The sequence below is a fragment of the Sciurus vulgaris genome (assembly GCF_902686455.1).
Source record: "Sciurus vulgaris genome assembly, chromosome: 4".
NCBI lineage: Eukaryota > Metazoa > Chordata > Mammalia > Rodentia > Sciuridae > Sciurus > Sciurus vulgaris.
In genome coordinates, this window is record NC_136464.1 from 65,468,499 (window position 1) to 65,612,677 (window position 144,179).

Here is a 144,179-nt window from a genome sequence, read left to right on the forward strand (position 1 = left end):
ATTGTATAGTATGGTTTGGAAAACACACACACACACACACACACACACACACACACACAAAACCACACACCACACACCTTTGTGCACACCCCAGACACTACTTTTGTTAGTCTGTTATATCTTTTAGACCTAAACCAAGTCTTCTACAATTCAGCTGGTAGCAAAATGTCAAAATTGTAGAACAGCCAAGCCATGAGAGTTGCCACCTTTGCTGATAGCCAGAAGTGATAAATGGAAAATGGAACATTGTTTCAGTCCAGTAGGAGTATCTTCCAGTTAAGTTTACATATGTAGTTGTGCTTTCTGCTATCATCTCCAAGTAAGCGTTTAAAAATCAGTTTCTTATCATAACCTTAAAGATTCAGAAGAAGAAATAGTCTGTCCTCATACTAGAATATATGCCCCTTACTAGAACATGACCCAGAGGTAAGAACCTAGCCTGATTTATCCTGTTGTGTCTCTGAGGCACTGCATAAGATAGGAGCTCAGTAAAAATTGGCTGATTGCCTGTTCTCTTTCCCAGTCATCCCCTACTATTGGCAACTTCACCATGCTGCTTTGAAACAGCGTGATGAAACATTCCCCTAAGACACAGAAGAATTTAAGATCCATCTCTGGAAATGCCAGGAAAATACGTCCTTTGATTTCTTTATTAAAAGACCCTCATTTAAGATCTCTGTCTAGTCTGAAAATTTAACAGAAAAGATGAACACAAGCAAACAATTATTGCACTTATATTTTTAAAATAGATTTCCTCTTCTGTGATAGTGAGAAATACCTCAGGTTGTACTTCAGCTATGCATTAGTCAATTTGGGCTGCTATGACAAGATATGGAGGTGGATATGGATATGGATATGGATATGGATATGGAGATGGAAGTCTGAAGGTCAAGATTCTAGCAGGGTTGATTTCTAGTGCTGCCTCTTCCTGACATAATGTCTTCTCATTTTGTCCTTGCATAGTCTTTTCTCTGATCACAAAGAGAAAGAGAGAGAGTTAATGTTGTCTCTTCTTGTAAGGAGACTGACCAGTCTTATGGTATTAGACCTCCTTTAATCCGGATTACCATGGCAAAAGTCCTGTCTCCAAATATAATTACATTTCTGGGTAGGACTTCAACATATGAATTTGAGGGGGGCAAGGACACAATTTAGTTCATAACATTGTGCCCTCATAGTATTTAAGCAATGAGATATCAAGGAGAAGAGCAAACATCCCTCAAAGAATTTGCATCTTTTTCTGGGGAAAGAGTTTGTGTGTTTTTGGTTGTATGAAGGATAGTTGTAGCATGTGGTGGAAGTAAGACTTGGCTATTTTCCTTATTTGGGAATTATGTATGATTTAAGGAGATATGAAAGGTGTCAAGTTGACAGGGTGGAATTTTGAAGGTTAATTTATGTGACAACTTGACTAAGTCATGGAGTATCCAAATATTTGGTCAAATATTATTCTGAATGTTTCTGTGAGAATGCATTTGGATGAGATTAATGTTTAAATTGGTAGACGGGATGAAACAACTTGTCCTCCATAATGTGTGTGGGGGTCTCACCCAATAAGCTGAAGAACGAAACAGAACTTAAAAGGCTGACTTTCCCCCAAATAAAAGAGATTCATCCTGCCTGATAGCCTTTAGACTGAAACATAGACTTTTTTGTTTTTCGCCTGGTGGCCTTTGAACTGAGACACGTAAGTTCTTTCTGGTCTATGGCAGCCTACCAGCCTTCAAACTTAAACTGGATTTAGACCCTTAGATTTTGCAGAATCCTGTTGATTGTGTTTCTCTGGAGAATTCTGATTGATATAGACATGCATTTCAAAGGCCAGATATCTCTCACTTGTCACTTAATCATGTGTATTGTAAATGTTTCCTGTTTAGTCATGTTTATATTTTGCTGTTGCAAAATTTAGGAATCAGAAAATGTCAGCTATAGTCCCTACAGTTTTCCGACTCCTAATGTGAGTCAGAAGCTTGAGTGATTACAAAATATTTAAGTGACTATAAATATTTCCTAAATCCTCTAACCTACTAGCTGACTGACCTCATGTGAATCACTTCTCTGCTCTGAAATTCAGTTCCTCATTGTGGAATGTACCCCGTTTTTAATCTCACAGTCACTTTAGTAACTCATAGGGTAGCACATACAAAAATGTTTTCAAGGTCCAAAATGCCATCATATGACTGAGTTTAGCACTATTACTACATAATAGACACATGTATTTATAACTGTGAGTTTATCTTGGATTAAAAATTCCAAAACCTGAGCTGGGGTTGTAGCTCAATGGTAATATTTGCCTAGCATGCACAAACCACTAGGTTCAAACCCCAGTACCTCACCACCCCTCCCCCCGCCCACACACACATGAAATCCCAAACCTTAGGAAACAGAATTTTTTAAATTCCTGTACTGGGGACTGAACCAAATGTCTTATGTGTGATAGGCAAGTGTTCCATCACTGACCTACATCCCCAGCCCTTTTTATTGTTTATTTTGAGATAGGGTCTTACAAAATTGCTGATACTGACCTTGAACTTGTGATCCTTCTGCTTTAGTCTCCTGAACAGCTGGAATTGCAGGCGTACACCACCATGCTGGAAATGGACATTTTCATGACACACTCCTTTGGTTAAATCATGGATAGCAACTAAGAGTACTTGTGTGGCTACTGCTCCTTCCCACTGCCCTGGAAGACATCCGAAATTCATCAAAACACTCCCACTGAGATGTGAAGGGCTTTAGAATCCTTCTAATATCTGGTATTCCTGGAAGTTACAATGAGTGAACCTAAGTAGGGATGTACATTGATACCTTGTTACCATCTCTAAGGTATTTAATAGTTGATCAATTCAGTGGTCAACCTGTTCTGTCAAAGTGGTGTCTAGATTACTATTAATTCATATAACACAACATGAATGTGTTGAGGGGGTGAAGAACATATGTGAAATCTTGTTTTCCCCTGGTACTGGGGATTGAACTCAAGGCCTTGTACATACTGGGCAAGTGCTCTGCTGCTGGGCTACATCCCCAGGTTCACTCCCTCCTCCTTATTAAATTTTGAGAGAGGGTCTTACTAAATTGCCCAGACTGGCCTTGAACTAGTGATCTGCAGTCCTCCCACCTGAGCCTCCTGAGTAACTGGGATTACAATTCTGTGCCACTGTGCTTATCATCTAATTGTTTCAGTTGACAATGGGAACCATAACTTCTTCCTCATCAATTTTGCTAAGACATTTCCAGCATGATCCTCAGTATTTTAAACCTTTATAGTCAGATACACAGGCAGTTCTTCTCTGCTTTGCAAATTTCCATGAACTCTAACTCATGGGAGTTGTCTTTGCAGAAAAGTGGTTTGAAAGGAAAAGAGAAATCAGACAGATTATGTGCTAAGAGAAAAAATAGGCTAAATTATCCACCTTCCTCCCACCACTATGATCACAGTGAATCCTTCTGAGAATATTTTCTCAATCCATGCTCAAATTACATGGAAGAAACCAGAGTTCTCTGATTAAAGTAAGCAGAAGGTTTTATGTTTCCTTTTGTCACTGAGTCATAAAAAAGAAACAAACAAAACACATTCAGCTCAATCGAAAACTAACCAATTGCAGAGCTTTATTAAACATAGCATCGGCAGAAAGAAAATATGTAGTCCTTGCCCAGGAAGGATGGATGCCAAGAACAGAGTAATTTTCTGGCTTTGTCTTTGATATCTATAAATTTTATTCTTTGTGCAACTCACCATGTTACTGAATAGCTGTTGATATTAAACATGAGGGGAAACTTACAAATGGACAGTGAAATGCATTAGGGATTACCAGATGTTAACTAGCCACACTCCAGGAGGACCCTACTCACATCTGTTTTTAACCTCAAAATGCATAAAACACTTTCTTTTCTCTCCTATTATTCTATCTCCTTATTTTTGTGGCCAAGTGTATATTGGATACAAAACTTGTTCAGACCAAAACTTGGCATGTGAACTCTTGATTTGGCTGCAGTTGGGTTACCACCAATTTGCAAAATAAAGTATGAATAATAATCTAAGCTGTAAGAGTGCAAAGTAAAATAAATCTTTACCATCTTATCAGGGAATATAAATCAAGCTGGCATGTAAGTCAACCTTAATTTCTATGTAAAAGTTCCAGATGTAGTTATGATTCTATTTTATAAATATAGCCAGCATGTTATACATATTGAGAACTAAAAGCACTATGGATCTCATAAATGGCCCCTGCTTCATAAACCCGATCCAAGCTGAGGGCCATGGAATTCAATTGAGTTTGCTTGACAACATTTCCTCTACCAAGTTCTCTTTCTCTCTTTGCTCGTGTACCTTATTCAATTCAACTTCCTTGAACTTTCCTTATTTTCTGGCATATATCTGCCTCCTTCCTATCTATAGGTAACAGATTGGCTCTTTGGAGAGCAATTAAGTTCAAAAGGGAATTATTTTTAGAATACCTAAGTGCAATAGTGATTTGGGATGTTGACCTCCACCATTTTTTGTTCTCAAAGTAGGTTTAAATATTAGATGTACTGATTTTTTCAAACCTTAGCCAAACCAGATCTCCACTGATGCCCTCCATCCACTGTGCGAGCACCTTACACAGACTGAGAAGACCACACACTCAGCAACAAAGTCAAGAAAAAGCTGGTGACTTTCAATTATTATATATCTACCATTCACCACGGTACAGGTGCATCACCTTCTTTAATGCCACATCAACCTGTTAGAGTGATGCTATTCAAAATGAGAAAGGGGAAGCTTAGAGGTGTTGATGTACTTGCCCATAGTTACATACCCTGTCAGCCTGATACCAAAGCCCAGAGCTCACCTCATGTTGCTACCTCCTTGCCATAGCAGAGGCTATCTAGTCCAGATGTTCCTCCCATTTTGCAATCCATAGTTACTAAACCAAAGTCAACCTCACCCCATGTCCTCTTCCGAGTGTTTTCATCCCTTTCTGCTTTGCAAATCCTGCATCCTCAATGACTCCAATTTTCCAGGATATGTTCTCTTGGCACTTAATTGAGCTTCTATCCTTTGCTAAGTGTCTCTGTCTTTCAGAGTCTGTACCATCTAGTTTTAATATGCAATGCTTCTCTTAACCCACCCACCCCAGACATCTCCTTTTATTCACTCAAGAGCTTTGCACAGGGATTAGTATCCTTTTCTACCAAACTCAGTTTCAAGAGATTACCTTTCCTTAACCTTACAGAGATGCTGGATTTCTTCCTATCTCTATTTTCTTTCAATTTGTGAACTTTCTCCATTTTCTTTTTTGCCCCACCTGTCTTGAACTTTACATCTGATATTGGAACAATTGACAGTAGCATCCTTGGTTCCCTTAGATCCTCATACTATGCTATTTGTGCCTGAGAAAATGGAATCCCAGAGAAATGTTACAATCTGATCCACTTTTTCTTTACTTACTCTACACATGACCAGCTGAGGGTTGCTGGAGGAAATGGTACATTCTTATACATTCGTGTCAGTTCAGCTCAGAATTATTCATTAGCCCTTTATCCACCATTGCTTGAATTCTACTCTATTTCCCTCAGAGACAAGTCCAAAATTTTAGCCCGCTTCTTAGAGTCCCCACCCTTTGCTCTCAGCTCATAAGCCTCCTATCCTGCTTTGCTGGATTGCTGAGGTCATCAGGTCTGATCCTTGTCAATTTCCTGTCTCCCTTCAGCCCTTGTCTCATCTAAACCCACACCCTTCCTTCTTCCCTGCAATCTCAGAGGACGCAATTCCCTTCTCCCATCCTCTTCCTCTCCATGTAGCTAACTCCCCACTCATCATTTGAGGAATCTCAAGCAGTTGATATTTCAAGAAGGGTTTCTTAAGACTTGTACCATAGTTGGATTGGGTGATTCTCTTTGTAGAGATCTCTATCCCAGCATAAGATCTCTATCCCTGTGCTTATGACATTCTCCCATGAAGATGACTAGGTGTTTGCTTGTATCCTACACCAGGATACAAGGTCCTCAGGTAAGGGAAGAGATCCCACTTTCCTGTAAATCACCAGTGTGTACTGCAGATCTATCACATACAAAAGACACAGTTTTACTAATTTGTTTTCGTTGTCAAGCTTTCTTTCTCAAATGAGCCTAAATGTATTTCCTTAATACTCTAGACTGAAAACAAAAGTAAAACCAGACTAGCTGTGGGGGCATTTTTTGGTGGTAGAGTGATTACCTTGCATGTATCGACCTCTGAGTTCAATCCCCAATACTACAAGACAATACCACTACCAAAACAGAAAACACAAAAAAAGCTAGATTTCAGATCCACAAAAGAAAGTGTCTCAAGCTTTTGCATCTTAATTCTACTAAAAATATGTGTGTATATTCATATAAACATGTACATACATGCCTATTCATATCTTTTCTAGTACTGGGCAATAAAAAGTATCTTTTGTTCTTCATTCTTAAAGCTACAAAAGTCAAACAGACCATGCACACATACCACTTGCCTTTCCTGGGTCTCAGTTTGGAAAGTCAGAAGGTTAGATTAAATAAATTCTCGGCCCTGTATCACCAAAACAATGTTTTTTTCAATGACATTAAGAATAAAATGTACTACTTGCATGAAAGACAGTAGAAATACAATTGACTCTGTCATTCTCAAACTATTCTTGACATATCACGTGATAATTCCTTTATCTGACATTTCTAAAGTCATTTTTTTTTAATTTGTAAGCTGCTACCAAATAAAAATGAAATAACCAAATACAATATTTTATGGTTGCCTATTCACGTCCATGCATTCCTCATCTTTGGATTTAACTAACTGTGGATCAAACATATATGGAACAAAAATTCCAGAAAGTTCCACAAAGCAAAAGGAATTTGGCAATTACCAAGCAGTGCACTGTATCCATATAAATGAAGTGGTGTGTAGGCATAGGCTGATGTGGCTTCCCAACATTTCACAGATCCTGTTTCACTCCAGCATTTGTCAGTCAGACATACTCATATCTCATTCCCATACTATATAATTAGACTTAGGATAGTTGCTTCTGCACTGAACATGCTCAGACTTTTTATTCTTGACATCCCCTTAACAATACAGTATATAACCATTTACATGGCCTTTACATTGTATTAGGTATTATAAACAATCTAGAGATGATTTAAAAGTGTTTGTGGGGATATGTGATTAAGTTATACACAAATACTATAGTATTTTTTTGAAGGAACTTGAGCATCCATGAATATTACTATCCTGCTCATGGAATCAATCTCTATGGATACCAAGGGGCTGTGGTTTTTATATATCAATTTACTTTTCAAAATATAATTTAAAATTTCATAATAGTTTTAGATTTATATAAACTTTGTAACATAATACAGAGTTCCTATATACCCCTCCCTCATTTTCCCTTTTACTAACATCTTACATTATCATGCTACAACTGTCACAAATGTGGAGCAAACACTGGATTATTATTGTTAATGTACCAATCAAACTCCAGGCCATATTTGGATTTCACTTGTGTCTCCACTAACGTCCTTTTGTGTTCCAGGATTCCATCTAATGACCACATTACACTCGCTCACCATGTCTCCTAGATTTCCACCGGTCCTTGAGACTTTCTCAATCTTTGTTTTTTATAACCTTGACAGTTATGAGAAGTACTGGCAGGTTATCTTGATAAATATCCCTCAATTTGAGTTTGATGTTTTTCTCTTGGTTAGACTGTTACAGATTGGATCTGGAATGTTCCTTCAAAGGGGAAGTGATTTGATCATGAAGGTTTTGACCTCATCAATGGATTAATTCATAAATTGGTTGCATTACTGGGAAGTGGTAGAACCTGTAAGAGGTGAGGTATAGTTGGAGGAACTATGTCACTGAGTCTGTCCTGTAAAAGTGTATCTTATTCTTGCCCCTTTCCTCCTTCTCTCTCTCTCTCTCTCTCTCTCTCTCTCTCTCTCTCTCTCTCTCTCTCTCTCTCTCTCTCTCTCTCTCTCTCTCTCTCTCTCTGTCTTTCTCTGATTCCTGGCTGCCACAAGATCAGTAACTATATCCCACCATACCCTTTTACCATAGTATTCTTTCTCACTATAGTCTCAGAAATGATAGAGTCAGCTGAATGAGTATTGAGGACTGAAATAAATCTTTCCTCCTGTAAGTTTATTTTCTCAGATGTTTTGTCACAGCACTGAAAAACTAACCAAAACACTGAGGTTGTACGTTTGAGGGAGGAAGATCACATAGTTAGAGTGCCAGTCTCATTGTATCATATCATAGGTATATACTATCAATATGATTTATCACTGGTGATATTAATCTTGACTTCAATGTACAAAACAATTTCATATTTATTACTTCATGTGATTCTTGTAATGGTCGTGAAATGAATAAGGCTGGTATCCTCAGCTCTGTTTTACAACAGAGGACTTTGAAGTTGGGTCTGGAGCTAAGGTGCTGTGACTGTCACCTGCAGACTTCATGGCATCTCCTGACCACTTCCTCTAAATTAGATATATAAGAAGCATTTATAAGAAGCAGCAACTTACATTGCTTTCTAGTGTAAACTCACTTGAGTGCTCCTGTGTTTAGCAATGCTTGTGATTCAATGATTCATGTTTCTTCATACTGTAGCTAGAACCACAGGTATTAAACAAATGCAGATCAAAATGGTCAACCAATGAAGTAATAAACAAAAACCTACACAAAGCAAACATCCTGATTTAATTCATGTTTAAAATAAACTTTTCTTTTTTCAAATTAGTTATTTTGGGTTAGATAGTCATATTTATTTTCTTAAAGATTCAAGCCTTTGTACCTGACCCCAAAAGTCATTTAATAGCTTATTTTCTCAACTGTAAAACAAATATGTGACTATGAAAAGACACATTTTGGGCATGTAACAAAGTTGCTCATTTTTCAATCAGATAGGGAGAGGGCCTGATAACCATCTGGAGACAATTACAACAAGAACAATTATTGTAGCTGTTACAGACATATTATACATAAAATTATATATCGTTACAATAAAATCAGTATTTTAGTAATAATAGTAGCTAACATATTTAGCCTGTAATATAAGGCAGACTTTGTGCTAAATGATGATCACACTTCATCCTCAAAAATCTGTGGGTTAGGGGCTGGGGAGATAGCTCAGTTGGTAGAGTGCTTGCCTTGCAAGCACAAGGCCCTGGGTTTAATCTACAGCATCACACACAAAAAAATCTGTAGGTTAAATCGTACTAATGTCTTCGTTCTTTAAATGAGGAAACTGAGACTCAGAGAGAGAAACTCACCCAAGTCTATGCAGATCATACATTTGGAGCTATATTAGTTTCCTAGGGGTGCAATAATCAAATACATAGACTGTGAGACTTAGGCAAGAGAAACTCACTTTCCTACATTCAGAAGGCCCAAGATCAAGTTATTACAGGTTTGGTTTTTTCTGGACCTTTCTCCATGGCTTGCAGATACTTGCCTTCTCTCTGTATCTTCTATGGTCTTTCCTTTGAACATGGACATCCCTGGCATCTCTTTGGATGTTCAAATTTCCTCTTCCTATAAGGATGCCAGTCAGATTGAATGAGGCCTATCCTAAGGACCTGCTATGGTTTGAATGTGTTCCTTCCAAAATTCAGATCTTGCCACTATGCTAGTATTAAGGGGTGGGAACTTTAAGAGGTTGTTAAGCCACAAGATTCCATGCATTCATCCATTTTGCCTTCTACTTTCTGTCAATTAAGGACTGAGTGTCCTCCTCTGGGGGAAAGGCAGTATTTGTCAGACAACTAATTCTATGTGTACCTCCATCTTGGATTTCTCCAGCCTCTAGAATTATGAAAAATACATTTCTGGGTTTTTACCCAGTCTTTGTTTGTTTGTTTTTGTAGTAGCACAGGGTCTCATTTTAACTTAGTCACCTTTTAAAAGACCTTACCTCCACATACAGTCTGAGATGCTGGGGGTTAGGGCTTCAACAGATGAATGGGAGGGGCACGATCATCCTGTAACAGAACCCTTGATTCAAACCCTGCCATATGACTCTAAAGCCAAAATTTTATCTACCCAGCTATCCTGATAGAGGAGCCTGACACTATTTATAGTAGTAAATACATCAGCATTTTCAGACTTCCTTATCATCCCAGAAGAAGAGGCTGAGTCTTTACTGACCAAAGATCTTCTTCATATAATTGAGCTCATACAAATGAAACTTACAGCTTTATTCTTTACTACATCATTTACAAGCAGCTGGCTTTGGAAAAAGACTCAGTGATGGAACCAGATGAGAAATAACACGTTTCTGTTTGGGGTGTTGTTTATTCAACCCTCACTTATATCTTTAGTTATTTATTCAGCAAATGTTTACTGGAGTGCTTGCTAAGTTTCAGGCATTTTCTAAACACCTTTGAAATATCAATCACTGCATTCTCACAATAGACAGGAAGGTACTATCATTATTCTTTTTTTTTTTTTTTATAGATGAGAAACCAAAACTTGAAGAAATTAAGTACCTTGCTCACTGTCACATCACTTAAGAGGTAGAAGCAACATTTGAAGAAGGTGACTTACAGAAAGCAGCCTGCTCCAGATCCTCTACCTGCTCTTCAGATTTCTCTTCCTTTCTAGCTTGCAAAATGCCTAATGTTGATAGTTACCACTGAACTTTACCACTTTTTTTAGAGTAATTTTTACACTTACTGTTAGTTTAATTAGCTCTGTTGGTCTCCATATGTAAGAGAATGCAAAATAGTTATTGGTATGGTTTCAATTTAATCCACACATTCCAGAACAAAGGATTTGTGAGTTTTCTGTTTCAAATTTGTGAACTAAGAGCTAAATCTCCCTTTGAAATGGCAGGAAGGATTTTTAACCCCCTAAAAGGTACAGTAAAAGAAGGGCTAGAAAATATGAGAGGGTGGAATGGGAATTTTGAGGAATTTCAGAACAGAATACAGATAGAATTAGGTCAATGGAGAAGCCAGAGCAGAAGAAAACAGGCTAAGGTATCAGAGGTGAGCATAATTTCTTCGTTTCGAGTCTCCAGGAAGCCCAAGTCATAATTGGTAAGTACAAAGAACAGTAATGCTCATTATTTGTTCAGTAATTATATTGAGAAGAGTAGAAATGATTGGAGATCATCTCTGCTTCCTATTAGATTTAGTACTAATGATAATTTTCTTTTTCTTTCTTTTCTTTATCTTTCTTTCTTTTTTCTTTTAATTTTTGAATTTTTCTTGTCTAGTACTAGGAATTGAACCCAGGGGCACTTAACCACTGAAACATATCTCCCAACTGTTTTTAATTTTTTTTTATTTTTATTTTGAGATAGGGTCTCACTAAGTTGTTAAGGTTGAATTTGAACTTGAAATCCTCCTGCCTCATCCTCCTGTGCCACTGCACCTGGCCCTGTGATATTTTCCATCAAACTAAAATCTGAGAGCTGTTCTTTAAAAGAAGGGTTAGTGAATGGGTCTCCTATTAAGAGTGTAGGCAAGCTGCGTACAGTGCTGCATGCCTGTAATCCCAGCAGCTCAGGAGGCTGAGGTAGGAGGATTGCAAGTTGAAAGCAAGCCTCAGCAAAAGTGAGGTGCTAAGCAATTCAATGAGACCCTGTCTCTAAATAAAATACAAAATAAGGTAGGGGATGTGGCTCAGTGGTTGAGTGCCCCTGAGTTCAATCCCTGGTCCCCTCCTCCCCTCCAAAAAAATAAAGCGTAGACAAAATCAGAGTGTCCTGTGGATAGATATAGATCTTCACGGCAGCCAGAAGCTGTGGAATGGGGTAGAGGAGAAAAGTTCAAGCAGTTCTTCCAAGGATTCAATGAGGTGCACTAAGCACCTGATCTCTGAGGAACTGTCCTGATCTCTACCTGCTTCTCCTCATTACATTCCACGGGGAAGCAAACCTGACAAGTGTTCCCTGTCCTGTACCCAGGACCACACCATATTCAGCAGGCAAACAGCAACTGAGAACACCTGCTTCAAATATACCCTGTTCTCAGCCTAGTCCCTGGTTCGCAAATATGAATGGACAACAAAGAATCATCAAATTATCTGAATATCACTAGATTATAAAATCCTAAGAGTGAAGGTTGGATTTGAGCACAGCAAGCAACTGACAAAATAAAGACAAATAGTTTGGGAAGATGGAATAATTAAAAACTGTGTATTTCCTCAAGATACTTGAAAAGTTAGTGATATCTATCAATCAAGAATAAGCTGCCGTGGAAAATGAGGTATCAGTTAATAATTAAGGCTTATTTAAAAATAAAGGTGACAAAAATTCACTAATGGAACTCAACCATAAAATGATCTGAAGACCAAGTTAGACATCCAGAAGATACACAGACTCCTGCACGAGGGAGGGTATATAAAAGAAAGTCCAATATCTAGGCAGAGTCAAATGAAAAGCAAATGAGAAAAAAAAAAATCCTGAAAAATACTAGACATTAAAAAATAATTATCTACAAAAAGAAAATGTACATCAGACTTTTTCGTTATATTGGATTCTAGAAAATAATGGAGAAGTGTCTTAAAGGTTCAGGGGGCAAATACATTACACAAATAACATATTGAGATTTGAGATCTAATTATATATTTTAAATAGCTTTTTTTTTTTTGGTTCCAGGGATTGAACTCAGGAGTACTCAACTACTGAACCACATCTCCCGTCCTACTTCGTATTTTATTTAGAAACAGGGCCTCACTAAATTGCTTAGCACCTCACTTTTGCTGAGGCTGGCTTTGAACTTGCAATCCTCCTGCCTCGATCTCTTGAGCCACTGGGATTACAGGTGTGTGCCACTTAAAAAACTATTTGATTTTCAATTTTTAGGGTCAATTAGCCATAGATTATAATCATAGCTAGAGAATAAAATGTTAATGATATAGAGAGCACGATTGACAATATTTGAAAAATGGCAAGTGAGGGAGAAGATGTGTGGATTCTCCCCGATTTCAAACTGAGAAGTCAAGAGTTCTGTAAGTTGGTAAATAAATGAACAAATGGAGGAGTATATATATATATATATATATATATATATATTTTTTTTTTTTTTTTTTAATTTTTGGTACCGGGGATGGAACCCAAGGGTGCTTAACCACTGAGTCACATTCTCTGCCCTTTTTTAAAATTTTATTTTATTTAGGGATAGGGTTGTACTAAGTTGCTGAGGTTAACCTTGAACTTGCCATCCTCCTGCCTCAGCCTCTTGAGCTGCTGGAATTATAGGCATGCACCACCACAGCAGGCTATTTTAAAAGTATAATTGTAATCATCAGAAAAAATAAAAATGGAAAGTGTTGGTGATGAAAAATTCCTCTGGGGTATAGACTTGTACTTTCCCATAGTGATTGATTTCTTTCCATGCATGGTATCACACACACATACACACACACAATTTACATGTAAGTGTGATGCCTGAATAGGATAAAAAAGGAGCTAAGAGAGGAATGAGGACCACCAGGAGACTGTGGCTTCTGAGACCAACCTGCAGTTTGGAAAGCCACTAGATGAATGTTACTGAACTGCATCCTATTTGAAAGTCATGGGTGGGTGCACAATTGCATGACCAGGTTTAGGTAGAATTAGTCAGAGACATCTTTGGCATTGTAGGTGTAGGATATGTGCATGTCAGCCCATAGCTGGATGGTATTAGACATGTCGGTCAGCATGCCTGCCATGCCCCATTTCTATCGTGATCAAACTGCTCTGCCCAAAATCTAGCAAGAATTAGGAAAGCAACACTAAACCTCTCTTTTCATAGGGATGGCCTTTGAAAACACTGAAGTCAACTGATTGCCTATGCAGTGATTTATGGTGGGACTTGGTATCTAAAATTAAAGGAAGTCAGTTGAAGTTCTTTTTTCAGGAATCTGAACTCAGCATGGAGAAATTGGCTGGAAGCCAACAGTGTCAGAGAGCTGCTATGCAAAGATTCACAAACTGTACCCATGTGGTCCCTGGTGCTACTTGAGTCTGAAGCTGGCCTCCAACTCCAGCTGGCCAAGTTCCTGTTATTATACTTCCTGTTCTTAATTCTAAGGGAGTCTAGCTCCATTTTTAGATCATGTGTTCCCTTCTAATAACTACTACTTTTGCTTGAGCTAGCTTGGAAAAATATCTTTCTTGCAACCCAAATTACCCTAATTTGAAAGAAATCCTGACAATGAATGATGTCCACTTTGTATTGGGAAGGGAAGAAAGGTCTGGTGATGTTTCCCCATTAGACAGTGGCATGAGCAAGTTCTGCTTTAGTGTAACCTCAAGAACTGGGTGTGTGCTATTGAGATGACTTTCTCAAGAAGAGTAGACTTTTTTAAATAACAATTAAAATTTTTTTCACTCTTTTAAAAATATTATTGGGCTATTAGGTTGAAGGTCTCAAGATATTTTGCAAATCCCCCAGTCCTTGTAAATGGGCTTAGGAGAAAATTAGAAAGAAATAAGTTTTATATTCTCTCTTATGACAGTTTTGTTTTTCAGATCCAGAGACATTGGAAGCTATCCTGAATCTAAACCTTCGAAACAGAGAATTGCAAAGATGTTTGGAAGATGTCAAATTGACCTCCCTTTTTCTTTTTTGCACTTCTCCTAAGGAACCCATCCTGGCAGGTATGCGAAAGAGAAAACATCTCCTGACAGCAGGCAATTGCTCTGGCACCATCAGTCTGGCTTTGGTATCATCCTCTTGAACTTAAAATTTTCACAGAACTTCAGGCAAGGTCAACAGTGTGAGTGTCATGCATAAAGACACAAACAGGACTGCTTCATAGTTATGACTGAACACAGTCAAAACATGAACGTTGTACAAGCCATAGAAGTGACTAAGCATTCCCCTATCTAAAATAAATTTATCAGGACCCCAAATCATAAAATTATGTGGACTTTATGAAAACATTCAATCTATAGTTCCATTATCTTAAGCCCTAACATCGCCTAAGTCAAGGCCAATACTTCTTAAGTTTTCAGCTTTTAAAATTTGTTCTAATTAGTTATACATGACAGTAGAATGCACTTTGACACATCATACATAAATGGAGTGTAATTTCTTATTCTTCTGGTTTCTAGAAAGTCATGTCTAAAACTTTTTCACCTTTCTAAAACCTTCCTGTTGAGAGACACTCATGGGTCCCTCTGAGCGTGCTTCCCTTCCTAAAGCAGTAAGAAAGACAACCTGTTCATTTCTGGATGTGCTGCTCCTAGGGGACTTCAGCAGAAAGGTTTTGGCATGCCTTGGGAATGACACATTTCTCTGCTCCATTCCTATTTGTCTTTTTCTCAGATCATCAAAGATTGGGCTAATTTTCTTGGTCCTGGCAATAATCTCCAATTTCTAACAAATAATACCTATCAGACACTTTAGATGAATTAATGCATCTGACCCCCCACTGATCCTCTGAGTAGATAGGCCTAGTACTAGATTTGCAGAAGAGGAACCTGGGTGTTATGGTTTGGCTCTGGAATGGTCCCCAAAGGCTTATGTGTTGAAGGCCTAGTCCCCAATGCAATGGTATTCAGAGGTGAGGCTTTTGGAAGTTCTTGGATCATAAGAGCTCTAACCTCATCAGTGAATTAATCAATTGATAAAGTTATAAATAAATGGATTATTGGGAAGTGGTAGTAACTATGGGAGGTAGGGGCTAGTTGAAGGAGGTCCTTGGGGCGGTACCCTTGGGGTCTATTTCTCATCTTTGCTCTGGCTCACTGCCTGGCAGCTTTGCTATTTACACCCTTTCTGCCATGAAATGCTGACTTCTCACAAACCCAGGATCAAAGTAACCAAGTGACCATGAAGTGGAATCTCTGGAACCATCAGCCAAAGTAAATCTTTCATCCTTTTTTTCTTTTAAGGTACCAGGGTTTGAACCCAGGGTGCTTAACCACTGAACCACATCCCCAGCCCTTTTTATTTTATTTTATTTATTTATTTATTTAATTAATTATTTTGAGATGGAATCTAAGTTGCTTAGGGCCTTGCTAAATTGCCAAGACTGGTGTTGAACCTGTGATCCTCCTGCCTTAGCCTCCAGAACCGCAGGATTACAAGCATGTGCCACCACACCCAGCTCTTTCACCTTTTAAGTTGGTTTTCTCAGGTACTTTCTTATAGCAACAGAAATCTGATTAACACATAGGAATAAAAGCTACAACACTCCTAAATGCCTGAGTCACCAGTCTCAGATGCTACTTGGTGGGCACTAGATCTTTGATCTCTACCCCATGCTGCTGCCTCTGCTACATTTGTCTACCATGCTCTGCTCTTCCTTTTCCTTGAATGTTCTCACTGCCTTCAGTCTATATTGAGAAGCACTACAATTAACAGCCCCAGGAAATCATTGCAGGGTTTCCTGTAAGATGTTGTGACACAATGCGGACCCTACAAAAAGTAAATAAATTCTTTCAGATCTTAGTATCGAAAATAACTTCTACTTTTTTTCTCTAAGCAGTTAGATTTCTTTTTCACCTAATACAGATAATCATATAACTCATTGATTTTAAGAAAGGTATGCCACAGTTTAAATTGAAAAAATATAACCAGAAAAGATATTACCTTTGTGTTTTTATTTCAATGTTACTAATGACGGACAAGAGAGCATTCCTGTTTGGTAGTAATCTGACTATCATTTTTAAAAATCTCTATTCATAACAAAGAAAGGAAATCTGAGGCCCAGAGCTTTGGAGACAATAATATCTAATGAGATATTTAACATTTTAGTTCATTTTAACTTAATTGTTTTTTGCAGTTATCTTCCATCTATAATCAACTATACTGGGTTTCCATTTACAAATGATATAAAGTTTCTTCTTAAAACAAATAGATTTCAGTAAAAATTTGAATTTATGTAAAGAAAAATGTTAAGTAAATAGTATTACAGTAGTAGTATACCGAACAAACAAACAGAAACCATGAAAGTGGTTTAGGCAACTCTAAATTAAGTTTCTTCATTACCTTGGATGCTGGGAAGTTCAGAGTTTAACTCAAGGGTTGCTGATCTGAGAAGCCCAGGTCACCCATCCAGGAAATTCACCTCTTAATATCTCATTTTTCCTCTTATCTTCTCTCTCCTCCCTCGTTTTCCCCTCTGCCCTCTTATCTTGCTGCACTCTCTCCTTTCAGAGGGAAAAAAAAAAAAAATAGTGGTGGGATTGTGATAAGGTGGGGGATGGCATAATAAAAATTAGCTGTGTTTTAATAATAGCATTGGAAGAGTAAGTGACCAGGGTCACCCTTGCGCTGAAGAAGACGTAAGAAGCTCCAGGAAAGTCCAGAGCTGCTGACTTTCTCTGGTCCTGGAAAGTTTTAATTTTTTAAACTGGGCAGGCATTGCGTTTCTAAAATTGCTTGGACAGCAGATTCTTTGGTTCTCTTGAGTCTTAGCTTCGAATCACCCTGAGAGCATGTTCCTGTGAAACGTGGGAGTAAATTAAAGAGTATTTTGGTGGAAAAGTAAGGAGGAGGTGCCAGAGGAGCGCCCCCTCTCTCCTCCCGCCACCCCCGCCTCCTGCTGCCTATCTCGCTATTCAGCACCTTGACCTTCCCTGCTCTTTACAGCTCCTTGGAGTGGGGAAATTCTGGAGGACCCCACGGAGGCCTGGGGGTGGAGATAGAGCCCGGGGATTGGGAGGGGGATGAGCGGAGCTGGAAAATAACGCCCAGGAGCCTGGGCGGCGCAGCCCCACACTCTGAAAAACCAGCAGTCTGAAAAAGCTGGGTTTGGATTCTCCCCTCTTTGAAGAGTTCTCAGGAAGTTTGGGGGGAGGGGCGAGCCACGCTCCTCTGTCCTACCGGCATCGGTCGCCGGAGGGTGAGGAGGGAACACAGCAGCATCAGGTCTCAGTGCTGTCAGGTCCATACCCTCGAGCGGGCTCTGGGTGCTCCTGGCAGGGTCCTCAGGGCTCAGTGGAGGGGCCTCGGGCTGAGCGCACGAGCAGGCATGGAGGGACTGGTCCTCCTCAACGCCCTTGCCACCCGTCTGCTGTTTGTGCTGCACTCGCTGGTCGGGGTCTGGCGAGTGACCGAGGTGAAGAGAGAGCCGCGGTACTGGCTGCTCGCGCTGCTCAACCTCTTGCTCTTCCTGGAGACTGTGCTTACCCTCAAGTTCAAGCGTGGCAGAGGATACAAATGGTGAGAGTGCCCCGGGAAAGGGAGGGCGCACGCGGGCCCTGGGTATTGTTCCCCGAGGCACTTGCAGGCAGCCCTAGTGGCATGTCCCCCCAGTCTCTGTTTCTTTAGTCAAACTGGGACCCCGCTTCCCCTTTGTCCTCTCTAGGAGCTTGGAAGGGGCACGAGATGATTGTGCGTCTCTTGGGCATGCTAGGGGTACCGGTGGATTCCAGGGCAACACTGGAACCCATGAGCGCAGTCATGGGTCACCCAGTGCCAGATTTGGAAACTTGCAAGATGAGAAAAACAGAAGAGAAGGGCTTGTCTGCTTAGAACAGAGTGCCATCCAGATAGGGGTACCCAGGGGAAAGGAGATTGCCATGTGCCTTGGTTTCTGAATTTGGGGTGTGTGGGTGAGCGCTGACATTCTGAGCGCGTGCAGGTGTGGGAATTCTTTTCGCTGGGCAACCTGGATCTTTGCAAGAGCCGTGCGGGCCAGGCACCCTCCCAGGGAGAAAATCTCTTCACTGCACATCTTTGGTTTCAACTGCTTCCCAATTTTCTCAGTCCCCGGTGCGTGCGTCTGTGACTTCAGCGGCTTTCCATCCTTCCAACCCCAAGCGTCCTGGGTTCTCTGGCAAGGAACCAGCTGCAGTTGTCTGGGGTTGGTGGTTTCCGAGCTTGGCTAACAGCCAGCCCATCTTTCCAGATACGATATGTGTGATGCTGGGAAAGGGACCAGCAGGTAGTGTTTCAGCCATAACCTCAACGTTCCAGAGCTACAATCTGGGCGTGGTGCTTAATACCCTCCCCAAAGTCTTGCATTGCAGTAGGAGAATTGAGAAAAAGATTCTCTTACCATTTACAAAGAGCCTCCCCCACTGCCTCCATCCCTGCCCATTCCCTACACTCCTAGTACATTTTTATCACAAACTTCAAGTTAGTTCTCTTCCTGAATTAATTTTTTTAAGACTGTGAGGCAGGATCAATATTTAAAACAACAACAACAACAACCACAACAAAACCTAATGCTATGAGAACTGAGAAAATAGTATCAGGTAATTAAAGAATGCCATACAATTTGGTGTTATAGTTAGCCATCATATTCAGGAAGGAAAAGAAAAAAGAAAAAAAAAAAAAAAAAGACACTCCACAGTTTTGCATATGAAACTACAAAAGGCTGTGCATTTCATGACAGGCCATGGAAGAACACGTGTTACTTCTGAAGATGATGTGAATCTTGATTCAATTTTCCACTGCTGAAAAATTTCTAAAATTATCAATGCTCAAATTATTCAAGAACAGTCTAATATAACTAGAATTGTAATATTACTACCTCCCTCCTCCTCAAGAGTACTTATTAAGCATGAGACATTTATGGTACTTTCCAGTGTATCTTTTGGAAATCTCAAAGAAACATGGCATTAGCTTCCCTGAAAAATCTCAGTGTTAAATAAACTAAAGGGAAGAAAAGTGTACACCCAGAAGGTCATGTAACATTGACTTAGTTTTTGGTGAATAGCTTTAATACTCTAGGGTAGAAATATTTCCCATAACAGAAGGATGAAGTCTCAGACTGAAAAATGTTTCATGTCCTGCCACCAACCTCAAGCTTCTGGAAGAAATGTCAACCTCAGAAGAGGAGCCAGCTCAGCAGGACCAGGACTAACCCCCTTCCTTTCCAAGAGTGGACCAGATCCGTTCCAGTTATGTAGAAGTGCTATAGTCAAAGAACTTTAGCTTCATGTCTGTATCATTACTGACTGCTGATTCAGAGTGACGTGTAACTTACAACCAAGAAAGGAAAAACAATGGTGCGAAAGGGCAAGATGATCAATGTGTCAGGTTTATAGGGAGTGGAGGATATGCTAGTGTTAAGAGTGTGGACCTCAATACCAGACAGATGACTGACTAAAGTATGGGCTTTTCAACTTATTTGCTGTGAGACCTAGAACAAGTTGCTTAGTGTCTCTGAATCTCAGTTTTTGAATGCTAATATCATAGGCTTGTTGAGGATTTATATGAAATACTACATACTGATAGTAAATAAAAAGAAATAGTCTTCTCTAAATCCTAGGATTTTCCTTGGTTTTCGTCTTATTTAAAATAGTCTTGTATAAACTAGTCATATTTTATGACTGTACAAATCAAGAGTAGTCACTATTTTTCACAGCAAAAAGGTAGAAAAAAACTTATTTCATAAAAACAGATTCATGATGTATACTGTACATTCTAACATTAATTCAAGAAAAATCTTGTGACTCAATAGTTCTACTAATACTTGAAAATAAGCAAAGAAATTTAATGATTTGGCTTATTACAAAATTTCAGGAACAAGTGAATCTTTGTAAGTAATCTAAATAGAAATGTGATTAATGATGCTTTGTTCTATCAGACATACTGGTAATGCTTTGCTATCATCAAATACAACTGAGTCTGCAGATGTGGTCATTTGTTCAGTACCTAGACCTCACACAATGTCTTGTCATAAATTTGAAAAAGAAATAATTAAAAGAAGAACTGCTAAAAATATAAAATTAATCTTGAAATAACATGACAACAATGAAAAAGGGTTTCATTTGGGTCATATTTCATTTCTAGATTCAAGTTTTCTATGTAAGACAAGGCATAAATTTTTGTTGTTACTTTTGAGTATTAAGAACCATTTTCTACCAAAAACAGAAAACTTAGCTGATAGAATCAAATAGAGATATCATAGCAGTATCTATACTACCTTTAAATAAGAAAGTGTTATATGTATATATATATATATATAGAGAGAGAGAGAGAGAGAGAGAGAGAGAGAGAAGAAAGAGAGATCTAACTGTAGAGCTATATAAAGATAGGCAAATAAATAGATCTTTGACCCACAAGCCTTATATTTTGGAATCTAACTTGTAGACTCAAAAGTACCCATATGTAAAATCATGAACAAAAATGATTAACTTCCACCATGTTGGTGGAAAATAAACCTAAAAACAAGCTGATTATTCATCAAGGAAATAACTGGAAAATTAGATTTTCATACTATAGAATATTTTGCTGGCATTATAAATAATTAGCTGGATTTTTAACCATTGGTTTTGAGGGTTGTACATGATATATTGTTAGGAGGCTAAAGTTACAGTTAAGTATCTTATGTTCATTTTTAAAAAATGGACTTGGAAGAGAATTGCTCTGTGTATTAATTGGAAATGCTATTTCTATAAATCAGAAGAAGAAAGAGGAGAAGGGGAGGGGGGAGAGGGAGCAGGGTGAGGAGTGAGAGAGGAGATAGGTTGGGGAAGGGAGGAGAGAGGAGGAGCAGCAGCAATGGCTGCTCTCCTGTATTGAAAAATGAACAGAATAACACCTGAATGGTAATACATATAGGACCATAATATACATAGGACCATAATATGTATACATACAAGACAAAAAAGATCTCTTATCCTTGAACGTCCCATCTGTGAACTTTAGGACTACTCTGAATATTGTTCTTTTTACTGCAATTTACACCTGGACCCAAACAAATCAAATCTATAGAAATTATGGCATAGGATACAGAGCTATACAGGAAAATGTGAACTAAATTTCTTTCTTGAAACAGCAAACATGTTACATGTGTCCCAGGAATGTTTCTTTAGCTATCCTTTGGAAAGGAAAAATGGAACTGGAGTTGCTGAGTTCAGCTGTCTGGGGACAAGCAGCATTACATCAACACTATTAACTTGCCAGTTGGAGAAGTTTAATTTGCTGGAATCCTATAGGATCTAGAGAGTGAGCCAAAAGCACAACCCTTGTTAAAGTCAATAAATGTATGCTAGTAAGTTTGCACTTTTTTCACCTACTATTTATTTCACCTGCATATTCACTTATGTATCTTTAAGATGGAAATTAGTATCACTTAGCTTAAACTTTTTTTCTCGATTTTATTTTAGTTGTCTAGGCAACAATCCAATGGATCTGTGAATTACCATTTAGGTAAAGTCAAATACAAAATAATATTTCAATTGCCTTCCAGCCAATAGTGATAAAATATTCCCTGGGGGATAGAAAAATTACCAAGATTGTGACAAGCTTGAAGCCTGTTCACTTGAAAGCAAGCTGTATTTGAGAATAAGTAGAAATCTAAGTTGAATTCACTGGCAAAAGTACAGAATTTTAAGCACCGAGCATTTTTCACCAGAATATTTTAAATGCAAGGGAAATATAATTTGAATTAATAGGTAATATCTCACCTATTGGGTCATTTTGTTTTGTTTTGTTTTTGTTTTTGTTAACTCTCCTTATCTTTTCTTTTACTAAGTTGGATCCGTCCATTTTTGAATTGCTTAATAAGTAAACATGATGCTACGCTGGACACAAAACAAAAGAAAAAGAAAAAAAACACATCTGAAACTTTGATATAAAAGGTGGCATTTTGACTAAGGTAGGGAATAAGAATAATTATGACTACTTAACATTTCCTGTGTTCCAGGCTTTTCCAAGTGTCTCACACAGATGATCTCATTTGATCTTGGCAATAGGTGTAATTATTTTCCGTTTCTCTGTTTCTTCCCATTTTTAGATGAAGAAATCGAGGCACATAGTTGGCAATCGTCAGGGAGGGAGTAGGGAAGATTGCGAGCCCACTGTCTTATCCATTGCCTGCTAACAGTTTGAAGCAGAAAGGGTATGATGCAAAGTGCTGGGTGGAGCAGAGGGAATTTGCAGCCTTTGGGCTATAGCAGGAAAAAGTCAGTGAGCTCTGATCTGGAGTGCACAGGTTGAGTGGTAAGGGGTGGGCCTGGACAGCCTGAGTAGGTGAGTGCAGGAAGCTTGAGCAGACATCGCTGGAGGAATCTGGGAGGCTTATCATTCTTCACTCAGTTACTGTGTATGAAAACCCTACTGTATATGTTGAGTATTATTCATTTTGTGGCATATGGAAATAAGTAAAAGAGGTACATTCCTGTCCCCCAAAATCTGACATTTTAAAAAGGGGGCTCAGAAAAATAACCCAGGAAGTAAGTAATTAATGAATAAATGATATAATAGGTAAAAATAAGCAAGTGAACAAATGAGTGCTTAGAAGAGTGATGACTGCCCAAGTGGCATGGAGTGCAGAGTGGAGGAGTATACAGGGAAGGTCTGCACTGGGTGGTTGTGACTCTGGCTGGGGAGATGGTCTTGGAGTTGAGGCCTTAGAAATCAGAGGGAGTCAGGGATGCGAAGAGTGCTCCAGGGAGAAGAGAAAAGCCAGAGAGCAGGAGATGATCTTCATGTGTCTTGAATTTTTCTAACATGCCTCCACATGCCAATAAGTATTGACTTTCTTTTCTGCTCTTCCCTGTCTTTTTTCCTTCCTGTGTCCCCTGACTCCACATGAAAGATTCTTACTAATTATTTTTTTCCCAGAACTGGGACTTACTAATCTTTAAAAAATTACCATATCTCATTTTAAACACGGTGTGTTAAAAATGGTCTGCATGGCTCACAACTGAAAATAAGAAAGATGCATTAGGAATCAGAAGGCAGTGTACCCTACATTGATCTCAAGTTCAAAGCAATTTTATAAAAGACTGGAGAAATCTGTTTTGATTATTCATTTACTTCTGGAAAGTTCAACAGTGAAGTTCAAAATCTAGACTTAGAGGTTGGGTATGTAGCTCAGTTGGTAGAGTACTTGCCTTGTAAGCACAAGGCCATGGGTTCAAAGCCCTAGCACTGCAAAAAAAACCCAAAAAACAACAAACCTACACTTGATAGTTACATCTTATTTAACAAATTTGAGCAGTGGAGGAGAATTTTGTATGATGTGGATTCTATAGAATGTGATAATACATACTTTCCTCCACCAGAAAATGTTCATTGAAATGCAAGAAAGTTGGAAAATAAGCACACTCCTACCCCCACTGATATTTTTGGAGCCCAGAGAGGACAAGATAGGAGAATCTGGAAAGAGTCCCTGTGACTTCCATAAGACCAACCTGGGAACTGGAAATTATCTCAGAAGATAATTTATGTTTCACCCTGTTCATACTTGCTGTCCAGATTTGTCAAAATCTCTCCTGAGCTTTTTAGTTATTTCAGGAGCATTTCCTGCTGTGCGTTAGATTTTTCATCCCTGTCTGTAATGTGTATCTGGATTTTTATATTTTATTCTGGTATGTTTATAGGTATATGTGCTTTATATACTGAGCCTGGAGCTCAATGCATAAAGATGATTTAAGTTTGCGTTCTTTTTGGAAGCACACATTGAATGTTACCAGTAAATGACTTTGTTAAGTAATTCAAGTTATATTTGAGGAAAAAAGAGACTCCCCTTAGATTGTTCCTGTGATTTACTCTCAAGAAGTCATTGGGTTTTTTTTTCTCGTATTTTACAATGGACTTGAGACCGGTGTAATAGTTATGCTGCATTCAGAATGGACTTTCCAAGAAATGGAAACATTGATTGCTTACCATACTTTCTCCATGAGTATATCTAACCTGTTTTGTCTTAGTATCCCAGATGTGAAATATCTTTATAAAATTTTAAATATAGCCCAATAGCAATATAGTTGTGTTATAAAACAGTAATTCTAACATAATAATATTAATTTAATATTAACTTAATATGTTTAAACTCTAGATTATTATTTCTAACCTATTTTAATGTACTTGTGTCAATTCTGTTGAACTATTCACAGAACCAAAAACTTAATGAGTAAAACAAGAACTTTAGAACTGAAAATTAAAGTCACTAATATTTTATAGCTTTTTGTTCTTGACTGAGGAAAAAAAACAAAGTACAAATTAGTGTGGGCAGCTCAAATAAACCACTATAAATATATCCCTAGTTTTAAATTTTATGCATTTCTTCTTCTCATGGCAGTAACATTATTATGCATACAATATCAGGTCAAATGTGAATTGTTTAACTTTATTCCCAGCAGGGGAAAATTCACATTTACATGAAGGTTTATTCTCCCTGTGTGCATGCCTCACACAACTCTGGAAATTCCTATGAAGTACCGGTATCAACAAAGTGAAGCGTCAGGTAGATCAATCATTTTGATAAAAGAAACAAACAAATTAATTAATGTTTCTTTTCTTCAAGAAAAAATAAAAATTTTAGTGGATGTACCTTCAAATGCACTTTTATTTGAAAGTCACTTTGAAATAATATAAATGACACAAGGGTTGTTAATATAAATGCCAGGGTAGACATTTATTTTGTTATTTTTCTCTGAGTATAAAATCTACTTCCTGTAGTTGTTTAAGGAGAGGAGTTATATTTTATCTTCAGTCTTTGTCTTATCTCAAACAGGTAGATACTGTACACAGTACTTAATGTTATACACTTACTATAAAAAAGATTAGTAGTCTTTGGGTGTGGTGGAGCACACCTGTAATCCCAGCCAATCGGGAGGCTGAGGCAAGAGGATCGTGAGTTCAAAGTCAGCCTCATCAATGTATAGATGCCCTAAGCAACTTAGTGACGCCCTGTCTCTAAATAAAATTTTAAAAGTACTTGGGATGTGGCTTAGCGGTTAAGCGATCCTGGGTTCAAAAGGTACCAAAAAAAAAAAAAAAAAAAAAAAAAGTAAATTTTAAGGGGAAAAAAAGGAAATCCTTTAACATTAGTTTGCTGCCAGCCCTGGTTGTGCTCTGTAGTATTCCTTTGCTTTCTTTTTTCCTAAATTGAGCCTCTATCGCATGCAATGTTTTAGTTCACTTGGAATAGCTTCCCAATAAATCATCTGTGCCATTCTCTGACAGTTTGCTTATAATTGCTAATAATGGTGATGAGGATGGAGAGTAAGGTGATGGTAATGGTGATAATGATAATGGAGGAGTTAACAGTTATCAATTATCAAGTCTGCTTTATATCTATTATCTCATGTAATCCTATAGTGGCTCTATGAATTATTTCTCACCTTTATCACTGTTCTAGGATAAGGACACTGATGCACAACAAGGCTAAATCACTTATGAAAGGTCACAACTAAAAATAATAAATTGCAAAACCAATTCCAACATCTGGTGAGCACTCACATTTATTAAGCCAGGCATTTGCTTCACATGCATCATCTCCTTTGATCCTCACAGTAGCTCTGGTGGTGCCATTATTACTCCTACTTCAGATGAGGAAGCCAATGCTGAGAAGCTTGGAGAAGGATTCCTCCTCCCAACATGGACACTTTGGGCATCCTGTGCTGGGTCTTTAATCTGTCATCCTATTCTTTATGCTTTGATTTCAATAACCAAATTGGGTTTTGCTTGAAGACAATATGACTACGTTGTTTTTAGGATAAATATCTTTCTAGTAAAGGATCAAAGTTTTAGTGTTTTTTCTTCTTTATTTTTTTTCTTCCCCAAAATTGGGTAGGTAAATTCCAGGTGACCTGTTAATGGAGGACTTGGATGATTCCGCTTGCAACATAATGTAGAAAAGTTTGTACAAAGCACATGGCTCAGAGACATTCTTACATAAGTAGATGTCCTTATAAAGTTAAAAAAAAAAAAAAAGTAGGGGTGGGGGATACTAGAGTGTCCTTATTTTGGATTCCAAAGTGAAGAAACAACCTCTTCTACAGAACAGAAATAAATACTATTATCTTTATATAGAGCGAAAGCATTACCTAAATAACATTTATGATGCATTTTATATTCTGAGAGAGCATTAAAATTCCTGTAGTCAATGACAACTGAAGTTCATGTACAAGCATTTATTACACTAGATATTGTGATAGTGTTCTGGAAGGAATATAAAATAAATGCAGCTATATGAGAACGTTACAAAACAACATTCTGAGAACCAAATAATTTTCCACAAATTAATCCAAGAGTGCAGAATCGCTGCAGAGTCAAGAATCATTAAGAATCTTATCTGAGGAATATCATTGCTGTACTGGTCTTTGAAGTAGCTGGTGGGATGCAGGACTGCAGAGAAGATAGGCTTTCAGGCTGAAGAAAGCTTGATGGTGGTACCGAGGGTTACAGTTGGGACCAATTCATTTAGGAAGATGTCATGACTTTCTTTGCCACGGAAATGTTATGAGAAAAATAAAATAAAGATTCTAAAATTGATTTATATTTTGTTTCATAAGTAGCTTATTTGTGCAACCCACTGCTGAAGTTCAAATGTGAGCTATTAAATTACAACAAAGCTTGTGCTTTCTTTAGACATGCTTCCAGAAAATTTTAGGTTAAGTGAGGTATGTAGAATGCAAATTTTGTTTTCAGTTTATACCATAATTTTGGAATATAACTTTATTTTTAAAATTGGCAACAAGAAATGAAAATTACAATTAAGAATCCTAATATTCACCTTCAGAAGTTTCTTCCCGTTGGCAGTACAAAGAATGATTCTACTGTTACGGGTATTTCCAACCAATCTGATGTTTTTTCATGTTTCTTGTGTTCTTTGTCTATTCTCCTGTAAGTTCACAGAGAAAACAAACCTATCATCTGATCATGGCATCTATCAAAATGAATCCTGTCTATATTGTTCTCCATTTCTTTGGGGATTCTCATGAGCCCATCTCCATTTAGTGGTGGCCTCCTTTGCAAGGGTCCTTCATATACCAAGTGCTCCTGAAGGGAAGGTGATGGTGAGGTGCTATTTAAGAAAATAAATGAATGGTGGCTGGGGTCAGGCAAGTGACTTTCCAGAGAATTCAGAGATTGTGTGTTCTGCAAAGCATTGGGTTCCTTTTGAAGGATCAGAGAAGATAGGTGAAGTACTAAGGTTATTGTATTGGCCATAGTTTCCCTGCACACTAATGGGATGCTCTTGCTAAATAACCTAAATGGAAATAATGGATCCTAAGGTCAATTAGAGAAACCCATCTATGTATAAGGAGGGCACACAATTCTTGAATTTTTAGAAAGGGCTGGGAGATCACAAAATGGCATTTTGACTTAGTTTCTTGATTTGCATGAAACAAACCCATTATTAGAAATTCCAGAAATTTTATCAAAGATAGGTAAGATAGTTTAACAAGAGATTTTTAAACTTGGATCTGGAATCCTTACAACTCCACTCTGTATGTAGAGTAGAAAACACTGAGAAATGAATTATAAATAAAAGCTGGATTCACATTGAAGTCATTTCTGAATATTATTTTTGCTTCACTTAAATATTGTCCATTATACCTATATCTATATCTATCCATTATTTATATATCCATTACACACACACACACACACACACACACACACACACACACACATACACACTTAAAAGCCAGACGGAAAAACTAAACAGGATAGTGGGTGATATTATGGTTATCTTTTCCTCTATATGATTTTTTATAATGTTAAATGTTTTTACAAATTGTGTGTTACTTTTTCAGTAAGAAAATAACAATAGTTGTCATTTTTAGAAAGAGGAAAGTGGAACCTTAATTCTAGACTAATAGTGAGTTGAAGTAATAAGATCCATTGCAGGGCTAAATAGCTAAATGTCACAAAGTAATTGTCTTTTGAAAAGCATTATAATTTGTTGGAATGACAACTATGTATGATAGCTGCTATTTTATTTTCGGATGAAATGAAAAAGGCAGTCAGTATAGTTCTTAAAGAGCTCAAAGTGGTGTTCAGCATGTAGCGGTGTTTAGTATGTAACACTTATTTGCTTAATGAACAAATAAAACAAAATAAATGAATTTGTTGACAAACAAATATATATATAAAACAAAGAAAAAGATCCTTTGAGATATTGTTACTGCTTGTGTACTTTGGAGATAATTGATATGTAGGTTAAGAGTTCTTAAATTTTAAATAACATGAAAAGAAATAAATTTTTGGAAAGTTTTAATTTAGAATAATCAGCTGAGCAAAATAATTTGGCTTTGAAGTTTAATACTGAGCAACTCCAGTATTCTGACAGAATAGTAGTAGTCCAGAATGTGATAAATCTGAGTTTCTCAGGGCAGGTACTTCACTGGTAATATGGTATTATCAGTTTTGTAAAAATTTTCCACTGGGAATGCTCTTGCTAAATAACCTAAATGGAAATAATGGATGTGTCTTATTTATTTAATCATATATTTATCAGTTTTGATTGGTGTAAGATATTTTATTTTCATAAACAAGTGTCTAGAAATCTTATAAAAGTTATTTCTGAGTTAACGAGATCTATGATTTTGGTCTTCAAACAAGGTACTTGGCATCTAATTATTTCTGATGCCATCAAGACAAATACCAAAGTGAAATTATTTGGTAACTTCAAAGAAAGATGCAATTTGACTAATTACACAGCAAATGGTGACAACAGGCTTGATTTATTAAGTTTCAGAATCCACAAAGTGAATTTCATTGATAATACATGAGCAAGAATATTCAAGCCCTCAAAAAAAAATCAATGGCTTACATATCACAACCAAATTTTAAAATTTTCTTAGTAGCAGAACAAGCTATGGAACCAACCTATGTGCTCTACAACAGATAAATGGGTAAATAAAATGTGGTATATATACACAATGGAATATTAACCATAAAGAAGAATAAAACTATGGCATTTGCCAGTAAATGGATGGAACTGGAGACTATCATTCTAAGTGAAATAAGCCAGTCCCAAAAACCAAAGGCCAAATGTTTTCCCTGATATGTGGGTGCTAACACACAATAAGGGAAAGTAGGGAGGGGAAGAATAGAAGTTCATTGGATTAGACAAAGGGAAACGAAGGACGGGAGAAGGGATGAAACAGGAAAGATAGTAGAATGAATCAGATGTGACTTTCCTATCCTTATATATGAATACACGACCAGTGAAACTCCACATCATGTATAACCACAAAAATGGGATCCTAACTAGAATAAGTTAAACTCCATGTATATATAATATTTCAACATATAGTCTACTGACATGCATATCTAAAAAGAACAAAGAAAACCTTTCTTAGTAGCAGAACTATATGAAATTAGTTTCCTTCAGTAAAACTCCAAATAAAAATCAATTTATGATGATATTTTAAGAAGATATTCATTGTCAAAAGTAGCATAGAACAACAAAACTGTAAAAACGGCAAGTTGACTAGGCCCTCATTGAGTCACTGAATATTTGTGGGGAGCCCAAAAATGTCAGAGACTCTGGAAAGAGCAGAGGTACAATTATGAGCAGACAGACACACTTCTTGTGCTTGTGTTGTTTAGAATTGCTGGGGCACAACAATGAAATGATACCAAATACATATACACATCCATATATGTAATTATCAATTTTGAAAATTCATGGAGTATAATTGAACAAAAAGCAAATTTTGACTTGAGGGACATGGAATATTTTCCTGTAGGAGTCTCATGTAGTTGTCATGACTTGTAAAGAGAGAAATGGTAAAACTGGGGGAGAATTTCCAGCGGGACAAATGCTTGTGTGGGAGCCTGAGTTAGGAAGGTACTTAACTTTCTTCTTTCTCAGGAAGAGAAGAACACTGTTGCAGGAGCACAGTAAGAAACAATGGCAAGCAACAGAACCCAAAACACAGGCCTGGCCCTGGATGTGCAGCATCCTGGAGTGTGCGATGGGCAAATACCCAGGAAGACCAGGATTGTGTCACAGTAGTTGCCTTAACATTGAATGTTAGCCCTAGCTGTGTCCTCAGCAGTGCAAACAGCATCATTTTATACAAGCAGTCTTAGAGAGGTATAGTTGTGAGAATCATGGTTTAAAAATGGAATTGACTATAAATTATTTGAAGAAACAGTCTTCTAGACTGGTATTCTGAGTCCTCTTTAAGCATAGGTACCAATATGTAGCCCTGAGTAAACTTGCAGAGCTCAGACTAGGGTAGGCAGCAGCTAACTACATTTATTGACCACCCACAATGTTGATTTCATGGCACAACTCATAGCCACCCCCACCCCCATTTTACAAATAGGACATTGAGTTTCAGGGAAGGCAATAAATTTCCCAGGAGAAATGAAAGATAGGTGCGGGAGTCATATTTGGGTCTACTATAAGTTTGTGAAATTTCTACCAGATCATACCTAAGTGCAATAATTCTTCAAGGATCACAACTTGAAGAACAAACCTGAACCTCCTGAAATTAAAAAAAAAAAAAAAAAAAACTTTACAAATGCTAGCAGCCTTCATTCTTTTCATTTGCTCAGTCTGTTCTTTTTTCATAAATTCAGACATTTAAACATTTGAGCATTTGCTTGCTATGCATGGAAATTTAATAAGATACTGTGATGCCATGCAGGGGCAGAGAAGATGAAGTGGGGAGAGGGAAGGTATATGAAGACATATAGGGCTCAGGACCTGCCTTCAAAGACTTACATTAGGCAAGCTGGGTCTTCTGTATGCATGATTATAAGAGTCCAGCATGTGAAGATTAATATTAATTGCTGCCAGGCCCTGAAAATATGTAGGATATTGATGGACAGATAAGTCCATCAGAAGGTCTTCCAAAAAAAAGAGTGTTTATTATTTGGGGAGACATTTGCTCTAAAGCCATTTCCAATCCTCTCTTCTCAGGTTAGCCAAACTGAGAGAGCACAGAGCATGTGGTTCTGAACAGGGACCAGTGGTTTTTTTTAAGAAGCCTTGGATTGAATTGAATCTAATCAATTCCTGGGAACTTGATATGATTTCTTCTCACTTTCTCCTTTCTTCTTTATGTCCAATACATCTAACAAGGACAGATTAAAGTAAGGAGAACTTTCCCAGACTCTACCACTGGGCTTCAACTCAGCCTATCCTTTTTTTTCTGTTTCACATACCCAGCACATTGGGTCTAATGAGTTGCTCAGCTTGATAGGATGCAGTAGAGGAAGTGGAGATAAGACCAGATAATAGAGGCCTTAAATATTGAATTATGGAGTTTAGATTTTTTTATACTAGATAATACAGAAAATCTTGAATGGTGAGGGGTGTGTGTGTGTGTGTGTGTGTGTGTGTGTGTGTGTGTATTTGTGTGTTTGTGTAAATAATTTCCTAATTAGAAGAAATATGTTGAAGTGGAATCGAATTTTTTCCAATTAGAGACATAAATCTTATGCTAGAAGATATTAAAGGTCATTGTTATTTTTATTTTTAACCTTCCTTTGAGAGCTATTATATATTCCATCTATTGTTTTCCCCAGATTATTTTTGCGGTGGTATTCTTAGGGAAGTTAATCTCAAAATTAATCTTAACAAGAGTCAACAAATAGTCCAGCTAACATTTGACTTGTCTAAACAAAAATTTACATATTTCAGCTGTCCCTCTGACCAGAATTCACTTCTTCCTCCATTTCACACAGGAAATACTCTCTCCTGGTGTTTCCTTTGATATGTAAGGTCAAAGAGTTAATTGCGCTTTTTTTTTTTTTAAGAGCATGCTCAACATGGGCTTTTGATATTTCCCTGAAGCTCAGCCATCTTCCAAGTCAGATTTTAATAATATCTTGACCCATAACCTTTTGTTTCAAAATTGGTTTTGGCAGGAAATCAAAGGTGGGGGAGTATCTATATTAAATACTGATTTTTTTAAAAGACCTCTCTTCATGTTGCCCCTTCTCCCTTCCATTCTTCAGAAGTTGATGGAAGATATAACAAAAGGGTTAAAAACCCTTTTAAAAATTCATCCTAAAATTGCCCCTTTCTTTTATCATTATTTACTTTCTCTGGATTATAATACTACAGTGTGGGTAACATTTCATCTCAGAAAATACAAGTGTGTCCTATTTTAATAAAATATATTGACTTTCAATTTTGACTTTGAGATGTTCTATCAAGCAAGAGTCTAATCTAAAATAAAATGCAATTTGAAGAAGTAAAACATTTGGGATGTTTATTAATTTTATCTTATAATAATACTAACAAAGTCCACCTGTTATTGAGTGCCCTCCTCTGCCAGGCAGTCTCACAGATGGTGCAGTATACCCCCTGGGAGATCAAGGTGACTGGATGGGCTGCATAGTGTCCCTTCCAGATTCATTATTGAAGTCTTAAGGCCAAATTTAACAGGATTTGGAGATTAATTTGGTAATTAAGGTTAAATGAAGTCATAAACATGAAGTCCTAATCCAATAAAATCAGTGGTCTTAAAGGAATAGCAAAGGGAGAGAGAGCTCTGCCAGCACAAGCACGGAGGAAAGGGTACTGGTGGACATGGAGAAGGCCTGTCTGCTGGCCAGGAAGAGAGCCCGCACCAGAACCCCACCATGTTGGAGCCCTGATCTTAGGCTCTTTGACTCCAAATTATGAGAAAACTCAGTTTCTGTTGCTTTGGTCATGCAGTCTATAGTATTTTGCACAGCAACCTACATTGACTGATGCAGGCAGGGACTGTTCCCATTTTGTGGATTAGAAAATAAGCTAAGATGTCCATGGCAAAACTGACATTTGAACCTGAGTGTGTCTGACAACAAAAGCCTGCTGTTTAGAGTCCCCTCTGAATTTTGAGGCAGAGAATGATGAATAGATAATTTAGATAGCTTTTTAAAAATTCCCAAATCTTTCAGCTGTTGTTTATATTTTTATTTTATAGTTTTAACATATACGAAACCAGAGAATTATTCTCATTCTTCATTCTTATCATCTGATTTTTGTGTACTAGCAGGGTATTATTATTTGAGCTCTCAATATTCCAGGTTAATGCTGAAAAATGTAGCCAATCTTCCTGAAATTGCAATGTTGAAAAAAATCTGAGATTTACGATTGCTATATTTGCTTTTTGTAGAACATATTAAATGCAAAATATCCCATGTTGTGCCTGAAACTAATTGGCAGTGTCCCATTAAGCCGTATTAAAATTAACATCTATTAATTGGATTAGAAATTCAGTGAGAATGACAGCTGCTAGTGCCTTTTACAGTTACTGTGTTTCTCTGTAATCCATATGGCAGAAATCACATAATGCTTTTTTTTACCCCCCATGGAAATAAACACTTAAGATAAAAAGGTTGACATGATGGGTGTGTGCATTTGTTGTCCTTTCTTTCTTCTCTCTCTCTCTCTCTCTTTTTTCTTTGTAGAAGCTGAACTATCTTGTTTTTCCATTTCACAGGTTTTCACCAGCCATATTTTTATATCTGATTAACATCGTTCCATCATTATGGCTCCTTGAAATGCATCATGAGACCCAGGTACTTCCTTTTGGAAATTGAAATATCCAGAGGCAAACTGCTTTCACAGTATGATCTGATTTATTTCATCAATGGCGCTTTTTCGAGAGACAAATTATCAAGAATGGAATAAATAAGAGACCATTTATAAAAGGAATGGACTCCGTGATCTGTCAAAAAAATTAAAATATTATTTCATTTAAAATTTAGGATTACACAATTAATTAACATTTGTGTCAGTGATTGTGTTCCTCAGACTCCTTCCCTTGCTCCACAACATGCTAGAATTCATATGGAAATTTGATTTAACCCTGGAAGTTCCAGGCAGTTGCTGTTATGTTAGGGATATTTAGGTCGCAATAATGTGACATCCTGTAAAATGACATTCTTAGGAATTACAAAACAAAAACAAAATCCCCCCTTTATCTGTAATCTGCTATGTAAATACATTTGAATTTATAGGATCTTTTAAAAATTAAGGAGATTAAAACATATTATAAGAGATTCCTTTTGGGGGGCTCCCTGGGCCGTCTTGGTGGAAACGGAAAAGCTATTTCAGAGCCCTGACATTCAGGCTAAAGATGGGAAGTTGTGGGACCCTTACTGGGGAAAGGTGAGCTTACATGCATTAAAGTTCATTGACCTATAAAATAATCTGTGACTTCCAGTAAGAGTCACTAATCTTTGTATAGAGACTTTTAATTGAGCTGCTTCCTATACGGACAACTCTAGTTAGCAGGCTTACACTGGGTTCAGTCACTTACGTTGATAGAGCTTTTGAGAAAACTGAGGTGGCCAGTTAGCAAAGCCCTTCAGACTTGGACTTCACAATTCTAGTTACAGGACTGCTGTTACAAATGAATTGTAGATATTATCTAGCATTTTGGTAACTTCATTGATAAAATGGTTTAGTCAGAATCTCTAAGGATTTTTACCTGTACAGATTTCTTTGTTACAGGTGATCTTTTATAGCATACTGAAGTCTCCAATATATAACCTTATCTAGTAAGGGCTTGCTCCAAATTGTAGGCACATGAGAGGGGAATTTAGCTCTGTGGACTATCTTTGAAGAAATCTCCAAGCAATACAAATAATGAAGCCCTAGAACAACCATTTTTCCTCCTAAAATCTTCTGGCTAAAAAAACATTAAAGTTATAAGCCATCTCTAGGTCTGTATCAAAAGTTATTTTTTTAAACCATGTATTGGTGGGTTCAAGTCATCATGGCTTGTTTGAAAAGTAGTCATAAGGAGTTAGGGGGACTGTTTTCAATCTCCTTACTACTTACTATTTCAAGGGGTATGGAAATAAGCTCTGGTGATTTAAATCAATTTTTTCCCTACATATCCAATTCTATGACATGGCTATCATCCACAATAACAATTCATTTACCAAATGCTTTTATAATATAAATGCATTGCACAGTTAATTGATATACAGGTCAAATCCCATTACAACAAATAGCATGCAACCAAAAGCTCTCTTTTTAATAAAAAAAAAAGGATTTTGAGCCCCAGGCAGTACCTCTCTAATTTTCATATTACAAAAGAAATTGAACCGTTAGTAGTAATGGATTTGACACTGAGAATTAAAATGAATGCTCAGAGATTGAAATGGGCAGGTGAGCTGGGATAGAGGTGGTAAAAAGTGAGAGAGACAAAAATTATATATATATATATGCATATATAATATATATATACATACATATACACATATATACAGAAAATATATTTCTATATATAATTTAAATACAATTCATATACATATGAATTCCATTTAAAGAAATAAGAAATGGCAGAATAAAGTAAGGTATAGCAAATCCTTAGCTTACTCATTTAGGAAATTAGGAAATATCTGGTTATGATAATCACTTTTCTTTTTATAGCATCCTGTATTTCAGAGTGCTGTCAGATATAATTTTCTCATTTATAGACTTAACAACTCCATTAGTTAGGCATGGTGCATATATTTTTATTTTATATGAGGAATCTTGAGGATCAGAAAGTTTAAGAATTTCCTGAGGACACACAGTTTATCAACAGCAGTGCTGGGGCTTACAGCTTAATGGACACCCAGTCCATTAAACTCCACTGCCTTATATATATTCTATATTTTAAAGGAGTTTGCATCAAAATCATCTGAAGTTTACATGATGCAAAAGAGTAATTTAATTTCCTTTCATATTTTACCTTTTATTCTGCACCCTAAATGTTCTAACCTATGATTTGGCATTTACAAAACAGCTAACCTGTTTCATAAGGACATTTTCACCCTAGATGATCAATTTGAACCTGGTGGAATGTATGGGAACAAAAAGGTTATGATGATTATGACCTTAACCATTAGTGAGTTTTGTTTATAAATTGGCATAATTAAAGTAATGGAAATGTTCTGGTCTTGACAGTGTCACAGTCTGGTTTGATGTAAAGAAATGCTTTTGAAATTATTAAGAATTTTAAAGATATTGCTTATGAAAAAGTAGCACCCAGTCATCTTTGTAATGTCACTTGTGCTATGGTTAATGTAAATAATGTCATCACAAAAGCAATATAAGTCAGTTTAGGCTTAAGGAGTCAAATCACTTGTTCATTGCTGTCTTTATGTAGTTATACTTAAAGAAAAGTCTCATCAAATCTTTAACAGGATATGTAAGTGGAGAAGAACTCATATAAGTCTGAACACCATAATATGGACTGTAAAGCTATTTGTTTCCAAGTTAGGTTATAATATACTAAAGGATGACTTTTTCCTTAAATAGTACATTTGTGGATTTTTAGTGATAAGGATGTCAAAAACATATTAAGTTTAGCACTTTTAACATATAATTTGCTTTCATGCCTGCAAACAGAGTGGTCAAAATGTGTGTCCCACTCATCCGTAAGTTCTTAGCTAGAGTCACAAAACTACTCTGTAGTGAGGATTTGGACTAAACTCAAAGATTTAATTTTTAAATTGCCTCTAATTTTTCTTGGAACTTTAACTTCACACACACATACACAGAAAGTGTGCAAACGGCTGTATTTTTGCTCCTAGAGATATGGCACATGGCCATTTTTAAAAATTATTCTTTTTATTTCACCCATAGCAGTACTTACTTGGATGAAGTGCAGAAAAAAATAACTTCTTGGCAAGTCTTTTCTACTTTTTCAGGAAGAGCGTAGAAGAATCAATGAATATCCAGGATAATTAAGAAAGAAAGCATTTATAGCTTTTGTTTTTTATCCTTTTTAATAATTTCTCCATAAAAACAAATGTGTGATCATGGCCATGCAGTGGTGATAGTAGGTAGTGGTATGTGTATGCAGGTTGTTCAAAAATATGTTAGAACTGCAGATGTTTAAAAAGTTCTTCAGCCTTTTTTAAAGCCTGTTATAAAATATGCATGGGCCACAGCTATGTTTTCAAGTGCTCTTTCCTCTCTTATACACTTTTTCCATATCTTAATCTAACTAAGATTTCCAGCTTCTGCTGGATAAAAATCATGTGCATTTCAAAAAAAAAAAAATCATGTGCATTTCACTTGCAGAAATTCACATGCAAAATGAAGAGGAAAGAAAAATTCTATCAAATTTTCCATAAACTGAAACTTAGAATGTATGTAACACCAAACATACTTTTTTTGTTTTGTTTTTTGTTTTGTTTTTTTCTTTTTTTGATTAATAGAGCATTTGACAGGAAAGATGCAAAGTATTTGGGTTATGTATTTAAGCAGAATTGTATTTTAGCTAATGAGGTTTCTAGGTAAGAAATAAACTCAGAAAGTAAATGTTCTGACCAGGATTACACATGTTCTATTTTCATGGCTATTGGTTTGTATTATGCTTGTTACAGGGTTCAATAAAGAAATCCCAGGTATCAGTTCATAAGTTCAACCATTCTCCATGGTGACTCAGAGAGTCTGCATCCTCAAGGACCTCAAGACATGCAGTCACCCTCTTCTCACATTAACTGAAAAGGCGTTTCTATCTCAAGTCTGTATTCAGATATTAGTAAATGCTTTTGTGTTTTGTATAAACTTCACATATCTGCTTATGATATCTTGGATGGATTGAAGTCATTTTAAAATCTACCTTATTGCATTTGTTTTTTTGCATATCGACACCACCATGAACATTTTTAGCATTGCGATCTTCAATCTGAAGGACTGTCACAGAATATCACCAGAAGAGAAGACACTGATCACACCCTGATGTCTAAGGAGCAAATTAATGGAGTAGATGATATCATTCAGACGGTGAGAGCTTTCTCCACCATTTATGAAAGGATCTATCAAACACTTGGACTTCAAGGGTATCATAGGCTGGCTGTCCACTTCTCAGTTTATTCTTCCCTAAATATATTTGCCAACTTAATTGTTTGGTTCAGAAACTTCACAAAATAATTGCATGTTTTATATTTTCAAACGTTTTACATGCACCATTGGTGTATATTCATAAATATATATAACCTACAGCATTAAGAGACAATTCAGATACTATATACATTGAAATATACAATATTAGATATTTTAATTATGTCATTCATCAATGTGTATTCTAATTCTACATTCAAAAATTTGTATTCTAATTTTACACATATAATTTTATAAAAAAAAATTTTCAGGGCCATTTAGGTTCACAATTAAATCAAGTGGAAGGTACAGAAATTTCACATTTGTCCCTTGTCCTCACATGTGCACAGCCTCCCCTACCATCCACATCATGCACCAGAGTAGTATATTGGTTAAAAAATTGATAAACCTACATGGGCACCTCATTATCACTAAAAGTCCATTGTTTACACCACGTTTCATTCTTGGAATTGTACATTCTGTGGGTTCAGACAAATTAATAATGACAGGTGTTCATCATTACAGTATTATATAGAGTATTTTAAATGTCCAAGAAGTCTTGTGCTCATTTATCATCCTTCCCCTTCCCCCCAATTCCTGGCAACTACTAGTCGTTTTACTGTCTATTTAGTTTTACTTTTTCCATAATATTATGTAGGTGAAATCATCAAGTATATAGTGTTTTCAGACTTGATAGCTCATTTCTTTATAGTGCTGAATAATATTCCATTGTCCTCAGTTTACTATCCATTTACTTACTGAACAATATCTTGGATCAGCATTTTGCAATTTCTTCATGTATAATGTGTGCATGTGTGTGTGTCCTCTAAATATTTTGTTAGATTTTATAAAATATTTCATTTTGAGGAGGCTAATGCAAATGGTATTTCTTTTTTTAATTACAAATTCTAATTCTTTATTAGTATATAGGAAAAAGATTGATTTTTGTACATCAACCTATATTTTTCAAGCTTGCTTATTAATTAGAGGAAATTTTTGGTCAATTCCTTGGGATTTTTTTTTACCTAGATAATTTTTTTCTGTGAACACAAATAGTTTTATTTGTTCCTTACCTATCAGTATACCTTTTATTCTTTTTCTTGTCTTATTGAACTAGCTAGAACTTCTAGTCTATATATTTGCTTAGGTATTCATTAATAAAATAGAAAAGAGTTTTAGCCAAAATGGAATGACTTTCTTTTTCTTCAAATGTTTGATATTTGGCAAAGCCAGCATGACATATTTCAAAGCGGTGTAAAACAGAGAATCAAGGAAAGGGCCCTTATCACTGAAAATAAGATAAGATATTGCTTTTGTCAGGAAGAATAGAATGAATTTGGGGTTTTAATTCTAATTCTAATTACAACTTATCTGTTACTTTGGATAAGTCATTTACTCTCTCTTTTTCAGTTTTTCATCTGACAATTAAAAAACTAATATCTCTCCTGTTAATGTGATTTATTTGTGAATTAAATAAGATAAATGTGAAATTTCATAGAAAAATATAAAAAAGTGTGCAAATGACCTTGCATGGTTTCAATCAGGTCAGAATCCGACTCTTGTTTTATCCTCCCTGTACTCGTTCATTTGATATCAACAAATGATCAAGAGGGATAAGTGACTGCTGGGTGCGGAGGCACATGCCTATAATCCTAGCAGCCCAGGAGACCGGAGGCAGGAGTATCCTCAGCAAAAGTAAGGTGCTAAGCAACTCAGTAAGACCCTGTCTCTAAATAAAATACAAAATAGGGCTGCGGATGTGGCTCAGTGGTCAAGTATCCCTGAGTTCATTCACTGATATCCCCCAAAAAAGAGGGATAAATGACCACGAGGGGTAGATTTTGCACAAAAATAGTTAAGTCACTTGCATAAATAAGTTTAAATTATTATCATGTCTTCATGAGAACTAAGACCTAGTAGTCTTTAAAAACTTGTAACATATAAGGTTACGAATATATTTTAAATTTTCTTTAGAAGGTAAATGGGCAAGGGAGTACATAGAGAATGTATTAGTGGGATATAAATTTTTCTAGGTCTAAGAATAAGAGCAGACCAAAATTTGCTTGTTAGTTTAAGAATTATTGAATAATGCATTAAATATTCAGAATAAAAAAATAATAGCTAGTCTCTTTCTTTAGATAAAATGATAAACATTATTACATTATTTTTCTGTCTTGATATAATAGAGTTTAAGGCAATAATAAATGAAAGGGAAGACTATACCATGCTAAAAATATTCCCAGGTTAGTTCAGATTTTAAATCTATAAAATAAAACTATAGGACTCTTTTGGTGATTTTAATACAGAATTTATAAAATTTTGCTACCTATTATACTTTGTTATAGAGTATAATAAAATGAGCAATGATCTTTTAAACATTGTAAAATTGACTCTTTAAATATCATATGGTGCAATCTTACTCAGAAGTATAAGGTTTAAATTACTTGCTAGTTGTAGCCTCACCTTAAGACCCACGTTAGACATATACATACATATATATGTATATTCCCAAAGTCTTGCATTGCAGTAGGAGAATTGAGAAAAAGATTCTCTTACCATTTACAAAGAGCCTCCCCCACTGCCTCCATCCTGCCCATTCCCTACACTCCTAGTACATTTTTATCACAAACTTCAAGTTAGTTCTCTTCCTGAATTAATTTTTTTAAGACTGTGAGGCAGGATCAATATTTAAAACAACAACAACAACAACCACAACAAAACCTAATGCTATGAGAACTGAGAAAATAGTATCAGGTAATTAAAGAATGCCATACAATTTGGTGTTATAGTTAGCCATCATATTCAGGAAGGAAAAGAAAAAAAAAAAAAAAAAAAAAAAGACACTCCACAGTTTTGCATATGAAACTACAAAAGGCTGTGCATTTCATGACAGGCCATGGAAGAACACGTGTTACTTCTGAAGTGATGTGAATCTTGATTCAATTTTCCACTGCTGAAAATTTCTAAAATTATCAATGCTCAAATTATTCAAGAACAGTCTAATATAACTAGAATTGTAATATTACTACCTCCCTCCTCCTCAAGAGTACTTATTAAGCATGAGACATTTATGGTACTTTCCAGTGTATCTTTTGGAAATCTCAAAGAAACATGGCATTAGCTTCCCTGAAAAATCTCAGTGTTAAATAAACTAAAGGGAAGAAAATGTACACCCAGAAGGTCATGTAACATTGACTTAGTTTTTGGTGAATAGCTTTAATACTCTAGGGTAGAAATATTTCCCATAACAGAAGGATGAAGTCTCAGACTGAAAAATGTTTCATGTCCTGCCACCAACCTCAAGCTTCTGGAAGAAATGTCAACCTCAGAAGAGGAGCCAGCTCAGCAGGACCAGGACTAACCCCCTTCCTTTCCAAGAGTGGACCAGATCCGTTCCAGTTATGTAGAAGTGCTATAGTCAAAGAACTTTAGCTTCATGTCTGTATCATTACTGACTGCTGATTCAGAGTGACGTGTAACTTACAACCAAGAAAGGAAAAACAATGGTGCGAAAGGGCAAGATGATCAATGTGTCAGGTTTATAGGAGTGGGGATATGCTAGTGTTAAGAGTGTGGACCTCAATACCAGACAGATGACTGACTAAAGTATGGGCTTTTCAACTTATTTGCTGTGAGACCTAGAACAAGTTGCTTAGTGTCTCTGAATCTCAGTTTTTGAATGCTAATATCATAGGCTTGTTGAGGATTATATGAAATACTACATACTGATAGTAAATAAAAAGAAATAGTCTTCTCTAAATCCTAGGATTTTCCTTGGTTTTCGTCTTATTTAAATAGTCTTGTATAAAGTCATATTTTACTGTACAAATCAAGAGTAGTCACTATTTTTCACAGCAAAAAGGTAGAAAAAAACTTATTTCATAAAAACAGATTCATGATGTATACTGTACATTCTAACATTAATTCAAGAAAAATCTTGTGACTCAATAGTTCTACTAATACTTGAAAATAAGCAAAGAAATTTAATGATTTGGCTTATTACAAAATTTCAGGAACAAGTGAATCTTTGTAAGTAATCTAAATAGAAATGTGATTAATGATGCTTTGTTCTATCAGACATACTGGTAATGCTTTGCTATCATCAAATACAACTGAGTCTGCAGATGTGGTCATTTGTTGTCTACCTAGACCTCACACAATGTCTAAAATTTGAAAAAGAAATAATTAAAAGAAGAACTGCTAAAAATAAAAATTAATCTTGAAATAACATGACAACAATGAAAAAGGGTTTCATTTGGGTCATATTTCATTTCTAGATTCAAGTTTTCTATGTAAGACAAGGCATAAATTTTTGTTGTTACTTTTGAGTATTAAGAACCATTTTCTACCAAAAACAGAAAACTTAGCTGATAGAATCAAATAGAGATATCATAGCAGTATCTATACTACCTTTAAATAAGAAAGTGTTATATAATTATATATATATATATAGAGAGAGAGAGAGAGAGAGAGAGAAGAAAGAGAGATCTAACTGTAGAGCTATATAAAGATAGGCAAATAAATAGATCTTTGACCCACAAGCCTTATATTTTGGAACTAACTTGTAGACTCAAAAGTACCCATATGTAAAATCATGAACAAAAATGATTAACTTCCACCATGTTGGTGGAAAAAAACCTAAAAACAAGCTGATTATTCATCAAGGAAATAACTGGAAAATTAGATTTTCATACTATAGAATATTTTGCTGGCATTATAAATAATTAGCTGGATTTTTAACCATTGGTTTTGAGGGTTGTACATGATATATTGTTAGGAGGCTAAAGTTACAGTTAGTATCTTATGTTCATTTTTAAAAAATGGACTTGGAAGAGAATTGCTCTGTGTATTAATTGGAAATGCTATTTCTATAAATCAGAAGAAGAAAGAGGAGAAGGGGAGGGGGGAGAGGGAGCAGGGTGAGGAGTGAGAGAGGAGATAGGTTGGGGAAGGGAGGAGAGAGGAGGAGCAGCAGCAATGGCTGCTCTCCTGTATTGAAAAATGAACAGAATAACACCTGAATGGTAATACATATAGGACCATAATATACATAGGACCATAATATGTATACATACAAGACAAAAAAGATCTCTTATCCTTGAACGTCCCATCTGTGAACTTTAGGACTACTCTGAATATTGTTTCTTTTTACTGCAATTTACACCTGGACCCAAACAAATCAAATCTATAGAAATTATGGCATAGGATACAGAGCTATACAAAATGTGAACTAAATTTCTTTCTTGAAACAGCAAACATGTTACATGTGTCCCAGGAATGTTTCTTTAGCTATCCTTTGGAAAGGAAAAATGGAACTGGAGTTGCTGAGTTCAGCTGTCTGGGGACAAGCAGCATTACATCAACACTATTAACTTGCCAGTTGGAGAAGTTTAATTTGCTGGAATCCTATAGGATCTAGAGAGTGAGCCAAAAGCACAACCCTTGTTAAAGTCAATAAATGTATGCTAGTAAGTTTGCACTTTTTTCACCTACTATTTTTTCACCTGCATATTCACTTATGTATCTTTAAGATGGAAATTAGTATCACTTAGCTTAAACTTTTTTTCTCGATTTTATTTTAGTTGTCTAGGCAACAATCCAATGGATCTGTGAATTACCATTTAGGTAAAGTCAAATACAAAATAATATTTCAATTGCCTTCCAGCCAATAGTGATAAAATATTCCCTGGGGGATAGAAAAATTACCAAGATTGTGACAAGCTTGAAGCCTGTTCACTTGAAAGCAAGCTGTATTTGAGAATAAGTAGAAATCTAAGTTGAATTCACTGGCAAAAGTACAGAATTTTAAGCACCGAGCATTTTTCACCAGAATATTTTAAATGCAAGGGAAATATAATTTGAATTAATAGGTAATATCTCACCTATTGGGTCATTTTGTTTTGTTTTGTTTTGTTTTTGTTAACTCTCCTTATCTTTTCTTTTACTAAGTTGGATCCGTCCATTTTTGAATTGCTTAATAAGTAAACATGATGCTACGCTGGACACAAAACAAAAGAAAAAGAAAAAAACACATCTGAAACTTTGATATAAAAGGTGGCATTTTGACTAAGGTAGGGAATAAGAATAATTATGACTACTTAACATTTCCTGTGTTCCAGGCTTTTCCAAGTGTCTCACACAGATGATCTCATTTGATCTTGGCAATAGGTGTAATTATTTTCCGTTTCTCTGTTTCTTCCCATTTTTAGATGAAAATCGAGGCACATAGTTGGCAATCGTCAGGGAGGGAGTAGGGAAGATTGCGAGCCCACTGTCTTATCCATTGCCTGCTAACAGTTTGAAGCAGAAAGGGTATGATGCAAAGTGCTGGGTGGAGCAGAGGGAATTTGCAGCCTTTGGGCTATAGCAGGAAAAAGTCAGTGAGCTCTGATCTGGAGTGCACAGGTTGAGTGGTAAGGGGTGGGCCTGGACAGCCTGAGTAGGTGAGTGCAGGAAGCTTGAGCAGACATCGCTGGAGGAATCTGGGAGGCTTATCATTCTTCACTCAGTTACTGTGTATGAAAACCCTACTGTATATGTTGAGTATTATTCATTTGGCATATGGAAATAAGTAAAAAGGTACATTCCTGTCCCCCAAAATCTGACATTTTAAAAAGGGGGCTCAGAAAAATAACCCAGGAAGTAAGTAATTAATGAATAAATGATATAATAGGTAAAAATAAGCAAGTGAACAAATGAGTGCTTAGAAGAGTGATGACTGCCCAAGTGGCATGGAGTGCAGAGTGGAGGAGTATACAGGGAAGGTCTGCACTGGGTGGTTGTGACTCTGGCTAGGGAGATGGTCTTGGAGTTGAGGCCTTAGAAATCAGAGGGAGTCAGGGATGCGAAGAGTGCTCCAGGGAGAAGAGAAAAGCCAGAGAGCAGGAGATGATCTTCATGTGTCTTGAATTTTTCTAACATGCCTCCACATGCCAATAAGTATTGACTTTCTTTTTGCTCTTCCCTGTCTTTTTTCCTTCCTGTGTCCCCTGACTCCACATGAAAGATTCTTACTAATTATTTTTTTCCCAGAACTGGGACTTACTAATCTTTAAAAAATTACCATATCTCATTTTAAACACGGTGTGTTAAAAATGGTCTGCATGGCTCACAACTGAAAATAAGAAAGATGCATTAGGAATCAGAAGGCAGTGTACCCTACATTGATCTCAAGTTCAAAGCAATTTTATAAAAGACTGGAGAAATCTGTTTTGATTATTCATTTACTTCTGGAAAGTTCAACAGTGAAGTTCAAAATCTAGACTTAGAGGTTGGGTATGTAGCTCAGTTGGTAGAGTACTTGCCTTGTAAGCACAAGGCCATGGGTTCAAAGCCCTAGCACTGCAAAAAAACCCCAAAAAACAACAAACCTACACTTGATAGTTACATCTTATTTAACAAATTTGAGCAGTGGAGGAGAATTTTGTATGATGTGGATTCTATAGAATGTGATAATACATACTTTCCTCCACCAGAAAATGTTCATTGAAATGCAAGAAAGTTGGAAAATAGCACACTCCTACCCCCACTGATATTTTTGGAGCCCAGAGAGGACAAGATAGGAGAATCTGGAAAGAGTCCCTGTGACTTCCATAAGACCAACCTGGGAACTGGAAATTATCTCAGAAGATAATTTATGTTTCACCCGTTCATACTTGCTGTCCAGATTTGTCAAAATCTCTCCTGAGCTTTTTAGTTATTCAGGAGCATTTCCTGCTGTGCGTTAGATTTTTCATCCCTGTCTGTAATGTGTATCTGGATTTTTATATTTTATTCTGGTATGTTTATAGGTATATGTGCTTTATATACTGAGCCTGGAGCTCAATGCATAAAGATGATTTAAGTTTGCGTTCTTTTGGAAGCACACATTGAATGTTACCAGTAAATGACTTTGTTAAGTAATTCAAGTTATATTTGAGGAAAAAAGAGACTCCCCTTAGATTGTTCCTGTGATTTACTCTCAAGAAGTCATTGGGTTTTTTTTTCTCGTATTTTACAATGGACTTGAGACCGGTGTAATAGTTATGCTGCATTCAGAATGGACTTTCCAAGAAATGGAAACATTGATTGCTTACCATACTTTCTCCATGAGTATATCTAACCTGTTTTGTCTTAGTATCCCAGATGTGAAATATCTTTATAAAAGTTTAAATATAGCCCAATAGCAATATAGTTGTGTTATAAAACAGTAATTCTAACATAATATATTAATTTAATATAATATGTTTAAACTCTAGATTATTATTTCTAACCTATTTTAATGTACTTGTGTCAATTCTGTTGAACTATTCACAGAACCAAACTTAATGAGTAAAACAACTTTAGAACTGAAAATTAAAGTCACTAATATTTTATAGCTTTTTGTTCTTGACTGAGGAAAAAAAACAAAGTACAAATGTGTGGGCAGCTCAAATAAACCACTATAAATATATCCCTAGTTTTAAATTTTATGCATTCTTCTTCTCATGGCAGTAACATTATTATGCATACAATATCAGGTCAAATGTGAATTGTTTAACTTTATTCCCAGCAGGGGAAAATTCACATTTACATGAAGGTTTATTCTCCCTGTGTGCATGCCTCACACAACTCTGGAAATTCCTATGAAGTACCGGTATCAACAAAGTGAAGCGTCAGGTAGATCAATCATTTTGATAAAAGAAACAAACAAATTAATTAATGTTTCTTTTCTTCAAGAAAAAATAAAAATTTTAGTGGATGTACCTTCAAATGCACTTTTATTTGAAAGTCACTTTGAAATAATATAGACACAAGGGTGTTAATAATGCCAGGGTAGACATTTATTTTGTTATTTTTCTCTGAGTATAAAATCTACTTCCTGTAGTTGTTTAAGGAGAGGAGTTTATTTTATCTTCAGTCTTTGTCTTATCTCAAACAGGTAGATACTGTACACAGTACTTAATGTTATACACTTACTATAAAAAAGATTAGTAGTCTTTGGGTGTGGTGGAGCACACCTGTAATCCCAGCCAATCGGGAGGCTGAAGCAAGAGGATCGTGAGTTCAAAGTCAGCCTCATCAATTTATAGATGCCCTAAGCAACTTAGTGACACCCTGTCTCTAAATAAAATTTTAAAAGTACTTGGGATGTGGCTTAGCGGTTAAGCGATCCTGGGTTCAAAAGGTACCAAAAAAAAAAAAAAAAAAAAAAAAAAGTAAATTTTAAGGGGAAAAAAAGGAAATCCTTTAACATTAGTTTGCTGCCAGCCCTGGTTGTGCTCTGTAGTATTCCTTTGCTTTCTTTTTTCCTAAATTGAGCCTCTGTCGCATGCACATGTTTTAGTTCACTTGGAATAGCTTCCCAATAAATCATCTGTGCCATTCTCTGACAGTTTGCTTATAATTGCTAATAATGGTGATGAGGATGGAGAGTAAGGTGATGGTAATGGTGATAATGATAATGGAGGAGTTAACAGTTATCAATTATCAAGTCTGCTTTATATCTATTATCTCATGTAATCCTATAGTGGCTCTATGAATTATTTCTCACCTTTATCACTGTTCTAGGATAAGGACACTGATGCACAACAAGGCTAAATCACTTATGTAAGGTCACAACTAAAAATAATAAATTGCAAAACCAATTCCAACATCTGGTGAGCACTCACATTTATTAAGCCAGGCATTTGCTTCACATGCATCATCTCCTTTGATCCTCACAGTAGCTCTGGTGGTGCCATTATTACTCCTACTTCAGATGAGGAAGCCAATGCTGAGAAGCTTGGAGAAGGATTCCTCCTCCCAACATGGACACTTTGGGCATCCTGTGCTGGGTCTTTAATCTGTCATCCTATTCTTTATGCTTTGATTTCAATAACCAAATTGGGTTTTGCTTGAAGACAATATGACTACGTTGTTTTTAGGATAAATATCTTTCTAGTAAAGGATCAAAGTTTTAGTGTTTTTTTCTTTATTTTTTTTCTTCCCCAAAATTGGGTAGGTAAATTCCAGGTGACCTGTTAATGGAGGACTTGGATGATTCCGCTTGCAACATAATGTAGAAAAGTTTGTACAAAGCACATGGCTCAGAGACATTCTTACATAAGTAGATGTTTATAAAGTTTAAAAAAAAAAAAAAAGTAGGGGTGGGGGATACTAGAGTGTCCTTATTTTGGATTCCGAAGTGAAGAAACAACCTCTTCTACAGAACAGAAATAAATACTATTATCTTTATATAGAGCGAAAGCATTACCTAAATAACATTTATGATGCATTTTATATTCTGAGAGAGCATTAAAATTCCTGTAGTCAATGACAACTGAAGTTCATGTACAAGCATTTATTACACTAGATATTGTGATAGTGTTCTGGAAGGAATATAAAATAAATGCAGCTATATGAGAACGTTACAAAACATTCTGAGAACCAAATAATTTTCCACAAATTAATCCAAGAGTGCAGAATCGCTGCAGAGTCAAGAATCATTAAGAATCTTATCTGAGGAATATCATTGCTGTACTGGTCTTTGAAGTAGCTGGTGGGATGCAGGACTGCAGAGAAGATAGGCTTTCAGGCTGAAGAAAGCTTGATGGTGGTACCGAGGGTTACAGTTGGGACCAATTCATTTAGGAAGATGTCATGACTTTCTTTGCCACGGAAATGTTATGAGAAAAATAAAATAAAGATTCTAAAATTGATTTATATTTTTTTCATAAGTAGCTTATTTGTGCAACCCACTGCTGAAGTTCAAATGTGAGCTATTCAATTACAACAAAGCTTGTGCTTTCTTTAGACATGCTTCCAGAAAATTTTAGGTTAAGTGAGGTATGTAGAATGCAAATTTTGTTTTCAGTTTATACCATAATTTTGGAATATAACTTTATTTTTAAAATTGGCAACAAGAAATGAAAATTATAATTAAGAATCCTAATATTCACCTTCAGAAGTTTCTTCCCGTTGGCAGTACAAAGAATGATTCTACTGTTATGGGTATTTCCAACCAATCTGATATTTTTTCATGTTTCTTGTGTTCTTTGTCTATTCTCCTGTAAGTTCACAGAGAAAACAAACCTATCATCTGATCATGGCATCTATCAAAATGAATCCTGTCTATATTGTTCTCCATTTCTTTGGGATTCTCATGAGCCCATCTCCATTTAGTGGTGGCCTCCTTTGCAAGGGTCCTTCATATACCAAGTGCTCCTGAGGGAAGGTGGTGAGGTGCTATTTAAGAAAATAAATGAATGGTGGCTGGGGTCAGGCAAGTGACTTTCCAGAGAATTCAGAGATGTGTGTTCTGCAAAGCATTGGGTTCATTTTGAAGGATCAGAGAAGATAGGTGAAGTACTAAGGTTATTGTATTGGCCATAGTTTCCCTGCACACTAATGGGATGCTCTTGCTAAATAACCTAAATGGAAATAATGGATCCTAAGGTCAATTAGAGAAACCCATCTATGTATAAGGAGGGCACACAATTCTTGAATTTTTAGAAAGGGCTAGATCACAAAATGGCATTTTGACTTAGTTTCTTGATTTGCATGAAACAAACCCATTATTAGAAATTCCAGAAATTTTATCAAAGATAGGTAAGATAGTTTAACAAGATTTTTAAACTTGATCTGGAATCCTTACAACTCCACTCTGTATGTAGAGTAGAAAACACTGAGAAATGAATTATAAATAAAAGCTGGATTCACATTGAAGTCATTTCTGAATATTATTTTTGCTTCACTTAAATATTGTCCATTATACCTATATCATACTATCTATCCATTATTATATATCCATTACACACACACACACACACACACACACACACACACACACACACACACATACACTTAAAAGCCAGACGGAAAAACTAAACAGGATAGTGGGTGATATTATGGTTATCTTTTCCTCTATATGATTTTTATAATGTTAAATGTTTTTACAAATTGTGTGTTACTTTTTCAGTAAGAAAATAACAATAGTTGTCATTTTTAGAAAGAGGAAAGTGGAACCTTAATTCTAGACTAATAGTGAGTTGAAGTAATAAGATCCATTGCAGGGCTAAATAGCTAAATGTCACAAAGTAATTGTCTTTTGAAAAGCATTATAATTGTTGGAATGACAACTATGTATGATAGCTGCTATTTTATTTTCGGATGAAATGAAAAAGGCAGTCAGTATAGTTCTTAAAGAGCTCAAAGTGGTGTTCAGCATGTAGCGGTGTTTAGTATGTAACACTTATTGCTTAATGAACAAATAAAACAAAATAAATGAATTTGTTGACAAACAAATATATATATAAAACAAAGAAAAAGATCCTTTGAGAATTGTTACTGCTTGTGTACTTTGGAGATAATGATATGTAGGTTAAGAGTTCTTAAATTTTAAATAACATGAAAATAAATTTTTGGAAAGTTTTAATTTAGAATAATCAGCTGAGCAAAATAATTTGGCTTTGAAGTTTAATACTGAGCAACTCCAGTATTCTGACAGAATAGTAGTAGTCCAGAATGTGATAAATCTGAGTTTCTCAGGGCAGGTACTTCACTGGTAATATGGTATTATCAGTTTTGTAAAAATTTTCCACTGGGAATGCTCTTGCTAAATAACCTAAATGGAAATAATGGATGTGTCTTATTTATTTAATCATATATTTATCAGTTTTGATTGGTGTAAGATATTTTATTTTTATAAACAAGTGTCTAGAAATCTTATAAAAGTTATTTCTGAGTTAACGAGATCTATGATTTTGGTCTTCAAACAAGGTACTTGGCATCTAATTATTTCTGATGCCATCAAGACAAATACCAAAGTGAAATTATTTGGTAACTTCAAAGAAAGATGCAATTTGACTAATTACACAGCAAATGGTGACAACAGGCTTGATTTATTAAGTTTCAGAATCCACAAAGTGAATTTCATTGATAATACATGAGCAAGAATATTCAAGCCCTCAAAAAAAAATCAATGGCTTACATATCACAACCAAATTTTAAAATTTTCTTAGTAGCAGAACAAGCTATGGAACCAACCTATGTGCTCTACAACAGATAAATGGGTAAATAAAATGTGGTATATATACACAATGGATATTAACCATAAAGAAGAATAAAACTATGGCATTTGCCAGTAAATGGATGGAACTGGAGACTATCATTCTAAGTGAAATAAGCCAGTCCCAAAAACCAAAGGCCAAATGTTTTCCCTGATATGTGGGTGCTAACACACAATAAGGGAAAGTAGGGAGGGGAAGAATAGAAGTTCATTGGATTAGACAAAGGGAAACGAAGGACGGGAGAAGGGATGAAACAGGAAAGATAGTAGAATGAATCAGATGTGACTTTCCTATCCTTATATGAATACACGACCAGTGAAACTCCACATCATGTATAACCACAAAAATGGGATCCTAACTAGAATAAGTTAAACTCCATGTGTATATAATATTTCAACATATAGTCTACTGACATGCATACTAAAAAGAACAAAGAAAACCTTTCTTAGTAGCAGAACTATATGAAATTAGTTTCCTTCAGTAAAACTCCAAATAAAAATCAATTTATGATGATATTTTAAGAAGATATTCATTGTCAAAAGTAGCATAGAACAACAAAACTGTAAAAACGGCAAGTTGACTAGGCCCTCATTGAGTCACTGAATATTGTGGGGAGCCCAAAAATGTCAGAGACTCTGGAAAGAGCAGAGGTACAATTATGAGCAGACAGACACACTTCTTGTGCTTGTGTTGTTTAGAATTGCTGGGGCACAACAATGAAATGATACCAAATACATATACACATCCATATATGTAATTATCAATTTTGAAAATTCATGGAGTATAATTGAACAAAAAGCAAATTTGACTTGAGGGACATGAATATTTTCCTGTAGGAGTCTCATGTAGTTGTCATGGACTTGTAAAGAGAGAAATGGTAAAACTGGGGGAGAATTTCCAGCGGGACAAATGCTTGTGTGGGGAGCCTGAGTTAGGAAGGTACTTAAACTTTCTTCTTTCTCAGGAAGAGAGAACACTGTTGCAGGAGCACAGTAAGAAACAATGGCAAGCAACAGAACCCAAAACACAGGCCTGGCCCTGGATGTGCAGCATCCTGGAGTGTGCGATGGGCAAATACCCAGGAAGACCAGGATTGTGTCACAGTAGTTGCCTTAACATTGAATGTTAGCCCTAGCTGTGTCCTCAGCAGTGCAAACAGCATCATTTTATACAAGCAAGTCTTAGAGAGGTATAGTTGTGAGATCATGGTTTAAAAATGGAATTGACTATAAATTATTTGAAGAAACAGTCTTCTAGACTGTATTCTGAGTCCTCTTAAGCATAGGGTACCAATATGTAGCCCTGAGTAAACTTGCAGAGCTCAGACTAGGGTAGGCAGCAGCTAACTACATTTATGACCACACCACAATGTTGATTTCATTGGCACAACTCATAGCCAACCCCCCACCCCCATTTTAACAAATGGACATTGAGTTTCAGGGAAGGCAATAAATTTCCCAGGAGAAATGAAAGATAGGTGGCGGGAGTCATATTTGGGTCTACTAATAAGTTTGTGAAATTTCTACCAGATCATACCTAAGTGCAATAATTCTTCAAGGATCACAACTTGAAGAACAAACCTGAACCTCCTGAAATTAAAAAAAAAAAAAAAAAAAACTTTACAAATGCTAGCAGCCTTCATTCTTTCATTTGCTCAGTCTGTTCTTTTTCATAAATTCAGACATTTAAACATTGAGCATTTGCTTGCTATGCATGGGAAATTTAATAAGATACTGTGATGCCATGCAGGGGCAGAGAAGATGAAGTGGGGAGAGGGAAGGTATATGAAGACATATAGGGCTCAGGACCTGCCTTCAAAGACGTACATTAGGCAAGCTGGGTCTTCTGTATGCATGATTATAAGAGTCCAGCATGTGAAGATTAATATTAATTGCTGCCAGGCCCTGAAATATGTAGGATATTGATGGACAGATAAGTCCATCAGAAGGTCTTCCAAAAAAAAGAGTGTTTATTATTTGGGGAGACATTTGCTCTAAAGCCATTTCCAATCCTCTCTTCTCAGGTTAGGCCAAACTGAGAGAGCACAGAGCATGTGGTTCTGAACAGGGACCAGTGGTTTTTTTAAGAAGCCTTGATTGAATTGAATCTAATCAATTCCTGGGAACTTGATATGATTTCTTCTCACTTTCTCCGTTCTTCTTTATGTCCAATACATCTAACAAGGACAGATTAAAGTAAGGAGAACTTTCCCAGACTCTACCACTGGGCTTCAACTCAGCCTATCCTTTTTTTTTCTGTTTCACATACCCAGCACAATTGGGTCTAATGAGTTGCTCAGCTTGATAGGATGCAGTAGAGGAAGTGGAGATAAGACCAGATAATAGAGGCCTTAAATATTGAATTATGGAGTTTAGATTTTTTATACTAGATAATACAGAAAATCTTGAATGGTGAGGGGTGTGTGTGTGTGTGTGTGTGTGTGGTGTGTGTGTGTGTATTTGTGTGTTTGTGTAAATAATTTCCTAATTAGAAGAAATATGTTGAAGTGGAATCGAATTTTTTTCCAATTAGAGACATAAATCTTATGCTAGAAGATATTAAAGGTCATTGTTATTTTATTTTTAACCTTCCTTTGAGAGCTATTATATTCCATCTATTGTTTTCCCCAGATTATTTTGCGGTGGTAGTCTTAGGGAAGTTAATCTCAAAATTAATCTTAACAAGAGTCAACAAATAGTCCAGCTAACATTTGACTTGTCTAAACAAAAATTTACATATTTCAGCTGTCCCTCTGACCAGAATTCACTTCTTCCTCCATTTCACACAGGGAAATACTCTCTCCTGGTGTTTCCTTTGATATGTAAGGTCAAAGAGTTAATTGCGCTTTTTTTTTTTTAAGAGCATGCTCACATGGGCTTTTGATATTTCCCTGAAGCTCAGCCATCTTCCAAGTCAGATTTTAATAATATCTTGACCCATAACCTTTTGTTTCAAAATTGGTTTTGGCAGGAAATCAAAGGTGGGGGAGTATCTATATTAAATACTGATTTTTTTAAAAGACCTCTCTTCATGTTGCCCCTTCTCCCTTCCATTCTTCAGAAGTTGATGGAAGATATAACAAAAAGGGTTAAAAACCCTTTTAAAAATTCATCCTAAAATTGCCCCTTTCTTTATCATTATTTACTTCTCTGGATTATAATACTACAGTGTGGGTAACATTTCATCTCAGAAAATACAAGTGTGTCCTATTTAATAAAATATATTGACTTTCAATTTTGACTTTGAGATGTTCTATCAAGCAAGAGTCTATCTAAAATAAAATGCAATTTGAAGAAGTAAAACATTTGGGATGTTTATTAATTTTATCTTATAATAATACTAACAAAGTCCACCTGTTATTGAGTGCCCTCCTCTGCCAGGCAGTCTCACAGATGGTGCAGTATACCCCCTGGAGATCAAGGTGACTGGATGGGCTGCATAGTGTCCCTTCCAGATTCATTATTGAAGTCTTAAGGCCAAATTTAACAGATTTGGAGATTAATTTGGTAATTAAGGTTAAATGAAGTCATAAACATGAAGTCCTAATCCAATAAAATCAGTGGTCTTAAAGGAATAGCAAAGGGAGAGAGAGCTCTGCCAGCACAAGCACGGAGGAAAGGGTACTGGTGGACATGGAGAAGGCCTGTCTGCTGGCCAGGAAGAGAGCCCGCACCAGAACCCCACCATGTTGGAGCCCTGATCTTAGGCTCTTTGACTCCAAATTATGAGAAAACTCAGTTTCTGTTGCTTTGGTCATGCAGTCTATAGTATTTTGCACAGCAACCTACATTGACTGATGCAGGCAGGGACTGTTCCCATTTTGTGGATTAGAAAATAAGCTAAGATGTCCATGGCAAAACTGACATTTGAACCTGAGTGTGTCTGACAACAAAAGCCTGCTGTTTAGAGTCCCCTCTGAATTTTGAGGCAGAGAATGATGAATAGATAATTTAGATAGCTTTTTAAAAATTCCCAAATCTTTCAGCTGTTGTTTATATTTTTATTTTATAGTTTTAACATATACGAAACCAGAGAATTATTCTCATTCTTCATTCTTATCATCTGATTTTTGTGTACTAGCAGGGTATTATTATTTGAGCTCTCAATATTCCAGGTTAATGCTGAAAAATGTAGCCAATCTTCCTGAAATTGCAATGTTGAAAAAAATCTGAGATTTACGATTGCTATATTTGCTTTTTGTAGAACATATTAAATGCAAAATATCCCATGTTGTGCCTGAAACTAATTGGCAGTGTCCCATTAAGCCGTATTAAAATTAACATCTATTAATTGGATTAGAAATTCAGTGAGAATGACAGCTGCTAGTGCCTTTTACAGTTACTGTGTTTCTCTGTAATCCATATGGCAGAAATCACATAATGCTTTTTTTACCCCCCATGGAAATAAACACTTAAGATAAAAAGGTTGACATGATGGGTGTGTGCATTTGTTGTCCTTTCTTTCTTCTCTCTCTCTCTCTCCTCTTTTTTCTTTGTAGAAGCTGAACTATCTTGTTTTTCCATTTCACAGGTTTTCACCAGCCATATTTTTATATCTGATTAACATCGTTCCATCATTATGGCGCCTTGAAATGCATCATGAGACCCAGGTACTTCCTTTTGGAAATTGAAATATCCAGAGGCAAACTGCTTTCACAGTATGATCTGATTTATTTCATCAATGGCGCTTTTTCGAGAGACAAATTATCAAGAATGGAATAAATAAGAGACCATTTATAAAAGGAATGGACTCCGTGATCTGTCAAAAAAATTAAAATATTATTTCATTTAAAATTTAGGATTACACAATTAATTAACATTTGTGTCAGTGATTGTGTTCCTCAGACTCCTTCCCTTGCTCCACAACATGCTAGAATTCATATGGAAATTTGATTTTAACCCTGGAAGTTCCAGGCAGTTGCTGTTATGTTAGGGATATTTAGGTCGCAATAATGTGACATCCTGTAAAATGACATTCTTAGGAATTACAAAACAAAAACAAAATCCCCCCTTTATCTGTAATCTGCTATGTAAATACATTTGAATTTATAGGATCTTTTAAAAATTAAAGGAGATTAAAACATATTATAAGAGATTCCTTTTGGGGGGCTCCCTGGGCCGTCTTGGTGAAACGGAAAAGCTATTTCAGAGCCCTGACATTCAGGCTAAAGATGGGAAGTTGTGGGACCCTTACTGGGGAAAGGTGAGCTTACATGCATTAAAGTTCATTGACCTATAAAATAATCTGTGACTTCCAGTAAGAGTCACTAATCTTTGTATAGAGACTTTTTAATTGAGCTGCTTCCTATACGGACAACTCTAGTTAGCAGGCTTACACTGGGTTCAGTCACTTACGTTGATAGAGCTTTTGAGAAACTGAGGTGGCCAGTTAGCAAAGCCCTTCAGACTTGGACTTCACAATTCTAGTTACAGGACTGCTGTTACAAATGAATTGTAGATATTATCTAGCATTTTGGTAACTTCATTGATAAAATGGTTTAGTCAGAATCTCTAAGGATTTTTACCTGTACAGATTTCTTTGTTACAGGTGATCTTTTTATAGCATACTGAAGTCTCCAATATATAACCTTATCTAGTAAGGCTTGCTCCAAATTGTAGGCACATGAGAGGGGAATTTAGCTCTGTGGACTATCTTTGAAGAAATCTCCAAGCAAATACAAATAATGAAGCCCTAGAACAACCATTTTTCCTCCTAAAATCTTCTGGCTAAAAAAACATTAAAGTTATAAGCCATCTCTAGGTCTGTATCAAAAGTTATTTTTTTAAACCATGTATTGGTGGGTTCAAGTCATCATGGCTTTTTTGAAAAGTATCATAAGGAGTTAGGGGACTGTTTCAATCTCCTTACTACTTACTATTTCAAGGGGTATGGAAATAAGCTCTGGTGATTTAAATCAATTTTTTCCCTACATATCCAATTCTATGACATGGCTATCATCCACAATAACAATTCATTTTACCAAATGCTTTTATAATATAAATGCATTGCACAGTTAATTGATATACAGGTCAAATCCCATTACAACAAATAGCATGCAACCAAAAGCTCTCTTTTTAATAAAAAAAAAAGGATTTTGAGCCCCAGGCAGTACCTCTCTAATTTTCATATTACAAAAGAAATTGAACCGTTAGTAGTAATGGATTTGACACTGAGAATTAAAATGAATGCTCAGAGATTGAAATGGGCAGGGTGAGCTGGGATAGAGGTGGTAAAAGTGAGAGAGACAAAAATTATATATATATATATGCATATATAAATATATATATACATACATATACACATATATACAGAAAATATATTTCTATATATAATTTAAATACAATTCATATACATATGAATTCCATTTAAAGAAATAAGAAATGGCAGAATAAAGTAAGGTATAGCAAATCCCTTAGCTTACTCATTTAGGAAATTAGGAAATTCTGGTTATGATAATCACTTTTCTTTTTATAGCATCCTGTATTTCAGAGTGCTGTCAGATATATTTTCTCATTTATAGACTTAACAACTCCATTAGTTAGGCATGGTGCATATATTTTTATTTTATATGAGGATCTTGAGGATCAGAAAGTTTAAGAATTTCCTGAGGACACACAGTTTATCAACAGCAGTGCTGGGGCTTACAGCTTAATGGACACCCAGTCCATTAAACTCCACTGCCTTATATATATTCTATATTTTAAAGGAGTTTGCATCAAAATCATCTGAAGTTTACATGATGCAAAAGAGTAATTTAATTTCCTTTCATATTTTACCTTTTATTCTGCACCCTAAATGTTCTAACCTATGATTTGGCATTTACAAAACAGCTAACCTGTTTCATAAGGACATTTTCCCCTAGATGATCAATTTGGAACCTGGTGGAATGTATGGGAACAAAAAGGTTATGATGATTATGACCTTAACCATTAGTGAGTTTTGTTTATAAATTGGCATAATTAAAGTAATGGAAATGTTCTGGTCTTGACAGTGTCACAGTCTGGTTTGATGTAAAGAAATGCTTTTGAAATTATTAAGAATTTTAAAGATATTGCTTATGAAAAAGTAGCACCCAGTCATCTTTGTAATGTCACTTGTGCTATGGTTAATGTAAATAATGTCATCACAAAAGCAATATAAGTCAGTTTAGGCTTAAGGAGTCAAATCACTTGTTCATTGCTGTCTTTATGTAGTTATACTTAAAGAAAAGTCTCATCAATCTTTAACAGGATAATGTAAGTGGAGAAGAACTCATATAAGTCTGAACACCATAATATGGACTGTAAAGCTATTTGTTTCCAAGTTAGGTTATAATATACTAAAGGATGACTTTTTCCTTAAATAGTACATTTGTGGATTTTTAGTGATAAGGATGTCAAAAACATATTAAGTTTACCACTTTTAACATATAATTTGCTTTCATGCCTGCAAACAGAGTGGTCAAAATGTGTGTCCCACTCATCAGTAAGTTCTTAGCTAGAGTCACAAAACTACTCTGTAGTGAGGATTTGGGACTAAACTCAAAGATTTAATTTTTAAATTGCCTCTAATTTTTTCTTGGAACTTTAACTTCACACACACATACACAGAAAGTGTGCAAACGGCTGTATTTTTGCTCCTAGAGATATGGCACATGGCCATTTTTAAAAATTATTCTTTTTATTTCACCCATAGCAGTACTTACTTGGATGAAGTGCAGAAAAAAATAACTTCTTGGCAAGTCTTTTCTACTTTTTCAGGAAGAGCGTAGAAGAATCAATGAATATCCAGGATAATTAAGAAAGAAAGCATTTATAGCTTTTGTTTTTTTTATCCTTTTTAATAATTTCTCCATAAAAACAAATGTGTGATCATGGCCATGCAGTGGTGATAGTGGTAGTGGTATGTGTATGCAGGTTGTTCAAAAATATGTTAGAACTGCAGATGTTTAAAAAGTTCTTCAGCCTTTTTTAAAGCCTGTTTATAAAATATGCATGGGCCACAGCTATGTTTTCAAGTGCTCTTTCCTCTCTTATACACTTTTTCCATATCTTAATCTAACTAAGATTTCCAGCTTCTGCTGGATAAAAATCATGTGCATTTCAAAAAAAAAAAAAATCATGTGCATTTCACTTGCAGAAATTCACATGCAAAATGAAGGAGGAAAGAAAAATTCTATCACCAAATTTTCCATAAACTGAAACTTAGAATGTATGTAACACCAAACATACTTTTTTTGTTTTGTTTTTTGTTTTGTTTTTTTCTTTTTTTGATTAATAGAGCATTTGACAGGAAAGATGCAAAGTATTTGGGTTATGTATTTAAGCAGAATTGTATTTTAGCTAATGAGGTTTCTAGGTAAGAAATAAACTCAGAAAGTAAATGTTCTGACCAGGATTACACATGTTCTATTTTCATGGCTATTGGTTTGTATTATGCTTGTTACAGGGTTCAATAAAGAAATCCCAGGTATCAGTTCATAAGTTCAACCATTCTCCATGGTGACTCAGAGAGTCTGCATCCTCAAGGACCTCAAGACATGCAGTCACCCTCTTCTCACATTAACTGAAAAGGTGTTTCTATCTCAAGTCTGTATTCAGATATTAGTAAATGCTTTTGTGTTTTGTATAAACTTCACATATCTGCTTATGATATCTTGGATGGATTGAAGTCATTTTAAAATCTACCTTATTGCATTTGTTTTTTTGCATATCGACACCACCATGAACATTTTTAGCATTGCGATCTTCAATCTGAAGGACTGTCACAGAATATCACCAGAAGAGAAGACACTGATCACACCCTGATGTCTAAGGAGCAAATTAATGGAGTAGATGATATCATTCAGACGGTGAGAGCTTTCTCCACCATTTATGAAAGGATCTATCAAACACTTGGACTTCAAGGGTATCATAGGCTGGCTGTCCACTTCTCAGTTTATTCTTCCCTAAATATATTTGCCAACTTAATTGTTTGGTTCAGAAACTTCACAAAATAATTGCATGTTTTATATTTTCAAACGTTTTACATGCACCATTGGTGTATATTCATAAATATATAACCTACAGCATTAAGAGACAATTCAGATACTATATACATTGAAATATACAATATTAGATATTTTAATTATGTCATTCATCAATGTGTATTCTAATTCTACATTCAAAAATTTGTATTCTAATTTTACACATATAATTTTATAAAAAAAAATTTTCAGGGCCATTTAGGTTCACAATTAAATCAAGTGGAAGGTACAGAAATTTCACATTTGTCCCTTGTCCTCACATGTGCACAGCCTCCCCTACCATCCACATCATGCACCAGAGTAGTATATTGGTTAAAAAATTGATAAACCTACATGGGCACCTCATTATCACTAAAAGTCCATTGTTTACACCACGTTTCATTCTTGGAATTGTACATTCTGTGGGTTCAGACAAATTAATAATGACAGGTGTTCATCATTACAGTATTATATAGAGTATTTTAAATGTCCAAGAAGTCTTGTGCTCATTTATTCATCCTTCCCCTTTCCCCCAATTCCTGGCAACTACTAGTCGTTTTACTGTCTATTTAGTTTTACTTTTTCCATAATATTATGTAGGTGAAATCATCAAGTATATAGTGTTTTCAGACTTGATAGCTCATTTCTTTATAGTGCTGAATAATATTCCATTGTCCTCAGTTTACTCATCCATTTACTTACTGAACAATATCTTGGATCAGCATTTTGCAATTTCTTCATGTATAATGTGTGCATGTGTGTGTGTGTCCTCTAAATATTTTGTTAGATTTATATCAAAATATTTCATTTTGAGGAGGCTAATGCAAATGGTATTTCTTTTTTAATTACAAATTCTAATTCTTTATTAGTATATAGGAAAAAGATTGATTTTTGTACATCAACCTATATTTTTCAAGCTTGCTTATTAATTAGAGGAAATTTTTGGTCAATTCCTTGGGATTTTTTTTTACCTAGATAATTTTTTTTCTGTGAACACAAATAGTTTTATTTGTTCCTTACCTATCAGTATACCTTTTATTCTTTTTCTTGTCTTATTGAACTAGCTAGAACTTCTAGTCTATATATTTGCTTAGGTATTCATTAATAAAATAGAAAAGAGTTTTAGCCAAAATGGAATGACTTTCTTTTTCTTCAAATGTTTGATATTTGGCAAAGCCAGCATGACATATTTCAAAGCGGTTGTAAAACAGAGAATCAAGGAAAGGGCCCTTATCACTGAAAATAAGATAAGATATTGCTTTTGTCAGGAAGAATAGAATGAATTTGGGGTTTTAATTCTAATTCTAATTACAACTTATCTGTTACTTTGGATAAGTCATTTACTCTCTCTTTTTCAGTTTTTCATCTGACAATTAAAAAACTAATATCTCTCCTGTTAATGTGATTTATTTGTGAATTAAATAAGATAAATGTGAAATTTCATAGAAAAATATAAAAAAGTGTGCAAATGACCTTGCATGGTTTCAATCAGGTCAGAATCCGACTCTTGTTTTATCCTCCCTGTACTCGTTCATTTGATATCAACAAGTGATCAAGAGGGATAAGTGACTGCTGGGTGCGGAGGCACATGCCTATAATCCTAGCAGCCCAGGAGACCGGAGGCAGGAGTATCCTCAGCAAAAGTAAGGTGCTAAGCAACTCAGTAAGACCCTGTCTCTAAATAAAATACAAAATAGGGCTGCGGATGTGGCTCAGTGGTCAAGTATCCCTGAGTTCATTCACTGATATCCCCCAAAAAAGAGGGATAAATGACCACGAGGGGTAGATTTTGCACAAAAATAGTTAAGTCACTTGCATAAATAAGTTTAAATTATTATCATGTCTTCATGAGAACTAAGACCTAGTAGTCTTTAAAAACTTGTAACATATAAGGTTACGAATATATTTTAAATTTTCTTTAGAAGGTAAATGGGCAAGGGAGTACATAGAGAATGTATTAGTGGGATATAAATTTTTCTAGGTCTAAGAATAAGAGCAGACCAAAATTTGCTTGTTAGTTTAAGAATTATTGAATAATGCATTAAATATTCAGAATAAAAATAATAATAGCTAGTCTCTTTCTTTAGATAAAATGATAAACATTATTACATTATTTTTCTGTCTTGATATAATAGAGTTTAAGGCAATAATAAATGAAAGGGAAGACTATACCATGCTAAAAATATTCCCAGGTTAGTTCAGATTTTAAATCTATAAAATAAAACTATAGGACTCTTTTGGTGATTTTAATACAGAATTTATAAAATTTTGCTACCTATTATACTTTGTTATAGAGTATAATAAAATGAGCAATGATCTTTTAAACATTGTAAAATTGACTCTTTAAATATCATATGGTGCAATCTTACTCAGAAGTATAAGGTTTAAATTACTTGCTAGTTGTAGCCTCACCTTAAGACCCACGTTAGACATATACATACATATATATGTATATTTAGTATATATATACATATATAAGTATATTTACATATGTAAATATTTATATATATTTAATACATATTCATATACATATATATGTATATATACATATATATTTATATATGTATATATATACACACACATATATATATTTTAGTATTTAGTAGAAAGGAGTGTTACTTTGATCAGTAAGAGAAGGGTAACTCCTGAACACATCTACAAAAGCAAACTTAATTGAAAGCTGTAATGAAGACAGCATCTCTCTGCAAGATGGCAACTCATAATCCTTCTGTCTGACATTTCCGTTAAACAGGCCAAAGTTTTTGTAAATAACTTATCTACAGTATGTGAGACGGTTTGGACTTTGGGACTCCATCAGACATTCCTGTTAATGCTAATAATTGGAAGATGGCTTCTACCTATTGGAGGTACCATCACTCGAGACCAACTTTCAGAACTTCTCCTTATGTTTGTGGGAACAGCTGCTGACATACTGGAATTTACAAGTGAGACTCTGGGATTAAATAGTGTGAGGTAAGTCCTGCAGTGCTTCTTTTCAAGTTTGGGGCCATGCACCTCTTTTTTCTGTTATTTGTATTTCATATGAATAAGAATTTAGTACTTCATATGTTCAATGTTAGGATAATAGAATTTGTAGCTATTTAGATACATACTAGGAACCGATATGATGTTTATAGTATTAATACTACTACTCCTACTACATAAAGGAGACTTCTACTAGAAAAAGGGATGCACAATGTGCCTGTGGATGAGAACAGAAAAGCTGTGCATGCTTGTATGACTGTAGGTCAGGTGGGGACATTTTGTGGCAAAATCTTCTGGAGTAGGAAAATCATCCCTTGTTCCTCTTTTACATTACCAAGTATCAGGAGCTGATTGTAAAATCCTCTTCTGGAGCACAGTGTAGCTGTAATTCCAAAAGACGTAGAGAAATCTCTCTCTTCTTCAGTTGAAGAATTTACATTCCCTGGTGTGGATGTAGAACGAGACAGATGAAGTTTTATTTTACAAAATTTTATTTTTAGTCAGTTTTGTTCAAAGCGCCCAAAGGCTTTCTGGTGTAGATGCCTATAAATTAAAACTTATTGAGTTGGTACTTTTATTTTTGCCACAAGCAAATAAACTCAGAATCCATGATCACATCTGTTTATGGAACTACTTTCTTCCCATTAGGGATTTAAGTCTCAGTGCCTGAATGTACTTTAAGCTTGGGTTGTTTTGCACTGTGCTATAAAAATAAATTGGAATGAGGCTGGCTTTTAATGCTACAGTTTACTTTATGCTGTGTTTTTCAAACAACGAAACATAAAGCTGAGCAAAATATACTCACTTATTGAATAAACTTAATATCTCAATTATAGTACAAATTATATTTATAACCATAGGTTATCTTTAAAGATCATTTCTTTTTTCACTTATACTAATTTTTCTTTTAGCTTATTAAGTTGACATATTCTTTTTAAAAGAATCAAATCTAAATTGATCCATTGTCTCACGGTGTTTAATTTTGTAGTTTTAATGCCTTATAATTGGTCTGTGATTTACACTGTATAAATTATTTTCAAATAGTTTAATGATAATTATAATACAATGTGAGTCTAAGAGTAAAGTGAGGATATCATGACAAGTCACATAAAAATAATAAATATCTATAGTGACAGGGACATGACAATACAAGGAAAACAAACTATACCTCTCTAGAAATAAATATATACATGCTAAACATCTAGGGAGATGGGGTGATATGCTTTATGGGCCACTCATAAAAATGTGAGAAATACCAAACTGAGTTATCTTAATAGACTCTTTATTAGTTCCATCCAGAAATGACATCAATGAGCAATTTATAGATCTGTAGTTGCCAATAAATGTTGACTATTAAATACATTTATTTAATTGCCCAGCCCCCCAAAACCCAAAACCAAAAACACATCTTTTGAAAAATCACAAGACCTTTTCTCACCCACAATGGATTTGTTGTGTAACATGTGCCAGGCAAGGTGCTAGGCAGAGAATGGGGAGCACACAGTGACCTTGAGGTAAGTGCTGCATAAAGGGCACTCGGTTCCACTAAAACAAGGCTATTTCAACTCAGTGAGGATTTAGGTAGCATGTGATATTTCAGGACAGTTTAAATCCCGCAGTTTCTTTTGCTGCCTATGTAGCAATCTGAATACTTCACGAATATTTCACGAGTATTTTTAAAATTTTAAATGTATCATATTCCAAAAAAATTATATCTGCAGGTTCCCTAATGACAGATAGAAAATATTTTAAAATGCATATGTAGTGAACATATACAGGTTTTTTTGTCTGATCATATTTTCCCCTAAACAATACAGTGCAGCAACTATTTACACAGCATTTACTTTGTATTAGGTATTATAAGTACTCCAGAGATGATTTAAAGTTTAGGGGCTAGCGTACATGTATTGTCTGCAAATACGATATCATTTTATGTAAGTTTTTGAGTATTTGAGCATCTGTGAATTTTAGTATGGGTGGGGAGTTCTGGAACCAATTCCCTGTAGATACTGAGGGGTGAGTTTATGTCCTGGTTTGTATGGTCCGTTTTAAAAATTTGTTTCTAGTTTTTATTTTCTCAATTTAAGTCACTTTTATTTTTACTATAACTGCATTGTGTTAATGGCCTTTTGTAATCTCTATTCCACTGCTATGTACATCCATTACTCAAATGTCCCCTGCACACAAATGCAATCCTAAAATGTATCTAGAATTTTTTCCTGTCTCCTAAAAGCCAGCTTCCAAGGTCTGATTTACTGTCTCAGGTCCTACCCTTACTGTAAGAATTGACACTGCAAAATATTTGTCTTTCAAAGGAAATCTTTAATCCTTTCCCACTGGGACATAGCCTTCTCTCTTTGTGTTCCACATTATAATCATGAAGAATAAACTTAATATTTAAATAAAAGATATTTATAATAAATTGGTTACTTCATGTGATCTGTTCAGCATTGCCTATTATTACATTTTATTTTCTTTTTTATTTTATTCTATATTTGGGCTGACATATTTAGGAGAAAACCTACAATACAATGATGTCTACATCACAAAATTCTCTATTTTTTAAATTTTTTTTGAAAAAGGGTCTCACTGTTTGGCTGAGGTGGTCCTGGAACTCACAAGTAGTTGGGATCATAGGAATGCACCACCATGCCCCACCTAAATCTCTTTCCTATATTCTAGATACTTCAAATACTATTTTTGAAGATTAAAATCAATTTACTCCTTTGGCACAACTGAAGTTCATATGCCTAATTTTATGAATTTACTTAGGTGTCTAAATCCTAGCATTCTACATTTTTTTCCTAACAGCTTTATGGAATCAGAGTTTAAATACCAAAAAGCTCCATTATTTTAATTCTAAAGTCCAATGATGTTTCTCAAATTATAAATTTGTAACACCATAACTATAATCCAGATTGAGAATATTCTCTTTACTCCAAAAAATATTGCAGCTATTTGTCATCAATTTTCACTTCTGCCACCTACCATAAGTAACTACTGACCTACTTTCTGACTGGATAGATCTTTCTGTTTTAGACATTGCATGTAAATGGAATTATAAAATAAGTATTCTTTTGTGTCTGTTTTTTTTTCATATAGCATAATGTTTTGGGGTTCATCCATGTTAATGTGTCTAGCTCCTTTTTTAATTGTTGAATAGTATTCCATTGAATGCATGTGCCACATTCGTTTGTCTGTTTAGTATATACATATGTGCATTGCTTATAGTTTTATGCTATTAAAAGTGGTGTTGCTTTGAGCCTTCACTTACAACTTTTCCATATGTTTTCTTTTCTCTCTGGTAATTAGCTAGAAGTAAAAGGGCTAATTTTATTTTAAGTATATATTTAACTTTTTAAGAAACTGCCAGAGTGTTTCTAAAGTAACTTTACCATTTTATATTCCCAACCAGCAATGAACGATAGTTCCATTTTCTCCATAATCTTGGTCAGACTTGCCTTTTCTAGTAGTCATTGTGTGGGTATAGAGTGAGAGCACAGTGCAACTTTAATTTGTATTTAACAATAAACTTTGTTCAGCATCTTTGTGTATGCTTATTAGCTATTCATGTATCTTTGGTGAAGTGCCTATTCAGATTTTTGCCCACTTAATTTGGTGGCAGGGTGTGGGCTGGGAATCAAATCAGGAGTGTTTAGCCACTAAACAACATTCCTAGACCTTTTTATTTTTTATTTTGAGACAGGGTCTCACTATGTTGCTGAGGCTGGTTTTGAAGTTGTGATCCTTCTGCCTTCGCCCCCCCATTGCTGGGATTACAAATGTGTGCCACCATGCCTGGCAAATGTTTGCCCACTTAAATTGGATTATTTTATTATTGGGTTGTAAGAGTTCTTAAGTATATTCTAGATAGAACTCCTTTAACAGTTATATAAATGCAATACCCATTACTCGACTTGTTTTTACAATGTTATCTTGTGAAGAACACAGTTTTAAAATTTTGATGAAATCGAAAACTATCAATGTTTTCTGTATGATGCTTCTTGGTGTCATATCTAAGAAATGACATTAGAAATTAAAAATCACAAATTAGAAATATCTTTTCTTCAGTTTTTTTTAATGAAACTTTTTAGTTCTTACATTTACTTTTACTGTCCATTTTGACTTTATTTTTGCTTATAACGTAAGGTAAGTTTCCAACTTCTTTTTTAAAATTTTTGGCTTTGTCCCAGCCCTGTTTGTTGCCCCAGCTGAGACTAATTGTTCAAACAATATATTCTTTTAAAATATTCTTTTCCTATCAAGTTGCCTTGGCATCTTGGTCAAAAATCAATTGACCACAGATGTTTAGTGATTTTGTCTGGACTTTTTATTGTGTCCAATTGAACTATGTGTTTGTCATTATACCAAAGCAGTACTATCATGGTTACTGCAGCTTTATTGTCACTTTTGAAATGAGATACTGTAACTCCTCCAACATTTCTTTTTATAAAAAATTCTATTTAGCTATTATAGGTCCTTTGCATTTCCTTAAAATTGTCATGATTACCTTATTAAGTTCTACCCAAAATAAACAAAATAAAAAGAAAACTTTGTTGTCTTCCTAGGAACTAACTAAATATGAGGATAAGTTTGGGAATAGTTGGTATCTTATAAATATTAAGTATTGCAGTTGAAACAACTCATTTTTGCGTAAAGATGGTCCCTAATTTGTCTTAGGAACATCTTGCTGTTTTCAATGCACAAGTCTCACACTGCTTTTCCAAAATGATTTTTCCTAAATATTTTTATTTTTTAATGCTTTTACTAACATAATCACTTTTCGTTTCATTTTCATATTTTCATTGCTATATAGAAACACTATTTATTTTGTATGATGACTTTGTACCCAGTAACTCTGCTAAACTTGCTTATTTGTCTATTCCTTAATGTGTCCTACATATAAGATCATTTCTCAATAAGGACCGTTTTTATTTTTTTCTAATCTATATTCCTTTAATTTCTTTTTCTTGGAGTAGCACACTGCTAGAACATTTTTTCCATGTGTAAAGAAGTAATAAGAGTGAACATTTCAATCTCAAGAGATTAATGGTTTGTCTATTAAGGATAATGTGAGTTTTAAGTTGTACATAGATGCTCTTTATCAACTTGAGTAAATTTCCTTTTATATTTGTATTATTGGAAGTATTTTTCCCTTATGGTGTTGAATTTTGTTAAATCCCTTTTCTGCCTTTTTTTTAGATGATTATATATTAGTTGTCCTTTATTCTATAAAATTATATAACATTAATTGATTTTTAGATGTTAAAGCAATCTTGGTGTATTGGTATAAATTCTACTTAGTTATATTGTATACTCTTTTTTATCTGTTCCTAGAGGATTCAGTTTGCTAACATTTTCTTAATTAAATTGATATAATTTCTTATATCTGCTCATGAGAAATATTGATCTGTACTATTTTTTTTCCTAACATCTTTTTCTGTCTTTGGTATCAAGGTTATACTGACTATAAATACCCAAGGAAGCATCTCCTCCTTCTTTATTTTCTGAAAAATTTTGTGCATCATTGTTGCCATTTCTTCTTAAGTATTCGCCTAGGAAGCCATCAGGACGAAGGTTCTTCTTTATGGGAAGATTTTTTTTTTTAATTGCCAAGTCAATCATTCTTATAGGTATACTTATATAATCTACTTCTTCAGTTAGTTTTGGTTTTATTTTTCTTTCTAGATTTTCAATTTCATTTTTTTCTAATTTTTGGCATAAAATTATCCATAATATTTACTTACATTTTAAAGTCTATGCAGTCAATTGTGATACCCTCTTTTTCATTCCTAGGTTTGGCAATTTGTCATTCTCTGCCATTTTCCTAACAGGGAGTTGTTTACTTGTTTGTTTGTTTGGTTTCATTGTATTTATTGATTTTGTCAACCTTTGAAAACAACCAGTTTTGGGTTTTATTGATTTTCTCTATTATTTTATTTTTCATTTCAATCATTTCTGCTCTGTTGTTTAATTTTGTCCTATCTATGCTCGTTTTGGATTTAATTTGTTCTTCTTTATTCTAGTTTCTAAATATGGAATCTTTGACTATTGATCTGAGACCCTCCTTCTTTCCTCATAAGCATCCAAAGCAATGAATTACCCTCTAAGCACTGCTTTCCCAGTATATTATAAATTTTGACATGAATTCTTTTATTTAATATAATTCAAAATAGCTTACAATTTGTCCTTTTATTTCTTCTTGGACTCATGGGTATTTACTTATAAGAGAGACATTTAATTTCAAATATATGGATAGTTTCCAAATTTCTTGTTTAAAAATTTTATTTTTATCATAGTCTGTGAATATAATTTAAAATGACTCACTATCATTTTTAAATTTACTGAGACTTCTTTTTTGGTCTAGGATACAGCCTACCCCCGAGAATGTTCTGCACGTGCTTGAGAAGAATGTGTATTTTCTTGTTTAAACTTTATCATAGGTTAGTACTAACTTTAGTTCCAGCAAAGCACACCAGTATTTATCCATAGCTTCATTTGCTTACTTACTCATAGCTCCATTTCATCTCCCTTCTTTTTGCTATTATGGTTGTACATATGTTTTTGTATGCTGTAAACCAAACAATATAGTTCTTCATTATTATTCTTTACCATTCTTTGTGTTTTTTAAATGAAATTAAGAGAATAAATGATTTATATCATTGTATAATATTTCATATGTCTTTGTTTACTCCTACATTTTCCATTTTTATACTCTTCAGTCCTCAGGTGAACTTAAATTACTGTCTAATGTAATTCCTTTCAGCCTGATGGACTTTATTTAGCATTTTTCTAAGGCAAATCCACTAACATCACACTCTCCTGTCTTTCTTTACATGGAAATGCATTTATTTTGTCTTGATGCTTGAAGAATAAATACTTTTGTTGTAGATGAAATTCTTGGTTTATCGTTTTACTTTTCTTCCAGGATTTATATACATTATCCCATTGTCTTCTGATCTTCATTATTTCCTATTAGATATTAATCGTTAGTTATTTTGTTGGTATTCTGCACATGATGAATAAAGTTTCTCTTCACTGTTTTCAAGGTTCCTCTCTCTGTTTTTAAGTAGTTTGAATGGGCTGTGTCCAGGTATATATCTCTTTGTTTTTTATCTTTATAAGATTTTGTTGAAGTTAGATCTGTGAATTATTTTCTTTCTCAGAAATTTTAGCCATTGTATCTCTAAATAAATAACTTCCTTGCTCTTTCTCCTGGGAATCCTATTAAAAATGTGCATGCTTGACTATGTTCCATAGATTGATTTTTCTTCAATCTGTTTTACTTGCTGAACTTCAGATTTAATAGTTTCTATTGATTTATCTCCCAGATCACTGGTTGTATCTTTTTCCATCTCTAATCTAGATGTAGAGTAAAAATATCAGAGTCTGTCTAGCAAATTTTTCACTTCAATTTATATATTTTCAACTCTAAAGCTTGTCTTTTAATAATTTTATATTGTTTCTATTTCATTATTTAGATTAAGTCATTGCCATCAGATATTTCTTTGATTTATAAAACATAATTTTCTTTCATTCTTTCAAATATCCATATTGTCTGTTTTGATGTCTTTTTCTGCTGAGTTTAATATCTAAGCCCTGTTAGGGTCAGTTTCTACTGACTGTCCCTCCTCCGCACGAAGTAACAGTAGGCCCCACATTTCTGCTTTATGCATTTCATGTACTTTCTTTGTTGAACATCTTTCAAACTTCCCCATCATCACCTCAGGTTTCTTCTTTTGTTGCTTTAGCTTACCTAATTCTAGGAATCTAGCTCTCCTTAGGTTACAACCGCTAATGTCTCAGGTTTTTAAAATTCTTAGTACTATTTTTGGCTTAGCATCCCAGTGGCCACACTTATTACCAAATAGGTTGCGTTTAGTTGGTAATTTGGGCAGAGATTGTCATCAAATACTGATCCCTTATGATTTCTACCCTCTGATCTGTGTATTGATTGAGTAGCAATTTAAGGTTCAGGAAGTTTTCAGGTTTACTTAATCTTTTAATTTAAACTAGATCCTGTTGGGGCTTCTTTGCACATACCTGCAATTTCTTAGTTGACATCCAGGAAGGAGAACTTATCTAGCCTTTTTCTAGTTCTCTCACTTTTAGGATCTCTCCTTTACATTTAAAGTTAGTTCATCACTCAGCTGTTACATAGAGAGATCCACCCATGGAGCAGAAGTGACCACAGGGGTTCATAACAAGTTCTTTGTAACCCTGCAGGATGGATTTCAAACCCTGCACATAGTAGCAGGAAGGAGTTTATTAGCAGGGAAAGGAAAAATGAAAAAAAGGCACTGTCAAGGGAGAAAGAGTGGGTCCTCTCAGAGAGGAGAGGGTCAATTTGACCCCTCATCATCCAGTTTTATTTTGGGTTCTCAGGGAAATTTCCAGAGTCTTACCCAGGTCCACTTCCTGTCGTTTCACTCACAGCAGGATTGCATCAGACTTCCAAGTCCCCACTGTGCATGGTCTAACACCATGCAGGGGAAATTTTACTATTATAATGACATGCTAAAGATCTAAAGGCAACCCAGGGTTACTTTGGTTTGGGCTGACTGGTTCTAATTGGAACTTGTTCTTATGGATTTTCTGGTTGGTGGGCTTTGCTTCTGATTATTCTCTCTTCCTGAGTCCTGAAATCTGGTCTGCATAAAGGTCACAAAAGTCCCTGCTTCATGGTAACTTGTATTTATTTTTATTGGCAGGGAGGAACATTTGAGCCTGCATTTCTTCTAAAAGATAAAAGGTTGTTTGCTGAGAAATGCACCATATCCTATTGATTTAGGTGAGGGCAGGGCCAGATTGGCCTTAGGTAAATTGACTTCTTAAAAAAAAAAAGCATGTGGGCTTCAGCACAGTAGACCCAGTCTATAGAATTTCCTCCTAACCTCGTGTTCCCACCGCTCACATCTGTCTGCTACCTGTCAATCCCAACTGAGATTGCAACCTCAAAATAGAAGCTTTGGGTTTTCCTTCCATCTCCAACCAAGTTTGTTACTTATATTGACCACACCTCTGAGTGTGAGATTTCATACTTCTTTCCAAACCTCAGGCCACAAGGGGCCTCTGAATTTCATCGCCAAGTCCTTTCTGGTAAAACTACCATTCCTACTGATCAAGATGGTCTTAACATGTTCACAACTTGAATAAACTTTGTGAGCTTTTATTGCCTCTAGGCCAGGGCTTCCTTTTTCCTAGAGCTTTTATTTAAAAAAAGGAAGGAAGGAAGGAAGGAAGGAAGGAAAGAAGGAAGGAAGGGAGGGAGGGAGGGAGGGAGGGAGGGAGGGAAAAGAAATTGTAAATCCATTCTCCATCCCTTTAAGACGTAAATCTTCTCCCAGAATCTTGCCAGTTGAAAAGCCAAGAATGTCTTTTTTCAAGGATTTAGGAGCCAGGTCTTTAAAATGCAATAATACACATAGTAAATGTGAAGAATATCATGAAGATAGATTCTAGTCTATGCACAACTTTAATAAATGCCAATTAGCAAACAGAATGATCTGATCTCATTGACCAACCTCCACCCTGAGGTCCTTTAACTTTTCCACTAGCTCACCCCAGTGCCTTGAAAACTTCTACCTTTTGTTTCAGCAGAGTTGTGTTTGGTTTCAACAGAGTTGTGTTCAGTCTATCTCCCTCTTTGCAAGAGTATTGAATTAATTCTTCCTATTAAATTCTGTCCAGTGCAATTCTTTTTAACACAGTCAAGCTGAAGATATGACAATGTCTATGAGCAAGAATGCTGCAGATTCTCCCTGCTCTTTACCTGAAGCTGGACAGCTTTTCATGAATAAATGTTAATCAATTTGTTGTTTGGCTCTGTTTGGTTTCCAGAGCCTGGAATTTGTCTGATGTTATACTTATTTGTTGGGGGAAGGATTTACTGACCTTTTGATTTTGCTGTAGCCACCTTCCAACATTGTCACAAATTTGAATTCCAACCTCATTGCCAGAAAGCATTTTATTAGTCTTTCATACACCTGGAAATCATTGTGCAATTTTTTGCTGAATATGAATCATTTATTAAAAAAAGAAAAATGTATTCCCATAACATTCCTAGTATTTCATTGTATTTTACTACACAAAGGAGAATCTTACTATATCTTTACTGTATTTTCTCTTAATTTCTCTTTATTTTGTTTGATGAAAAATTTCTTCCAAGAAAATTTACACTTTTCACTTAGTTTACACTTAGTAAAATTTACACTTAGTTTACACTTTTCTTTCTTTCTCCTTTTCCCATGTATTCATTTTTTACACTCTTAATATGTTTGTCAAATGACTTTTAAAAAGTTTAGCTGAATTTTCTTCACTGATTATTATTGTTTACCAGAACATTTATATTTCCAGAAAGAGTTAAGCAAGTTGGCAAAATATGACTTTAGTTTTAATTTTCAGCCCAGGTTGAGGTGCTGATCCACCAAATGCCAGTCTTTTATCCTCCCAAGTAGGAAAATGGTACATGAATAATTACACTTCTCAAGATCTTTTGTCTTTTTATGAATTAAGTCCATTGCCTGCCATGCTCCTCGGTTGACATGCATGAAGGTGAATTATACACAAGGAATGGTGGTGGATAAACCCACCCCCAAATTCCTCTATAAATCTTGACTTTTCCCACTTAAGCTCAGTGATTTATTTTCATTCCAACATTTAACCTTCCTGAGTATTTTACTGTTTGATCCAATAATTCTTATGTATCTGCTTTAAAATTTTTCTGACCTACTTTTAGAATGTTATTTTTGATAATTTTACCAATACTTACATTCTTCCATATTTTATATGTGAATAGACACACACATATATATAAATAAACATTCATTATTGTAAAGCTATGGCAAGGATAGGCTATAATTTGTCCCTATTTCCTAAGAGGATAAAATTGAGAAATGAAGAATTTAAGAAGCATGTTAATATCATCATCATCATCATCATCAGTAATAAAAATAATAAGAATAATAATAACAAGGTAATATCTATTTGTCACTTGCTGTATGCCAAGAAGTGTTTTAAGGGTGTTACTTTAATGAGTTTTTAGCATTTAAGGTAGCATTGTGAAGCCGAGACTTCAATTATCACCATTTTGTAAGCAAAAAGAATGTTAGACAGTCTCAAGATTACCTGTAATAAAATAAAACTGACTTGTATGGTTCTCCCACGCTTAACCTGTGTTGGGTATTGTTTCAAGATCTTTATATTTTTAACATATTAAAATAATACAGTTAAAATTATCAAATAAAATCCAATAGCTATTGTTATGGTCATCCTCATAGTGCAGATGGCTAAAATAAAGCATGCAGATGCTAAACTACTTTTTTATATTCATATAGCTGGTAAGTGATCAGTCTGGGTTTAGAGCCCCTCGCCCTATTTCTCTAGAGAGAGTGGGAGCTGGTATTTAAATTCTGGTCACTTTGAACCAGAGTCTTTGCATTACCACCACATTCAACTGCCTTGCAGACAAACTGCACATGTGTTTTTATTAGAATTACTGAGTTTGGGATTATGAAAGAATTCAGAAGTGACCATCTTAGGAAAAAATCTATTTTGCATCTATTGAAAATCCTCTCCAAAATATTAACAAGTTTTTCTGTAGGCTTTATTTGAAAAATTCTAATACAAGATATACTAACTCAAGTAGAAAGTTACTCTGGTTTGAGTTAATATTATTGGAAAGTACTTTCCTCTGTCGTGATGAAATTTGGACTCCTACAGATGCAACCATAATCCTTTGAGCCTGAATTGTCCCTCTGAAGTAACAGATATGTTTACTTTCTTTTCCCCATTACAGCCCTTTAGACGTATTAAATAAAGCTTTTTTTAAAAAAATCTTCTATGGTTTCCAGTTTCTTGAGAGACCTACATCTAGCACAGTTCCGAGTTTCCTTCCCATAGTACTTTCTCCCCTTGGGAACAAATAAATTTACAAATGGTCTGCCTGTACCATGAAGCATAATACATACTATTTCAGGTGTGTTCTGAGTATTATAGGAGAGAGCAGGGCTAAAACTTTCCATTTCATTCCTGGAAATAGCATAAGTAATAGTAGAAATTTTCTGTTCTTAATTATTATAACCATGTTACTGTAGACAATTTACCTTGATTCTCTATGCCTCAGTTTCCTACTTAGTCAAATAAGAATGATAATTATGCCTACTTTGTTGAGTTGGTATGAGAATCATGTATGATCGTGGAGTTAAACATTTAGAAAACTGCCTAGTACATAAGTTTAAGACTGGAAACTGAAGGTAACATTACTTTAAAATTCAGGCACTTATTTTGTACAGCCTTGACATTATAAAGAGAGAAATATGATGTCCACATTTCAAAGGCACTTTCATTTAAAATTCTAGGTTTTATGTTTCTTGTGAACTGACCAAATGCATTTGATTTTGGAAAATCTTATATCATTTCACACTGTGGATTTATAATTAGATAATAGTAAGGAAAAATCCTTGAGCCTTTTTCAAAGCTGGTTCTGAAATTTCTTCTATCCCCTTCCTTCCTAATTTAGGTTTATCCAGTTCAATATTTTGGAACCCTGACTGTGTCTTCCAGGTTCCTGATTTTCTGCCCAAGATCCATGTCACGTGTACCTGTGAGAAGACTTCCTCCCATCAGTATCATCAACCAGGCCATTGATGGAATGTGAAGTAGAATAGAATCAGAGAAAGAGCCTGCACCACTCATCAGAGGACTCCTATGGAGTCATTTACATAGTTAGGAATCAACCTAGCAGTACTCACACCCAGGACGTTTCTTAATTTTGTTCATAAGGACAGTTTGGGAGACTTTTTGCAAGAGGCTTGTTTAATTCCAAATGCCTATCATCAATTTATGTAGCATCACCGGCTTATTCTATTTTTAAAAAGGAAGCAGATGAAATAAGCTTAGTGGAGTGCAACTGTTCTCAGAGAACCTGTGCTGATTCTGAGTAATTACTGTCTTCTTCTATAAGGGCTCTCAGAAATCTTTTGAAGAATCACTTATATAATCTAACTAGGCATTAATAGTAACGGCCTTTTGTATTTTAAGATACATTTCTGTTTCTTTTTGGAAGTTGAGACTTTTTTTTCCTGTCACCAACCTTGTCTCCACCATTAACTGCCAAGACAGATAATGATGGCTTAGAAAATCTCATTTACAAATTCATAGTTTTGAGATTCAATTTTTCAGGGTCTCAATATTCAAAGCATTTACAGATATCCCTCACTATCACCCCATTTAGTTTGGTTCCAATTACTCTTCCCTGATGCTTTTCTAGCCCTCTCCAGTTGAAAGTCCCTCTTGACAAAAAATGGAAACAAAATCTGCTGTTCGTCACTGACCTCAAGTTGGTAACTTCCTTTGCATTCTTGCTAAAAATAAATGTGACTTTGGTACTTCTCTAATAGTCTTTTCATTTCTCATATACCTATTCTTTCTGACTTTAGTCTTCCAGACCATTCTCTTAGGTCTAATGTATCTGTATATTGGCCCAAGTACTGACATTTGTGTATATTGAATGATTTCTTCAATAAATATATGTTGAGTCCTGACCTGGGGAGCTGCTCAGCAATAGAGTGCTTCCTTAGCAACATGAAGCCTTGGGTGTGATTGTGTGTGTGCGTACCTATATCTATATATCTATCTCTATAGCCCGTTACTTTCCAGGCACTATTATAGACACTGAGAATACATTGGTGCATGAAATGGACATATTCCTTGTCTTAGAGTCCCATATCTGGTATAAATCTTTATTTACCAAATTTATCTCCTCAATTTTTTTCCACCTAAGGACACTTTTCTTTAACATGCTCAGCTTTTTAATATTAAGCATCATCTTACCCTTTTGGGAGACATTTTTCAATTACAGTGTTGGAATCTTGAAAGAATCATCAGTGTCTCCCCCTGAAATTTCTTGAAGTCAGACCTCTCAACATCCATATCAAAATCACACATTTTCCCCTCACATTTCTCTTCCACAGTGTTTCCATTCTTTTGTAAAGCTGAAGAGCGATGTAGAAACAAGTGGTTTTGTCATAATTCATGCTTATGCTGAGTGTAAGTTTTAGATTTTTTATGTCTCATTTCTTTTTCATTATTCCTTTATGCATGGATTTTTTTCATGGATTTATTATATCGCCTAGATATTTTGCCAAGTCATAAGAGGTTTATTAAGAATAGATTCAAATGTGGGTTAAGAAGCTTTCTCTCTTCTGCATGTGATCATACTTTTATTACTAATTTAAAATTTTGTTGCATTCTAGGAATAACCCTGCACTAGTCTGTGTCATTCTTGTTATATGGACATGGAGTATGTTGCAGTTTCCACTTGACCTGGCAGGTAAATGTCTTGAAAATTGTGCAAAGAAACAGCAAATTAAAACTCTTGATTACAATCAATGCTAATGCTAATGAGGCAATTGAGAGAATTATCATTTTGACATCCCAGAGTTAGTTCCAGTTCAGCTTGGGAGGAAAGTAGATGGGTAGATGAAAATTCAGGAAAGCTATGAGTGGATCCACTTTGGTGTATAAAGAGCTAAAGATAGTTCAGTGGATAATCACACAACTTAATATTCACTAAAATAATAGTTTCACCATTTATGATCTGTAAAACTTGCTGAAAATTTGTTAGCATGTCTGTGCCTCAGTTTCTTCAACCATGAAATAGGATAATAATTATGGTAGGTGGGGTCGATGGGTTTTGTGATGAAGATAAAGTTTGTAAAGTGTTTAGCAAATTGCTAGCATAAAAGTAGTATCTCTTTGATATTTGTAAGGATTAGTTTTGTTCCTTTGTCAGAGCCATGTGTTAGGAGAATAATAGAAGTTTCAGGGCCACAAACGGAAAATTAAAATTTTTCTCCATGGTAGCCCTTGTAATGCCATTTAATTTTACTTTAATAAAGATATAGACCTTAAAGACATGATAAGAAGTAAACTCTTTCCTGGGAAGTTCATAGTAGTGAGGACGTACAGATGCTTTGCCCAATATGGTACCCACTTGCCACATATGGCAAATTTAAATTAAATTTAAGTAAAACTATAGGTTCATTCCTCAATCACACTAGCAACATTTCAAGTGCTCAAAGGCCACATGTGGCTACCATATTGGATAGTAAAGATGTGAGAATTTTTACCATCATAGAAAGTTCAACTGGACAGTGTTGACATGAAGCCACACCATAATTTCTTGGCAAACTGGAGTTTTGATTTTGAAATTCTCTTGGGTACCTCTTTACTTTGGAGAAATTCTGGAATTTAATCATTACATTTTTCTTAGTCTGGTTTTTTTTTTTTTTTTTTTTTTTTTTTTTTGACACTCTACCTGCTGGCCTCAGGGTTAGAATGAATCCTTAAGACAGGGATATTTACCTTTTTTCTGTATCTTTTTTGGTTCACTTTGATAAGCTCAGATAATTGAGAGCATTTTAGATTTTAGTTTCCACTTTCTAAAAAATCTTGTCATCAGAATAGATGAAAAGAGTTGCTGGGGCTTTTTCTAAATACCAAAAGCCTAATTACTGATTAATAATGACAAATATAAGTGCTGAGAATATAGCTCAGTTTGTACAGTGCTTGCCTGTCAAGCACAAGGCCCTGGGTTCAATCCCCAGCACCACAAAAATAATAATAATAAAAACAACAACATATATGCTCACACACACACACACACACACACACAGACTTTGTTAGTATGCCTTAGAAGGTGCACAATCCTCATTAATCCGCTGTTAGAATACTGGCTGGTCAGCTGGTCCACGGATAGAATATTCAGGACTGTCACTTTAAGTATCTAGTAATACCTTACGGGCCTTCTGGGAGCCACTTCCTGACCCTTACTTCTTAGGAAAGACTGTTATTGATCTTATGTTGGTTTTTCTTTTGTCATTCACTATGCTTATCCTCACCCTCTCATATCTTGTGGTTTATAGCCTTGCTAAGAAACTTTTTATTTAAGAAAGAAATTTTGTAAACTTTCAGGGGTGATAATGTTATGCAGCTGTTAGAAAAACAAAGACCAAATGTTACTTCTGACTAAATCACTATTGTATTTTCCAACAAACAGTACATTATGTTCACCCATATCAAAGCAGCTTCATAATATTTGCAGGCTCTAGTAGACGAAGGCATTCTTTGTTGAAAACTCCAAATGGAAGGCTTCATTATTATAAAAGGATTATTTTCTGCCCTTGACCCTGAATTGAATTTACATTTTAGAAATTAAAACAAAAAGCTTCATCGGTTGATTAGACCTCCTTTTGTACAACTGGAAAATCGGTAATTATATCCAGTCTTTCTAGTAAACTGTGAAACAAAAGCATAAGAAATTAGGACAAAATAAAATAACAATGGCATTTATTTGGACTCTCCCCCATTAGAAAAATGTGTTTGACATGAATTAAATTTGAATTTGATTATAAGCACTTGGGTTTTCACAGCACAGTCTACACATATGACTGAGTGAGTCAGAAGGCAAATAGGTAGATACTAATGAGACACTCTAGAATGATCTGACTCAGGTACACTTTGTCAGATTTAACAGTCACGTAAGCCACTCATTATTCCAAAAGAAAGACTGAAAGAGTAAAGAGAAGCGGGGTTACCATTCTAATTAAAACAAAATGAACCAATGAGTAGAGATAGAATCCTGTCCTCACACAAACTGTTGTCCCAGTTTTCAAATGAAGAAACTGAGGCAGCCCCAAGAAATAATTTGGTCAGCATCTCACAGCCAGGTCCACAGAATGAGGCCTCAAGTCCACTTCTGAACTGCCTTCCTACAGTGTAGGCCTCAAAGATATGCACGGTAGTCTCCTTTAGTCTGTATCTCTATTTAACATTCTATTTAACTAAGGCTTCCTCAGAGTGAGAACTAGAGGATGATTTGAAAACTTTTTTAAGTAAATGAAAACCATGTGTGGGAGTGTGAGGGAGCTTTCACCTATCCCACCCATAATTAAGTTAGAGTCATTTCCCACCAATTACTAGTGGAGGACCCATTGTTATTGACTTGTCTGATTTCATCTCTCTTACATTTCCACATTTAAGAGAGGTATGCTAATGGGTCTGTCTCATGTTTTCAGTACAGCATGTTGTGTGCCCCTTGTCTGTGACAGCGCGGGGATTTGTCAGCCTGTTCTTCTGCCAGTACAGTGCCGATTTGTGGAACATCGGAATCAGCATCTTCATACAAGATGGGCCGTTCCTCATTGTGCGACTCATACTGATGACCTATTTCAAAGTGATAAATCAAATGCTGGTGTTCTTTGCCGTGAAGAATTTCCTCGTGGTGGTGTTGCACCTCTACCGCCTGGTGGTGTTGGCATTGGGAGTCCGTGCTTCCTTGAGGCATCAGTCAGAGGGCCCCAAAGCAGAGCGCAGTTACCGGGCTCCACCCTCTGAGAGTGGGCTCAGGGACTGGGATTGTGGGTCAAAGGAGGGCCTGGCTATTCCTCTGCAGGCCTCCCCGGTCACCTCCGACGACTCCCATCTGACACCATAGTTATTTATTCCCAGAAGCATACAGCTACAAATTTTGACTCTTGGATTTTCTTTACAGACATGTTCTCCCTCTTCTTTTTTCCCCATCTTGGCATATAATAATTTTCAAAGAAACAACATGAAAATGTGATCTTAAGTCAAAGCAGAAGAATTTTCTTTTTTCGACAGAATGGAAGGAGCTTTGATTAGGGGCTATGGCTACAACTTCCATGTGATGGTATCAGATGTTATAGTTGTTCAATGGCTAAGTGATTTGTTTGTGTTGAACTGTTTGAAAAGCTATGGACAGGGTTGCCGTGATATGCCCTGGAAAGATTTAGTGCAGACAAACTGTCGCGGCTGTTACCTGAAAATATAGAAGCTTTGAACTTTGGCTCCATTGTCAGACTATCTCGTCTAATCTTTTCTGCAATGTCCCTCTGACATCAAAAAAATGTACATTCAGTGAATGCAGAACAAATGAGGGAAAAGTGCCTTTAAAATTACCTCATTGTGGGCTGGAAGCAGTGAAAAATCTCTGCCCAGCTTCCATATCATAGAGAGCCGTATTCATCGCTGCACAGGCCTTCCCAGGAAAATCATTTTTCTAGGCTGATGTGGTATTCTGTCATGGCGCATATGCTCTTACAGAAATTTTATTGCTTTTGGCTTGGGTACTACAAAATTCACAGCAAGCCGTTTCGGTTACGTATCTACTGGTTGCAAGGCAGGAAATACTGGTAAAATGCTAGCACAGTCACAATTTCCACTCTGAATACGATTTGCAGTATTCATCGATGTTTTTCTGAACCCACTTCACCGTTTTCTATATTGCCAAGTCGCATCATGTGAGCTGAAGCAGGGAAGCTCGGGAGCCGTGAATAAAGGTGTTTCGGACCCTTCAGTGTTACCATGGTTTCTGGGGTCTGCCAGCAGCCGCAAACATAACTGCAGCTCCTTCGAACTACCACCACTGAAAATGACTGGCTTTGGTCTCCCGAGTGGGAATGGAAGGTTGCATCATCCCCACCCACTGCCCTTGATGAGCACTGGCGGCAGTCGCAACTTGCCCCTGCATCGTGGGAATCAGGAAATGCAGTTCATTTGCCCACATTGGGACTTCGTTTTTCCACTATTAAAATAGCCATTCTTTCCCTTTATACATCTCTGTATTCTGGATGAACCTTTTAAAGTGATTGTTGCATTTAAAGATATAGTGTAAAATTTTACTTGGTCATATAGCAATAATTATTTGAAGCAAACAATTCCAAAACCGTTCTTTGGGGGTTCAAAGCATAATTCTTCCTATGCTAGTATGCTCAGGAATTCAAAGGGACATTTAAGGCAGAGTGTGCACTTAATTGGTTGTTATCTGTTGACAACTGACAATTTTATGTACAAATCTCTGTGTGACATGATATCCATTTAAATAATTTGATAAAAAGTTTTATAGACACTTTCTGGTTTTATGCTGACCAATGTATATTTTCCAATAAAGTCTATTTCTTTTCTTCCTTGTGCTTCTATTTTTAACCACATGATTGTAAAATTATACATGAATTGAACAGAATACACATTTATAATTTTGCACAATAATTTTATACAAGTTAAGATCAGGAAATTATATTTATATGAAATACAGAACTTGACAACTTTTAAGGGCATGTTATTTAAATTGCTTAGCAATGGAAAGCAAAATAATAACTGCTATTTATAAAAATGCCTCAGCAGAATCTGTTTTTATGTTGACTATTTTATGTTGAATACTTTCTTCCACAACATGTATGTGCTGCTTATTATTGCAGATTTGCCCATGGCATACTTTTCATGTTTTAATTTTTTTCTTCCAGCAAAACAAACATTGAGCCTCTAAAAATAGATAAAGTATAAAGTAGTACGGCTGTTGCGAAGATATTTTTAAGTGCTTTCAAATCTGAGACTTGGCTGGGTTTCTGAATGAGTTTCTAGTGTTTAAATAAAGTATTTTGTAATTAGCACTCCTCCAAAGGCCTGGGAAAGAAAAAGCCTGTCCAAAAATCTGGTTTTATTTAGAGTGCCAGGAAGTCAAAGAGCACCAGGACCATCTAGGCAATTAATGGTGGCAAAAATAGACACACGCTTTGCAAGTTTTCCCAGGAAAATCTGCTAAGGCCGGCCTTTGTTAACCTAATTGCCAGTACGCCCACTCCTGTAGACTGGCTGCTTTTGCTAGGGAAAATAAATCTATATTTGTTTAGTTAATTTAAAAAGAGCCCTAAGTCCAGGTTTTATCACTGATGAAAAGTTAAAAATTTATTCATTTAATGGTATATTTTTATTGTAAACTGCTAAACATGGTAATGTTTGAAAACTTCCAAGTGTTTGCTGTACAGTAGCTAGACATCAGTTATTTCCCATATGTTGACATCCTGGAACTTGTTTCCAGTTTATTTCTAATAAGATAACCCTCTCACATCATCTATATAGTGTGACACAAGTTGTGTTGCCTCCCAACCCCAGACACACAGCACATTCCAATTCCCAAACACTGAAGAAAGGGGTTTATTTGTTGTTGTAACTGTGGTTGACATTGTTGTTATTTAATGGTTTGATTAAAGCTCAATCAAATGTCCTTCTATAAACACCATTTGTAAGAAAACCACAGCTTATCTGTTTTAATGATACTGTGCAGAAACACACCTCATTACATCTTCTGTGTTTTCTTTGCCCTTTTTTTGGATGAATCTCAGATGACACAATGGCATAGTAAGATTAAACTGTTTTTTATTTTTTCTTTAATTATTCTGTTAAATCTTAGTAAAGCTGTTAAGTGAAAACAAAATAAAAACTTGAATTGGTCAAAAACGTCCTTTCTGATCTTTCAGTGAAGAATCTTAGGCAAATTTACCAGTTGGCTCTGTTGTTCCATTAAACCTTATATAGCCATAAAGATACAGCCAAGAAATAACAGAATTCGCTATTGTTACATTAGGTGTTAACTTGTTATTCAGTAGAAATTTTTCAGAGCTCTGGGTTGGCAAGAATTGGAGATGCACACTCTAGATAATTTCTACCAGGTTTCGGAGTTGAACATTGATGCTTATCATCTTTGACATTTAATATTGATAACTCTTAACCTGTTAAAAGAGAGAAAAAAAAAATTGCAAGATCCAGGTTTCCATCTACACTCCATCTACTAGCAAGGCTAGTTAAAACATTCTGCAGAGGCTCAGAGATGCAAAAGAAAAACCTGTCTTGAATTACAACAAAAAAAAAGAAATTTATTTTTAATTCCACACTACTTTTTACTTAAGGGACATTCTGATTTGCTCTCAGAAATATCTGATTAGGTGTTAAACCAGGCAGCTGGAGGAGTTGTACAGTTTGGAAGCTTCAAATTACTTTCTGTATGATGGGACTAACTAAACAATGTTTGAAAAATTAACTGCTGCACCTTATATTTTATAGGCATTCATCCTCAGAATCTTTCTTACTGGAATACTGTATATTTTCTCTGAGTATTTATATTTATACTATTTTGCTATGATTGAACTTTGTATTTTGTTATATACATTAAGGGTGTGTGTACAATTTATCTCAATGTCTATTTTTTGCCTACTTTTCATGTCTTTGTTCTCTACTGTAATTCATTTCCTTTATGGTTTTTAAGCTCTGGCTTAAAAAATAACTGATCTATTTAGAATATGATTAAAGTGGCATTTCAAACCAGTGAGGAAAGAATGACCAATTTTATAAATGATGTTGAGAAATTTTGCAATCCATCTGGAAAAAATAAAGTTAGATTTTTATCTCATGCAGTATATAGAGATAAATTCCAGATGGATTAAAGATCTTGATGCAAAATGAAAACTATAAATATTAGAAGAAAATATGGAATGTGTCGTTAGTGTTCAGGGAATGGCTAAGGTCTTCTGAAGCAAGCCTTAACATTCATAAGCTACAAAAGAATAGACTGGCAAATTTTCCTACACAATTGTTTAAAATTTATGAGTAGCAAAAAGTATTTATATCACTACTATTTTCTTTTCTGGAGAAAAATGTCAGTGCAATCAGATGAGAAGTAAGAAAGACAGAAATTGGAAATAAGGATCCAAATATATAATTTATTCATATAAGGTTGAACATAAAAAGATATATAAAACCTAAGTAATTATTTAATAGCTAACCTGACATCACTCAAAAATCAATAGCTTTTCTAGATACAAACATAAAATAGAATATATATTTGGAGAAGAGATTTCATTTACTAAGGTGAAATAAAACTATAAAATACATAGGAATAAACTTAATCAATATGTAAGATCTATACAAAAAAAAACTTTAAAATTGTTCTAGGGGGGTCATGAATAATTTAACAAATACATACATTCTATTGGAGAGTAGTAAGAAGCCAAGGCATTTTAAGAAGCATCAGTTTCCACCAAGTTGATCTATAAATTTAACATGATCTTCATAAGTTGATCAATAAGATTTTAATTTTCTGATTCTAAAAGCTTCATGATAAAATAAGTGGGAAAGCATAGCTGGAAAATAGTGATAGAAAAAAAAGAGAGAGCTTTCAATATATTTAAATATATTATAGAGCTATAGTAACCAAGAGAATTGGGTTCTAGCACATGAACAGGCAGGCAAAAAAAAAAAAAAAAAAGTCATCAGAATAAAGCTCATAAGCTAAATTACATAAAGGATTCCCAACATGACAGGGTTTGACAACTATAAATGATTTAAATGATTTAGGTATTGGAAATACCAAATTATACCTTGACCTCAATCTTCAGGTCCAAAATATTTCCATATGGATAAAATAATTAAACACTCAAAAATTTAAAAAAAAATTGTTTTATAATTGCAATGATCAGAATGCTTTTTAAATCAGTTATGAATCAGTAAAGTATAGAAGACTTATCAATCTCTGCTCACTGAAAAATTTAGCTTAATAACAATACCATAAATGAACTCAAAAGCTGAACAACAGACTGGGTAAATATATTTGCACAAAATATTTCTATGGAGATTCCTCAGAAAGTTTGGAATGGAACCACCATTTGACCCAGCTATCCCACTCCTTGGCCTATACCCAAAGGACTTAAAATCAGCATACTACAGAGATACAGCCACATCAATGTTCATAGCTGCTCAATTCACCATAGCCAGATTGTGGAACCAACCTAGATGCCCTTCAGTTGATGAATGGATAAAGAAACTGTGGCATATATATACAATGGAATATTACTCTGCCATGAAGATTGATAAAATTATGGCATTTGCAGGCAAATGGATGAAATTGGAGAATATCATGCTAAGTGAGATAAGCCAATCTCAAAAAACTAAAGGATGAATGATTTTGCTGATAAGCGGATGAGGACATATAATAGGGGTAGGAGGGGTTAGTGTTAGGGTTAGGGTTAGGTTTAGGGTTAGGGATAAGGAGGGTGGTAAGAATGGAGGAAGGAAGGACTGTATAGAGGGAAAAGAGGGGTGGGAGGGGTGGGGGGGAGGGAAAAATAACAGAATGAATCAAACAACATTGACTATGTAAATTTATGCTTTTTAATAAAAAAATTAATTAATGTAGAAACTCACATTATTATATGTACCCCAGTCCTCAGAGTAGCATTACTAATAATAATCTTTATAGGAAAAAACTCAAATCCCAAAAGCAAATTAACATATACACAAAATGTGGTGTGGACACACCATGAAATATTTTTCATCCTGGAACAGAAAAATAAATGTCTGAGGGAGTCACTCGTGAACCTTGAAGATGTTATTGTAACTAAACTGTCAGTCACAAAACAACAAATATTGGGACTGTAGTTGCAGCTCAGTGGTAGAGCACTTGCCTGGCATTTGTGAGGCCTTGTGTTTTGTCCTCAACACCACATAAAAATGAATAAATAAAATAAAGGTGTTTCCATCTACAAAAAAAAAAAAAAATATTTCTAAGCATTAGTTTTCTTAATGAACCAATAGTTTTTACAAATAAGAAAAGTAAAAACCTATTGAAAAATTAACCAAAAAAGTATATGATTTACTACAAAAGGAATAAAGAAATGCAAATCAAACCACAGTGAAATACCATTTTTCAAATGTGACTCAAATACAAGGTAACCGTTTTTCATTTATTGGATTGTTAAAGATTTGCAAGTGTTTTCATACTGCTGTATCAGAGGGGACTCAAGGGAAGCAGGCATTCTTAGACACAGCTGGTCAGGGTTTACATCTTCACTGACTGTGGGTTGGTATAGCCTCACAAAAGTAGGTTAGTATAACTCCTTTGGAAGACAATTTGGCAATATAATCCAAAGTTAAAAAATACACTTATCATCTGACCTAGCAACTCAACAGAATATACGTGTGCAAGTGTGTTTGCACAGAGCTATTCAGTATTTTCCATAGTAGCAGTAAGTATATGGGATCCATCAATGGGTCATAGTTATATAATGGAATCTCTGTACTATGAAGTACATTCATCAGTGCTGATAGAGAACAATTGCTTAAACAGTTTTTTAGATAAAGCTAAGGACAGAAAACAAGTCAGTGTGTTGCTCTTTTTGTAAATGTTATTTATACCTTTATAAGTGGTTAATAAAAATATGAAATGATGCTTAAATTTCTAGTGATTGTGCCTTTTTTTCTTTTTTCCAGTTTTATGCTTTTTATAGCTTGTTTTATAATTTTTCTAACTTTAAAAGCAATTAAGTAAAAAGATACCTCAACAACTTATAAACTTTCCGTGAACCTATTGCCATATATATAGACTCTTTGAAATCATTTTGCAAATAAAGTAAAAACATATCATTAATTATTTTACCAGGAAGATAAAGACTTTGCCATTGTAACTAAGGATGGTCATCTGGAACGTTGGATACCTGAAAGGTTTAGGCCGTGTCCAATTTTGCTTGCCTTAAAAAACGTCAAGTATTTGGAAAAGGGAATCATGACTAGATTTGTAAGAACACAGAAAAATCAAATTGACCAAAAAGAGTTGTTGAGTCCTTCTTGATGAGTACCATGGAGACAGTTGGCAACTGTCACTCTGACCCTTCCTCATTTACTGACATTTATGGAGCCAAGAAAACAGACCATGAAGGAATTTAACTTTGAATTACATAGTCTAACTCATTTCCCCAGGAGAACCAAATGGAGCCCTGAAAGAAAAAAAGACTTCAGAAAGAATCTGTGCATCCATTTCCAAATCCATATTCAAAATCCATCTAAGTTATGTATGTAAATATTTTAATTGTGTCAAATATTTTCTAAATGTACAATTGATTGTGTAAGTGATCAAATGGGTCATATGCAAATCCGATCAAATTACTGAAGAAAACAAAAAATTTCTAAACCAACCATATGTCAGATACCACATAGTCTTTGTATCCAAACTAAGAATTTTGGCCAAGGAAAATTGGATCTACAAGACAAAATATGTTTTCTCTGTGGATGCTGGTGTTCAGCTTCTGCCAAATGCATAGCTGGAGAATTCAGATGGTTGTGATTCTGGAATCTTGGGGGTTGTTTCTACCTTCTGGCAAAAAATGTTCTTCTCCATTATTCAAGGTTCCCATATGACCTAAGTGACAGCTAACAGCTGGGTCAAAGCTATAATTATTTCATCAGCTGTCACAGTTTCAACTAATTCTTATAACTAGTGGTTTTTATTGATATCTCTAAACCCCCCCCACCCGCTGCCTCTTTTTTGGACTTCATGCCTGGATTAGCGTCTCCTAGTTGTTTTGCAAATATCACAGACCTCATACATGTGCTCCACATGTAGAATATATTGGGTGTCCAACTGCACAGGCACCCAGGTCAAAACCAGCTATGTCTGTGACCCTTGCCTTTTCTTTCTTACAGATTGTTCCTAAGTAATCCCACTTTTTCTCAGTTATGCTGCTTTATGCTTCTTTTCAATTTTTATTGCATCATCTCTTTTCCAGGTGCTACTATCCTAATGGGCAAATTTTCTTGACTCAGGAATTGTAATCCTTTTCCAACTGGTTTTTCAACCTCCTGAATTAATCCTGGATAATAATTTTCTAAACTCATTCAGAACTGGTTCTTCTAAAGCACACATTTGATCATGTATCCTTTCTATTTAAAACATGCTGATGATGCCTGTGGCTAACAAGCTCAAACCTAAAGTTCCAAGATAATCATGTACAACCTTTTGTAAGCTGACCTTAACCTCTTTCTCCAATATTATTTTCCATCACTGCAATCCCAGTCCCCCCATCAATACACACACACACACACACACACACATACACACACACACAGACACTACAACCACTCTAAGAAACGACTCATGTTCTCCTAAATCTGCCATCACCACGTGTCCACGAGCATGTTTTTTTCATTAATAGACCTATTGCCACCATTCCATTACTGATTCCTTGTCTGCTCACCTCTACTACTTTCTCACCGGTGGCCCATTTCCCCCTTCTATATTCGGTGACTAGGGGAGAAAGAATAATCACTGTGGCCAAAATTGTTCTGTCCCCCCTAGGGGAACTCCAAGAGAGTGAAGGTAGGCATTCTTTAGTCTTGAGAGCAGAGATATCCTTCCATCCTGAGTTTCTGATTTCCAGGGTTTCCTTGGACGTAACAACGCTAAGGAAGGCAATGTGGATGTAGAGCTATGGAATTTGCTACTCTAGACAGCAATTAGAATCTTCAGGAGAAGCAACAGGTCAATGATCCCAGAAAATTAGCTCTTTGTCTCAAGTCTGGATAGACTATGCAGTTTCCCCTGTGTTTACTGATCTAATACCTTCTATTCATATTGCTTTGATGATGTCTTTCCCTGCTCCTTAAAAGATTCATCCTTCTCATAGGATCTTCCACTTAGTGCTCACCATGTTTTCGGGGAAAAAAAACAAAAACACCCTTTCACAAAAGCTTTAGAAGTTTCACCTAAAATATCACATCCTCTTGCTTGAAGAACTGAGTGCGTATCCCATTTTACTGCTTATTCAGAGTACTCTGTATTAGTCTCTATCTCAGTGCTTATTATAATGTATTGCAATGTTTTATTTATATGTCTGTCTCTGTCATCACACTGTGAGCTGTCTGCGAGCATAAGCCATATCATATACTCTGTTAGAGTACCAAAAAATTACAGACACACTGATAATTGTCTGTTTCCAGAATTCACCAACCTTTTTCTATCTCAGCAACTTTGTACTTGCTGTTACTTCTTCTTGGGATTCCTTTATTCAGCCACACCCTACCCCTGAGCTAGCTCTTTCTCCTTTGGATTTCAGTTGGAAGACAAAGTCCACAGAGAAGTTGTCATTTTTATTCCTTCCCCAATAATCACCATCACATTGATTTTAAGTTTTTTCCTAGCAGTTTAAATAGTCAAAATTATTTTTACTTGATATGTTTATTTATTTGCTGACTATCTTGCCTACAATGGAAACTTAAAGGTCAAGGATATCTGTATCGAGTGGTTAGCACACACTTGCTACTGAAAAATCACTACTGAGTATCTTGTTTTCTGCACTTATTTACACCAATAATTCTCTCATAAAACTAAAATCATATTTCATGTTAATCTGTATGCCTTGCTATGGTAATGTATTATCATTGCTTGAGAATTTACTTAACTATTCATTGAGCATAGGTTGACCTCCTCCTGTATGTGAACACAGAAAAAAGAACCTAATGGCCATAAACCATAGACTTTCCTATGCTCTGCCTTCTCTTTGTGGCCAACTCACTCCTTTGGTGACGTGAGAAATGTCACCTACTGGTTCTCATATTTTCTCATTATCGGCTCCTTCAACATCCATGGGTCTCTTTACTGCTTTTCTAAGTGTACAAGTCCTGTCTTGCCTGTCCAGACTAATCTCTCCCTTTGTGACTTCACTTTTATCAATAAACCATTTGTCTATAGAACCAGCTTTATGCCAAACTTCTCTTCCGCCTTTCTATGCAGAAGGCCTTCCAGCACTTCCAACTCAACACATCCACAGTTGGATTAGAAACTTCTCTTCTTGCAAATTTGTCCCTTTTCTTGACCCCTCCATTTCTGTTAACAAAACCACTATCCTTTCAGTCATTTCAAAAGAGTCATCTTTGATCAGTTCTTCTCTTTCACACATTTGCTGAATCTTATATCTCATTTTACATAATGAATATAGTTTTGTTGCTTTGGCTGATTATGTAAGTTCATGTGAGTTCAAAGTAATGACTTTAATCATACAGGAAATCTATAAGGAAGAGGGTGAAATCACATGAAATCCCACCTTATTACAAGCTGCTCATCAACAATTTTAAGGTAATTCTTTTGTGAATCTTTTATTGCTGATAGGAATGATAGATGAATGAGAGAAAGAACTGGAATAACATACTTTCCTATTTTACAAGACAGAGCATCGAAAGAATTGTAAAAATTGTGGCTTAATTGAAATTTGTATTCTGAACAACTTTAGTTCTCAATCTTGTCAGTAATACTTCTATGAAGGCAAATATAATCTCAGTGGAAAAAAATGAAAAATGTTTTAGTCCTTTTGTAAAATTGAAAGCTGAACAAAATGGTGTCCCCTGTGGTAAACTCTGGAATTGGGACCTCATTTTATTCATGCTTCTGTGCCCTATGGAGACTCTCATAGTACATGCAGAATAATATTTTTGCTCTCTGAATGATCAATGGCATCAACAAATACCTTTTAATACCAACCATATACACACCACTGTTAGCTATGTGAGGGATATACAAATGAATAAGATATTGCCCTTGCTTTTGCAGAAATTTACATCAATGACTTTTAAAAAATGCTACTATAACCTCTATAAACTTTACTCCCTACCACCTATCTTCTCACTGGTGAAGGGTTCATTTTGGTTCTCTGTGGGTTTTGTGTGGAACCTGAAGTCCTTATTCTTGCTCCCAACATGTACTTTGATATATGAGAGGGAATGTGAAAAGGAAAGAAGATCTTAGAGGACCAGTTTAGAAAAAATGAAAGTTGTTTGTTTTTTGAAAACACATTTTTATAGGTTGATGGCACTTGATCCCTGTCGGATAGACACTGTAGGATCCCCCAAACATTGCAAGGGCTCATCTTGGACCGATAATGATTTGGGCTGAAATTGACTGTCTTCAAAGGATGCAGCTCTTCTGGAGAGGCTTCTGTCTGAACTCAGTCATATTTCTATGGTCAAAGTGGTGAGTCGCCATTCATGTGGAAGGCACATGGAAGACTTGAAAGCATTGTACAGACTTTCAGAACAATCTAAAGTATATTCCTGGTAGATGTCCAGGGAAGAAGATGCTCATTTGTCCCATGTGAGGACGCAGTGAGATTTATTTTTACAAAATAAAGGGAAGAATACTGAAAGGAGGAATACTTGGACCATGAAATTCTAACAATCTCAACTACAACAAAACAATCTTACTTGAAGGTTATAATCGCTTTTATTAACTCTCTCCAACTACTTCTCAAAAAGTTTAAAATTATATTTAAGTGATACATGGCATGAAAGTCTTGAAGAAAATGCTAGTTTGGGGAACATGTCAGTCATTTTTAAGAGCAGATGTCCACCATTTCTCTCTTTTGGGAAGCAGCCTATTAAGCTGCATGCTGCTGAATTGGATATGATAAAAAATTATTCAGTCCTGTTTATTTAGGCTTGGGAGTCAATAGCAGAAGAGGCAATTGCTGATATTTCTGGATCTGCCTGCTTGTACTTGAGAGACTATTGAATCAGACTTGATTGAACTCACACTCTCTACTCTGCTGCACACATGTGTCTCTTTGCAGCCCGAGCACAGGTGATCCACAGCATCTTGATAATTTGTGTTTTAAAATTATATTCCTACCTGCATATGTGAAATCAGCACAAACCCAATAAGCTCACCCTAGAATTTTTGTGTTCTGTGTTCTTCCATAGAAGACTAAACATCCAGGCGCTGATCCATTTATTATACTGAATGTGGCATCTCTGGGGGTGACAGCCACATTCATCAAAACTCTAGTTCCTCGAAAGGGATGATGTTCAGGAAATATTTGAGTAGCTATCAGAGAATTCATTCTTGCCTTATGCCTTTTCTAAAACTTAATAAAAATCCTCCTTTCAATCAGAATCTTCCAAAGAATACATATTTCATTTCTCCAACTTCTTAGAGAAGCCAAAGCAAATAGCAACTATTATAACTTCAGTTTTTCAGTTTCAAATCCCTCAAAAATGCTGTTTCAATTAGTGTCATTCTGTTGATTTCCTTTCAGAGGCTGCCTGCATAAGGATTTTACTCATTATGGACTCTGCTCTGTCTTCTGAGTTACATACTTCTAGAGTGTTTGAGCTTAAAGGGATGTTGGGTCTCTTTACCTCTTTAAAAGCAAAGAAATAAAACCAAAAGGTTATCATAAATGTGCTCTAGTGAATGGCAAATTAGAAATTAAAATGACCCACACACAAAGGTAAACTTTAGAAAAAATATCCAACAAAACAAAAAACTAAGTATGTTTATTTTTCTACTAATAATACATAATACCTATAATATCCTTGAAATAATCTTTACCACCATTTTAGAGTTTACACAACACTTTCACATCTGTATTGGAATCCTCACAACACTTCGGAGGAAAATTTATGTGAGAGAGAGAGAGAGAGAATGAGGATTTAGAAAGGTCTAGAGGCTTATATAGGGTCATGTCATTAAATCTGAGGGGCCCATATTCAAAGGGTTAGTTCCCCAGGTAAGAATGCATTATGAAATGCTTGGGTTTCATTAGTGAGCACTGGGGAGCACAATCCAACTAGAAATCTAAACAGACTTGCCTTTCCTCTTGATCTGAAATTTTTCAAACTTAACTTTGACCAGAAAAGTTGTCCTGTTGTCCTTGGAATTGGGTCCAAAACCACTTCCATAAAAATGACAACTACATCTGTCTACAAACTCAGAATTTGATTAAATTACATTATATCCATAGGTCTTGAACTGGTTTGCTCCCAACAGCTTTCCTCCTGTGAAATATTCTAATACTCACCAAAAATGAGAAAATTAATTTGGCTGCCTCTTCCCAAAGAGAGGTTTGTATTGCGCACATTTGTTCAAAGAAAACTATTGCTGTTGTTTCTGTGGTACTGGGATTAATTATGTCAGAATGTTTTCATTTGATTGTCTCCTTTTCTATATTTAATGGAACTGGAAAAAAAAAAATAAAAACCCTCATTTTTCCTCCTTCCCACACTGAAACCCTTAGCACATTTTCTAAGAGAACTTAAGAAAGACACAGTGGCAGGGAATCTGCAGGGTCCTATTACAGATGATCTCGCCAGAGTTTCCATGACAGAGACTTCTCCCTGTCCTTCCCTCATGGTTCTTCCTGTTTGCATACGAACATATTAAGTCACAGAGGCACGTGAGACTGCAGCAGGTGAAAGTGAAAATAAAACAGCAAGCCTTCCTTTCTCTTCTTTCTGGGACTTCTTTATTTGCATAAATTAAAACCTATTCCATACTGGCTTTGTCTGTCTGACTTTGCTTTGGCATGAAGTTATTCAGTGTTCATTAAATGACCAGTTCTGGTGGTCTCATCTCCTCCTGTCTTCTGCTTCCTTAACTTTTAGTCCCTCAACTCCTCCCAGATATCTCTTGTCAAACTGGCATAATTCTTTCTGTAAAACCTCAGTTGGTAACCTTGGAAAATCTGAATCACATCCAAAAGGAATTCATTACTGCATGGGGGTGACTTTGGCTTTCATGAAAATGAATGCTCTGAAACCATCAGCTTTGGAAAATAATTCATTACACTTTTTTTTTTTTTTTTTTTTTTTTTTTTTTTTTTTTTGGTGGGAAAAGGGATAAAATGTCTCACATAAAAGCATCTCTTGTATGGGTATCCTGCATGACCTATCTCTTATGAAAGAAAATGTTAGGACAGTCAGCTATTTGGAAACATTATACATGTAAGCTTTTATGCTGACTTTCAGCAGGAACAAGATGAATCATGAATACTTAAATTTTTTTTCCCCATGGTTCTGCTTAAATCCTAGTTTAATTGTTTCAGAGTATGCACCTGGGAGACTCTGCATGCAATATGGATATGGGAACCGGGACTTCCAAGAATTGTCCAGCTTAGTGGCCAGTGGGAATGCAACTCCCTGGAGTTTTTATCTCAGTCCTCCCTTCTCTCATTATTTGGGCACTTACTTTCATGTTCCTCTTTCTTTCGTGGCAAAAGAATACTTATGACTAGCCCTAGTATTTGAAGGTTAACAAAATACCTTCAAAGATTTTTCCTTAATTTTAAAAATTTTGCAGGAAAGTAATTTTTTTTAAAGTGTGAGATTCATGTATCTAATATCCAAGTTTAAAAACTTCAATATTTTGTCACTTGCTTCAGATTTTCTTTTTATATGAATACATAGTTAAAATAGAGATTAAGTAAAAAAAAATCTTTGTACTGCTTCTTAAATATGTTCCTCTTTCTCCTCTGCATTCAAAAATTGGTTACATATTCTCCCAGTCTATGTTTTTATATCTTGATTACCTCTCTGTAAATAATATGTAGTATTTGAGGCAGACAATTCTAATTCTTCACAGACTACTCATTGTTTCCTCCTTCATTCTATCAGAATCCTGGTCTTGTTCAGGAAGCAATGGTCCAGCAAATTCCATTCACTCCCCCTCCCCAACTTTGTGGCTGCCATCTAAAGACTGGGATGAAGGGTATTGAAGGACATAGTTTCAGTCAGGGAGTGCTAATGGTGGAACTTCTAGGAAAAAAAAAAAATCATTGTTTTCTTGGTACAAGGGGATAGATTTAGATTCAGACTCATCTTTTACCCTGTTCCTCTTTGAATTTAAGCAAGGATGCATATCTGACATGGGAGTTATCATCTTATGATCTTGAGGATGAAAAGATGGCATAGAAGATGGAACAAGTGATGAATCTTGTAGAAGGGACTCTGGTTGTATATTTGAGACTTTATGAAAATAAATTTTCAAGTCTCTTCCTTGTTTTGGGAGACCTGATTGACAGCAACTGAGAGCCACCTTTATCTGGACCCCCTTCAACTGAACAAAATTATAAAACCACCAATTGGTTAAGCCACTGTCATTAATTTTTGTTTCAAATGTAGCCAAACACAATCCTAACTGGTAGTGTACTATTTTGTTTTGGAGATTTTTATAAAAATGGTGTTATCCTAACAAATTGTTCTATAACTTGTTTTTTAATGTTTAATCTCTACCTTCATACATATCTAGTAGGTTTACTTTTAAGTTCAATTTTACAATCCATTTCTTTTCAATGGATATTTAGATGGCATCTCACTTTCCACTGCTACCGATGATATTGCTCTGCAGAAACTTGTGCATTCACATGCATCAGAGCTTCTGTAGGACGCATGCTGAATGTGGACTCTGATGGATCTTTCTGCGATTCTAACTTGGTTTCAAGTGGCTTTATTTTTATTGGCAGAAAATAATGGTGCATCCTTATGGAGAACAGAGCAATGTTTCCAGTACATTTATACATTATGCAGTAATCAACTCAGGATATTTAGGTCATCCTTTATCCCAAACATTTATCACTTCTTTGTGATGAGGACATTCATAATCCTCTCTTCTAGCCATGTTGACTTATGCAATACAATATTGTTGATGGTAATCACCCATTAACCATTTTCTCCTCATTTTCTCTTTACCTAAATGAATTTTATTTTAATTTATTTTTATTTTTTTTAATTTTTTTCATACATAAATGTAGGGTAATAATGTCCATCTCAATCCACCATCCTTCCTATCCCTACTCACCCCACCCATCCCCTCACTCCCCTCTGTACAATCCAAAATTCCTTTATTCTTCCCTACCCACCCCCCACTACAGCTCAGCATTCCCTTATTAGAGAAAACACTGGCCTATGTTTTTTTTTTTTTTTTGGTTTGGTATTGGCTAATTTCACTTAGCATGATATTAGCATGATATCCAGTTGCATCCATTTACCTGCAAATGCCATAATTTCATTCTTCTTCAAGGCTGAGGAATATTCACATTTTCTTTATCCATTCATCTGTTGAAGGGCACTAGATGAATTTTTAAAACAGAATTATTTGTGAATTTGGTGGAGTAGGTGGCTAATGGTAGTCTCTGGGACTCTTTAAACTATACTATGTCATATTTCTTTGTTTTTCCTACCGTATTTGTTAAGCCTCTAACAAAGTGGAAACAAAATTCTGAAGAAAGAGAAATTCCAGAAACAGTAGTACTTGAGTAAGAAAAATTTTGATTTTTATCCAGCTTTATGATGTTCCCTTCTCTTATGCCCCTTCTGCTCCTGAAACACCACATTAGGATTTTTCAAACTTGGCACTAATGACCTTTTGAGTCAGATCATGGGGGCTGCTCTGTGCACCGTAGGATGTTTAGTAACCAGTCTAACCCCTATGTACTGGATATCAGTAACACACACATCATTTGATGTAACAACCAGAAGTAACTCCGGACATTGTGTGGGAAGGTGTGGAGGCAAATCTCTCCTGGTTGAGGACCATTCCTCTAGATCTTACAGTATTTATGACCAGTATGAACAGAGAATATCATGGAGCCAATACAATACCATGTGGTGTTTATTTTAAAAAGTTATATTAAGCCCATTTAAGGTTACTATGTAGTGTTTGGCTTGAGGAACTTATATTTTTAAACTTTAAGTTGGAGGAGTCAATTTAGGACCATTAAAAACCTTTGTAAAATAAAAATAAAAGAAGTAATAATAACTGTATTTAGTCTGAGAATTTTCCTTCATGTGCTACATATATCCACTAGTTTAGTTCTCAGAACTAAAGCTATCGTATTATACCCATTTTACAGGTGAGAATACTGAGGTTCAAAAAGGTTGAAGCTTGATTTTTATAGTGATTCTCTTTAATCCTCACAACAAGCCTTCAAGGTGTGTGCTATTATCACTGCATATATGAAAAAAAATGAAACAAATTAAGAATTCTAACAAAGATCCCATAGCATTAAGCTGTAAGATAATATTCAATGTAGGTTAATATAGATCTGTCCAAAAACACGACACAAATTAAAACTGGTATCTTTTCATCAATGCTATTTTGCATTAGGGATATAGATCCACTAAACGGAATTTAAAAGCCTTTTTATACATACAGAAGAATTCAATTTTATAATTTGTCATAGAAGATAATGTTTATCTCTTATTTTATGAATTCCAATTTTCTTCCTCTTTCTTTCCCAACCTCCACATTCTTTCCAGTAAGGATTTAAGTAAGGCAGCTAAGCAGATGTATGAAACTAACAAAGCATAATAAAACATGGCGTGGAAACATAAAATGGATTTAGAAATGATGAGAAAAACACTGTAAGAGTCATACTCTGCTATGAGAAGGCTATAAGAGAATTTTGCTCTCCAACAGTTAGTAGGAAAAAGGAAACGTGATCAATTACACAGTTCCCAGGGTCCATACTCAGAAGCAGAGCCACTGTTCTTAATGCTAAGATCACATAGGAATTCTCCCATTTTTTCCTGACAAAGTCACACTGCACACAGTGTATCGAACAGCATCCTCAACAGTATTCATACAATGAACCCAGGGATGCATTTCATAAGACTGATGGAGGCTGTAGATACAATTCAGGAAAAGCATGAGTATTAATTATGAATTGCCTTTTTTCATACTGATTCTAATTTGCTTCTCTCGTGACTCTCATTATCAAGATGTCAAATTATTGAAAACTGTATACATTATACTAATATTTTAAATAATATTTAGAATCTTCATTTGACACTCATAAATCATTTGACAAATTTACTTTATTTTGGACAATACTTTTCTAGGCTTTTAAAAATTCCTTAATATGCCAAGACTCCCAAAGTTCTGATATGGAGCCATCATTGGGTCACCCTGCTTTGTGCTACTAACTTAATACTGATTTATGTAACTTTATTTCCCCAGTCTGCTCAGTTTCTTATATTCTGTAAGGCTCAGGGCACTTCATAAATTAATAATTTTTAAAAAGCCTACAATAATAGTTGCGAAACCAGCAAAACCCACAGTGGGTAGATTTCACTTTCTGTTCCAAATTGCTAGCACAGGTCTATTAGTAAGCTGAACAATGGTGAGGATTATTGTGGCTTTGTGAGTGTGTGTGTGTGTGTGTGTGTGTGTGTGTGTGTGTGTGTTACATCCTTAAAAGAAGTTTCAGCAGAGCAGATTCAGGTGAAAATAGTTAAAATTTCTAGTTCCTGTTGTAATTCAGAAAGCACTGATATTTATCATTATCATTTATTATTATTATTATCATTATCATTACAAATAGTGAAAGTATGGATGCATAAATAAAGTCTGCCCTGGGGGCAGCCTGAAGCTATATTCCAGCAAGTTACTGTGCTACAGTATTATGAGAATTTTTATCCATCATCAATAAAAAATGAGCATAGCAGTTATTATGGCAGTTTCCACAGTCAAGACTGTTTCTGCTATTACATCTCTTAGTAAAAGGGTGATGCACTTTCCATTATATGATGTCAACTCATCCACCTTTTTGACATTAAAGTATAATGTACAATCTTTACATGGATTCTTCCCCAGTGAAGTCACATTTCTATGAACTTGGAGCAAGGACACAATGGGGCTAAATTAACTGTGGGCAGAAAGTAAAGCAAATTATATTTTTTATAAACCAATAGCAACACTGAGAAATGCCTCCATTTCTTTTCCAGAAAGGAATGAAGTTGAAATAAATTTGATAAAATAAATATTTTAGAGAGTGGGCCTGTGCTCCCTAGTGGTGGAATTATGCCAGACTAATGCTCTGGATGCTGCACTGGGCACACTCTCTGGAACTACAGAAGAAGCAAATACTTCTCTGTGCCCCAGGCTTTCCAGGTCCAGGGCTGCAAAAGAGAAGTTGGAACAGATTGCTGCAGCCAGCCATCTTTAGCTACATGGAAGACAAGGCTGGATTCTCAGAATATTGAAGTCCAGTCCTTACATTCTGCCTTTCTTTTCCTTCCCCTAAACCCTTTAAATTTCATTTTGTTCTATTATTTATTTATTTTAACCTAACCATTCCTTCTTATAGTCATCAAAGGGACAGTATTTAGAGAATACTAAAGAGTAAGTATGGGGAAGTTCAAGAAGTCTGAAATTTGGAATAGAAGACCCTAATTTGAGAATTGTGTTTGCTTTTGTTAGATGTGTTGCTTTGGGCAACTTTATTTCCATCTCTGTTCTAGATAGCATTGAGGATATTTGATCATGCCAAAATTACTTCCATGTCTTTGGGAAGTAATGGCTGTATTGTTTAGTTACTCCTTACTCATAGCTAATTGGACCTTACGATTAAGGTTTTCTCCCCCAGTGGGATTAATAAAAGGTAAATTATAAAAACCTTTATTCTTCCATGTGAAAAGAGAAACAGAAAAAGCTAATCTATGGGGAGTAAAGAATGTGGTAGAAAGGAAGAAAAAAACAAATGTAAGAAAAGGAAACTGAGACTTCCTGAATTCGTAAGCTCATGGAGAGGAAGGTAATCATCTTAGTCCTGTTTTAGTCAACTTTTTCACTGTTGTGACCAAAAGACATGACAAGAAAAATTTTAAAGAAGAAAAAAATTCATTTGGGTCTCATGATTTCAGAGGTCTCCGTCAGTAGACGGACAACTCCATTGTTTTATAACCAAGGTGTGGCAGAAGAATGTGGTGGAGGAATGTGGCTCAGGAATTGGCCACCAGGAGGCAGAGAACCTTCTCCTCTCACCAAAGACAAAATATATAGCCAAAAGACATGCCCAATGACCTCCTCCAGCCATACCCTATCTGCCTACAGTTACCTCCCAGTTGATCCCTGGGTAGGAGGTTAATGCACTGATTAGGTTTAAACTCTCATAACCGAATAATTTCACCTCTCATCTTTCTTGCATTGTCTCACACATGAACTTTTGGGGGACACCTAATACAGAAACCATAACAGCCCCCACTTAGATCTTACCAAAAATGGAGCTGCTCACCTACCCTCTGGGGCCTGGGAGATAGCCACTTTCTTGGTGCTAGAGTTCTTCCCATTTCTTTTCTGGATTATGCGGGTTTTATTACCTGAAATCATGAAAATTCAATGGCAGTCTTTGATGTATTGATTTTCTAAAAATGAACAATTCCTAAACCACTCTCTTGACATGGGCATGTTGTGATGGGAAAGAGAGTTGATGCCTATGATGTACTATGTTGTTATAAGCTAGTTTATTTGGTGTCTAAATGGTCATCCACAATGTGCCTGACACTGATCTAGGTGTGAAAATAGAGCATAGCATAAAACAAAGTCACTGCCAAAGAGACTGATATTTGAGGAAAGGCAAACAAAAAGTAAAAACCTTAAAAAACAAGTAGGCACATTGTATAATGGAAAAATTAAGAATGTAGTGTAAAGGTGTCAGAGAATGATGGAAGACAAGGGTTGTTGTTTTAGAAAAAGCCTCAATAATGAAGTGGCTTATGAGGCATGAGGGAAATGAGGCAGCAAGATGGGAGAACATCTGGAGAACAGATGGAAGAACAGAAAGGGAAGTAACAAAAGTCTTGAAGGAGTGGACATTTCATGTTTGAAGAACATAAAGATCAGATTGGCAGTAGAAGAAGTAGTAGCTGGTGGGTAAAGCCTTTTTCTTTTATTCTGGATAAAATGGAAAAACCATTGGAGGTTTCCAAACAGTGATGCAACATGATTTAACTTCCATTTAGAAAATATTATTGAGGTGCAGTAGAAGTAAGCAGTAGAGGAAAAGGGTGAGACAAAGAAATGGATAAGGAAGAAAATGCAGGGGTCCAGGTGAGGAAGGGTGGTAGAGTGAATAAGAATGGTGTTTCTAGAGGGAAAAAGGAGTGCCAGATTGCCATTCAACTCAAAGGGAGAAGCTATTGAACTTTTTGATGGTTTAGGGATGAGCTTGAGAGAAAACAGGAGTCAAGAAATTTAAACTTTGGCCAAATAGAGAGACGGACTAGTCATTGATGAAATGAGGAAGGTGACAGGTGCAGTAGTTATTTGAGTGGGGAAAATGAAGAGTTTCACTTTGGATCTGGTATATAATACTAGATGCAGAGGTAGCAAGTAGTAAGTCTAATAAGAATTTTAATACGGGAGTCTGGAGGTCAGGAGAAGTTCTAGACTAGACATCTAGTTTGTATTCCTGCCTCCACTCTGCCCTTGACCCTCCCCTTTCCAGAAGAACATCCAATTTGGGCTGCTAGAAAATTTATTTATTTATTTATTTATTTATTTATTTATTATTTATTGGTTTTCTTTTTTTTTTTTTTTTTTTCTTTAGTCAGTGAGATTAAGAATTAAAGAGAGGGTCCTGCTACCTCACTCGGGCAAGTGCTGCAGATTCTTCCAGGCCACTGGATCCTGGGCCAACTCCGCTGGGTGCTGACTGCAGGGGGCAGTTATCTCTCACCCTGCGTAAGACTCAACTCACTATGGATCAAAGACTTAGGCACTAGAACAGAGACCCTGTGACCGCTAGAAGAAAAAGTAGGCCCAAATCTTCACCATGTCAGCCTTGGATCTGACTTCCTTAACAAGACCCCTAAAGAGTAAGAAGTTAAATCAAGAATCAATAAATGGGATGGACTCAAAAAGTTTCTTCTCACCAAAAGAAACAATAATGTGATGAGAGAGCTTACAGATCAGGGAAAAAAAATCTTTACCCCATGTACGTCAGATAAAGCATTAATCTCTAGGATACATAAAGAACTCAAAAAACTTAACACCAAAAAAATAAATAACCCAATCAATAAACGGGCTAAGGAACTGAACAGACATTTCACAGAAGATATACAAGTGATCAACAAATATATGAAAAAATGTTCAACATCTCTAGCAATTAGAGAAATGCAAATCAAAACTACTCTAAAATTTCATCTCACTCCAATCAGAATGGCAATTATCAAGAATAAAAGGAACAATAAATGTTGGTGAGGATGTGGGGAAAAGGTACACTCATATATTACTGATGGAAATGTAAAATGGTGCAACCATTATAGAAAGCAGTATGGAGATTCCTCAGAAAACTTCAAATGCAACCATCTTTTGACCCAGTTATCCCACTCCTCTTTTTATACCCAAAGGACCTAAAATCAACATGCTACAATAACTCAGTCACATCAATGTTTATAGCAGCTCAGTTCACCATAGCTAAAATGTGAAATCAACCTAGATGCCCTTCAACAGATGAATGGATAAAGAAAATGTGGTATATATACATATGATGGAACATTACTCAGCTTTAAAGAAGAATGAAATTATGGCATTGGTCGGTAAATGGATGGAGTTAGAAAATATCATGCTAAGTGAAATAAGTCAAACCTAAAAAACCAAAAGCTAAGTAAGCGTTTTCTCTAATATGTGCATGCTAACTCACAGTAAGATTGGGGACATAGGGAAGAAGAGTTACTTTATATTATGTCGAAGGGAATGAATGGAGGGGAAGGGGTATGGGGGTAGGAATGACAGTAAAGTGAAACAGACATTATTACCTCATGTACATATATGACTGCATGACCAATGTTACTCTACAATATGTATAATCAGAGGAATGAGAGGTTGCACTTCATTTATGTATGATCTATCAAAATGTATAAATGCATTCTACTGTGTCATGTACAACAAATTAGAACAAATAAAAAATTGCAAAACAGCAATAACAAAACAAACAATAAAAGAATTAAGGAGATTACAGATTAAGATCAAATGTTTGGGGAAAAAAAGCAAGAAAAAATTTTATAGCCGTGATTGATTTTCTTGGTTTTCTATAATTAGTTTGGGTCAATATGTCTTTGAACAAAATACAATCAGCAGCAAAATATTGCATATGTAGAAATAAATTTATTGGAAACACGTGGGACTTCTGAGTCAGAAGGTAAATATAGAGATCACTATGATAATAACTAACAAATTATTATTTGATGCATGAATTGTTGAATAAGCATATCAATGACAGAACATTTATTGAGCACTGATTTTGTGCTGATGTGCACAACATAGTATAGCCCAACATGAATAAAAATTTGTCCCTGACAAATAAATTAAAAATAAAGAAAAATAAAAGAAAAATTGAAGACCAAAATTAGTCCCTACTGTTAAAAATTTTTGCAGGTCAGAGCTTGAAATCTGACATTCTCAAGGTCAGTTTATAATAAATAGTAAATTTGCCAAAAATCTATCTTTGGTCCTTTTCTATCATGATTTTCAAAATTTAATTTATCCTTCAGTCCATCCACTTTCCTAACCAATCTGTAAACCAGAGAGATTGTGTAGCAGTGCATACCTTAGTACTACAAAATAAGAAGATCCTACTTCCAGCACAACTCAACTAATGGAATGCAGCTGAGAACCACGAAGGCAACACAGTTGGGCGCAAAAAAACAAAAAAAAAAAACAAAAACAAAAAAAACAAAAAAACAAAAACAACAACAACAAAAAAAACAAATTAGAGCGAACTTCTTAATCCTACTCAGGATCAACCATGTTATGCTGACAAATTCATTTATATAGACTGCTCCCATGCCTCATTGATGGAAGTGATATAGCAATTAACCTGCACCAAAGTCTCAAACACATCTATCTTCAATCCTTCAAACCTTCTTCATTGCTTTACAAGAACTTTATTCTTTAATCCTCATGTTGGTGGCATTTACATACCCAATTCCAAAATATTTTAATGGCAATTTTCACAGATGGCACATAGAAACCCAGTAAACATTAATATGGCCACCTACTAGGTACCGTTCTACGAATTGGTGACATGAAGCACAAAATGCAGCCTCCCTCTTCGAGCAAGAAAGAGAAAGCATATTATGGAAATTGCAAAGGGGTATCATTGTTTGCGATAAAATGAAAGCCAAGAACACCCAGAAGAAGGCTCCTATCAACCCAATAGTGTCAGTGACTTCTTTGGTAAGTCTAAGAAAACAAGAAGGTATTTACCAGTATGAAAGACAAGAAGGCCATGGCTAGGAGGAAAGACCATACTTGACAGAGCAATAAGGAAGAACAATTAGTTGCATGAGATCATGTGCTGTTGGAATATAGATTTCAAGAAAGGAAGTCATGAGAAGTGCAATGAAGGGGAGAAATTAGAATCCAAGCTTTGGTTGGGAGTAATAACTGAATTTAGTCCTGCTCTTGCTAGGGAACCATTCTTCTCTTAAGACAATCCAAATCTTTTTTGTTTTGTTTTGTTTTGTTTTATTGGTGTGGGGGATGGAAAAAGAAGAGTATACTAAATAAGAACTAATTAAAATACTTGATGCATCTGCAGAGGTTTCTTTTTTTATGTTATTCAGATGCCTAGGGAGACATGATCAAAAAACAGTAAACTAAATATTATGGAAATTATTTAATTAGAATATTGCTTGGTGTATTTAAAAGTAATCAGAAATGATGATAGGAACTGCAAACATCTTTTAATTGATTATTAGAGATCACAGCCAGAAACCATAAATATTAAGTAATGACCTTCAGGGCCTCTGTTAACAGTTCTAAAACTTTATACTTGTCTTTGTTCTTATGTCTGAGGTACCAGAGGGGAAGTATTTCTGAAAAAGAAATTAAGAACTCCGTTTCAGCCTGGGTTACAACATATCTGTTCTTAGGACTTGCTTCATAGAAAACAAGGAGGATGTTCCCCAAGAGTTTCTTAGAAATGGTTTTAAACTTCAATGAAATACATTGTAGGAACCCAGGAAATTAACCAGATAGAAAGATTATAACAAAGATGCATCATATAAAAATATTAATTCAAGCAACACAATGGGATTTACTAAAGATTATAAGAATAGATGTATATGTAATATATAAATTGAATATCAGAGCTTTTTATTATGTGCGTCTGATTCTATGGCAAAAATATAACCACCAATATGCATATTTTTGGTTCTGGTATATTGTAATTTTAAAAATTATTCCTCAAATCTTGTAATTATTGAAATTGCTGACCAGTACTATTTGAAAACTTTTTGTAGTCCAGGTTAATCATCATGTTGGATAAAAATAGGCAAATGACATATGCTCCTTTTTAAGAAATAGAATTTCTGGCTTTGTCTAACCTAATTAACTGGTTAGAGTAGCCATCCATAAAAACAGAAGCTAGCACTTCAGGCCCCATTAGCATCACCCCATGAATTGTCCTCCTTAGCTGACTGATTTTTCTCTTTCCAAGCCCAAGGATCCTAACCCATAATATGTGGCAGGTTTCATCCAAATTTCCTTTTCCCTTTAGTCCTATAAGTGATTAGAGTGGGTCAAATAATGGACTGGAGTCCTGGGCAGGTGTTTCTCTCTCTCTCTCTCTCTCTCTTTCTTTCTTTTTCTTTTTTTTTTTATTTGTATATATGGTGGTTGTTCTTTGGGTTCATGGATTGCCACAGTTAGTTTCATCAATATTAAGATGCAGAAACCCTTTATCTATCTATCTATCTATCTATCTATCTATCTATCTATCCTCTCCTAGAAAACATACTGTAACTTAAGAATAAATGACATTGAATTTTATACCACGTTTCATAGAACACTAGCTCTTAAAAACTCAAATTATTTGTAGAGTAAAGGAAAAAAGACTCCAATCCCTGCATGTTGTGTGTTGACTCTACATTCCAAGATCACCATGTAAATACTGTATGAATGGCTCCCTGAGAAAGACTCTTGACCCTTAGAACATCAAGCATTCTAAAACTTCCTGCTGTAAGCAAATCTATCTCCTTTCTTTTAACCAGAATTATCAACTTCACCTGATCAAAAGAGTTTTGTTTTCCTTGTAAAATATATTAATAGTCCATGGAATTCCGCAAGTTTGAAAACTGTTATTGAAAGACAGTAAGTCAGAATTTTGGAATCCACAGTGTTAAAAATTTTATTCATTTTATGTATCTGCATCAAATCCCATATAACAGATAATTTAGGGTCATGTATCTTATTCCAAGGTTGCCGGCTCCAGTTTTAGAATCTAGGGATGACAATAAGATTTCCTTATTTCTATTCTAAATCATATTGATGTTAGCAAAGAATTCTTGATTAGTCTCCTGAAGAGATTAGCTACTACTTTATCCAGAAGCATAACATATTTTATACCAGGTGTTGAGTAGGAGCATAATTATAATTTTTAATGCAATAACAAGTTGCCAAACAAAAGAAAAGTGGAGCAGAGTTTACATGATTGCCACATGCACAATTCCAAAATCATAGCAATAAGATGTAAAACATCTGTGATATTCCAAATGATATTTGATATTCCATAATGTGGCTCACCATGACAAACCCCTATGTAGACAAGAAAGAGAATAGAAAAGCAAAGTGTTGAGCAGGACTATATCCACAGGTCCAAATTCAGGTTGGAGCTGCCTATTGGGGTGCTAAAATAATTACAAATGAAATTAGGACCCAAACTAGCATCATCGTGTAAACATATGGGCCAATGTGGGGTTCTTCAGTTCATGAAAAAACTGGGAAAACAAAAACAACTACTGCTGACTTACTGCTTAGAACTATGGTGTGAGAGGGGAATGGGAAGATAATAGCCTCAAATCAAAGAACAATTCCTAAGAAGCAACATCAAGAATTATACAACAAATCATATATATATATATATATATATATATATACATATATGTATATATATAATGTGTATATTATATATACTATATAAATATATTGTATTATATATTATGATATATATAAATGAAACAAGTCCCAGGTGAGATAAAACAGACTCAATTTAGAAATTTGAAAATGAAAGTATAATCAATGAAATTTTTAAGAAAAAGTATTTTGTGAAGCAACTCTGAAGAAAAATAATCCATGAATGATGCAATTATACTGTTTGTGTAGACTGCATCACAAAGAGCAAAATAGATTTCTAAAGAACAAGCAAAAGTCGCTAAGAAATACAGATTATTATTGTGAAAGAACAAAGAAGAGATGATGAAGAAATGCTAAAGAAACTATGTCTAAACAGGCATAACTGAATTTTTAAAATATAAATTAAGACAAAAATGTTCACAGAAAAATTTGAATTCTGAGTACTATGCATGGCAGGCACAAATAAAATCAGAACTAAAATATTAATGACATTTAAAGTAATACTAAAACCTAAAGGAAAAACATTATCTACAGAAAAATGACCCACACTGTCAGGAAATTCTCTTTAGCAATGGAAAACCTGCAATATAATGGAATTATATACTTGAGATACTGAACATAATTCCTATGATCTAGATTTTATACCAGTTAAAATATAAAACTGAAAGAAAAATGGACACATTTTCAGACATATAACTACTGAAAGTATTTACCACAGGTCCTCAGTTTAAAGAATAAAGATTGTCATGGACAGAGTCATGAACTTAAAAACTGACACACTGTCACCAAAGGTAATAATTGATTGATGCCCAAAACAATTTGTTTTATTTATTTTTGAAATGTGAAGTTGTAATTCTAATTGAAAATAGCAAGATGGTAGGTTTAAGTGATTAATGCATAGAAGTACTGCCTTAAGTTCTACATCATGTATGAGAGAAGGGGAGAATGTCCCATAGCATTAGAATTTGTTAGAAAATGTAACAAGCTACATAGGTTTTTTAAAATCCAGAGTACTTACTACAATAATAATACAATTAGAGCTAGAATTAAGATGTAGATATTTTAGAAAGAAACAAAAATATAGTCTGGTTTTTGGGGGATTAGACCAAAGAAATAGAAAGTATACTTTCATTTCAAGCATGTAGCATACATTTATTTGAGTTTATGCCTTACACACTTTCTGTCTAAAATTAAATTAAATTAATATTTCAGTACTAAACTGATAACATATTAGAAAATTAGATATTTAGAAAAACATGCCTAAATTCATAGAAATTTAAAAATATTTAGAGTTGAACAATTACAAAATGTAGTAAAGAGTGTTAAGTGTGCAATACATAAATTAGATTTTATTTAGAATAAATTTAGAATATTACATGTCTTTATTTAAGAACAAGAATATATGAAAATAAATGAATTAAGCTTTCAAATCAAGCTACAAGACAACACAAAAAAAATAGGGAGAAGAAAATTTCAAAAATAGGATTAAAATGCAAAATGAGTCAAGTAATCAAAAGATCAACAAAATTAATTATAGTTCTTTAATGAGTCAATAAAATAGTCAAATCCCCAATAGGTATGATCAAGAAAAGCAAATAATTAAAAATATGAATGAAATTGACCCAATCATGTATGTCAATGTTTAAGATCATAGGATGATACTATATAGAATAGTAAAAAAAATAAATAAAATTGAAATCTGCATGAAATAAAAACATTTCTAAAAGAAATTATCCAAACTAAAACTAAAATATTTAGTAAACCACTAGCTATTAAATTAATACGATTTGTAATCAAAATTATTGTCCTTTCTCATTTTCCCTGTTTCCAATGAAACACAAAATACTCAGGAACCTGACTATACTTAAGGTTCATTTTGTCCAACCTTCAAAAAGCCAACAAATACAAGATATTGAACAAAACAGAGAAGCAGAGAAAACACTGATATTATGAGATAAGCAATAACCCATGAAATCAAAATCATTCAAGGATGGGGGGAAAATTATGAATATAGATATGAGTTCCTAAATGAAATGTTAGAAATAACAAAAGCAATTCTCAGAGGAGAAAACTTATAATCATATTAAGTTATTAAACATTACTAGTATTCAGGGGGAAATGCACAATTATTACCAAAACAAAAATGAGGAACATTTTTTACATACACAGGTTGGAAATATTTAAGAAGTCTGACAGTAGAAAATATTGGCAAAGGCAGGGAGAAGCTTGCAAAACTTAGGATTTACAACTTTGGTAGACCTTTGCTACAACTACAAATACTTTGTTTAGCAATGGGGCAATATCCAGAACATACAGATTATAACAGAGGTGTACACATAATCATACCCAAATTCCTCCTTTAAGCATATTATCCACAAAAAAATCCTGTAAAAAATGCACAAAATGTACAACATGTGAATTGTACCCCTGTTTATAATAGTCATAAAATAGAAATAACCTAAAGAGTTTCCAAAAGGAGAATGGGCAGATAAATTTGGGTTACTAATACTATGAAACAGTAGAATACAGAGATGTTTAAATGAATGAACTAGAACTACAAATATGAATATTGATAAACTTCAAAAACTTAAAAATGATCAGAAAAGGGACAGAATGATACAATAGATTATGTGTATAACACTCAAGTCCCAAAGAACAATATAATATATGGTTTATGGACCCAGACATACGTAGAGGTAATCATCTACAGGTAGTCATAGAATAAGCTGCTGTTGATGATGGTAGACTAGAAATTTCAATCAAAACACCATTGAGAATATATGAATGTATTTATGAATATAGTTTGATAAGACCTTTGAACTATAGGTCCAAAGAAAAAAAATCAAGAGGAAAAATAAACAATACTAATATACTTTGAATCTGCAATTACAATAATGAGAATACTGCATATCAAAACTTGTTTGTTGCAGATTCAATCATGTTTGAGGGACATTCTTAGTATTAAGTATATCAGAAAAGAAGAAAAGCTCAAAATCTGTTAGCTAAGTATCCATCTCTAGAAGTTATAATAAAACAGCAAATTAAATCCATAAAAAGTACAGGGAAAGAAATAACAAAGACAAAAGGAGAAACTTTAATGAGACTAGAAAAAAATAAAAACACTTTTTGACTCATTATCTTAGGCAAAAATTACTGTGGTTTTTAAAGAAATCATCTAGGACATCAAAAGAAAGAAAATAACAAAATTGTAGGCCAATTTACTTATGAAGAAAGATGTACAAATACTAAGGAAAGTACTGACAGTCCCTGACTTACAATGGTTCAACTTATGACTTTATGATGGTACAAAAGCAATCTGGCATTCAGTAGAATTTATACTTGGAATTCTGAATTTTGATCTTTCCCTGAGCTAGCGATAGTCAGCATAACACTCTTTATGGATGCTAGTTAAATTCTCCCAGTTAAGCCACAGAAGTATGAGGGAAAATGTCCAATACTCTGTGATATACTGAATGTATGTCAACATTTTTTGGATGTAAATATTTAATGAATTACCTGAGATATTCAAAACCATCATAAATAGACTTTGAGTTAGATGATTAACTGAAGGTTAATATAAGTGTTCTGAGCTCATTTAAGGAAGGATAAAAATAACAGAATGAATCAAACATTACCCTATGTAAATGTATGATTACACAAATGGTATGCCTCTACTTCGTGTACAGAGAAACAAGTTGTATCCCATTTGATTACAATAAATTTTAAAAAATAAATTAAAAAGGTAGGCAATTCCAAGCTACAATGTTGAGTAGGTTGTATATTAAATATATTTTCAAATTACAATATTCTCAGGCTGGGGAGATAGCTCAGCTGGTAGAGTGCTTGCCTCCCAAGCACAAAGCCCTGAGTTTGATCCCAAGTATCGCCAAAAAAAAAAAAAACAACAACATTCTCAATTTATTTATTTATTTATTGAGACATAACAACATTGTAAGTCAAGGAGCATCTATATTAGACCCCATTTTAGACTTCTGAATTAAAGAACTGTAAGACAAAAAAACTATACTATTTTAAACCAAGTTTATGTCAATTTGTTATAGACATGAAGCAATAGGACATTAATACTTCATCATTTATAATAAAAATCTTAGCAAGAAAAGAAAGGAACTTTCTTAATTTTAAAAAAGCATCTATAAAAACATAGAATATAAACATCATCTTTAATGGTGAAACAAACGTTTTCCCTCTGAAATCAAATATGAAACAAGGGTGTTCAATATTACTCTACTAAATGCCATAGTGTAGGAACAATAAATGATAAAAAATTTAAAAGAAAGAAAGCAATCATTATTTGAAGAAAGCATAATTATGAACTAAAATCCATGAGAATTTATAACATAAATCAGAATGAAAACATGAATTTAGCAAATTTAAAGGAATCTGTTCTCCTTGAAGATTTGACTAATTGCAAAACTATAACATAAGTAGTAAAAGATGAGTCTGGAACATCTTGTTATGTGGAAAAAGTAAAGAAGTGCTCAGAAAGTGAAGAGGATGTGTCAAATTATACAAAACCAACTTGATGGAGCTCCCTACTGGTTATCTGAAAGGCAAAATTAGCCTAAAAATGAATAATGACAGTCATAACCATTGAATAAAGAAGAATTCATTAGTGCATAATGATAGCAAATAAATAAACAAAGGAGAAGAGAAAGCTTTTCTTTCTAGCACAATGATTGTAATGATTAATTCTGACAAGAATCATAAGTGAATGTTTAAACCATCGGGTGAATGTTTGAAAAGAAGAGGACAATTGTTTAGTATTCAAGGATCTCTCCGAAGTTTACTTATTAATAAGAAAGAGAAATAAATAGTAAAGAGAAATGAATGCTAATTATAAAGTGGAAAAATTTGGTGGACACCACTTAATTTATCTAAGTTGATTCCACTAATAGGGAAAAACGTATCACAAGCCTGCTGTTGTATGCATTGTGGAGGAGAGAATCGATTAGATAGATAAATAGATGATAGAAGATATAGAGATAAAAAGCCTATATACAAATAAATATGTCCATATGTATATACATATTTGAGTGTGAAATGCTAGCCACTAGTAAGCTAGGTGAAGAGTAAATTGAAATTGTTTATGCTAATACTTTATTAATTTGGTGCTAAATTGAAGAAGAGCTAAATTAATGGAGAAATACATATGATAATAATAAATTAGAATATTCACTATTACAAAAATTAGAATTATCCTTGAGTATATCTATTGACTACAAACCACAAAATTTCAGTCACTTTTTTTAAGAGATAGAAATAGTCTAAAATACACACAGAAATGCAAGTTTTAATAATGACCACAACAATTTGTCTTTCTAGTTTTATTAATTTTTACTTCATGTACTTTGAAATTTTGTTATTATATATACTTATTTAGGATTATTGTAATTTCTTGAAGAAGTTATCCTATTATGGTTATGAAATGTTCCCCTTTATCTCTGAAAATACTTTTTCTTGAAATTCATTTGTATTAATAGCTCCACTTCAGATTTCGCATGCTTACATTCAGTGTCTTTTGCTTTTAACCTATTAGAGTCTTGATAAAGTGTGACATATGTGTACAGCTCACAGTTATTGCTTGGTTTTTACACATGTTGAACTATTCTACCTTTTAATCTTGATACCTAGTTCTTTTATATTTAAATTAATTATTGATACTGTTGAAAATTTAAAAGAAAGAACCACTGACATGAAGGTCAGTGGAAAATTGGATAAATGATAGCTTTGATGATGGGATATTCCTGGAAAACAGATTCAATAGTCCTGCTGTCAGACTCAGAGAGACGATTATTGGAATGCTTTTGTTGCAATTGTTCATTCTCTCACTTAGCTGGTACACGGTAACAGATTTATTTTATTGTTTGTTAACACTTTTTATTTTGCAAATAAAAAATGACTTAGAAACTTTGGATCCATCTTGAATTCCTATTAATAAACATATTGTTCCTTGTAAAAAAAAGTTAAGGTGGCAAATTTTATCTTACATGTTATATTATTATAATAAAAACTCATGTTGCCAAACTCAATTGAAATTTTACAAGTTACATATATAATTTTTGTAGTACATGTTGAAATTAACATTAAATCATTAAAACACAACATATTAGAATGCCATCTGAAATTATGCCATGCAAACACACTGTAATTCTGTGAAACTTTGGTTTAACATTTTAATAAACAGATTTGTTCACATTTCAAAAAAAAAAAAAAAAGAATGACCATGACAGTCATGAAGAATCAGTTCTCTCTCTTTTTCTTTTGAGCAGAAAGGGGGAAAAAAAGTGAGGAAATTACTCTCTATGAATCAAGGCTTTTTATAAATCTATAGCAGTTAGTTAAATAGCATGGTATTTACACAAAGATGGACAAATTGTTCAGAATAAAGGAAGCAAATCCTCTCATCTATGATTTATGATAAACATGATCTGAAGAGCACTGAGTTAAAAATAGTCTTTATAATAAATGTTTGCAAATCAATTGGATATCCATATGAGGGAAAACAAAACCCTTGCTACTATACATTATACACAGAAATTAAATCCAAGTAGAACGAAGACCTTAATGTGAGGGGTAAAGCGATACATCTCTAGGAAAATACATGGGAGGGGATCTTCTGACCTCAGTGTGGGTAAATTTTTCTTAATTGCCTTATTTACAATATAATTGTGTGTTGTAAATGGCACACATTAAAATTGAGAATTTCTATTTATCAAATAGAAATAATATGAGTGAAGAGGGAAGTGTGGAAATATATTTCTAACCTTTTTAATTTCAAAAAGGGCTCATGTACTAATATATAAAGAATTCCTACAAATCAGTAAGACAGGAAAAAGAGGGAGAGAGGGAAACCCCTATGGCATACTGGGCAAACTCTTGAATAGGTCCTTACCTTTTTCTAAATGGGCCAATAAACATACAAGAAAGTGCTTTGCCTTATTAGTTAAGGGTGGTGAAAATAAAAATAATAATGACACTTCACAATCATCAAAATGACCAAAATTAAAAGACTGATAATGGCTAGTACTGACAAGTTCACAGAGCAATGGCAACTCTCATTCTTTTTTGGTAGGAGTGTAATTATTATCCCTTTCTTTGAATGCATGCAGAGATTTACATGACATAAGAACTGGTTTAAGAAAGGTAACCAGGAGTCCCTTTTCCATTCACAAGTGCTTGCTATTTTGTTCTTTGTAGAAAATGTGAAATCTAGGTGATTCTTCCCAGGATGAGGCAGCTTTGTAAGCTCCTTATTGAACCCACAAATTCTTCTGCATGAAAAAATTACACATCCATATGTGGAAGGCAAAACTGGTTTTCTGTTTCTCTTTTCTGACTACTTTGTATGCTGTATTGATGTCATATTTTCAGTATTATTACCTTTGAATTGCTGTATTTTATTATATTTTATTTTACTGCAGTTATTTTATTTCATTATCATTTTATGACATTTTATCCCATTTTCCATTATAATTATGTTATAATATAATTGACATTGATAGACTTTTTGGTTTATTCCTTTCATCTGAATACACACACACACACACACATACACACACATACACAATCTTTCAAATAACTATGAATGATTTGTAAATTGCTCTTCATCCTGTTTTCTACTTTGATATCATTAAAATTTCCAAAGTCTCCATTAGAGTTCAAGCTTTTTCAAAGATCAATGCAGACTTCACTCACCATTGGGTTTTGTTGATCCATCCCTCAAGGAGCTAATTTAAATTTCTCCCCACTAAGTAATATGCTAAGTCACTTCTCTAGGTCAATATTTGCTTTAAGTTCTTTTCCACTTGATGGAGTTCATGATATGTGTAAAACATTTTCTTGGCTCTTTTAGAGTGGGTTACGTATGTATATAAAAGTAAAAAGGAAATGAGTACAAACTTTTCCAAAAAGCCTTTCTGAAATGAATGATCATTTTATTATTTTCTCAGATAAAATTAACTCAGTCACTCGAAAGAAATACAACACTCATATTTAATGCAAAGTATTGAGATGAGAGAATGAAATATATCTGCATTTATAATTCATCACAACATTTTATATTCAATTTTCACTTTGCCAAAATGCATCCATCACTGTATTTTAGAAAAATACAGGAATTCTTAATACTTCATGAATACAAGCCAGGAATGGTGGTGGGTGGAATTCCTTTTAGTAGTAGTTTTATTTCAAAACAAGTTATATTTTTAATTCTTTTATGGAAGCAAAAATCCCAAAGAAAAGTTTAAATTTTGCAACATGTCCTCTTACTATATACAATATAAAGAAGTAAGGACTTGAGTGTAGTTCAATAGTTACTTCCACCTCTGATCCCATCAATTTTAAGTCCTGACTACAGGATGACAGAAGTTGACCAGTGAAAGAATAACATTTCTGAGGGTTCGTTTTGCTCTTTAGTCACTTCTACATGAAACGATAACATCCCTCTTAGGAATTGGACTCAATGTACCTTTCTGTAAATTACTTACCATATGTCAAATCTTGATTCAACAAACTCTAAAATATAGGTTCCTTTTATTGGCAAGAACTTACGACACTTTTTACAATAGAAAATATTATTCTCCAGCAGGAAAACTTTAAAGAATTAAGAGTTGTAGGAGGACAATGGGAAACTGATCACATCTTTAACTGGAAAACCACTTTCCTGATCTTATTTTCAGACCTTTCGTGTGTGACCTTCCAATTCTTCTGCTGAAGAAAACTGAAGTTGTAAATAGAATTTCACTTCAAACTTATTTTATTCAATTCACATAATTAATTAACAATCTAGTTTTTTTCCCCCTTAAACCATTTTCTCCTAATTGCCTGATTTTCTCCTATGAATTAGAATTTTCATTTGGGTCTTCTCTGAATCTAACTTCATCTGTGTCATAATATTTGAGACTAGAGAATTATATTGCATGTTAGACTTACTCTAATTTAAACCTTTGTTTTTTTTTTTTTTTTAACTTTGGTCCTCTTGGATATTAGATTCTTTAGGGAATAAAAAACCATGAAGACTACACTACAGAATGCTTTGATGTAATAAAAAAAGGATTAGTGCCTCCATCATTAACCATTATGGATTTCTTTTCTCTGAAACAAAGTTGTGTATCTATAATATAATTATGTTTTTGAATGTTATGACTGTTTATAAAGTTTGGATGTTTTTGGAGGATTCAAAATTAAAAGTGGATTCACTCTTTAGGAAACTGTGGCATAAATCCAGGTTCATAACACACAGGCAGAAAACAAATAGAGGTTTAACAAAGAGCCATTTAGTGCAAATGATCTCTTAATATGGCGTAAATACAAGTTCAGTTAGGAAATAGAAAATGGTAATGTGGTTCCCACAGGAAAATCTTCACTACTGGAAAAAGATCATCATGGAAGAGTCACGCTGCTGAGCAAAGTAGGTTGTCTGACTCTGCTTTCCATGTTCCAGTCCCACTCTCTGGCTATGGAAAAAAATCAAGTAAAAACCAAATAAAAAATAAGTAAGGCTGAGGATCTGAAGTTGAGAGAGAAATGAAGAAAGTTAGAATCTGCAGAACCAGATGAGACAAAAAATTAAGGCAAATATAGTTACTAAATATCTTCATTTTAGCAAGCTAAACTTTGGGCAATAAATGGCCTACAGCTGTGCATAAAATGTGTGACTCTACAAAAAAGAATGCTGAATTCTTTCATTTATAAAGGAAAAACAGGACTGGATTTAGGAAACAGGCACAATGATAGAAAAATACTTAGTAAATCCAATCACCATATTAGAAGAGAGAACTGAGGATCAAAGAAATTAAGAGACATGCCCAAGTTTATACAGCTTGACAATCATGGAACTATAACTGGAATTTCCACTCTCAACCACAATATCTAAAATATAGTGTGTCTTTAAACAGTTTATTAAGTTGCATTCATTCCACAGTTATGTATTAAACATCTTCTGTGTGCCAGGAATCATGTTCAGGATACAAGGTACAGAAGTAATATGCAAATATGTGGTCTTTACACTCATGGAGCTTATAGTTTTCCAGGAAAACCAACAGACACATTTATTTACAAAATGAATTGAAGAATGCACAAGGAAGTGGAGAGTGTTATAAAAACTTTGGGAAATATCAGCTATTTATCTTGGGCTCAAGATCAATTGCTCTGCTGTTTTTCCTCTCACTGGCATTAAAACACATCTCTTTCCTCACTTTACTTGAATTCTCTTGAACTTCCTCCCCACATTCTTGTTGGTGCATTATAACTGTATATAATAATGGGTTTTGTATTAAACATTCATACATGTACACAATATACAAGATGATTGGGTCAATATCATTCTTCATTGCCTCCCCTTTCCCTGACCTCCTCCCACTTACTGGTCCCTTTCTTATATTCTACTGACCTCCTTTCCACTTTCATGAAATTACTCACATGTCTTTCTTTTTTCTTTTCCCTTTCTATTTGCACATATACAACAACAAACAAACAAACAAAACCCCCATAATCCTTGGTGTTCTGAGTTTGACTTATTTCACTTAACATAATGCTTTCAAGTTCCATCCATTTTTCTGCAAATGACATACCTTCATTCTTCTTTATGTCTGAATTAAAACACCATTGTATATATATGCCACATTTTCTTTATCCATTCATTTGTTGAGCACCTATGCTGGTCCCATAATTTCTCTATTTTGAATTGTGTTGCTATAAACAGGGATGTGTGTGTATCACTATAGTATGGTGACTTTAATTCTTTAGGATAAATACTAAGAAGTGGTATAACTGGATCATATAGAGGTTCCATTTCTAGTCTTTTGAGGAACCTTCATACTGATTTCCATAGTGGTTCTACTAATTAACAACTACATCAAGAGTGTAAAAGTTTTCCTTTTCCCCCACATCCTCTCCAGCATTTATTATTGTTTCCATTGATGGCTGCCATTCTAACTGGATTGAGATGAAATTGAAGGGGAGTTTTGACTTGCATTTCCAATTGGTAATGATGTTGAATATTTTTCAAATGTTTGTTGTCCATTTATATTTCTTCTTTTGAGAAGTGTCTGGTTAGTTCTTTTGCCCATTAATGATTGGGTTATTTGTTTTATTGGTGAGTTTGTTGAGTTCTTCATATATTCTGGATATTAGTCCTCTATCAGAAGAATAGGTAGCAGATATTTTTCTCCCATTCTGTAGGTTCTATCTTCACATTCTTAATTATTCCTTTGCTGTTCAAAAGTTTTCCTGAATTTGTTGTTATTCCATTTACTAACTCCTAGTATTATTTCTTGAGTTTCAGGAGTCTTGGTGAGGAAGTCTTTGCCTGTACCTATATGTTGGAACACAAACCCTAATTTTCTTTTAGAATTTGCAAAGTCTCTGGTTTAATTTCTAGGTCTTTGGTTCATTTTAAGTTACCGTTTGTGGAGAATAAGAGATAGGAATCTAGTCTTATTTCCTATATATGGAAAACCAGTTTTCCTAGCACCATATGTTAAATAGGGTATTTTTTCTCCAATGTATATTTTCAGTGCCTTTGTCAAGGATAGGATGACTGTATCTGTGTGGGTTTGTCTCTATGTCTTCTATTCTGTTTAATTGATCTTTGTATCTGTTTTTGTGCCAGTAATGCACATTTTATTACTATAGCTCAATAGTGTAATTTGATGTCATGTATTGTGATGCCTCCAGCATTGCTTTTTTTCTTTCTTAGAGTTGTTTCGGCTATGGCTATTTTGGGTCTCTTATTCCTGCAAATGTATTTAAGAATTGTTTTTTTCTAATTCTGTGAAGGATGTCATTGGTATTTTGATGGGGGTTGCATTGAATATGTATACAGATTTTGGTAATATGTCCATTTTAACAATATTAATTCTGCCTATCCATGCAGAATTCTTTTCATCTTCTTATGTCTTCAATTTCTTTTTTCAGTGTTCTATAGTTTTCAATGTAGAGGTTTTTTTACCTCCCTAGTTAGATTTATTTCTAGGTATTTTTTTAGGTTATCATGAATGGGATTGATTTCCTGATTTATTTTTCAGCAGATTCATTATTGGTACATAAGAAAGCTATTGATTTTCACATATTGATTTGTAAACAGCTTTTTTGCTGAATTCTTTATTGACTCTAGCAGTCTTCTGGTGGAGCTCTTGGGAATCTCCTAAGTATGGATCATACCATCTGCAAACAGTGATAATTTAACTTCTCCAATTCCTATTTTTATCCATTTTATTTTCTTATTTTGCCAAATTGCTCTGGCTGGAATTTCTAGCACAATATTGAATAGGAGTGGTGAGAATGGACATCCTTGTCTTATTCCAGATTTTAGAGGAAATGCTTTCATTTTTTCCATATTCATTATCATGTTGGCTTATATACATATACATATTGAAGTAATAAACTTTTAACATTTCTAACTTTTTTCCTTTTTGTACCTTCTGCTCTTTTAATACCACACTCTTTGTGTGATGCATCATTTGCTCAGTGTTGGTCAGTTATCTTGTCACTGTGAAAAATCAACTTAAAGAGGGAGGATTATTTTGGCTCACAGTTTCAGAGGTTTCAGTCTATAGTCTCTTAATCTCTTGGCCCACCACTGTGGGCTTATTGTGAGGCAGAACATCATGGCAGGGAGCATGTGGTGGGACAGAGCTGCTCATGTCATGCTGACTAGAAAACAGGGAGAGGGAGAGAGAGAGAGAGAGAGAGAGAGAGAGAGAGAGAGAGAGAGAAGAGAAAATGACTGGGGTCATGATGTACCTTTCAGGGACACACTCCCGGTGACTTATTCCTTTCAATTAGGCCCCACCTCCAAAGTTTCTACTACCTCCCAATAAAGTCAGTAAATTTTAAATCCATCAATAGATCAATTCACTGATCAAATTAGAGTCCTCATGATTCATCATTTACCCAAAGCCCGACCTATGAATGTTGTTGCATTGGGGATCAATCCTTCAACATTTGAGGTTTTGGAGAATACTTCATATCACAATCATAACTCAGCCATAACTCCTTCAAAACAGAGTGATTGCAAAACAACTTGTGGATGCAAACCTTTGACAAGACAGGAATGAAACAGTGCTTTGGGAACTGATGTATCAATGGAATCAAATGAGTGATGGTAGTAGATTTTTTTACCCACAATATGCTTAAAATGTTGCCAAAGACAAAACCATGAAAATGTAATAAGCACACCTAATGATGGTGATGATCTGAAGCAACGGGGACTCTTGTTCATTGATAGAGGGAATACAAAATGATATATCCAATTTGGAAGACAATGTGGTGGGTTGTCACAAAACTAAACATAGCCTTATCATACAATCTAGAAATCACACTCCTTGGGATTTCCCCAAAGGAGTTGAAAATTTATACACACACACACACACACACACACACACACACACACACACAGAACAAATATGTTTAGCAGCTTTATTAATGCCAAAACATGAAAGTAGCTAAGGTTTCCTTCAGAAGGTGAAAGAGTAAACAGTGATACATTCAGAAAATGGAATATTATTCAGCTCTAAAGAGAAATGACCTATTAAACCATGAAAAGATATGGAGGAAACTTAAAAGCTTATTACTAAGTGAAAGGAGTCAATCTAAAAGACTAAATCCTTCATGATTACAACTATATAATACTGAAAAGGGCAAAATTATGGAGAAACTAAAGAGTAGTGCTTAACTGGGGTTAGGGGTAGGAAAAAATAAATAGATAAGCACAGAAGATTTCTGTGGCAGCAAATATACTTTATATGGTAATGTAATGTAGAACAGATGTCATCACGCATTTGTTCAATGTACAATATCAAGGGTAAATTATGGTTTTGGGTGATAATGCTGTGTCAGTGTAGGTTCATTGTGGCAAATGTATCAGTCTAGTGAGGGATGTTGATAATGGTGGAGGAGCATGCATGGAGATGGAGATGTACATGATACCTCCGTTATCTTCCTCTCAATGTTGCTATGAAACTAAACTGCTCAAAAACACAGGCTTTTAATAAAAAGGAAGAAACAAGGATACTTAACACCTCATGAAAGAATATGATATAATGTAATAGATATCCCAGCTCATCAGGAAGTAGAAATGCTTCCAGTTATGATAGGGAAAAGAAGAAGAAGAAAAAAAAAAAAAAGAATGCAGAAAGAATACTAGATTGGAGGGAAATTTCCTACCTTTTTCAGAGTTCAAACAACTTACCATGTAGGAAATGTAACACACAGTCAGGTTATATGTGAATATGTATTTGTGGTGGTGGTGAGGGTATGATAAGACAAGAAAAAAAATATGGAGGGAATGTTGCAATTCCCAGAAAAATGGGGGAAGAATCAGAATATCAAGGTAAATATTGAACCATCTCTGAACATTCAATGAAGTTCAGAGGTAGAATGGTCTAGAAGGAAGAAGGTAAAGGATGAGCCCCAGAAAGTTCTGTTGGTTTACACCTACATGCAAGACACAGGAGGTTCTGAAACTTCTGAGTACCTCTTCCCATCCAGAAGGTTGAGATTGAACCTTGCAGTCTGCCAAGCAGCTTCTGTAATGAGGTAAAGTGTCGCCAGAGAGAAAACTGGATGGACATCATAAACCAGAGCTAAGATGAAGAACTTGGCTGATAAAGAGGGGAAATGCATGCTAGCAAGAATAAAAGTAGGTTAAATGAAGAAACACCACAAGACTCAGTGAATCTACTTCTAGGAGTAGGACCAAAGAATTGGAAACATACTTACCTGACATGGAGATACCATGATCACAAAGATGGTTTTCCCAGGACAAATCCTATCCATTGCACTATGGATGTGCTGAACTGTGTGATTTCCCCAAATGTGAAAAACTCTGTTGTGTAATATGTGATAACAGGGGATCTGCATTTGCCTTCTCCCAAAGTGTGTGAGGAGGGTTGAATAGAGGTATTCAAATGGGAACTTTCAGATGAGTATTTACAGCAGCTCTCATCATGACACCCAAATGGTACAAGCAAGCCAAATTTCCATCAAAAGCTGAATGCATGAACAAAATGTGATATCTTTATTCAATGGAATATTATTTAGCCATAATAAGAATGAAGCACAGATATGTGCTATCATATGGATTATTTTAGTCAGCTTTTTCACTGCTACAACTAAAGGATCTGATCAGAACAATTTTAGAGGAGGAAACATTTATTGGAGGGCTGACGGTTTTAGCGGTCTTAGTCTATAGAAGGCTGGCTCCATTTCTCAGGACTCCAGGTGAAGCAGAAGGTGAAACAGTGTGGTAGAGGGAGCCCACTCACGTGTTCATCAAGAAACACAGAGAGACAGAGTTTCTATTCTCCAGATATAAAATATATACTCCGAAGCCAAGAACCCAAGTCCCACCTCCTCCAGCCATATCTTACCACTTTGGTTACCACTCAGTTCATCCCTATCAGCGTATTAATTCACTGATTGGGTTACGACTCTTACAACCCAATCATTTCTCCTCTGAACCTTCATGCACTGTCTCACACGTGAGCTTTTGGCGAACACCTCACATGCAAATCATAACATGGATGAACCTTGAAAACATGATGCTGAGTGAAAGAAGTCAGATACAAAATGTCAATATTGTATGGTTCCATTTATATGAAATATTCACCAAAGGTAAATTCACAGATTCAGAAACACATCAGTGGTTGTCAGGGAAGAGGAATTAGGGAGCACTTCTTGCTTTTTGGTACCTGGTTTCTACCAGGAATGAAGAAAAGCTTTTAGAACTGGAATGGTGATGATTGCATAACACTGTGCATACAATTAATGCAACTTAACACACACTTGAATGGTTGAAATGATAAGTGTATGTATATTTCACCATAATAATAACAGTAATAGTAGTTGGAGGAGGGCCTTGTTAGCTGCTGTACTTTGGATCTGAAGGTCTCCCAAAGGCCATGCGTTACAGAGTTACTCCCCAGTGTGGCACTATTGAGTGGTGGTGGAAATTTTAAGAAATGGGGTATACTGGGAGGTCTTAGGTCACTAGCAGTGTGCTCTTGAAGGGTGCTGTGAATCCCGGTCCCTTCCTCTTTCTTCTTTTTGCTTCTTGGCCATGAGGTAAGTTGTTTTGCTCCACCACCTGCTCCCACCAACATGTACCACCACAGGTACAAAGCAGTGGGGCCAATCAAATGTGAGCAGACACCACCAAAACTGTAAGCCAAAATAAACCTCTTTATTAGTTTATTAGTTGATTATCTCAGGTACTTGTTATAGTATTGGAAAGCTGACTAACACATCAGCAGAGCAATTGCAAACTCCACAGTGGAATTCTCAACAAATGTTATACATGCCAAAGAAACAGAATATGAATTTCACTAAATGAGCACTTGAGTATTGGTCAGTAGAGAGCTCAACAACCGCAGGTGGTCAATGGAGACCTAGAATAGAGAATGAGGACCCTTGAGATCCAGCTAACACTCAATGAGGATAAAAAAGTAATGCTTGAAACAGGTTTGCTATCTGGGAGAGCAGGAGGAAAGAAGCAGAACTGATACGCATTGAACTTTCAATTGCCTTAATAATTTCTTAAAGAGACTGTTCAAACCAGAAGACATGATTATTTTAACTGGAAAAGCCTGAAATACTGTAATTGGCAAGTTTTGAAGTACTCAGTGATTTTGGGTTTGCTTTGTTTTTGTTTGTTTTGGTATCAGGAATGGTGATGAAAATAGTTACAGAAAATAAAAGACCACTTTCTTATACATATCTGAGTATTGTATTTGCCTTAGTTCATTTTCTTTTGCTAATAAGAAAACACCACAGACTGAGTGCATTATAAATAAAAGAAAATTATTTTGAGTCACAGCTCTAGTAGCACAATTATCATAGCCCAGAGTTGTCCATAGGGGTCTCAGAATATTGTGAAAAATCATTATTTTTAAAAATTGGGCTATGTTAAATATATATGTACGGATTTTGTGTTTTTCTTAAAAATTTTTACAGAGACTGCTATTAGGCTTGAGTTCTCACATGGCAAGAGTCACTACACTCGGGATTTGCCACAGTCCTCGGCCTTCCTTACTATCTCCCAGTACCAAGTTTCTTTTGAATCGCTTTAGACATTTTGGTTTCTATGGGCCTTGGAATTCACACCCCTGTTTTAGCCAAATGTGTGATATTATATGCAATGGAGAGGATGTCACTGTTGAATCATATGGTTTGGTATAGGTGGCAAAATCCCCGATGTTTTTTTACTTCTGAACGAAAACTCCACCCATTCCTCAGCTTGGAAGGGCTACAGTCATAGCAAATGCACCAACACTCTTGAAACAGGCTCTTTCACTAACAAAGAGAACATATGCAAATTAGATTGTAGAGGACAAAGCAGAATGCACATATAAGGTATTATTATAGACACCCTGCATCTTATAGAGGAAAAAGTAGGTCCAAATCTTCAACTTGTTGGCTTAGGATCAGACTTCCTTAACAGGACTCCCATAGCACAAGAAATAAAAGCAAGAATCAACAAATGGGATAGATTCAAATTAAAAAGCTTTCTCTCAGCAAAGAAAACTATCAGCAATGCGAAGAGAGAGCCTACAGAGTGGGAGAAAATCTTTTGCCACTCATACTTCAGAGAGAGCACTAATTTCCAGAATATATAAAGAACTCAAAAAATTCTATGTGAAGAATGCAAACAACCCAATGAACAAATGGGCTAAGGATATGAACAGACACTTCACAGAAGAAGATCTACAAGCAATCAACAGATATATGAAAAAATGTTCAACATCTCTAGTAATGAGAGAAATGCAAATCAAAACTAAGCTAAGATTCCATCTCACCCCAATTAGAATGGCAATTATCAAGAATACAAGCAACAATAGGTGTTGGTGAGGATATGGGGAAAGAGGTACACTCATACATTGGTGGTTGGGTTGCAAATTAGTGCAGCCACACTGGAAAGCAGTGTGGAGATTCCTTAGAAAACTTGGAACGGAACCACCATTTGACCCAGATATCCCACTCCTTGGCCTATACCCAAAGGACTTAAAATCAGCATACTGCATTGATGTAGCCACATCAATGTTCATAGCTGCTCAATTCACAATAGCCAGATTGTGGAACCAACCTAGATGCCCCTCAATTGATGAATGAATAAAGAAACTGTGGTATATATATACAATGGAATATTACTCAGCCATAAAGCATAATAAAATTATGGCATTTGCAGGCAAATGGATGAAATTGGAGAATATCATGGTATGTGAGATAAGCCAATCTCAAAAAACCAAAGGACAAATGATCTTGCTGATAAGCAGATTATGATATATAATGGGGGGTGGGAGGGAGGCAAGAATGGAGGAAGGAGGGACTGTATAGAGGAAAAAGAGGGGGTGGGTGGGGTGGGGGGGAAGGAAAAAATAATAGAATGAATCAAACACCGTTACCTTATGTAAATGTATGATTACACAAATGGTAGGCCTCTACTTCATGTACAAACAGAGAAACAAGTTGACCCCATTTGTTTACAATTTAAAAAAAAAAGCTATCATTCTAGAGTTAACCAGTGTTTCTAGAAGGCTGTTTGATGACCATGGTAATTCCGGGACAAAAGATACAACTGAGACCCCAAGATTAGCTAAAACCAACCCTGGAAAAATTGAAAAAAACCTTAAGGCACCCATTAAAAAATAATATTTGAAATCTCTACCTTTTAGTTGAAAGCAGGGGGACTTCTTAGCACGTAGATGACTAAAACATTATTTTGAAATATGAATTTTTAATTTTAGTGCCTAGATGTGTGTTTCTCAACAGCTGTAGATATTTGTAGGAAAATGTTATCTTCAGCCCTTCTGGCATCCCTACTGATTTAGTCCTCTCATTCTCACAGAAATTAAAAAGGAAACAGAAAGATTAGGCAACCACTTGATGGTAACACAGTGACTCACCACAGAGAAAATCTAAACTGCCTCTTGATTCCCACACCAATTCCTCACTGTGTCCTAATTTTTTCCTGGGTACCAAGACCTAGTTAAATAAGCTTTTCATTTTTCATTTTATAAGCATTGATTAAATAATGGCTCAAGATTGTCATTGAACTTTTATTATTTTAATTGCATAGTTGTCAATACTTTTGTAGAGATTCATTAAAGATTGTTCTTTACGCAATGTAAGAATTGATTTTCTTTCAGACAACTAATCACTCAGTTTTGAGTGTGGAATTCTTTTAGAACTGAACTTTGATTTCTTAATAGGATTATAGTTAATCTCTTGATGAATGGTAATACAGAATCCTTTATTCTTGGCTTTATGTTTTTTAATGGCTCATTTTGTTACACTCTGTTATTATATGTTTTCCTTGCTCTGTCAATAAATACAAATATTCCACAGTCTAAAGATCTCTTTTACCGGCCTCCTCTCTCTGAGAGATGTATTAGGAGAAATAAAATGAAAGAAAAAAAAGAAGCTATTTGATGTAAAAATAAATTCACCCTGGAAGATAAAAAGAGATGGTTTGCAAGATTTACTTGAAAAACCTACTTTCCTGGACATTTTTGCCTAGGGATAGGCTATGCAGTCATTTATCATCTCAGTGTCCTGCAGATTATTTACAAATTTCTGGTAAGAATCAGAAATGAGACAGTGGGAAACAGTAATTGAGACAATGATAAAAACTGAATTTGGGGCTGTGGCTTGTCTTTGTTTCAGTGGAGACACAGCTGAGGTTTTCTTCTAAGTGAATTGGAAAATAAGGGAAAAGGAATTATCGCCACAAAAGTAAATACAATGATGGCTGAATATGTATATTAAATTATTTTCCAAGGAGCTTTTGTGTGTAAGCCTGTCTGATAGTGCACTTCAATACATTTACATCTTGGAATTTTAAAGGGCCTGTCTATCAGTAGGCTTTCTGAATGGGTTTTCAATTGCACAAATGGTCTCTATCACATGAAAAGCAATACTGTTTTTTGAAAGGCAATGTACTTATTGTGCTACCCACATGGGACTATCAGTGCCTATTGGCTACCAACAATTACCTTTGAAATGAAAAATATTGTTTGTATCAAAGAACTGTTTGAGTCTAAAGAAAGAGCTTTGCAGCCTGCCAATCATCCCCATATCCTGAGGATTATATTGTTGGGAGTTTTATACAATTTACATGCAGAACCTGAAAATGACTCCAGTGAGTTATATAGCCCCATGGGGTGTTTTCTCTCTGGTTAGGTTGCATTTCCTGACACTGCTGACATCAGATTCTTTTTGTGGAGGTAGGAATTAATACTCTCCTATTTTTAGATATCTGAAGTCTGTCCAGCAATTGTTATCATCAGTGATTACTTGGAATGCCTCTTTCTTCCTGATTTCAGAAAATCACCTTTATCAGTTCAGCAGGAGATTAAGGAAAACAGTTATTATAAACATCTCCCCAGATCATTGCTTTGGAAAAACAGCAAATAGAATAGTGAGTGTCACCTAGATTACCAGAGTAAGTTACTAGTGCTATTAAATTTCCAGTAACTAAAACAAGTGCAAGGATCTTTGTAAATCAGTATCTTGGAATTTTTTTTTTTAAACCAAGCTTCCTTGAAAAATCTGATCATTCATTTTTAAAACATGGAGTTGAGCCAGGCTGTCATTCTAAAATGTATTCCTTGTTCAAAAATTGCATCTATAATTTCTTTCTAGTGCACAGATGCCATGGCAGCAAACTACTCTGGAGACATAAGACACGCCAATGTCATTAAACAATCCATACGTCTGCCTAATGCATGAGAGTATTATTGTAAAGCTTGATATAAACAGATATATTATTTGATAAATATATAATGGGATATTTAGTGTAGCTTTAAATGTTACCAGACACTCATGGGGTCTCCAAGGCATATTTCCAAAGGAACTCTTGTCTTAGCCTTGTCTGAAATTAATTCTGATTATTAGCAGAAAGAGACCTTTTATTTTAATCAAAAACATGCAGGCTTTCTATTTCAAAAACTAAAAAGTAAAAATAAGTAAACGGAAAAAGGATTAGGGTGATATGGAGAATATTATTGCTCTTATTTCTAAAGTAAAACACATGGAGATTATAAATGTTCAAGAGCAGAAGGAATCACACCGTGAGTGATACTTCTGTATGTAGCTGAGTGTTTATTGGGGGAAGTATATTTTTTATTTATATTTTGCCCATGTCCATGAGTGCCTATAGATTAGTTACAGATAGCATGATATGTAGTGTAGATATAGTAACTAGCAACTTGACATTTTATTTTATTATTATTATATCATCTTCCCAAATTTCCAAGAGACCACAGTATGACCACAAAAAAATCCCCCCAAATTTTGACTCTTTAGGAGTCTGCCTTTAATTTCATATGTCCAAACCACAAACATCAGCTAGGTCATACATGTGACTGCTTTTCATTCACTCATTGAATGTGCAGGCTTTTGCCAAGTGCTATGACTAGTAGAAATATTGAGGAACATTTGAAAAAGGGAAATTCCGTCTTCATTCAAATTTTCTGTGCAATAGTGAGAGACACATATGGTTGAGGGTCATATTAAGCAGTGAATTTGTGCGTTCTTGATTAGAGAGGAAATAAAGTGGTGAAGGTGGGTCTTCTTGGTAGAAGGCAAATGCGGATGTTGCAGACCTGGGTGGTAAATACAGAAAGACCAGGTGGTAGGTGGGAGGTCAAGTGCAGATCAAGGTCTAAAGCAGTCAGCCAGGACAGTACACATCAACAAGAAGGCCAACTCTGGATCAGCATGCACACAACAGGAGCAGTCTTTTTAACTCTAAGCTCTTGTTTGATTCCTTTTCTTTGCTTATCTACTTATGACATTTCTGAATGCTAAAAGGTCAAATAATTTTTGAGTGAATATGAATGAAAAAACTAGAAACATGGAAGTTCTGCATTCAAGGTAATGAATAGGCAGGAGATTTCACATCTGGCTAGGGAATTGTAACCAGGTGGATGACAAAAGGGGGAGGAATGGATGGAAAAGAAAAACCTGGCATTTATAGACCCATCAAGGAGGCTGGATCTACACGTCATGTTAAAGAAGACTGGATTGCAAGAACGTGACAACTCTCACTCCCGTCTCTTCTTGGCAAGAAAGAAGACTGAGACAGAAGCACTCACTGCCTTGGCTCAATTTGATGTGCTTTCTATTATGTCACTGATCCAGGTTCACGGGGGAGACAGATGGGTGCATCTGCATGAAGTGAGGAGGAAGAGGAATGTGAAGTAGAATATTCCTAAAAGAAGATATATGGGACCAGGAAGAGTTGGAAGGCAAGGATTCAGACATAAATTTAGGAGAGAACAAACCAAGGGGTAAACATGGAGAATTGGGGTAGAAATGAGGGAAATCCAAATGAGAATGTGATACTACTGAAATACTACTCCATGCATCTGGTAAAGGTCAATAAAAAGTATCTTATTTTGCTGACTTTCAGCACATTTGACTTTTGTTTTCACTAGAGTTGTCCTAGAAATAACTGTGCTATTGTCCTCTCTTCATTCACTTTCTTCTCTCATCCTGTGGTTCCTGAGTACTTTCTGTAACAATCTCAGTGCTGTCAGTATTTTAATATCAGAAAACATAGGTAGGTTGCAGTGTCTGTGTGTCACATCTGCTGGGATTATATTACAAATTGAAATCTTCAGGATGCTAAACATGCAACAATGTCTTGCACTTCTTCATAGGGGGGTGGCAATGAAAAGAAAAAGACAAATTAATACAGCTCTGTTTTCATTGGTAGAAAGTAGGCAATTCATGGAAGTGCTTTCTCTCCCTTCCCTGCCAACGGTTCTTCTTCATCATGGCACATGGACTCAAGAAATATAATTCCTTTTCATGCTTCTCTCTATGAATATCATGATGGCAGCCAAACCAGAAATCTTGGAGGACAATTAAAAATATATATAAGCTTTACCATGTTCAGAGTCACCTCCAAAATTTAAAATATTGAGGATATGCATTTGCTCCCTGACCCCTGACTCTCACAGCAAGTAACCTATTATCTTCCCTCATGAAGAACACAGTATGTTTCAAAAGGAATAAAATTAAACACCTAATTGTAATTTAATATAAGTGATATCAAAGTACCAGTCACGAGTGCTATAGAGAATGGGATATGTATATTATCAGGGTAAATTTTGCCCCCCAAAAAGGTTAAGGGTAGTGGATGGTAATTTGATGAAATTTGTATGTTGGGAGACAGATAAGTCCAGAAGACTGTTAAAGGGAGAATAAATATATATGATATGTGAAAGTAAATGTGCTCAAAGAACTTAAAGATGTTTAGCCAGGATGAGGTACCTGACTGTGATCATTAGGGCAAGTGGTGAGATTAAAGAACTAAGTGAGTTTGGACAAGGAAGGTGAGGATGGTTCAATCCCAGAAAGCATACAGATGAAATACATAAGAGTTCAGAACAAAAGAGAAACCCCAGTATGTTCATTTCAATAGATGTAAGAAAGAGCATTGAAGTTAACACTTATGAAAATTTCTTGTCACACTGGGATCAAAAGAACACTTTTCTTCCTAGTGGATATCTCCCCCAAAACCTAAAGAAATATCCTATTGATAACATAGGAAGAATTTACTAGAAGGTCAGAAAGAATATGCTTCTCTCACCACTTTTCTTTCACATTACAATGGTAATTGTAGCCAAGAAATTTTTTAAAAGAGGGAAAAAAATAAGATATAAGAATTGAAAAAATGGTAGGGTCTGCACTTTGCTTAGTATATTTCCTTTTGAGCTAATAAATAAATGATTAAATTGTGAAGGGTTAACCCAACCTTTACATCAACTGAAATATTGGTTAAAGTAAATATTTCAACTTACCAAACACCCTAGTTGGAAATATAACATAAATGTCGCAATACTTTGTGCCGGTGAATTACTGACTAAAGTAAATGGTCCATGTTTGTCTTTCCCCAGTATCTTTTATTATCCAATCTGTCTTTAATTTCCTTGCCAGTTGCCTTTCAATAGTTACTTGATGTGTGTGTTCAAACTGTAAATGACTGTGAGAACATGCTCTGTAAGGGTCTTTTCAAAATTTATTTTAATAGTGTATACAGTATCCAGTGGTTAAAAGCTATGATGACCATGAGATTTGATTATAATAGAATATTTTATGTGCTACTCAAAAAAATTTATAATGGTGTTCTCATATGAAATCAAAATCCCAAACAATGGTTTTGTTTATTAACCACTGTTGAATATGCAAATACCACACCATATATTTCTTCAGGCATCACTGGTTCTTTGACCTCTGATTAGTGTTCTTTACCTTGTCAGTTCTGTTTGCTGGTATCTATCACCATCTGACTCAACTTCACAGGAAACATCGTAAATCTTAATGTCACATGTACTCCATATTTATATAAATGTTTTTAGACTTATAAAAGTTACATGCAGCTTTGTATGAAATCCATGGGTTTGTGTATTTCATCTCCTTGATATACGATTTAGAAAATCTGTAATCTAAGAAGGATTTACTTCACTTCCTTAAAGCTTAGATTATCAGTACAATGTGCACAATAATAACAAGTTTATGTGAATATGGCAAGGATTAAATGATCTAAGCACAGTCAAGTGCACAGAGAGTGCTACTTGGGGCTTAGGAAATATTTGTCTCTTAACATTATTTTTTTGATCAATAATATCAATTTATATGCCATAGCACCGAACTTTTAACATGCTTTCCAACCTCTAAACTATACAATGACTTAAAGTATAATACTGAAAAGCAAGGGCATCAACAGGAAGGACAACTCCTCTTATAATTTTCACAAAGTTAGGGACTATATTAGTCAACTTTCTGCTGCTATAACAAAATACTGAAGGTTACAGAGAAAAGAGGTTTAGTTACCTCACAGTTTTAGAGAGGAAGGAACATATGTTTTGCCTCTGGTGAGGGCCTTCTAGTTACATCACAACAGAGGATGGCATCATAGTGGGAGTGCATGCAAGAGGGAGAGAGTAGCCATGTGATGAGACAGGAAGTGAGGGAGTTCAGGGGCCAGGTTCCCTCTTTTTAAAAGCATTCTGTCTTGCAGGAACTAATCAGGGTCCAGTGAGAATTACATTAATTCCTTCCAAGGATGACCCCACAATGACTTAATCATCTTCTACTGGACCCAATTTCTTAAAGTGTCCACCACTTGAATACTGCCATTTTGGGGGCCAAGTTTCTACCACATGAACCCAAACCATAGCAGGGATCATGTCTTTTCTGCTCATTCCTGTGTCCTCACAGCAGTGTACATTGCCTGTTGCCTAGTGGAACCTCAATAGAAATTATTTGAATTAATGAATATACTATAAGGGATCTTGACTATTATCTAATACCACCCCCTCATGGGTTTTATTGAGATAAAAGTCACATAATGCAAACTTCACCATTTTAACCATTTTGAAGTGTACCATACTATAGCTTTAGTACATTCACAATGTGGTACAACTGTCACAACCATCTACTCCTACAGCATTTTGTCACTTCTCCCCTCAGAAAATTCCCACACTCACTGAACAATTCCCCACTCCTTCCTCATCCCAGTTCCTGGGAATCACCAGTCTGTTTTCTTACCTTGTCCATCTTCCTTATTTTCACATGCTGGAGAGTACAGGTTAGGAACATGGCACAACTTCCCAGGTCACATGGCCAGTGATTGGACCTCAGAGATGGGTGGCCACTTGAGTGTGAGCTCCTTTCTAGAGAATCATTGGCATTGCTTCAGGTGTAGACCACCTGAGCACTTCTTCTCTAGGAAGAGTAGGTCACTTTCCCTTGTGGTTTAGGAATGTTCAAGGCAATGCTACTCATCCTGATTTCATTTGTGTGAGTGACTAAAGAAAGACTCTCCATTTTCCTGAATGTGTTCAGGAGAAACTCACACTGGTAGAGTCTGATATTGCCCCAGCACTCCTTCTAAGTGCTTTGCAAACATCAGTTTATTTCATCCCCACTACAGCTATGAGGTAGGACCTAATATGCCATGTCACAGAGGAAGAAATTGAGGTGCAAAGAATTTAAGTGACTCACACGTGGTCAAACTGCTAAAACCTATTTTTTCAATTATGTTAAAAGGATTTCATTTTACAAATAAGAAGAATTAGAAGTAACATACATTTTGTGTAAATCAACAGTTAATCAGTATTCTACATCATAGGATTTATTATAAAATCATTAATAATAAGTTTTTATTGCTTAATGGATTAAGAGTTTTAATTCATTACAAATTTCTGAGAAAAGAATGTAATATTCCTCGAACATTTAAACAAAGGAGCATTTAAAACCAACTTATTTAGTTATACTTGACATGCAGCAAGTAAACTCACCATAAGAGTTTGAGCACCATAATAAGTTCAATGAATTATGAGTTGTCACTTGCAAGGTAAAGAACCATCCTTTGACCTGGGTATTTCCCCCTCCCATCTCCCAGACAACCAGTGATCTGCTGTCCTTGCTTTAGATTAGACTTATCTTTTCTGGAATTTCATATATGGAATCAGACACTATGCACCATTTGAGTATGCTCTTCCACACTCAGCATAATGATTTTGAGATCCACCCATCTTCTACACACATGATATCAGTAGTCTGCTTGCTTTTATAGTTGAGTAGCATTCCATTTTGTGGAAACATGTTCATCAAAACATTTTTATTTTGTTTTATTTTGATGGGGCATCTCCCACTTTGGAAATTATGGACGAGGATCCCTACTAATAGCAGAGTTTTAGATACTTACAGACTTTTGGAAAAGTAGAAACCAGAGATGTGCTATAGAATTACCTAGTCAGTAATTCTTTTGGTCATGTGGCAGCTGTGACATAGAAAGGGGAAAGAAACAACTGTGGAGCAACTTCTTTTTGTCAGACATTTGTAGTGCACCTAATACACCTTACATCATCTAGTCTCAGAATGAACAGGAATCATCTTAAAGACCACAGACAGAAGCATTTGGGGGAAAATTGTGGGGAAGTGTACACACGTGTTGAGTGTGTGTGCTGTGCTAAACATAGCAGGGAAGTAAAAGAAATCCTAACCTCTCTCTCATGAACTAAGCAGGCTTTTATGGCAGAATGTTAATCTAGCTTCAGTCTATGGATTGATGGCAAGTGCTTTGTTAAATGCAATTAATAAATATGAAGGATTAGATGTTGAATCTGATATCTGTTGACCTTATAATTCTACACAACTTACAGGCAATAAACTGTCCCTGTATGTTGTACTGAATCTGTGTCTTGTTTTTACAATTATCTTTGTAACAAGTCTCACTCAGTTACCATTCCAGAGAGCTCTTCTTCCCTATTACAGCACTAATAAATTAGAGGTTCCATAAGTGCCTTTGTTCAGATTCATTTTCTTCTTTCAGTTAATGAACAGCCATCTGCAGCTGCTTCTCGATCTTAATCCATCTGCATGGCGATGCCATTGTTATATACAGCATTCTATAAATATTGCTATGTTGACAAGCTGACTGCAGATGGGGGGGTATTTTTATTATTATTATCCCTGATTAAGAGAGAGGCCAGATTGACAACACAAGGTCTCTGAGGTCCCTTCTCTTCTGTAAATTGTCTGCTCACATAATTATATTTCTAGTAACAATATTACAGTATGCATTACAATCATCATTGTAGTTGTTTGCTATTTGCTGAGTGCCACTTCTGTATTCTGCATTGAATAAGACACAGCATGAGCAAAGGCAGAGTTCAGACTTGAAAATATTAAATATTATTATTGTAGAAGGAAATCTTATCAGCCTGATAGAACTGAGCTGTTAAAGGACACATAGTGTCTTGTACCACATTTACATGCGATGGATTGCACGAAGGATTTTACCAACACTATGTCAACCTCTTACTTACATTGTGAGATTTGTCTGAATTTCCTAAGGTAAAGCAATATATTAGAAGAGAAATATCTTCATTTAAATCCAGAATATGAATATGCTTTTAATGAGATCTTGAAAAATGACAAGTCCACAATTAGTAGAAAGAGATTTAGACTTAGGCTATTTCTACCCCAAAAAGTTAGTGACGAAACTATGGTCCAGTTTGCTTGGTGGAAAAATCCATTCCTTAGATGCCCAATATGTGCACATCAACAACATGAGAGATGGGAATACAGTTGTGAGCAAGATGAACACAGTTCCTTCCATGAGGAGGTTGTGTTCTAGTGGAGCAAGACAGGTACTGAACAAGTAGTCACAACTGTGATTAAGGGAAAGTACAGGGTGCTGAGGAGCAGGCAATGGAAAGACCAAGGGCAGAAGGGCATCTCAGCAGTTGTTCTGTAGTATATTGGATGGTGGTTCCCAGAAGATAAGTCAATGTCTCAATTGCTAGAACCTATGAATGTTTCCTTATTTGGGAAAAGGCTATTTTCAGTGTAATTAAGAATCTTGAGATAGGGAAAACATTACAGATTACTGAGTGAGCTTTAAATCAAATGGCAAGTGTCCTTATAAGAAAAAGAGAGAGACATTTGAGACAGACAAAAAAGAAGAGACACAGAAAAACAGAAGATCCAATGCAACCAGGAAGATTGGAGATATGTGGCCACAAGTCAAGGGATGCTGATGGCCACCAGAAAATGAAAGAGGTATAAAATGGATTCCCTTTAATTAGAACCTCCAGAAGGTGTGTGGCCTTGCTGATGCCTTGATTTTGGACTTCCATTCTCCAGAAGTCTGAGAAAATACATTTCTTCTATTTTAATCCATCCAGTGTGGAGTATTTTGTTATAGCAGCTGTAGAACAGTAATGATTTCTTTCTCCTCCAATGCCAGAAGGCAATTCTGAGGGGAAAACTCAAAATAGGTGACCTTTGTCATTTTTAATCTCCTTTAAACATGATAACTGGGCCTCCAAGAAAATAGATGAGTATTATTTGCTATTAAGAGAATCATAATCTTGAAAATCTTCTCACAAGGACATTTTTGGTTTAGTATTGCATATGGTAAACAAACCTACATTCCATGAATTTATAACTTATGAATCCCCAGTAAATGAAAAATTCTCTGGGCATATAAAATGGAGACAGGAAATCACAGGAAAGGAGGAGGGCCTTGGAAGACACATGAGACATCTTTGACCTCTCTGATTTGTCTGTGTCTTTTGATTGCTTGCATTCCAGAAATTATCAATAAATCTTGATACTGGGTAAGATCTCAGAATTGCATGAGACGGATTTGACTATCTGTAACCTAGCAAGTTGGACAAGGGCATCATGAGAATCTTCTCTGAAAAAGTTCTGTGCAAGGTGAGATCTAGAGAGAGTCTAATTATTAGCCTGCATGGCAGGCAGATTTCTAAAATGATCCCTCTAAGGTTTTCTGCTCCCGCTGCTGTGTGCACCCTATATAAAACCCACCCCTCATTTGAATATGGGCCATAACTGGGGACATGATGGGAGAACCCATCTTTTGGATAGGTTATGTTATGTGACAAGGGTGATGGGGTAGCCATTGCCATGATTATGCTACATTATGTAAAATTCCATCCTAGTAGACCAAACAAAGATTCTCCTTCTGGCCTCGAAAAAACTAAGCTGATATTGGGAGAAGACCTGAGAGTAGCCTTTAGTCATTGAGAACCAACAACTAGCAAGAAAACAGGAACCTCAATTGTACAACTGCCAGGAGTTGAACTGTACCTCCTAGAGTTATGAAGGAGATTCTTCTGGTTCTCTAGATTAAAATGAATTCTCCTGACAACCTGATTGCAGTTTGGTGAGAAACCAAGAATAGGATTTCAGATAGGCATTTCTTCGACTCTTGACCCAAGACTCCAAGACACAAAGACTGTGAGATTGATACAAGAATTATTCTATGTTGCTAAATTTGTGGTAATTTGTTACAGAGAAATTCTAAAAACCAATGCACTAATTGAAAGAGTGTGGTAGTGGGTAGATTGATCCAGATAAATATTCCTGTAAGTGTAAGAACCTATTGTGATTTAAATATGAGATGTCCTCTAAAAGCTCAGATGTAAGACAATGCAAGATTAGAGGCAAAATGATTGGGTGATGAGAGTAGAGTCTTAGTCTAATCAATGCATTGACCCACTCGATTGGATTAACTAGGTGATGACTGGAGGAAGGTAGGATGTGGCTGAAGGAGATAAGTTACTGGGGACTTAAATTTGAGGTACATATTTTATCCCTGGTGAGTTGATCTTAATGTCTCTCTGGTTCTTGGTAGTCATATTCTGAGTTGCTTTCTTCCACCATTCCTTTCTAGCATGATGTTCTGCCTTACCTCAGGCAGAGCAGTGGAGTTGGCCATCTATGAACTAAGACCTCTGAAACTGTAAGCCAAAGAAACTTTCCCTCCTTTAAACTTGTCAGTTCTTCTGATCACAACAAATAAAAGGCTCACTAAAACAGAAATCTCATGAAAGATGAGGTTTGACACAAATGTAAAGAAGCCTTGCATGCCTGGAGTGTATTGAAGGAAGAGAGCATTTGCAATGAGGAGAAAAGGGAGTGTATAAGATTAGGTTGAGAATTTTATAGTTCATCAGTGCAATGGCAAACACTTGATGGTTTTAAAGCAGTTGAGTAATGATCAAACTCAAGATTTTTCAAAATCACTGTATTAGTTTGCTATTGTTGCTATAATGAATTATCATGTGTAGCAATTCAAAGCAGTACCAATATGTTTTCTTACTTCTTTGCATTAGAAATCTGACATGGATCACAGTAGACTAAAATCCTAGTGATGTCAAGGTCATGTTCCTTCCTAGACAATCTAGAAGTTATCTCCTTGCCTTTTTGGGCTTCACAGGTCACTTGTATTTCTTGACACATGACCCTCCTCCTCCATCTTCAAAGCCAATAATATTGCATCTCTCAGACTATTCCATTTACTTTTTCATTTTTTTTTAAACCAGGAATTGAATCCAGAGGCACTTAACCACTGAGCCATACCTGCAACACTTTTATTTTGTTTATTTATTTATACGTGATGCTAAGGATCAAACCCAGTGCCTCACACATGCTAGGCAAGTGCTCTACCACTGCACCACAACCCCAGCCCCAACTGCAACACTTTTTAATTTTATTTTGAGACAGGGTCTCACTAAGTTGCTGAGGTCCTCTCTACATTGCTGAGGCTGACTTTGAACTTGTGATCCTCCTGTCTCAGCCTCCTGAGCCACTGGTATTACAGGCATGCACCATCATGCTCAGCTTCTCTGACTACTCTGTATTCACATTTCCTTCTGACTACAGTCAGCAAAGCTTATTCAATTTTATGAACTCATGATTAGATTGAATCCACCCACATAACCTTGTATGCTCCCTTATCTATAGGTCCCTAATTCATGTCTATAAAATCTCCTTTGCCATGTAAGACAACATGTTCTCAAGCTCCAGGGACTAGAACATGGACTTTGCGGGGGGGGGTCATTATTCTTCCTTCTACAATTACTGATGACCTGTGGAGAATGGATTAGAGAAAGACAGGAGTGGATGAGGGAGACAAGGTAGGAATCTATTGCAGGAGTCCAGGAGAGACATTGTTGGTGCTCAAGCCAGTCTAGTGGCAGTAGAAATGGAGACAAATTTGGTCAAATTTGTAACATACTCGGTTTGCATTTACAGAACCTGATGCAAACATAGGAAGAAAGAAACCAAAAATGACTCTTAAAATTTTGACTTCAGAATCTGTTTGGATGGTGATGACATTTGCTGAGCTAGGAATTACTGGAGATGCTTTCTGTACCAGATATCTTCCTTTTGATATTTTAGAATTAATCTCCTTTCACCACCCTACTCTCTGCCCCAGGAGAATGACCTTTATGTCTTACATTAATTGTCTCTTTTGTCCTCACTTCCAGTTTGGTTCAGTGAATAAGGCAGAAGAAAGATCAAAGGAAGAAAGTGAGAACTGGCTGTTCATTCCATTGGATCTCTTCCTGCAGGTATGTTGGTTTAGGGTGTTTCTCTCTCTCTCTCTCTCTCTGTCTCTCTCTCCTCCCCTTTTTCTTTTTATAACCAATCCCTTCCGCTTGCCCTTCAGACTCAGAAGTGTTATTAATACATCACCCTCCCTGTTTCTCCTCACCTTGTCCATAATTTTGCCAATAGAACTTTCATTAGAATTTCCTCTTTTCTGCTAGAAACCTGACAGACATGTATTCATTTTAAGACACACTGCCTTCAAGGTGACTAAGATATCGTAGTAGGAATTCTGGATGGTCTGGAAGCAAGGTGTGAGCTGGAAACATGAATGTGGGTCTTACCAGCAAAGATAGTAACTAGAACTTTGATAATTGATCAGGTCGTTTAGGAAGAAAGCATAGGATTACAAAAGAAAAAGAAAAATAGTCTAGGATAGAGCAAAAAAGATTCTAATATTTAAAGATTGGAAGTGAGGAGCAAAAGAAAGAAGTAAAATTAGACAGAAAAACTAAAGAGAAAACCAAAATAAAAGGATGTCATGAAAGAAGAGAAATTAAAATCAGGGAGTGGGTGACTATGTCAGTTCTGCTGAGATATAATTTCCAGAAGATAACCATTGAATTGCTCAATGCAAATTATGCATTTTGTATGCATGTGTTAACAATTTACCTTCATGCAATAAGTTTCTAGGTGTTTGTAACATTTAAATTATAACTTGGTCCTTGAACTTATGAAGTTTCCCAGCTAGTTGGACAGTTAAGTGATAAATATATATCAATTTAAATATAGTAGTAAAATAAAACAACAGTGCAGAGTTCTGTGAAAGTCTAAAGGAAAGAAAAACAATATCATTTATCATGTACTGGGTTTTACTTAGGTGTTAGATGCTCTACTAAGAATGACACATAAATTGTCTACTTTTAATGTTTGCGAAAATACTAGGGGTACGTACTATTAATATCCATGTTTATTTTTTAAGAGGAAAGGAAATTGAGAATTGGAAACAATAAGAAAATGTGTAAGGCCAATGTTCGATGAATGAATGAGCTGAGGGTGAGACTCAAGTCTATTTGATAATCCAGGCTTTTAACATGTATTTAAGGAATAAATTTGTAAAAACAACAGTCTTTCTCCTTGTTAAGATTAATACACAAACTTTGAATTCTCCAAGACTTAAAAGATTCATTTATTTATTTTATTTTTAAGTTGTTTTAATTAGTTATACATGACGGTAGAATGCATTTTGACACATTGTACATAAATGGAACACAACTTCTCCTTCCTTTGGCTGTACATGGTGCAGAGTCACACAGTAGTGTAATCATACATGTATATAGGATAATAATGTCTGCCTCAATTCCACTGTCTTTCCCATCCCCACACCCTTCCCCTCCTCTCATTCCCCTTTGCAAAAAAGTTCCTTCATTCTTCCTGGTTCCTGCCTCCCCCTTATGGATCAGCATTCACTTATCAGAGAAAACATTTGGCCTTTGGTTTTGGGGATTTGGCTTATTTCACTTAGCATGATGTTCTCCAGCTCCATCCATTTACCTGCAAATGCCATAATTTCATTATTCTTTAAGGCTGAATAGCATTCCATTGTGTATATGTACCACAATTTCTTTATTCATTCATCTGTTGAAGGGCATCTAGGTTGGTTCCACAATCTAGCTATTGTGAATTGAGCTGCTATAAACATTGATGTGACTATGTCATTGTATGATGATTTTAAGTCCTTTGGGTATAAACCTAGGAGTGGGATAGCTGGGTCAAATGGTGGTTCCATCCCAAGTTTTCTGAGGAATCTCCATACTGCTTTCCAGAGTGGCTGCATCAATTTGCAATCCTACCAGCAATGTATGAGTGTATCTTTTTCCCTACAGTCTCACCAACATTTATTATTGCTTATGTTCTTAATAATCGCCATTCTGACTGGAGTGAGATGAAATCTTAGAGTAGTTTTGATTTGCATTTCTCTAATTACTAGAGACAATGAACATTTTCTTGTATGTTTGTTGATTGATCTATTTGTTCTTCTGTGAAGTGTTTGTTCAGTTCTGTTGCCCATTTATTGATTGGGTTATTTTATTTATTTATTTATTTTTTGCTGCTAAGTTTTTTGAGTTCTTTATATATCCTGGAGATTAGTGCTCTCTCTAAGGTGCATGTGGTAAATATTTTCTCCCGCTCTTTCTTCACATTATTGTTTGTCAAGAAAAATCTTGTTAGTTTGAACCCATCCCATTTATTGATTTTTAATTTTACTTCTTGTGCTTTAGGAGTCTTGTTAAGTAAGTCAGGTCCTAAGCTGACATGATGAAGATTTGGACCTAATTTTTCTTCTAGTTGGTGCAAGGTCTTTGTTCTAGTGCCTAATTCTTTGATCCACTTTGAGTTGATTTTTGTGCAGGGTGAGAGATAGAGGTTTACTTTCACTTTGTTACACATGGCTTTCCATTTTTTCCCAGCATCATTTGTTGAATAGGCTATCTTTCCTCCAATGTTTTTTTTTTTTTTTTTTTTTTTTTTTGGTGCTTTTGTCTAGTATGAGATAACCATATTTATGTGAGCTTTTTTCAATGTCTTTATTTTGTACCATTGGTCTACATGTCTATTTGGGTGCTAATACCATACTGTTCTTGTTACTGTTTCTCTGTAGTATAGTCTAAGTTCTGGAATTGTGATGCCTCCTGCTTCACTCTTCTTGCTAAGGATTGTTTTAGCTATTCTGGGTCGCTTATATTTCCAAATGAATTTCATGATTGCTTTTCCTAGCTCTATGGAGAATGTCACTTTGAAATGAATAGGAATTGCATTAAATCTATATAACACTTTTGGTAGTATGGCTATTTTGACAATATCAATTCTACCTATCCAAGAACATGGGAGGTCTTTCCAACTTCTAAGGTCTTCTTCATTTTCTTTCTTTAGTGTTCTGTAGTTTTCATTGTAGAGGTCTTTCACCTTTTTTGTTAGATTGATTTTCAAGAGTATGCATTTTGTTTTCATTGCCTGAGATTCTGTTTTCCAGGTGGTCTAGTCTTTTGGTGATACTTCCCGTTGAATTTTTAATTTGGTTTATTGTTTCCTTCATTTTGAGGATTTCTGCTTGATTCCTTTTATAATCTCTGTCTCTTTTTTGAAATCAGCTTTCACTTTTTGTATTTTGTCTCTGTTACCATTCTTTATTTCAATGATCAGTCTAACTATGTACCTTCTAAATTCCTCTGAAATTTCCTCTACTGTGTACTCTATAAATTATGTTGTTGGAACATCTTGGTTTGTTTGAGGTGCCTTTTTTCATGTTATTTATGTGTCTTCCCACATAACAGTATGGCTCTGAAGCAGTACAGTTTCTACCCTGTAGCTTTATAGTGTCCCTGAAGTGTTCCAGTACCTCATCTTTAAGGGGGAGACCAATATCAACAGCATCCAATGCAAAAAATATACAACCTTAAACCAAATAGCTCCTGTTAAGGCATCTACAGATTTGTCACAATAAACAGAAATGATGCATTCAATTATTGTTTACACTCTCAACAGTAAGTTTGCTCAAAAGTTTTACCATTTCAAATGTGGACAAAGAGGGAACAGAAGTAGTGTAGGATGAGACATTTATGAGGGAAAAGGAGAGAAGATAGAGGTAAAAATTTATAGTAAGAGTGAAGGAGGAATTAATAAAGGTTGACTGTTAGTATGAGAGAAGCGAGAAAGAGAATTCAAGGAGACAGATAAGTGAGAGTACAAATATTTACAGATTTTTTTTAAAAAGTGAAAATATAAGAATACACAACAAAACTGTAATACAAAACATTCCATTCCTCAATAAATTGATGCATGAACACTATTTGGATTCAAAGATGGTAGAGATGTGAGAGGGAGTGCAGGAAAAAAAAAAAAAAAAAAAAAAGGAAAGTCTCAATGGAAAATTTAACAACTGTTTCCATTGGCTTTCAAAAATTTTGTTAGTTTCCCTTCTCTACCAATAGGTGGAGTTGTCTGAAGTTTGATGGTAGCTCTATTCTGGTGGATGCCAGACTGGTTGGCTAGACAAGCCAATAACAATATGCCTTCACATGCTATTCCAGTCTTCCCAACCATTGTAGCCGGCGCCTTCTGTCCCTCTACACTTCAGGACTCACTGAGCTGGAGAGAGCCTGTTTTTATCCAGTTTCTCTTACCTGTGTTCCCCTCCTGGGAACTGCTCCTAGTCTCTGGTTTTCCACAGGCTTTCGAGGAGGCCCAGGGTGCAGACCCAGCTGCCATCTGATGAACCTGAGCTTCAGATTCCCCAGTCTCTGCCTTCCTGCAGTCTCAAGATCTCAATGCCATTTCAACTTGTAGAAAGACCACCAGAGATGTGCTCACACAAAGGAGCAACCCTGCAAAGAGGCAGCCAGATGGCAGCCACTAGTACACACAGCCAGAAGACCTCAGGTGCAACCAGACCTGCAGGTTCCCCAACAATATATCTCCAGGCCCTGTTTGGTGTCCCCAGACTGAGGCAGCTGCGCCCCAAGATGGTGGTAAACCTGCAGGCCCCTTGGCCCTGGACTCCCAGGCGCTGGCCTGTGACCCAAGATGGTGGTGGCTGCATGAAATCAAATGTGTGGGCACCCTGACAATGAACTTTCTGACAGCAACAGGCAGTAGGTGATCTGCAGGCAGTGAGTGAGTCGATTTCCGGCAGTGGGCAATGGGCAGGCAAAAGGTGGGCAAACAGGCAAGCAGCAAGTGGTTAGTGGTGGCCAGTGAACAATCTGCACAAAAGGTGGTGATATGCTGGCAAATGGTGGG

General features: G+C 35.3%; 1 protein-coding gene across 1 annotated transcript; it reads left to right on the top strand.

Annotated features, from left to right (window-relative positions):
* The first annotated feature begins 17,491 nt into the window (after window positions 1-17,491).
* TMEM26 (transmembrane protein 26) lies at window positions 17,492-84,434 on the top strand. Its single transcript, XM_079137335.1, has 6 exons — window positions 17,492-18,105; window positions 34,029-34,107; window positions 60,140-60,253; window positions 63,159-63,379; window positions 77,647-77,723; window positions 80,470-84,434. Exons 1-6 carry the CDS (start codon window positions 17,915-17,917, stop codon window positions 80,886-80,888), a joined length of 1,101 nt encoding a protein of 366 aa, XP_078993461.1. The 5' UTR covers window positions 17,492-17,914; the 3' UTR covers window positions 80,889-84,434.
* Window positions 84,435-144,179: the final 59,745 nt, after the last annotated feature.

Excerpts from the sequence above, each read along its gene's own strand:
- TMEM26 (XM_079137335.1), top strand. The coding sequence starts at position 17,915 with ATGGAGGGACTGGTCCTCCTCAACGCCCTTGCCACCCGTCTGCTGTTT. Across the intron at positions 34,108-60,139 it reads AAATGCATCATGAGACCCAG|CATTGCGATCTTCAATCTGA; the intron begins GTACTTCCTTTT and ends GAACATTTTTAG. Across the intron at positions 77,724-80,469 it reads GTTTCCACTTGACCTGGCAG|TACAGCATGTTGTGTGCCCC; the intron begins GTAAATGTCTTG and ends TCATGTTTTCAG.